At 35.6% G+C, this 101074-nt stretch overlaps 11 protein-coding genes across 21 annotated transcripts in view; 5 read left to right on the top strand and 6 right to left on the bottom strand.

The window, feature by feature from the left end:
• Window positions 1-3495: 3495 nt before the first annotated feature.
• Window positions 3496-6735, bottom strand: LOC132176078 (uncharacterized). The gene is made up of 2 exons (XM_059588200.2): window positions 4542-6735; window positions 3496-4453 (listed from the first exon to the last, which is right to left on the bottom strand). The coding sequence occupies exons 1-2, from the start codon at window positions 6669-6671 to the stop codon at window positions 3809-3811; spliced, it is 2775 nt and encodes a 924-aa protein (XP_059444183.2). The 5' UTR covers window positions 6672-6735; the 3' UTR covers window positions 3496-3808.
• Window positions 6736-12502: 5767 nt separating this feature from the next.
• Window positions 12503-18161, bottom strand: LOC132175284 (uncharacterized). The gene is made up of 7 exons (XM_059587170.2): window positions 17964-18161; window positions 15910-16050; window positions 14645-15790; window positions 14485-14548; window positions 14058-14197; window positions 13654-13965; window positions 12503-13213 (listed from the first exon to the last, which is right to left on the bottom strand). The coding sequence occupies exons 1-7, from the start codon at window positions 18030-18032 to the stop codon at window positions 12911-12913; spliced, it is 2175 nt and encodes a 724-aa protein (XP_059443153.2). The 5' UTR covers window positions 18033-18161; the 3' UTR covers window positions 12503-12910.
• A 6062-nt stretch (window positions 18162-24223) lies between these two features.
• LOC132173430 (uncharacterized) lies at window positions 24224-29827 on the top strand. 2 transcript variants are annotated; one of them, XM_059584934.2, is made up of 5 exons: window positions 24228-24635; window positions 24793-24873; window positions 27906-28019; window positions 29064-29087; window positions 29566-29827. In XM_059584934.2, the coding sequence occupies exons 1-5, from the start codon at window positions 24306-24308 to the stop codon at window positions 29629-29631; spliced, it is 615 nt and encodes a 204-aa protein (XP_059440917.2). In that variant the 5' UTR covers window positions 24228-24305; the 3' UTR covers window positions 29632-29827. The 2 variants fall into 2 exon arrangements, with proteins under 2 accessions (XP_059440918.2, XP_059440917.2); XM_059584935.2 differs by lacking the exon at window positions 29064-29087 and having other exon boundaries at window positions 24224-24635.
• Window positions 29828-31350: 1523 nt separating this feature from the next.
• Window positions 31351-35699, top strand: LOC132173432 (uncharacterized). The gene is made up of 5 exons (XM_059584937.2): window positions 31351-31907; window positions 32059-32139; window positions 34327-34440; window positions 34786-34803; window positions 35289-35699. Exons 1-5 carry the CDS (start codon window positions 31569-31571, stop codon window positions 35352-35354), a joined length of 618 nt encoding a protein of 205 aa, XP_059440920.2. The 5' UTR covers window positions 31351-31568; the 3' UTR covers window positions 35355-35699.
• Window positions 35700-37962: 2263 nt separating this feature from the next.
• MT3 (metallothionein 3) lies at window positions 37963-38690 on the top strand. The gene is made up of 3 exons (XM_088514772.1): window positions 37963-38101; window positions 38210-38257; window positions 38340-38690. The coding sequence occupies exons 1-3, from the start codon at window positions 38052-38054 to the stop codon at window positions 38440-38442; spliced, it is 201 nt and encodes a 66-aa protein (XP_088370898.1). The 5' UTR covers window positions 37963-38051; the 3' UTR covers window positions 38443-38690.
• An 852-nt stretch (window positions 38691-39542) lies between these two features.
• On the bottom strand, window positions 39543-45358 carry LOC148586712 (cytochrome c oxidase copper chaperone 1-like). Of its 2 annotated transcripts, none has more exons than XM_088514771.1 (2): window positions 45066-45358; window positions 39543-40160 (listed from the first exon to the last, which is right to left on the bottom strand). In XM_088514771.1, the coding sequence occupies exon 2, from the start codon at window positions 40131-40133 to the stop codon at window positions 39894-39896; it is 240 nt and encodes a 79-aa protein (XP_088370897.1). In that variant the 5' UTR covers window positions 40134-40160; window positions 45066-45358; the 3' UTR covers window positions 39543-39893. The 2 variants fall into 2 exon arrangements, with proteins under 2 accessions (XP_088370897.1, XP_088370896.1); XM_088514770.1 differs by lacking the exon at window positions 45066-45358 and adding an exon at window positions 42041-42210.
• On the bottom strand, window positions 43391-45070 carry LOC148586713 (uncharacterized). Its single transcript, XM_088514769.1, has one exon. It carries the CDS (start codon window positions 44570-44572, stop codon window positions 44138-44140), a length of 435 nt encoding a protein of 144 aa, XP_088370895.1. The 5' UTR covers window positions 44573-45070; the 3' UTR covers window positions 43391-44137.
• Window positions 45359-46637: 1279 nt separating the features above from the next.
• On the bottom strand, window positions 46638-54865 carry LOC132175466 (tRNA (met) cytidine acetyltransferase, putative (DUF616)). 2 transcript variants are annotated; one of them, XM_059587419.2, is made up of 10 exons: window positions 54689-54865; window positions 53802-54152; window positions 53043-53447; window positions 52648-52861; window positions 52380-52489; window positions 52095-52294; window positions 51237-51340; window positions 48252-48439; window positions 47912-48111; window positions 46638-47093 (listed from the first exon to the last, which is right to left on the bottom strand). In XM_059587419.2, the coding sequence occupies exons 2-10, from the start codon at window positions 54061-54063 to the stop codon at window positions 46887-46889; spliced, it is 1890 nt and encodes a 629-aa protein (XP_059443402.2). In that variant the 5' UTR covers window positions 54064-54152; window positions 54689-54865; the 3' UTR covers window positions 46638-46886. The 2 variants fall into 2 exon arrangements, with proteins under 2 accessions (XP_059443402.2, XP_059443404.2); XM_059587421.2 differs by having other exon boundaries at window positions 53043-53387; window positions 53802-54865.
• Window positions 54866-74315: 19450 nt separating this feature from the next.
• LOC132173409 (Protein kinase superfamily protein) lies at window positions 74316-85468 on the top strand. 2 transcript variants are annotated; one of them, XM_059584904.2, is made up of 9 exons: window positions 74316-74604; window positions 74827-75497; window positions 79031-79315; window positions 79577-79894; window positions 80872-81099; window positions 81498-81598; window positions 82939-83056; window positions 83862-84332; window positions 84813-85468. In XM_059584904.2, the coding sequence occupies exons 2-9, from the start codon at window positions 75090-75092 to the stop codon at window positions 85017-85019; spliced, it is 2136 nt and encodes a 711-aa protein (XP_059440887.2). In that variant the 5' UTR covers window positions 74316-74604; window positions 74827-75089; the 3' UTR covers window positions 85020-85468. The 2 variants fall into 2 exon arrangements, with proteins under 2 accessions (XP_059440887.2, XP_059440886.2); XM_059584903.2 differs by having other exon boundaries at window positions 74793-75497.
• Window positions 85469-88009: 2541 nt separating this feature from the next.
• On the top strand, window positions 88010-98514 carry LOC132173590 (protein SPA1-RELATED 3). 6 transcript variants are annotated; one of them, XM_059585116.2, is made up of 10 exons: window positions 88042-88087; window positions 88224-88259; window positions 88608-88845; window positions 89613-90677; window positions 90855-91012; window positions 91791-92766; window positions 92845-92991; window positions 93123-93434; window positions 96482-96541; window positions 97985-98514. In XM_059585116.2, exons 4-10 carry the CDS (start codon window positions 89772-89774, stop codon window positions 98171-98173), a joined length of 2748 nt encoding a protein of 915 aa, XP_059441099.2. In that variant the 5' UTR covers window positions 88042-88087; window positions 88224-88259; window positions 88608-88845; window positions 89613-89771; the 3' UTR covers window positions 98174-98514. The 6 variants fall into 6 exon arrangements, with proteins under 6 accessions (XP_059441102.2, XP_059441097.2, XP_059441098.2 ...); XM_059585119.2 differs by having other exon boundaries at window positions 88010-88259; window positions 91794-92766; XM_059585114.2 differs by having other exon boundaries at window positions 88010-88259; window positions 89549-90677.
• Window positions 98515-99778: 1264 nt separating this feature from the next.
• LOC132175080 (beta-glucuronosyltransferase GlcAT14A) overlaps window positions 99779-101074 on the bottom strand; it is a 4238-nt gene continuing 2942 nt past the window's right edge. For both annotated transcript variants that reach the window (XM_059586898.2, XM_059586899.2), the window contains exon 5: window positions 99779-100695. In XM_059586898.2, coding sequence (XP_059442881.2) covers window positions 100196-100695 — 500 coding nt within the window. In that variant the 3' untranslated portion in view covers window positions 99779-100195. The remainder of the gene's footprint in view (window positions 100696-101074) is intronic.

Below are 101074 nucleotides of genomic sequence, written 5' to 3'. Positions count from 1 at the left end.
ATATGCCTATGTTTTCTTTCTGAAACTCCATTTTGTTGAGATGTATGTGGACATGTGACTCGATGAAGAACACCATGTGTTGACAGAAATTTAGTAAAGTTATGAGAGGTGTATTCACCACCCCCATCTGTTTGAAGTTGTTTAATTTTAAGGGAAAATAAATTTTCTATCAAGCACTTGAATTTAACAAAGGTTTCAAAAACATCTGATTTAAGTTTTAAAGGAAATAGCCAGGTGTATCTAGAGAAATCATCAATAAAGATAACATAACATTTGCTTCCATTGATTGAAGATAAAGGAGAAATCCATACATCACTATGAATAAGCTCCAATGGAGCAGTGGTAATACGACTTGACTCAATAAAGGGTAATTTTTTGCTCTTTCCTAATTGACATGAAACACAAATAGATTGACTCGACTTAACTGAAGACACAGGAAGGTAGTAGTTGTGAAGCAGATGCTGCAAGATTTGATGACTTGGATGCCCTAAGCGGTTGTGCCAAACTGAAGAAGACACCCTGATTCCAATTTGCGCAGTAAATGCTCTGACTTTATTTTTGGTGAAGTGTTGTAGCCTTAATGGGTAGAGACCATCTTCACTTGCCCCTTGTAGGAGGATCTTCCCTGTGAGGTTGTCCTTAATCAAGAAATAGGTATCAGTTAGTTTAAAATGGCAATTATTGTCACGACAAAATTTATTTATTGAAAGTAAATTTGTTGTAGCATCAGGACAATGTAAGATATTTTTAAGATGTAGGAGTTGATTTGAGCGAAGAAAAGAGGAAGAGCCAGTGTGGGAGATACCAAGTCCATTACCATTACCTACTGCTACTGTCTCATTACCCTGATATGGTTGCTGCAGAGTTAGATTTTCCAAGTCATTAGTGATGTGAGTATTGGCTCCACTGTCAGCAAGCCATTCATCTTCATCTTGTAGATCGTTGGATTGGGAAACCATTGCAGCAAGTTCAGATGGTGGATGTCGTCCTTGGAATGAATAATCCATGCGATGAAAGCAGTCCAATGCTTGATGATTGGAGCGGCCACATATCTGACAAAGAGGTTTGTTGGATGAGAGGATGCCAGGTTGAGAATTTCTCCTTGTAGTGTAGTTATTTCTCCTTGGAGTGTAGTTGTTGGGAGAATTGCTTCTTGGAGTGTAGTTGCTAGTGCTTCCAGTAATAGTTTTTCCTTGGGAGAAAGTAGGGGTTGGGAGTATACCAGGAGATCCGTTGAAAGTCTTCTTTGAGGGATAGGAATTTCTGTAATTGGAGAAATGTTTCCTTTGGTTGTTGAATCTCTGTTTGTAACCTGGCTTCTGAGCAGTCATGGCAAAGGATTGTGGTTCATCAATGGCAGCCTGATGTTCAATGAGTTGCTCGTGTCCAAGTAATTCAGACTGAAATTCTTCAAGAGACATAGTGGTATTCTTTGTTATCATGGAGTAGGTCATGACAAAAGAATTGTAGGTGGAGCTTAATCCACCAATGATGTAGGATACAAGGTCATCATCGGTGATGGGGCTGCCGGCGATAGCTAGCTGGTCAGCCAAGGATTTTGCACTTCGAATAAAGGTAACACATGGATTATTACCTTGTCTGAGAGTCTGAAGTTGGCGTCTCAATTGAGTGACGTGAGACCTTGATGGAGAAGCATAACGAGTGGCAAGGGGAAGAACAGCAATGAGGCTGTAATTTGGTGCAGCAAGAAGAAAGAAAGTAGGTGCGGCAATCTGGTGCAGTGCGGCAATGTTGGTGCAGTACAGCAGGTGCGGCAAGAGAAAAGGTGATCTGAGGGCAGCAAGAAGAGCTGCGAATTTGCCTGGAGAAGAAGCTGATTCCGTTGAAGAAGGCCCAAAAATTTGAGAGGGTCAAGGATCTTATTGAGAGGGGTATGAACCTGGCTCTGATACCATGAAAGAAAGCAAAGAAAATTGCTTTTGGCGGAATGAAGTCTCAGCTTCGTTCTCATTGTATATATAGGCAAAGAGTTACAATTGTAATCAAGTTTGACAAACCCAAACTTGATACAAACTAGGAGACCTAATTCAATACAAATAAGTAAAACAAATACAACTAGAACACTAAAGAGAAGAGATAAGAACAACTATAAGGATAATACTAAAAGATAAGAACAACTATAAAACAGACTCTATTGGTTCCTTAACAGATTTTTCCTCTCACTTTCCAACTTCAACAAAAAATTGAGGTATGTAATTAAATTTTTATATTTAGATTTAATTAAAAAAAAAAAATTGTTTTGGTATTTATATTGCTATTCTTGATAATTATTTTTATATTTAATTATTTATTAATTGATATAGTTTTTGTTTCATATTTTAATTGTATAAAATATATAATTGTAGTTATCTGAGATTATGGAGAAAAACAACAATTCTATTAAGCTTCGGTCAAAATTCTAAACGAGCTCGTGTTAAAATTGGTTAGCATAGACAAATATTATATTTTCAACCTATTAACAATCGTGCCTTCTTGGAGCCCTGTTGCAAGGCCCGTCTTCTACCGCGGATGTTTCCATTTCGTCCCACTATAGTAAAATTTGTTTGCTCCCCTCAATGAATATCCTGGCTCCACCCCCTGGATGGCAGATTTCATAAGGATAGTCAAAATTTCTTAAATAACTATACTTTATAGTTGTTTAAACTCCCACATCTTTCACATTATATAGAAAATGACCCTTCGTGGGTCATTTTCTCTTCCTCTGTTTTCCGCGGGGAGCGGTCCGAATTGGGAGATTTAGCTAAAGACGAGACGCGGGTGAATGGGCATGCGCTTGTTGGTTAAGAGTGGGTTTGGGAGACTGTGGCTTTGTGGGAGTGAAAGAGGGAATTGGGTGTTGCATAGTGGCAGAAGATGAGGGTGGAGAGCGGAGGGTTTGAGAGACATCATGGTTCGTTAAATCATTTCTCTTTTCGAGTGTTCTAGACTACTTCTAGTGCAGAGGTTCGTTTTTCTGTGGATGGAAAGGAAACGAAGAGGGTTGCAGGCTTTATATGTTTTTTTTTTTTTTTTTTTTGTCTTTGTCTTTGTACAATTTTTTCGTGTGGAGATAAAATAAATAAATAAATAAATTTTTAAAAATAAAAAATTTGCTAGCATGATGCTAATGACTGCTGGGCCCATGATGGCCGCGACCACCTATTTGGTAGCCTCGCGGTGGTTGTCAGGACCGTCGAAGCGATCGTGCAATGATTGCTAGAGCAATTTGATTGTCGCTAAAGAGGCAGGGTGTCCTGTCTCATCATAGAGGCCAAAGGGTAAACATAAGAACCAATATTTTGCACTCATTTCTGATTTCTCCACCTCTCACTAGAAAATAAATAAACAAATAAAAAATTATGAATCTGTAGAAGTCAGACTCAGAGATTTTTATTTTATTTTTATTTTTGGAAAAAACAGTAATGTCATTGAAAATTCAAAATACAACACTTCCCGGACAAACCTGCAACAAGTAAACATACAGCTAACAGTAAATGCAACTAGAACTTGCTGCCAACAGACAGAGGCAGCAAACAAGATTATAATTTAATATGAAAACACAGTGCAACAATATTTGGCATAGTTGCTGTAAAAAACAACTACAGTACATATGTTGCAGTTTCATGTTACAACACCAAAGTCAAACTTCAAATACGAAACACTCTAAACATTTTTTTAACTAAAAAGCAAAAAACGCCACCGAAAGAGCAATTATGAACAAACCCCTAGTAATTCTGCACTTTGCTGCCACTCTAGTTCTAATCTCCCATTTGATGATTTGAATCAAGCCACTCATCTGACTTGGGAATTATGCATCACTAGACACTGACACAGGCACCTTTTCATATCCTTCCAACTCTCTAAGTCTCCGAGGAAAGATGCAACGACCACCAAACTTCTGCTGCAAGTAAATGATCAAGGCAAAAAGCAAACCCCCAAGAGGAATAACAACATCCCAAGTAGAGGAGTAAAAATCTGCACCAGGATTTGCATATATGTATGACCCATCATAGTGGTGAGAATACTTGTGAGCCCTGTAAAGATCATATGCATGGGGCAGCAACCGGACAAAAGTGTTTCCGAGGTAGAATGAACAAGAAAGACTGCTCCTTTTTGTGTTCCAGAACATATTGAGCAGTATTTGAGGCAACAGAAAACCGTCCAGGACCAAACCAGCATAAGATTTCAAGCCTCCCCAAAGAGAACGCGGTGGGTAACTACTTGTAATGAAAGCTGAGGCCATCATAACATCATTTTCGCTGCTGTTCCACAAGTTCACCACCACAGGAACTAAAGCCCCTGCTATATATAATGGTAAAGCCACGAAGAGAACCTTCTTCTCAGCACCCCACAAGCTCTTTTGATTTCCATCACTCCATCTTGCTGACCATGTTTTTTGCAGAAGACGGAATTGCAGCAAGAAAGCTACCATTCCAGTCACCCTAACAATCACCTGTCAGAATATTAATTAAATGATTAAATTTACTCTTTCTTATCAACTCAGCTTAAGCTTTTGGAATAAGTGTTTGATTTAACGTTACCTCGTTCGCTTCGAGCCATCCGTCGCTTTTGCGCATTATGTTCCACCGGCTCGAACTCCTGAAGAACAGGGCTTCGAAGTTCAGCACAAGAGGCACCAGTTGGCCTAAAGTGAGAACTGAAAGCATGACAAGGGAGATCAAGGGAAGCACATGAGGGTGCCTTTTCACATGAAAGACCTGCAGAACCACAAAAACACACGACAGTGTGGTGGAGATAAGTACCATGACAATCTCCACATCCATCCTCCATATGGAAGATCCATCCTCGTAAGTTGCAGACAACTCTAAACGCTCAAAGTAAAGTGTATCAGATTTGTTCCGTGCGCTATTAATGCTTCCCTTGATGTAACCTCCACGCCTCGAATTTAATGAAGGGAATTGAAATTCAACAAGAATCTCACAATCCCAAGAATCATTTCTTGGTATTTGATCGTCAGAGCCAATATTTCGGCAGCCTACCATACACAAGCGTCCTGTTTCCGCATCATATGTCCCTTCAGCCAAAATCTCAGAGCTCTCATATGGTGTTGAAGATGCGTTAAACGGAGAAAACCCATTGTACGATTGAAGGTTTATTTGGTAGCTGATATTGACCGGACCGCTGCCGCCGAGATCTGGTGCCTCCGCTTCAGAGTCTTGGGAGCTTGAGTACTCATAAAACAGAGCGCCAACAGAGATGGGAACTGAATAACCCCAAGCGATTGTTCCTTTAGAATTTTTCACAGAGGAATCAAATCTCATGACTGAAATAGAAGACCCATTTGGGTATCTTGCCCCTTTGATTCTAGCAGGCTTCTCAGATTTCTGGCATAACTTCCTGGCAGTGTCAATTTTTGTATACTGATACTTCAAGTCAGGAACCCCGGCCATTCTATTCCGAAAACTTCGAAACATGATCCTGTCGAAATAACCTTTCTCTTGCATGGTTTTGTTGGTCCAAATTTTCCCCACCATGTCACTAACATCTTTGATTGACCAGATTGCAGGAAACCTCAAGGTCAATCTTGTTGAACAATCACCCACACGAGCATTAACCCAAGATTCCTTCACGCCCGAAATTCGGCAAGCAACGATGCAGAGCTGATGCTCTGTTTCATCCCATGTTCCTTCCCCCACCAGAGTCGTTTCAGGATTGAAACTCCGGTAATAACTGACGTAGCTAGTGTTAGGAGGAAACTCCACGAGAACCCGCATCGTTTCTTTGTCCTCAGAACACTCGATCATAGACATGGACATGAAACGAGGAACATATCCCATGCCTGCATCAAACGGACTGCAATTCTTTGCAGAATTGCAGCCGCTGTCGTATCTCAATTTGAACGGATGGAATCCCCCCAAGGCTACTGAGCATAATTGGTGTTTTGGAAGAGAACTAAGTGATAAACCCTTTGGAAGATCACTTCCGGTTTTGAAATCTCCTGAAACTGGTGTGTATTTATACTCCATTTGAGGAAGCAACAATACAGAAATTTTCTCGAAGTGGGTTGGATCATTGGCAGAAGTACTCAAGCTCTCAAAAGATCCAGTAATCAAACTAGTAATACTAGTGGAACTTGTGAGATTATGGAGTTTAAGAACAGCAGAAAGATCAAGCAAATTACCTTCTTTAGTGTATGAAGAGGCTGATCCAACCATACAAAGATCTCCCTTTGATTCTGACCAGAACCCCTCCAGTTTAAAGCTTACAGAACTTCTTTCAGACGTAGAATAGTATACCTGGCGGGGATACGAGAAATCTTCCATCCTGTTGTACTTATTGGCGCTTGGAAATGTCAAACGCCCTTTAAGCTTGAACAAGCCTGGAACGTCGGTGTCATAGACAGACATCGTGCGAAGAAGGATGGAGTTTAAGAAAGTTGACGAGTATGAAAACGGGTTTGGTTCCAGAACTGGGTTGCCGCCGGTATAGTAACCTTCATGGGAGCGTGGAAGAGGTAATTTTGGGAGTGCAGCTTCGTTATGGGTAGATGGAGGGACGGTTGAAGAGCAGTGATAGTAGTAATCTGGGGGTTGAGTTGCTGAGGATGAGACAGAGTTGAAAGAGAAGGTGGTAGAAAGGAGGAAAAACATGAGAAGCCATTTGTGTGAAGAGGTTGTCATTGCAGAAGAGTTCAGTTCTGCCTTTGCCATGGATTCTTTCTATGTGCTGAAGAACATTGAACAAGACCAAGTTAAGGGGCACCACTGAAGATTAGTAAAGACTGGACCACTAATGAGTAACGGTAGAAGTCCTTGTGTTCTTATATTGTCCTTCTAAGAACGATGTGACTTTTTGTGATTGATCACTATTGAATTTTGATCAAATTCTAATTTTAAAAGTTATTTCATTTTTTTAGAGACACAAAAGAAATTTATAAAATTATTTGTAATAAAAGATTTAAAAGATCTAACTGTTTAAAAGCATGTGCATATCTTTGAATAGGAGATGTTGTGCGAGTATCTACCGGACCTAAATTGTCAACAGGATCTCTAATCATGGTGAAAATTTGTCCAAAAGTCGCCTCACCGATTGCACCGATTGGGACGCTTAGGGAAGCTTTCATGTCAATTACTTTCATTCCTCTCGTTAGACCATTTATGTTCCTCATATTATCATACAATTGGGATGATGTGACAGTGAAAATCAACTGTTGATTTTACTATTTACAAAGTCCTTACTGATTCAAAGGCCGATTTTTATTACCACATCATCTCAATTGTATGGCAACTTACTCAATTGTATTACTCGCTAATATTATACAACTGCCATACAACTAAGAGGACGTTATAGTAAAAATCAAGTCCTGATTGTTTTTTTATTTTTTAACAAGTGGTATCAAATGGTTGGTTTTCAACTTTTCATTATCACTTCATTAAGTTGTATGCCAATTGGATACCTATTTTACTAAATAACATTACTTTTTTTTTTTTTTTTTGACATGTCCACACAAAAGGGGATGGGAAATTCGAACTAGTAACCTTCGCTTCATGGAGTGTGATCTCTAGCCGATTGAGCTACCCATTGAGGACACTAAATAACATTACTGATATTATATTAGTTAACCTAATATATATAGGATAGGTTTAAGGGGTTAATTTTCTACATAGTAATAATTTTGAAGATTTAGTCCAATTGTCTTGACATTAATGCAAGACAGCATACCATCAAGGGTGGTGGTTCAATGGCCTAAGAAAATTTTAAAAAGCTTTAAATTTGGAGATGATGAGCCACTTAGGGTCAACATTGGTGAGCTAATTCAGGAATTTGAAGGGTTTAGATGGTGGCAGGGGTGGGGGGAGAGGGGGTTGAGCTCCTCAAAATTCTTCTTACCCTCGGTAAAAAAAAAAAATTTAATGCCATGATTATGGATTTATGCCCACCCCCACCCACCCCCCCTTCAGCAATTCTTGAGGACAAATGCCCCCCGAACCAAATGTTGAAGATGATGCAGTTGAGTCAACTCTAACCATTGTACCTCGAAACTTGTAGTTGCAGAAGAACAAAAGGTTGAAGATGATGCAGTTCCCAATATTTTTCTTAAACTATGGAAGAAGATAAGGTACACGCATGCAAGAGAAAAATAAAATAAAATAAAATAAAATAAAAAAGGTACAGTGTGCAACTTACAAGCATAAGAAAGAGACCAAAAAATCTTTATAAAATTATAAAGTCTTGTCCACATGTTTAACTCTTTCCAATAATTTTCTTAAAGAAAGGAAGAAGACATGGTACATGCTAACATGCGTGCAAGAGAACGAAAAAAAAAAAATACAGCGTGCAACTTGCAAAGCATAAAAAGGAGACCAAAAAATCAATTGTTATTTCTAATTTTCTATATTAAGTTATTCAAATAAAAGTTAAATTTAAAGAGAAAAACTCTTTTTTTAAAAAAAGAAAAAAACTTAAAGAGTCACTTTTAAAATAAACCAAATATCAAATTATCTATATCTTCCTCTATTTTAGTTAAATATTATTATTTTCTCATCTTTTTAATTCTTTTTTTGCTCTTGATAGATGAGAGAGAGAAGGAAAATGAATATATAAGATTAGAAAACTAAATAACTTTCACTTTTTGGCACTTAGTATTTGGAGAGCCTTGTTAATCAAAGTTAAATTTGAAATAGAATAGAGAGCTTGTTAAATGACTCTTTATATGAGTTATTTCAAATTTTTAAAGAAAAACCAAATTTAAAGAGCTCAATGGGAATGCTCTTACCACACGTTTTGTTTCCTAGAACAATGTGCCAATTAAGTTCAAAAGAGGCTAAAGATCAATTGTCAAATCTCCTTACATCTTACAAAGATTACAAAACTTTGAGGCATTTTTCTTCTTAAAGACTTGTCAATTTTTCCTTTCACTTTCCAACTTCAACGGAAAATTAAGGAATGTAATTAAATTTTTATATTTAGATTTAAATTGTTGGTTTTTCCTTTCACTTTCCAACTTCAACAAAAAATTGAGGTATGTAATTAAATTTTTATATTTAGATTTAATTTTTTAAAAAAAAATTAATTGTTTTGATATTTATATTGCTATTCTTGATAATTATTTTTATATTTAATTATTTATTAATTGATATAGTTTTTGTTTCATATTTTAATTGTATAAAATATATAATTGTAGTTATCTGAGATTATGGAGAAAAACAATGATTCTATTGAGCCTCAGTTAAATTCTAAACGAGCTCGTGTTAAAATTGGTTAGCAGAGACAAATATTATATTTCCAATCTATTAACAATCACGCCTTCTTAGACCCCTGTTGCAAGGCCCGTCTTCTACAGTCTCACGGATGTTTCCATTTCGTCCCACTATAGTGAAATTTTTTTGCCCCCCCTCAATGAATATCCTAGCTCCACTCCTGGATGGCGGATTTCATAAGGATAGTCAAAATTTCTTAAATAACTATACTTTATAGTTGTTTAAACTCCCACATCTTTCACATTATATATAAAAAGTTGAAATTAATTACATCATCAATTCATTGAAAAAATTGCTCAATGTATTTCAGTATTTGCCCTATCTATTGGGCATTTAGATTTTTTAGAACAAAGAGAATTCAATTATTGTGAAAAATGAGGGTAAATCTGTCAAAAAAAAGAAAGTAAAAGGATAAATTTGTCCTCCCCTTTTCAAAAACAGACTTGAATCGAAAAAATCTCATTCCATCTATTTAGAGTATGTAGCGGACATCATCCACAAACCCTCAATCACCCATCAGAAACAAAGATGCCACCACCCACAACAACACAAAAAGTCATCACACATTTCTAATTAAATAAAAATATGGCTATGACTGTTAATGTTTTTGTAAGGGTATTTTCTCTCTTCTTTTTTTTAATGGGTTGTTTGTCTTCTGAAAACAAAATGACAGAAAATAAAAGAGAAATTCAATCGATTAATTAATTCATGGAGAATTATTGTCCTTTGGACGTTTGATTTTGTGGATAAATTTGGGCCTTTGTTTCTTCTCCCCCAAAAGCTGGATAAGGTTGGAAAATTCTCGGAACTTATCAGAGTCGTTCCTCAAGTCATCGTCAAACTCTTTGCTCTGGATGGATAGGAAATACTCAAAAATTAAATATGGAAAAGACTAAATCAACGTCAACGGATTGGCGACTTTGAAAACGCATTCATTTCCCCCACGGTTTTCAGACCAAACAACACGGCATTGCCGTGAAAGAAGAATAAACCAAACATATAGCGTTAATCGTACGCTATTTTTCCTCAAACCCAAGGAAAATTTAAAAAATAAATAAATAAATAAAAAATGAGTGACGGATGAAACTAGGGATTAATCTTATTATTGGGTTTGTAAAAATAATAAGGAAAATGAAAAGAAAATTCCAAAATAATATTGGTTTTAAAGTTACCAAAAAGAATACTTGATCTTTAGAGTTTCCTAGGGGTCAATATGATTGTTGGAGGTTGTAGTTTGCCTTCCAAATTCTATTATTACTCTTTTTTTCTTTTTTTTTTTAATAGCCTACATCTGAAAAAGTAGGCATGTGTTTTCAAAACATTATTATAAGAAGGTGGGAGAAGTTTTCTAAAAGTTTTAAGGTTTTTATGTTTTTTGAGAAGTGTTTAGTAGTAAAAACCAATAATTATTGTTTGCAAAGTATTTTAAAAAGATTTCTAGAGATAGAGACCATAATATAATATTATGATTTCAACGGAAGATATATGAGTACTATCTAAGTTGTCTTTAGAGTTTCTTTTTTTTTTTTAATTGAATAAGGAAATCGCTACAAGCGGGGTCCTTGCTATTTTTTATCCTGATGGAAAAGAGAATGGGAGAACTAGTGGGAATGCTACTAAACACAAGGTGGGTAGTGGCCCGTTTTGCTAGAGTATGTGCGCAATAATTGACATATTTAAAAACTTTCATAGCATTCCAGCATTATCTAAGTTATCTTTAGAGCTTGTTTGTAATTGCATTGAGCTTCAAAAGTACTTAATTATTTGACTTTTTTACTAAAAAAAAAAAAAGAGCTTAAAGAATGAAACCTTTTTACATATACACCCACATAATATCATAAAGAACCCTTGAATGTGTATTTGATTATCCACCTTATAATTTTATGCTTACATTTGTAAATCTAAATGGACTTAAAAGCTTCATTATGAAATGGAAGTGCACATCTTTATTTATTTATTTATTTTTAGCAACATAACCATTACATTAAAACGAAATAAAACTACAAAAGGAAGGGGTGTGAGGGACCACAACAAACACCCCAAAAATAGCCATTATAATGCATGAAATTCAAACTACAAATAAAACGAAAAATTAATCCTAACATATCTGGTCTCATAGTTCATTGACCAAATGGTGGGTATGTCATGCAATTCAAAGAAGACTTGCCAACTTGGTCCTGCTGTGTTTACTTATGGTGGAATGAAGAGGATGAAAAATAGGACCTCACCTCACAACACAAGGTTGATTTATGATAATTATTATCTGCCTCTTTATTTCAATAAGGGTTACAGTCAACTCAAATTAGGTTAGGAATTGTTATCCCCACCTTGACTAGGACTAGAAATTATAAACCTACTAGGACTTGGACAACGATACGTGCAAGGAAAGAAATAACTATTACATGAAAATATCAAATAAAGAGACCAATGACTATTATTATGGAAAAAGCTATAACTCTTTCAACACGTTGGTAGAGACTTTTAGAGAGGGGATCGTAACACATACTACTAAAAAAAGAGTACTAATAATGATGGCGATGAGACGGTCAATGAAAATATATTTTCTGCATCATTGGACAAAGAAGCCTGCTCCACGACAGTTCTAGATAAAAAAGAACTATTTCCACTTCATTGGAGGTGGAGATGAACTCTCAAAGAAGATATGACACTAAATACCACCAGAGAGAGCAACAACAGACGACTCGTGATGAATCCGAGGGTTGGAAGACCAATGAAAGGACACGTGCATATCAAAGGTAAATGAACGACCATAGATTTAACTTACATTTTCCCATAAATAAAAATGAGAAATGCTACATATCCCAAATTTGTTTCCCAAAAGTTAGTTTACAAATAATATGTCACCATCTTATGAGTTGATGACAAAATTCTCAAAATAATAAATTTCATGAGATGATGACACATCATTTGAGAACCAACTTTTGAGAAACAAATTTGAAATGTGTAACACTCCTCAAGAAAAAGATGCAAAGAGAAGAGAAGGAATTTTTTTAAAATAAAAAAATAAAAAAATTAGAGGAAAAGGCAAAAAAACTTTAGAGAGAGGAAAAGAGGAAGAAAAAATAAGCATGTGAACGCACATCTTGGAAGAAATTAGAAGAGTGATGTTACTACAAATTTTACTACACCTCAATTTAACTCGCTGAGTGACATGAGAACAAAACAACAATCTTATTTTGCAACTTTTTTGCAGTAAAATTTATAACACCCCAGCAATTTCAAAATTATAAATGAGTTGAAGAGTTATATAACCACAAAAATAAAAAATTAACAAGTCTTTTACCATCCATGAACTGTAGTCAAGAATTAGATAATTAGACATACGTACCTGCCCCATCTATATCTAGACATATGTAAAAAAAAATTATGAGTGCCCTCAGAGTATCAAGTGTCAGGACTCGAGAATTGAAGTCTATTCAAGATGGAAACCGAAACCAATAAGTAACTTACAGAGACGGGTTCGTTTCCATCCTTAAACAATCAGTAGACTTTCTAAGCCCATCCATATCTACGCCATATATACAGCATCCAAAATTATACGTCCCCAGTCTCGAAGGTACGGCATAAAAATACTCTATAATTTAACTCTATACTATTGAGATAAAATCAGAGACCTAAGTTGCATGTCATGGATGTGAAACAATTTGTTTCAAGTCTAAATCAGCCTTTCAGCAAGAGAATGTTGCAGCCTTAGGCATATCAGGCAACCGCTTGTTCCCATTCACGGGAGGTGATAGGAATTTCTCGCAGTTCTCAGCTCCAATTCGGGTAAAATCTTTCACAAGCAAATCTACATACCCAGCCAAAGAATCCTTAAACCGTTTTGAGCAGCTCTTGTCACCCACATCGACATCCTGCACCCCACCTTTCACCAGAGATCCTACTTGAGCACCATCCATATATGCTTTACATGCCACCAGAATATCGTGCGCACGATTGCAGAAATGCCCCAATACAAAGTCCTCAAAATGCTGCAGCCACATGAATCAGAATTAGCTGTTGGACCCTCAGAAAGGAAGAAACAGCATTTGTGCCTAACACACATTCACCACATACATAATATTATATTAACTGCGGAAATGTTAAGTATGAACCCCTGTAATTCTTCTTCGCAAAGTTCTTAGGTACTGAATTATTGCAGATAACATGGTTGTTGACGAGAACTTCAGGAATTTTTCCATTTCATTTATATTTAATTAATTCAATTGCATATTAAAAGCTACTAAGGAATCTGCATGAAGTGAAGTGATCTACTGGACCATGACAATGAAACTTTAGTCAGCAAGTCAGCCAATGAGGTTATAAATTTTTCCTATAAATTGAAATTGGTGTCAATCTCAGGATCAAGACAACTGCTAACCATACTCAAAATATGAAAATATGGAACAAGGTACCATCAAAGGAAACTTACCTTTGGTGGCCTCCTCATTGTGTATATCATTGTCCTCAATGATAGGATAAATGTATCTTCGTTGTACTGCTGGGACCTCATTTCACCAGAGGCTGAGCCACTCATAGATGCATATCCAGGCTCATTAAAATAGGGCTTTGTATTCAAGATCAACCCTTGGATGGATACAAGAACTTGTAGCATGGTTGATACACCTGGGATCCACTTCTCATTCTTTTTGCCAGACCAGGTGTTAAGTAGACTGAGGCATACTTTCCCACAATTGTACAAATTAGGATTCAGTCGAAGACCACCAGAGTGGTAGTAGACATGCTGGCATAAGCAAGTTCCTCAGTTGTAAGACCTATGATGTAAAGTAGAAGATTTGAAAACAATGCCAGATTTTCAAAGCCTCAATCACATACCGGTGGTACATTAGGGTAGCCACTGGGGAAGGAAACATCAAAGAAGAAGAGACCATCATGGTAGGGAGTCCCCTCTGCTCCAATGATGACAGCCCGCATAAGATCCATCCTTGTTTCATAAACCCTAACAAATATTGTCTCTGTCGAAAGGATACAAAGATGCATTAATCAAAAAGTGAACAATCATATTCCTGCAGGAAAAGAAAGGTCGGTCCCAGAGTGGCAGAAACCAAATCCAGTATTGTCCCGCACTACATTTCTACAGCTATGTTCTGCAAACTCATTTTTTATGTTTTAATTGCAAAGTAAGATTTCAGGATACGATTATCACCAACAAATTCATTTTTGATGGTTCAACAAAAATTAAGGCTATGTTATTGATAATGTCAGCCATTATATAACACAAATAGAAAGTATGAAAACTCACCTGGTAAATCCTTCTCCAGGATCTTCCACTCCTCCTGAATTTTCTTTGCCCAATTCTTTGATGGCTGTAAGAAAGAGGGTGACAAAAATGTCGTTACATAGGTATTAAACTACAGATTGAAAAAAGAAAGCAATGCAATTCATCATCTGAACCTAGGCACCTGCTTCATGGAGGAACTATGGCCAGTATAGTGATGGTCTGAATGATCTTCGACGGTATCAAATTGTTTAAAAAGCCGGAACTTCCTCAGAATTTCATCTTTGACCTCTCCAGCGATTGCCTCAACATGGAATGTTGAACTACCATCAGCAGCTGCATTATTTTGATTTGGGGCAGAATAATCCTGAACCCAGGGGATATCAGCCACTTCTTCAGCAGCAGGATGTAAACCATGAAATGGATAAAAACTTTGTATTGTATGGTTCGTGAGAGATGCCTTCACTTTATTTTTAAGAGACTCCTGCCACAAGGGCATAGATGGGTCTTCTACAGGAGGATAATGTAATGCATCTGTATAAGTAGGATAATACGTACTACTTGCACCAACTTGCTTCTTTGCATTCTTGGAAATATAATTTCCCCAAATAGATGAATCAGTTCCATGAGAGGGCGGCACTGGCTCAAATTTATTTACATAACTATGATTAGTTGAACTACTTGAAGTAACTGGCTTCTTCTTACTTTTAAAAGGCTCCAAAAACCACCGTGATTTAGATGATTCTTTCCCAACAGGGAGATTCAGAGCACTCCCTCTATGCTTTGAAGCAGGTGATTTCTTTTTATTTTGGGCAACTTGTGAATGATACCAAGATGAAGACAGATCCATTTCGGGAGGGTGAATCACAGTATCTATTTGGGTTTGCATACTTGAACTACCCACTGAAGTTGACTTCATGTCGATGTGAGCAGGCTTTGATGACCATGAAGACGGTGATGAGTCTAAGCCATGAAGACCAGCAACATCCAAGTGCAATTGAGATGCCGTATATTGTGAACTATTTCCAGCAATTGGCTTTTTTTTACATTCAGTGAAATCTGGCAACCAAGGAATCGCTGCCTCTATTCCAGGAGGAATGTCCATCTTATCAAGATGGTCTTGCAAATTGGCATAATCATCAACATCCATGAAATCATCAGGATAACCATCAATATACTCATTATTATCATCAAAAGATAGATCAGAAGTATGACCATCGAGGTTGATTAAATTATGTGAGACTGGAGAAAAACTCTCAGAGGATTCAACTCCATTCACCGATCCAAGGGTTTCAACACCAGGAGCAAAAAAATAATTGGCCAAAGCTTCCTGATAAGTAAAATGAAATATAATAAGAACAAGAATCAGAAACAGCATGGCTACCTTGGATGTTTGTTGTATTCACAAAAGTCAACAGCTAGCTCATATTTAAAATGTTAATCACAAACCTGAGCTTGAAGATCATCATAACCATCAAAAACATCTTCTACTGCCTTCCCTTTGTTACTTGTGTGAACTTGTTCATCGATGAATATAACATCAGCTGAATCTCCTTCTTTATCTATATCAATCACATCATGCAGAATGACCTAGAAAGGGACAAGCACACTGCTTACTACAATCATTAAGCGATAATGAAGAAAATTTATAAGAGCTAGAGAACGCTAAAACTCAAATCATATGAGAGAACAACCACATTTTGTTCCAAATGAACATCCTATCCTATTATATTTCATCTATCTCAAATGTGTTCAATGAGATACAAAATAAAGTTAAGCAAGGAAAAGAAAGAAAAAGGAAGAAGCATACTCACAGGTGAATACGCATTTGACCAGGAGAAAAAAATTCAATAAGAAAGATTAACATTCACATGCATTTTTTGACATAAAAATCTAGATGTCTGAGTTAGGCAGCATTTTTTTGAGCCTTTACCAAATTACCAAGGTTTTCAAACATTTTATATGACATCTCTGTCAGCATCTTATGAATAAGTTTTCATGCTATAAGCATTTCAAATCTGCATTTTCTACTTTTTCAATTTGTGAATTGGCAACAAGCTCCCCACAAAGTGCCAACTATAGTTTGAGTGCAGATACTCTGCCGCCTCAATTGTCATTAAACTAACTGAGCACACATCACTGCGTGCCTGATAGTATCAAACAAAGACGTATGAAGGTTATTTTGTTATATACGTCTTAAAGTCAGTTGAATATTGTGCAATGATCGCATATTGTGTGGTAATTACACACAACTATAAGAAGTAGTTCCACCTAGAAGCATAACCAAATGGTGACATAAAAAGAAAGCCAACTCTCCTCAAGATAGAAAATAAAAGTTAACTTTCTCAAGACAAGGAGCCTGAAGGAAGGTCTAGCTATACAATGACAGCTCGGTTTAAAAAATCAAGAACATTTTATTTGCTAAATAGAGCTTAATTCTTCCCAACTTTTAAAAGAGTGGAAACGTACAGTTAATCCAGATGGAGAAACCACGCAAAAGCTAAAATTGTGAGTGAACTAGCTCAAACAACAGCAAAGTCCTAGGAGTAAAAGTGTAGAAGTGAAGAGATGCGCACAAGGGAGGGTTTCCTAGTACCTTCCTCAAATCAAGAAACAGACTTTCTTTTAATTTTGAATGAATGTGCAAAACATTTCACTTTGAAAAATTATGGGCAGAAATCCAGCTGGGAATCAAAAAACGCCATAATTTTGGTCAAATAGATTTGCAACCATTCGACTGAAAGGATGGTGTTTCCAACGAAACATTGTGTAGGATTCAACTAAAGGATAGTGTAGTGATTCACTGAAAGTTAAATGGTCCATTCCAATTGTTAATCAAATTTAATTGACTACCTCAATGGCTTCAATATTTGGTAAATAACAACAAAATATAAAACTTATACGGGATAACATGGTATACAAATAATTATCAGTTTAGTAGCGAAAGCCCCTATCAATCTCAAACTCTTCTTTAGTTTATACCAAGATTCATTATCGTACATTGTATATAATACCAAAACACTCCTAGTAAACTGTTTAAACTACCGCTAAACTCCTTTTAAATGAAAAATTCCAAAACAAGTATAAAACAAAAAAATAAATAAGGACTTCCCAATTTAGCACCCAAAAAAAAAAAAAAAAAACCTAAAAACGGAAAATTGCACTCTATTAGGCATTCTAAATCCCCAATATCGCAAAACAAAAAAAAAGGAGGAACTCTCTCTCAATCAAGACGCACAAACCTTATCAATTCCAAGCAATTTAAAGCTACTTACACCAAGATTAAGCTAACTAATACCTGCAGTAGAACACTAATCCAAACAAGAAATTTCCGCAATCCAAAGGGTACGATCAATAACGGAAAAGGAAAAACTAAAAGATTAATTTTTTTTTCCATGGATTCGTTTGGCGTGCAAATTAAGGCATGTGATCGAGGAAAGTAAATCGACCAATAATTTCAGAGAATCGAGTTGTAAAGGAAAAGGAATATGCTTTGTCTGGACCTCTTTCTTTCTGCGCAATTTCGGTGAACGGAAAATCGGGGGCGGGATTTCGACGACGTCGGGGTCCATCAACGCGGAGCTGTTGCCGGATAACACTCGCTTCCTGTTTGGGGAGCGAGAAAATGAGGGAAAATTAGAGAATGTTGGCTAAAATATTGAGAGAGAGAGAGAGACGGAGACGGAGAGTTTTAAAGTGAAAAGCGAGAGAGACACTGAAGACACAGACTTGGAAATCTTAGGTAGGTATTTGGCTAACGGCGGCGGCTTCATCGATCAGCTTCAAAGATAAACAGGGCGCTGGAGAGTGGCTGGCGGCTCAGCGACTCGACTCGAATATCAGATATGGTTTTTGGTTTTTCTCTGCTCCGTGGAGTTTTCTGATTGGAGAGAGAGAGAGAGAGAGATTGGCTTTGGTCTTTGTGGCTTCGCGCCTAGACAAGGAGATTACGATAAAACCGGGAGTTTTGCCCTTCTCAATAAATGCACCGGTTTAACTCATTAATTTCCATCTTGCCACTGTTAGACTACTCTTTAGCCATCTAGCGGTCTCGTTCCTCTACGGTCACTTCTTCTACAGACCCTTGCGTCTCCACTGAAAAATTGCCATCTCAACAAAATGTGATGAAAAATCATGATCAAAGCCGTCCATCAAATAAGTTTTTTTACAATTTTTTTTCAATTCTTACAAGATTGAAGACCTCTCAATGTTGTAAATCCCATACCCATTATTTATACATTAATGATTTGTCCATTTGATTTTGGTGTTTTTTAACCGTTGGATTTTTTTTCAATTTTTATACTTTGTTATGTTTGTAGTACACAAACCACGAAGGTGATAATAAGTCAATCAACAGTGGGGCCCATGAAATGAGATAATATTTAAAAAAATAAAAATAAAAGGAGAAAAAAACTGTCTTTGGATGATGGCTGCGATGTTTCCGAGATTAAGGAACAATGGAATGTTCCTTAAGTAATGCGAACCGTGGATCTTATTATTATTTAGGGGATGTACTAGATAGAACCCAAACGTGGGAAGCAAGCCAAAACGGAATCGAATTTTGTAGAAAATGCTAGAAGGAGCATGTTGATTGGACCATCCCAACTCTATGGCCTCTCAACCGTTGGATGGTGAATCAACGATGGGTAAGGTCAACTCACTCTCACCGGAACCGGGCCCATTGTTTTAATTTGGCAGAATAAATATCTCATAAATCATGGGATTATACAACAAACATTTTAGGCATTCCATAATAAGTTGCCTCCCATGCTCTGACTATTTTATTTGGGGAAACTTTACTAAGGTCCCCTGAACTTTCGGCCGATTTTGCAGACTCCTCCTGAACTTCAAAAACTCTCATTTTAGACCCTTAAACTTCAATTTTCTCTCACTTTAGACCCATCTGTTAGTTTTCAATGTTAAATGCCCATTATACCCCTACCCAGCCCACTTGAAATTCCGAAAATGCCCAAAACTACAGCACCCACCCCAGCCCAAAACGACACCGTTTTGGGCATTAAATTTTTTTTAAAAAAAAAAAAAAAAAAAGCAAAGAAAAAAAAAAAAAAAAAGGGAAAAAAGGGGGAGAAGGATCGGGCTTGGCCAAAATGGGGTGGCCGGACCACCCCATTTTTGGCCAAGGGGGTGGCCAAAACCACCCCCAGCCCCTTGGGGGTGGTCCGGCCACCCCAAATGCACCGATCCCCCCCCCCCCACCCCCCCCCCCCCCTTTTTTTATTTTTTTTTTCCTGCCAAGGGGGTGGCCGGGCCACCCCCTTGGCCATGGGGGTGGTCGAACCACCCCCAGATCGGCCTCCAGCCACCCTGATATTACTCATTTTATATATATATATATATATATATATATATATATATATATTGCTTTTAAAAAAAAAAATTTAATGCCAAAAACGACGTCGTTTTGGGCTGGATGAGTTGTAATTTTTAGGGATCCAAAACGGTGTAGTTTTAACGAGGGGTATAATGGGTATAAAAAAGTCAAACCATTAAATCTAACGTTGAAAACTGACGGAGGGGTCCAAAGTGAGAGAAAATGGAAGTTTAAAGGTCCAAAATGAGAGTTTTTGAAGTTCAGGGGGGTCTGCAAAATCGGCTAGAAGTTCAGGGGGTCTTAGTGAAGTTTCCCCATTTTATTTTATTTTAGGATTATATTCACTTTACCTCATGAAGTTTTATGAGTTTTTTAATTCGAACCCTAATATCTAAAAATTGGTAATGTACCCCCTTAGAGTTTCAAAAAATTTCAATTCAGACCCTTTGTTACTAATTTTCGTCTAATTGGACGGAAATCATCTCACGTGCCTTTCACGTGAGATTTTGATACCATCTATTCCAATTTTACTCTCATTAAAATCTATAAAATTACGCAATTACCTTCAATTTCAAAGGTTTTAATGAGGATAAAATTAGAATAGAAGGCATCAAAATTTCACGTAAGACGCACGTGTGATGATTTCTGTCCAATTAGAGGAAAATTAGTAACGGAGGGTCTGAATTGAAAATTTTTGAAACTTTAGGGGGGTACATTGCCACTTTTAAACATTAGGGTTCGAATTGAAAAACCTTTGAAATTTTAGTGGAGTAAAGTGAATTTTCCCCTTTATTTTATTTTTGGGTGTCTTGATGTGAACGGGGAACTAGCATTAAGAGTTTGAAGGAGAAAAATTAAAATAAAAAATAAAAAATTAGAGGGGTAAAATTCTAATTTTTTTTTTTTAATTATATGGACATTTTAAAAAAAAATTGAAGAAAAAATATATATATATGATAGCTTGAGCCTCCTATTGATGTGAAGTAGACTATTAGATAGAAGGATCGGGATTGTTTTAATTAAACCGGTAAGTTGTTTTTAGATGAGTAATTTTGTCTTCTTCTTTTTTTGGACAAATTTGCTTCTCTTAAAACAATTAACCGGTTAATTTTAGGATGGAGTTCTTTTAGGATAGAAATTTTCTCATTTCCTCAAATTCATTTAAAATAATGTCAAGTATCTATAAATATTTAAAAGACACATTAAATGTAGTCTAAATTAGTAAACTGCAAGACATTAGCAAATTAACCACGTTTGAAGTCTCTCTTTTGACATTTGAAGTAAAGGAACAACATAAGATGACAGCAAATTAACCACTTATTAGCAACTTTTGCTTTTCGAGTCAATCTTTTTTGAACTCTTTAATTGGAAATACTTCTACGTTTGGTGTAAACGGAATATCTACTTGATTTGAAAATTGTTTATGGTAAACGTTATTTATAGCCCAAAAAAGTTGGTTTTTTGTTATGAATCTAAAAGAATATTTTGTTTTATTGGGATTACCTTAGGAATGGTTAAAAAACATTTTTAATATCTAAAAATTGGGTGAAATTAAAAGCTGGCATGTTTGATAAACAAATTATAAAAATACTTTTTTTTTTTCCTTTTACTTTAAAAATTGCCAAAATATATTTTTGAGAAAATCTTTAAAATTAAGTTTTTTCTAAAAAAAACTCATTTTTACTTTAAAAATTCTACTTACTAACACAATGTTTGGGATTGCATTTGAGAAATAGAGCTTTTAAAAGCATATTTGAGATTGTGTTTAAAAAATATAGCTTTTAAGACAAAAAGAGTTTTTTTTGCAAAAGCTTACAAATGAAGCTTTTGCCAAAAGTGATTTTTTTTTTTTTTTGTCATTTTTTGGATTTTTGAATCATTAAAACGTTTTCAAAATTTTTTTACCAAATTGGAACTTTTTTCTTCAAATGGATTTTTTTTTTTCTTCTTTTTACATGTCTATACAAGAGGGGGGGAGAGAGATTCAAACTAGTGACCTCTACTTCATTAGGCGTGGTCTCAGCCGATTGAGTTACCTCTTGGGGACTTCTTCAAACAGACTTGTTGAGTGTTAAACGCATTTTTACACCTCTCAAACGCACACCTAAATAGGTCCTAAGTCGAAAAAAAAAAAAAAAAAAAATTCAGCAAAAGCTTCATTTTTAAGCTTCTACTAAAAGTGCGTTTTGACCATTTTTAAAATAAAAAATATAGATAAATACTTTTAAATTTTTTTTTATCAAATATGCCAGCTTTTGCTAACACAACTTTTTATGCACTAAAAATACTTTTTAAGCCTTTTAGCACAATTCCAATACTCTAAGGCTTCGTTTGGTTCACGAAATGTCTAGTCCATGGGAAAATAATTAGCTACTACTGGGAATAGAAGAGTGTGGAATATATGAGCTATTCATATTTCTTTGTTTGGTTATAACGCTGGAATAGACTAGTTAACATATTCCTTAGTTTGGTACAATGCAATATATTGGTGAATGGAATTATATTGCGATCAAATTTCTTAAAATACTCTTATAATACAAACACAATTTATATTATTAAGGACTTTCATTCTTTTTTTCTTTTTTAATTATGTTAGGTATGTGGCATTTTTATTTATTTTTTTATTTTTTTTTGCAATTATGCTACAAAGTTATTTATATAAAAAAATTATAGTTGGAGAAAACATAATCAAACTCAATCTTGAAATCAAAAAAATATAGTTGGATAATGTACAGAGAATCAAAAGAAATAATAATAATAAAAAAACTGATTATATATTTATATTTTATAAAAACCTTGTAGATTCTGTTTCTCCGTTAAAAAAAAAAAAAAAAAAAAAAAAAAAAAAAAACTGAGAAATGGTACAGAGAAGAGAGACGGAGAAACAGAATAAAAAAAAGCTACCGAAATTAAAAATAAAAAAAAATAGAGAGGCGGAGAGAAGAAAATTAGAGAGAAATGGTATAGGGAATCAAAAGAAATCAAAAAACATAATTTAAAAAAAAAAAAAAAAAAAAATTGAGAAACGATACAGGGAAACATTTGGTTTGCACTTGCAAAAGAATTGTACCTGAAGAATCAGAGAGAACAGAGAAAGAGAGATAGAGAAAGAAATAACGAAATATAGAGATGGAGAAAAGAGAAATAAAGAGATAGAAAAAGAGAGAGAACCAAATATAGAAAAATCAGAGAGAGAGAGAACAAAATTTGACCCCGTAGGGTTTTTTGTGGCAATTTACACGATTAATTTAATCTCATAAGAAATGATTAGCTAAGCCACTTATTTTTGAGTGATTTAGCTAACTTTGTGTGTATGAGATTAATAGTCCCATAAAAATAGACTATTTTCAGGAATAAAGTATTACCAAACAAATGACTAACTATACCTGGTGTTTGCTAATCCAATCTAAGGGTCTATTCTGCAAACTAAACGGTCCCTCATATAATTTAAATGCAATCTTAATCATGTATATATAAGCTCTCGGTATAAAATAAAGTTTTGTCAAAAAATTCAAACACAAATCGACTTAAAGACAATATTTGTCAAAAATAATTCAACTTAACTTTGAGGATATAACAGATCGGAAGAAACATGAAACTAATGGAGAAAATATGAGAGAGGAAAAAAAGGTTTATGACAGAATAATTTTTATAGGGAGTTTGATCGTACTTTTGTTCCCTTCAATAAGAGAATGGCACACTTACGTATAACACCAAACATGATAAACTTGAAAATACTATATTTTTCTCTATCATCTTCACTTTATCGACACAATCTTTAATCCCTCTTCATGATCATCGAAAGCTGCCGCCCTCTCCTCCACAAAATGCCACCACTTCTAGCTCCGCCATCGAATACTACGAACAATAGGAAAATAAAAAGGATTAAATACTTTTTTATCTCTTGTGATTTAATAATTTTATTTCTTGTCACATCGTATTATATTGTATTGCAGATGGTACTATAATAGTTAAAAATGGATATGATATATCCGTCTAACTTTCGTTCAAAATTTGACAAAAAATCACGAGATTACCCTTATGAAATCGACACATATTCATATACTTATTAAATTTTTAAAAAGTTATAAAATTATTAGAAACAATAAAATAAAATAAAAAAATGGAAAGGAGTTGCCCAAGCTACCCTTTTGGACAAGCCACCCCTAGCCAATTTCGGGTGCCCAAGGATGTTGGTTGAGCCACCCCCGTTTGACCTGTAGTGATTTCGGCCACCCTAGACCGGCGGATCTGGGTGACTGAACCACCATATCAATCATTATTATTATTATATTTATTTTTAACAATTCAATATTTATTTTATTAAAATTCGATATTTATCATTTTATTCTTCTATATTTTAACTGACATGTTAAAAACCGTATACTATCTTACAAAAAAAAAGAAAAAAACCGCATAGTAGCTATAGGAATTTTAGCCCCGTCCTTCCCTATAAACCCTCTTTTGTTTAAAACCCATCTCCTCACTTGAACCACAAGCAACTCATCCGGCAATGGCGTGTGCCTCCAGACGCTGCCTGACGACGCTTACACACCACGGCGCATCCCACCTATCTAATCTTCAGCGTCTCAAACCCCCGACTGCCTCTCGGTCGCTATGCTACTCATCCCTGATCGAAAGGGTCTGGACCTATCCCATTCAATTAAGCGGTCCCTATGATCCCAAGATGGAAAGGGAAAAGGCTATAATGGGCTACAGATTTAGCAAGCCTTCCAAACTGGAGCGCTGGCAGGTGGAGATGGAGGCGCTGAAGGCGAAGCTGAGGAAGAAGGAATTAAAGGAACGCCGTCAATCATCTTTCAAGCCCTCCGTTTTATTCTTTGTATGTGGCTTGTTTTGGGGAAAAGGAAATAACTTTCTGGGTCTAAAGCTATGTTTGTTTCTAGTTTTCTTTAGTGAGTTGGTAAATTGTGTCTTCTGCTTTAATAATGTGGTCTGATGGTGATGGGTAATATTTTGGTTTTGAATGATGGTAATAGGTTGGGAAGCAGCCTTATGAAGCTCTGAGAGGGGATATCATACACACTGAAAGACTTAATTTCGCTAATGTCAATGACAAGGTGCGGAGAAAGACTAATTTGTGTGTGCTTCTTTGGGTTTTTTTTTTTTTTTTTTTTTTAAACTATATATATATATATTCAATTGTGGAGGTATTTTGGCCTTCTTTTTGTTTTTTCTCCAATACCCAATGTTATATTTGATTTGTTTACCAAGTGGTCGATGTCGACACGATGCTCAATGGGGCAATTGGGATTTTGAAAAGTACATTAGCAGCACAAAGCACAGTATGATGCGGTTGAATAGTTTAGTTAGAAATATGCTGAAGAGAAGATAGGAAATGCTTGTGGAAGAAACATAGAGATTCTTGAGTAAATGAGTGGATAGGGCTTCTGCATTCAATTTAGTTTTTATCCTGAACCTCCATTTGGAGTAGGATTGGGAGATACATTAGTAGGATTGGGAGATACATTAGTTTCATCCTAGTGCGAACTCTACTTAATTATAGTGAGAAAAGTTTAATTTTAAAATATCAGAGGCCTGGCCATTGAATATGACAGATTGTTCTAGTTTTGTATAACGAGAATTTTGAAAACCAAACTGATAGAAATGAATAATTATAAGTTGAACTTCTTTTGCTTTCTGGCTTCCCCACAGATCCCTGTGGGCATTCTATGCAGTGTACACGATATTTAAGAATGGGAAAATCCAGATGAGAAATGTGGTAAAAGTTCATTTAGGTTGGATTCTCGCATGCTTTAGGCTAGATTCTCCATACTGATTGTGACAGAAGTACCTTTAGGTTTGCTCCTTGCTTTGGAAACTTTTTGGCCACAGGCTTAAGTTCCTTTGGGCAAGCTCACAATGAGTAAATTGAACCTGCTTGTTATGAACTTGATTTTGAGGCGATATATAAATGGGTGACCGACTAGGTGCATGTGCAATGTACCAATAAAACATTTTTGTTTTTGTTTTTTAATGTTACAGAATTAGTTCGACGTAAATGTATTGACATCAATGGGGGCATCCCTGGAAGAACAAGAACATGTTCGTAGTGGGGATGGTGATTGGATTAGAATTAATTAGTTGAGCATGAAAGTGTAAGCATTGGAGTCATATATTCCACATGAGGCTTCTTGTCTGGTTGTTTTACGTTGGTTGAAAGGCTGAAAAGAGGTGAATGCAAAACTAAAATTCTACTCTGAGAATCGAAACACTTAAGTTACTTGAATCTAAACAAGATAAGTTTATGAAAATTAATTAATTATACTGCTGAAGTGAAATGCTAAAGTTACCTAGGTTGTAATGATAGCTTTCTTTTCTCTTGCAAGAGTGTCTAGTGGACTAAGGTCCTTTGAATGCGGCTTTTTTTGTTTGGCCTACGGCACTAGGAAAGATTACCATGGACAATCTTAGGAAGCAACATGTCATTATGGTAGATAGGTGTTGTTTGTGTAGAAGAAATAGGAAGTCTATGGACCATCTTCTTCTTATATGTGAAGTTGCTTGTGCCTTATGGAATGTTTTTTTTTAAGTCGCTTTGGGCTGTTGTATGTTATGTGTAGACGAGTTATTGACTTGTACGTTTGTTGATGGACTGCTGGTAACACTCAAGAGTGTTGCGGCGTGGAAGATGGTGCCTTCATGCCTTTTGTGGTATCTATTGAGAAAAATGAATTGTAGAAGTTTTGAGGACCGTGAAAGGACTTTGAAGGAACTTAAGTCTTGGTTCTTCAATACTCTGTATATTTGGACATTTGCACTTCTTTCTCCTTTGATTCTTAGTTATCATGATTTTCTTATTCTTTTTTCTCCCTCTAGCTGTGTGTTTTATTTAGTATACTTCATATATATATACACACACACACACACTGAAGTTACTTGATTTTTTAAATGTGACAACTTATATTAGCCCTTGCACTTTGGCTCAAGTGACAACTAGTGGTTTAGGGTTAAATGTCCTAGATTCAAATCTTTCCGGTGCAAGAAAGGGGTCTTACATTTCACCTATTTGAACTTTACCCTCAATGTCAATTATCTCCAACTTTCAATTGAAGAAATTCCCCCTTGACTTTAAAAGGTTTTTCAATTTGGCCCCTTGTCAATGAATTTTTGTCAATTACTCACTTGAATCTTTTTTCTGAGCTACTTAGTTGAAATCCTATGTGATAAACATAAGACCTTATATAATATGCATGCAACTTTTACATGTTTATAGTTATCATATATATATTGCGCTGAGTCATCAATAATGGCTTTTTAACTATCGAGGACAAAATAATTGGTGTAGAACTCTAAAACCCCATCACTAAATGCCAATAGTCACATGCACCTCACGCTTGATCTTGGTTTGCTAGTAATTTATGGAAATTTATCTATTGAGGGACCAAATTTACATACCCTTTCAAGCATGAGGGAGAGTGGAATTGCTTCAATTGAAAGTTAAGGAGGTAATTGACATTGGGAGTAAAGTTTTGGAGGTTAAAGCATAAATATGCCAAAAAAAAAAACCGAAGATTAAAAAAAATTCATAATCAAGATTAAATAAATTTATAAGGTTTTGAAGCCATTGCAGATATATCCTTTTTTTTAAAAAAAAAAAAAATCTTTGAAATGCAATAGGTATCCATCACCCATTTGAGTGAATACAAATCCCTAGGATGCATGCAATCATCTGACTCACTATTGACTTACACTGATATTGGCATAGTGGCATGAAAGATGTAATTTCGGGCTACCAAAAAGGGGGTTGCAATTGCAAAAGAATTTAAGTCGAAGTTCAGTGCTAAAATCTCAAATGTGTCATTGAAACCTAAAAGACTATCTTGTGACAATGTTTTGATTTAGGAATGGCAATGCCACAGACAATCTTCCAAAGATTATGATATCACTTGAAACAACATAGATCCAGTGGGCAAATTAATGATTGGAAAGTACCGACATAGTCATTATCAATTGATACTATTGAAATTTTCATGTGGCTGGTAGGATGTGTAATCTAAAACTATTCTCCATGCATACACACATTAATATTAACTGCTGTAAATGTTCGTATTTGTCTATGATATGCTGTGAAACTTGTTATTACTTGCAGGTGTATTTTGTCAAGGTTGCCTTACTTTCACTTGATAAGTATCATCTCACCATCCGTCGGAAGAACCACCAGTTTCTGAGAAGAGCATATGTTGAGGCAGTCATTGTGGATCAAGTAAGAAAAACATCTAATTTTCGTCTTATACATTACTTCTCTTGTAGTGATTACATGATATAAACCCTTTTTTTTTTTGGAGGGGGGGGGGTGGGGGGAGATGCTATTGGACAAAGTGGCATCTCTTCCCAATGTTAGGGGATGGAGAGTGAGGTCACGTGTTCAATCTCGCGTGGGTGCGTGAGTGAGGTATTTACCTATAAACAATAAAAGTTTATTTCAAAGCATGAACAGCTCCCCTGGTGTGTTCTTTTTTTTTAATAGAAATCTAAGGATTTCATTGATTAAAGATCAAGAGTATGAACTTTTACAGTACAAAGCATAAAGCTTTACAAAATCATAGCCACATGCTATGGGGTTACAAAGTCATAGATACAAACAAAAATTATTACAATCAAATGCTATCTATGACTTCAATCTTCTACTAAACCATATGCAAATACAGTTAACGTGCAGATCTGCTCCCAGCATACTAGATCTAAGACATGAGTAGTCAAATTTTCTAACAAAATTTATTTAAACCGGCCATGAGAGATAACCCCTCACACCGAACTATCTAGGCCGTGAGAAATAATCCTTCACACTTAATTATTTTTCCTCGTTCATGAGGGCAGATCTAGAGAGAAAAACCTCTTATTCAAAACAAAAAACACAAATAACTAGCAAGCAGCAGCAGCGGTCGGAAAGGAGATGAATGGCACAACACGGTGGAAGGTGGACGGACGCATAGCGGAGAGGCCGAAGTTGCTATTCTGGTCGGAGAATACCTACAAATATAAAAAAAAATAAAAAATAAAAAATAAAAACCAGCAGGGGAGGGGAAGGGTAAGAGCAGGGAGTAAAAGGGGAATGTGAGAAGAGGAGGGAGCAGATTTACTCCCACCTCCTCTCAAAACTGTTTTCTAAGAAGAAGGGCCGAGAGACAAATTCTAGGGCTCCCCCGGTGTGTTTGTAGTATTTGTCCATCGTGATGATTAGAGATAATGCTTTCTCCTTATTTTTACTATGCTTAATTTCTGAAGCCTTTTTTTTTTTTTTGTGCAGATGCGGATGCAGCCATTTGGCAAGGTGAGTACTTAGTTAAGAGAAGGAACGAAGGAAAATGAAGAATTTCAGCCCAAACTAATTAGCCTTGACCCTTGAAAAGGGAAACATCTCTGGGTCAGATGTGAAACCTGTTCACATAGAACTTCAAAACATCCATTTTATTTCAAAAACATCAGTAACATGCGAGGCATGCAGTTGGGAAATCGATACTGGACAAAGAATATTAACATGGATGAATTGATTTCAAAATTGGTATCAAATAAAATTACAACTTTAGAAAAATAGGAATATAAAGAAAAATGGAGATTACTTAAGTTGGGGTAATAAAAAAAAGGAGAGTTGATAGTATTAGACACTTAAATCTAAGCATCATTGATGTCTACATCTTTGTAGGAGTCCTCTGTACATTTAAGGTGAGCATACATGATACACCCATGCATGTTTAAGTTCATGGTAGATTCAAATTATCTAATATCTTCCACTTTGGTTTTCTTGTTAGGGTTTTACAAAGCTGAGGGTTCTTGATTTTGGCCTGGTTGACAAACGGAAGCTTAATCTTGTTTAGGGAAGCGGAAAAGGAATCAAAACCTACAGAGGGAATGTTGCAGTTTTTGCTTGGGAGTGCTACACTACGGTTACCTTCATATATTCCAAGTTCCGGATGTTTTATACTAATAGCATCTTTAATGTATATTTTCTCAGTTAGAGAGCTTTTTGTTGGTTTCCTTCCATAATGGATTTAAGTGATAATTAAGAAATTAGCACATCATATAACTTTCACATATTACAGGTTTGCTAGCCCAACTCTTTCTGCTATATTAGTCTTTACCTCCTTTTGGTTAGACACAATTTTCTTCCAAACTAGGTTAGAGGAACTTTCTTTAATTTAGTCTATAAAAATGTCATGTGTCTATTTGTGTGTGATGTGTACATGCATTTTTAATGGCAAGGACAATAGACACGTCATACATGACATTTTTATAGATTGAGTTGAAGAAAGTTCTTCCCTCTTAATTTAGATGAAAACCTTGTCCCTTTTAGCAAGCATTATCTTGACTAGGTTAATCTTGGTCATGCAATGCATTTTTAATTTTTCCAAGATCCCCTCATCCTTTTAGCTTTGTGTTCATCATGTAAGGCAGTTTAAAACATTCTGCAGCAAAATTTATCAAATAATTTTCTTGGTAGTCTGAGCAGGGAAACCAACATATTAAATCTTCATCAATCTTATCAGGAAACCAGGAACTTTGGGCTGGTTGCTTGGTGGGCTAACATCCAAGATACCCTCACCCTTGGCCGAGCTAGTTATTGCTTGTAAGGAATATTCACATAATTTTTGAGATTGCGTCGTGCAGTAGAGCTTTTAAAGTCAAAAATAGCTTCTTTTTTTTTTTTTAAAAAAAAAGGACTTAATTTTTTTTTTTTAAATGTGTGTTTTAGTCATTTTTTTTAAATAAAAGTCTGTTTGGGTGCGCATTTGAGGGTTTAAAAGTGTATTTAACACTCAAAAAGTTTGTTTAAAGAAAAAAAAAAAAAAATCGTTTGGTAAAAAAAAATTGAAAATGCTTTTAAAAGTCCAAAAAGCTTAAAAATGATAAAATACACTTTTGGCAAAATCGTTTAAAAAAATAAAAATTGAAACTATGCTAAAGCATTTTTTGACTTAAAATCTTTATTTTTCAAATGCAATCTCTCAAGCATGCTCTAAAAAAGTCAAAAATAATAATAATAATAATAAAAAAATTGAAATATTTTACCAAACATGACAGTTTTTTGTTTGGTATAGTTTTTTAGGTATTAAAAGTGTTTTTTTTACCTTCCCTAATGCAATTTCAAACAAGATTTTTTATATATATGAGTAATGCTAGGTATCATTTTTTTATCCTCTTAAAACCCTTTTAAAGCTGATGTGGCTTTTCAAAATCACCATTGGATCAAAATTCAAGTATGATTTATCTAAAATTTAAAGGTGATTTTAAAAGCCACATTAGCTTTAGGAAGATTTTAAGAAAATAAAAAGATGGTATCTACCATTATTTTATATATATATATAGAGAGAGAGAGAGAGAGAGAGAGAGAGAGTGTAATGCTAAGTACCATCATATATATATATATATATATATTAGGTTATCAAGTTTTTAAAATATGTATATATTAGTTCGCATTTTTGCTATTATTTGTACTATTTCGTCTAAAATAAGATGTATGCCACCCCTTGTGTTTTTAGTGACATGGCTAAGAATTTAGATTCTGCATCACATTCTTATGGATATAGATCGATACCGAGCAAAATATTAGATATTGTGAATTTGTAGTATTTTCGAGTGTACGGTAACCTTTACTTTATTAAGAGTGGATTGAGCTAACCCTTAGAGAATATTTTAACTGACATATTAAAAAACCGTAGAATACCCATAGGAATTTTAGCACCGCCCTTCCCTATAAACCCTCTTTTGTTTAAAACCCCTCTCCTCACTTGAACCACAAGCAATTCATCCGGCAATGGCGTTGGCCTCCAGACGCTGCCTGACGACGCTGGCACGCCACGGCGCATCCCTCCTCTCTCATCATCAGCGTCTCAAACCCCCGACTGCCTCTCGGTCGCTATGCGACTCGTCCCTGATCGAAAGGGACTCGGCCATTCCCACTCAATATCGCCCTCGCTTTGATCTCACTATGGAAATGGAAAAGGTTCTAATGGGCTACAAATTTAACGAACCTTTCGCGGTGGAGCTGGAGTCCTGGTGGCAGGTGAGGGTGGAAGTGAAGGAGGAGAAGGAGAAGGAGAAGGAGACGAAGAAGGAACGCCGTCAGTATTTCAAGCCCTCCGTTTTATTCTATGTATGTGGCTTTTTTTGGGGGAAAGGAAATAACTTTTTGGGTCTAAAGCTATGTTTGTTTCTAGTTTTCTTTAGTGGGTTGGTAAATTGTGTCTTCTGCTTTAGTAAGGTGATCTGATGGGTGATATTTTGGTTTTGAATGATGGTAATAGGTTGGGAAGCAGCCTTATCACGCTCTGAAAGGGGATATCATATACACTGAAAGACTTAATCACCCTAATGTCAAGGACAAGGTGCGGAGAAAGACTTATTTGTGTGTGTTTCTTTGGTTTTTTTGTTTTTCTTGTTTTTTTTTTCCTTCAATACCCATGTTATATTTGATTTGTTTACCAAGTGGTCGATGTCGACACGCTGCTCAATGGGGCAATTGGAATTTTGAAAAGTACATTAGCAGCACAAAGCACAATATGATGCGGTTGAATAGTTTAGTTAGACATATGGCGAAGAGAAGAAATGAAATGCTTGTGGAAGAAACATAGAGATTCTAGAGTAAATGAAAAAAAAAAAAAAAATTGTAAGGAACTTTCAGAAAAGTTTGTGCAAGCAGATCCTGCTTATGAGTGGATAGGGCTTCTGCATTTGATTAGTTTTTATCCTGAAGCTCCATTTGGAGTAGGATTGGGAGATACATTGGCTTAATCCTAGTGCGAACTCTACTTAATTATAGTGAGAAGAGTTTAATTTTCAAATTTCAGAGGCCTGGCCATTGAATATGACAGATTGTTCTAGTTTTGTATAATGAGAATTGTGAAAACCAAACTGATAGAAATGAATAATTGTAAGTTGAATTTCTTTTGCTTTCTGGTGTCCCCACAGATCCCTGTGGGCATTCTATGCAGTGTTCATGATATTTAAGAATGGGAAAATTCAGATGAGAATTGTGGTAAAAGTTCCTTTAAATTAGACTCTTGCATGCTTTAGGCTAGATTCTCCACACTGTTTGTGATAGAAGTTCCTTTAGGTTTGCTCCTTGCTTTGGAAACTTTTTGGCCATAGGCTTAAGCTCCCTTGGGCAAGCTCACAATGAGTAAATTGAACCTGCTTGTTATGAACTTGATTTGAGGCAATATATAAATGGGTGACCGACTAGGTGCATGGACAATGTACCAAAAAAACATTATTTTTGTTTTTGTTTTTTAATGTTAAAGAATTAGTTCGATGTAATTGCATTGACATCAATGGGGGCATCCCTTGAAGAACAAGAACATGTTCACTGTGGGGATGGTGGTTGGATTAGAATTAATTAGTTGAGCATGAAAGCGTTAGCATTGGAGTCATATATCCCACAGGAGGCTTCTTGTCTGGTGGTTGTTTTACATTGGTTGAAAGGCTGAAAAGAGGTGAATGCAAAACTAAAATTCAACTCTGAGAATCGAAACACTTAAGTTACTTGAATCTAAACAAGATAAGTTTATGAAAAAATAATTGATTATACTGCTGAAGTGTAATACTAAAGTTACATAGGTTATAATGATGGCTTTCTTTTCCCTCGGAACAGAGTCTGGTGGACTAAGGTCCTTTGAGGGTGGCTTTTTTTGTTTGGACGACGGCCCTATGAAAGATCCTTACCATGGACAATCTTAGGAAGCGGCATGTCATTGTGGTAGATAGCTGTTGTTTATGTAGAAAAAATAGGAAGTTTGTGGACCATCTTTTTCTCAACTGTGAAGTTGCTTGTGCCTTGTGGAATTTTTTTTTTTCAGTCGCTTTGGGTTGTCGTAGGTTATGCGTAGATGAGTTATTGACTTGTATGTTTCTTGGTGGACTGTTGGCAACACGCATAGTATTGTTGCGTGGAAGATGGTGCATTTGTGCCTTTTGTGGTGTCCATGGAGGGAAATGAATAGCAGAAGTTTTGAGAACCGTGAAAGGGCTTTGGAGGAGCTTCAGTCGTTGTTCTTCAATGCTCTGTATATTTGGACATTTGCACTTCTTTCTCCTTTGATGCTTAGTTATCATGGTTTTTTTGAGTGAAGACAAATCCCTAGGATGCTCACAATCATCTGACTTACTGTTGACTTCCACCGATACTGGCAGTGGAATGAAAGTTGTAATTTCTGGCTACCAAAAAGGGGGTTGGAATTGCAAAAGAATTTAAGTCAAAGTTTAGTGCCAAAATCTCAAATGTGTCACTAAAACCTAAAAGATTATCTTGTGACAATGTTTTGATTTAGGAATGGCAATGTCAGAGACAATCTTACAAAGATTTATCACTTGAAACAACATATAGTCCAATGGGCAAATTATTGATTGTAAAGTACCAACATGGTCATTATCAGTTGATACTATTGAACTTTTCATGTGGTTGGTAGGATGTGTAATATCAAAAACTATTCTCCATGCATACACACATTAATATTAACAGCTGTAGATGTTCGTATTTGTCTATCATATGCAGTGAAACTTGTCATTACTTGCAGGTGTATTTTGTTAGGGTTGCCTTCCTTTCACTTGATAAGCATCGTTTCATGATGCATCTGAAGACCGGCCAGTTGCTGACAGATGCATATGTTGAGACAGTCTTCGAGGGCCATGTAAGAAAAATATCTATTTTTCTTCTTATAAAGTACTTCTCTTGCAGTGATTACATGATATAGACCCTTTTTTTTGGGGATGCTAGTCTTATACCCTTTGCGTTGGGTAAGTTGTAGTTATCTATCAATGATATACTTCAGCAATAGTCCTTGGACAAAGTGGCATCTCTTCCCAATGTTAAGGGATGGAGAGTGAGGTCACGGGTTCAATCTCGCGTGGGACACAGCTCCCCCCGGCAGTGTGTTTGTAGTGTTTGTCCTTCGTGATGATTAGAGATAATGCTTTCTCCTTGTTTTTACTATGCTTAATATCTGAAGCAGTTTTTTTTTTTTTTTTGGTTACAGATGCAGCTATTTGGCAAGGTGAGTACATAGTTAAGAGAAGGGAACAAAGGAAAATGAAGAATTTCAGCACAAACTAATTAGCCTTGACTCTTGAAAAGGGAAACATCTCTGGGTCAGATGTGAAACCTGTTCACATAGAACTTCAAAATATCCATTTTATTTCAAAATCATCAGTGACATGCGGGGCATGCAGTTGGGACATCGACACGGACAAGGATTATTAACATGGATGAATTGATTTCAAAATTGGTATCAAATAAAATTGCAACTTTAGAAAAATGGGAATATAAAGAAAAGTTGAGATTACTTAAGTCGGGATATAAATAAAAGGAGGAGGGTTGATAGTATTAGACACTAGACTTAAATCTAAGCATCATTGATGTCTACATCTTTGTAGAAGTCCTCTGTACATTTAAGGTGAACATACATGATACACCCATGCATGTTTAAGTTCATGGTAAATTCAAATTATCTAAAATCTTCCACTTTGGTTTTCTTGTCAGGATCTTACAAAGCTGAGAGTTGTTGATTTTGGCCTGGGTGAAAGTGATCGGTTTCATCTTGTTTAGGGAAGTGGACAAGGAATCAAAACCTACAGAGGGAATGTTGCAGTTTTTGCTTGGGAGTGCTACACCTCTGGTTACCTTCATATATTCTAACTTCTGGATGTTTTATACTAATAGCATCATTCTTTCAGTTGGTTTCCTCCCATAATGGATTCAAGTGATAATTAAGAAATTAGTACATCATATAACTTCACATATTACAGGTGTGCTAGCCCAACTCATTCTGCTATATTAGTCTTTACCCCCTTTGCCATGTAATGGATTTTTAATTTAGCTTTGTGTTCATCATGTAAAGACACTTTAAAACAGTCTGCAGCAATTTATCAAATAGTTTTCTTGTTAGCCTGAGCTGGGAAACCAACATATTTAATCTTCACTATTTTATTTGTTTATCATATTCATCAATGTTAACAGGAAACCAGGAACTTTGGGCTGGTTGCTTGATGGGCTAACATACAAGATACCCTCACCCTTGGCCTAGCTAGTTATTGCTCGTTAAAGAGTATTTACATCTAACTTAGCAAGTATTTAGATAAAGAATATATTTTCTGTTTTAGTTATCAGCTTTTTCAAAGCCCCTGTATCTAGCTTTGCATTTTAGCTGTCAATTTTCACTATTTCATTTAAAATAGTGAAAATATATATATACAAAATATTTCCCATTGATGATTTCGATCAATCGCAATCGGAATCTTAAGCTATGATTTAGAGAGAGCTTTCAAGGTAAGAGAAGGGGACCCTCAGAGCACTGTAATGGCAGGCTTATCTTGACTCGGTGGATTGACTCGGCGAGTTGTTCAAATAATGTAATAGAGATTTTTTGTTGGTAATCATACGAAGTCTTTGATTTGGACACGTTTGGAAGAGAAAAATGGAGGGAGTATTGAGGGGGTGAAGATAAATAGCACGCCAGCAATTTTTTTTTTTTTTTATTAAAATATTTTTTAAAAAAATATTTTGCTGCTTGGCGTGCTTAGCACGTGGTGTGCTTTGAATCACACCACGGCCCTGATTGAGGAGGACAAGCATGGAATGAGATTTGTGGATAAAAAGATTGAAAACCTGAACGTAAGGCTAACAAAATGTTTAAAAAAAAAGAAAAGCAAAGTCGGCTACTTGGAGAAGCAACGTCTATGAAACCACCAACTCTTTTTTGTTTGCTCCCTCAAAACAATTTATCAAGAAATGGTGAGAGATTTTTTTTTTTTTTTTTAATGTCCCCTCAGAGCTAAATTTTTTTTATGTGGAATGTGAAAATTTGATGGTGGAAACATGAGGGCTAGAGTGAAAATCCAGTAATATATATATATATATATATAAGATGGGTTTTCTTTCCCCTATATTTTATGTGAAAAGAAAAAAAGATATGGCCAAACAAATGATTCATCCTTCAATAGGATATCATAGAGGACCAATCCATTGATGGGTACAACAAGCGTGGTTGTGTGGATAGCAAGCATGAATTGGGGGATTTCCAACAATTAAGTATGCAAATAAATTGTACGCGGTGAAAAAATTCATATGAAATTTATTTGTTCAAATAAATATTAGATTATCATGCCACTTATTTGAGTAAATGAATCTAGTATAGACTCTCACAATAAATGTCTTATTGTTGTAGATCCTTATCTATTATATCTAAAAGTTTTTATGCACATTTAATTGAGAGGAATGTTAGGCTAACAAATAAATTTTACAGAAAATTTTTTACAAACTGATGTGGCACAACATGATTATCTATAAGATAATTTCAAATTTTGAAAAACCTAATCATATTGTGCCACATCAGTTTGTAAAATTTTTTTTATAAAATTTGTTTGTAAACCTAACATTCCTCTTTAATTGAAGAAGTTTCATGTTTTAAAGTCGATTCAAAATTTTGAATTGGGGGAACAAAAATGTCTCACTTCAGCTAGATACGAATATGTTAACTTGTTTGTAAGAAATTCTCCTCACTTCCAAAGATTAAGACTTGATCAGCAGAACTGATGCATCATCATGACCCTATACAAAAATCTAAGAGCCTCGGGAATATGATTTGATGGTTACAATTTGCAACTATCGGATCAAATGATTTTGGGACTATTTTTGATTTTATAAGTTCATCTTCAGCCAAATTCACCTCTTTCTATTAAGCTTTTAAGATGGTGAGTGATATAACATAAGCCAAAGCCAAAGCCAACTAGTGTATTGTATGGCTTAGAGTTTTCATTACTTGCCAGTGGGGAGTGAAATCTCTTTTTCACCCAAAAGCAGATAGAAAAAAAGGAAATTGAAGAAGGCCATTGCTTTGTATTGTCCTAATATCATAGACCTGAATAGAGCACTAATGACACCAATTGTAGCGTGTACCACACGCCCAAACGTGAGCGTGGGGGCTTCCATCTTCAGGAAGAAGATACATATAAATCAATCTGCATATAATCTCCTCTAGAAAAGAAATGAAGTTGACATGAGAGGAGGATGGAGATGGAGTGCCAGCCCCTCCATTATTAAGATTCCTTCGGATGCTTCTTGGGAGGCGTGTGCTCCTCTCATGCCTAGTGGGCCCTAAATACAAGCCAATCACCCATTCCTCCCAGTCCCTCTATAAATACAGCACCCATTTATGCAGATCATATAAGCAGCAAATTCATACACAAACCTCAACAATCCCCTCTCTGCATTTCACTTTTCCAACACTCTTTTGCTCAATCAACCATGTCGGACAAGTGCGGCAACTGTGACTGCGCTGACAAGAGCCAGTGCGTGTAAGTTCTTCTTTCCATTACACTACTTATGCATGCATGTGTAGTTCTTCTTATAAATATGTTTATGTTTGAGTCAAAAAAATAACATGAACTTGGATGGAATCACAGGAAGAAGGGAAGCAGCTATGGCCTTGTCATAGTGGAGACTGAGAAGAGGTAAAAAGGACTTCAAATTTATGTATTTGCATGGGATTTTTTTTGCTTTGATACATAAATTGATGGGTGTCTTGTTTTGCAGCAACATCAACACTGTGGTGATGGATGCTTCAGCAGCAGAGCACGATGGGAAGTGCAAGTGCGGTGCTAGCTGCGCCTGCACAAACTGCACCTGTGGCCATTAATAAGCACACATATATATATACAATACAATAGTGATGGGCATGTATGTGGGATCATCATGTGCCTCATTAATAATGTGGTTGTGATGAATATGTGTCTTTCATCACACTGCTTTGTGCTTTCTTCTTTCTTCTTTGTTTGTGTGTCAGTCAAGTCATGTGTACGTGTCTGTTTTCAGCTTTCATAGTCATGTAACGGCCATCTCTGTGGCCTTGTGTTGTTAAATGGAGTTGTGATATATTTATATATATATGCTCTGCTCCTAGCTATTTCCTTTCTAATTATTTCCTCTATATACAAGAACAAAGGCATTAAACTTAAAAGACAACTCTTTCTGGATCGAAATCTCCAGCAATTCTGTTATTCGGATTGTTAACGATTGGAGCAACAAATATAACAGAGTTCTTATGAAGATCACTTGCCCGCCCTCTGTTTGAAGGCAGCATTTTCTTGACCTTTCTACACGGTGACATCTCAGAATAATATGGTGCTCAAAAAAGAAAGCAGACAAAATGTTAAATCAAAGAAATAATCAAAAGATTTTGGTAAGTATTAAAAATGAATGACAACAAAAAGGTTGAGAAATCAACGATAGAGCTTGGTGAGGTGGGCCACGGGCCTCATGAATAAGTTTTATAATCTCACTAGGAGAAAATCCTTAGAACTTGGAGATAAATTGATCATCAGATTTTACTTTAATATAGACCAAAGGAATAATTCCTTGAAAAGCTGGTGCTGCTTGCCTTGGGTTTTGAGTGGTTGCAAGAAATCCATCCTAATCCAGCCATCCTCATGACTATTTCTAAATTACTTCTCAAAAAAACATCCAAAATATGATCCACTTATATTTTTCTGGGAAGTTTGTGTAGTTAATTATGTTCTCTCAAATGTAATTGTTAGATAAGCAATCCAGCATGCATTAAATAGCGGTCTGCCCCCCCCAAAAAAAAAAAAGTCAAATCCATGGAATATGGATAGCATATGGGCTGTGAACACTAGCATGATTACCATCGGAAACAATTTTCTATTGAATTGCTTCCAAAAAATACTAACTTTGCCAATGACAAACCATATACCATGCTTGGTAGTAACTGGAAAGGAATTAAAAATCAAGAAAATTTGCAATAATTATTGGGTCAGAGCATCCCTCTGCTTATTAAGTCAACAAGAAAAACATGTGAAAATCCATTAATAAATAGATAAGACAAACACCAATACCAATGGAGTAGATCCTCACTCCTATATGTATTTTGGCTACTTTCGGTTTCTATCAACAAAATACAAGTAATGAGCTTGTGGGTGCCGATGCATCCAACGGTAAAGAGAAGCTGCCTGTTCTCACTTTATTCCAAATTTTCTAAAATCATGTGGTATGTGTAATCCAAAAATTAGTAGTTTGCACTTTAAACTTGTTTTCGTCTTCATATAATCAACTCAACTATCTCTTTAAACCTCAAACATTGAAGCCCTCTGCACGAAGACACGTTCGATGAGCCTCAATCCATTTGGCACAAGCTTCTTCACCGTGCTGCACGATGCACTCATCTCTCAGCTTCTTAGTATCAGGGCAAGCACAGCAGATCTTCTTCTTTGGCTTGGACTCTGGACTAGTTTTAACAGATGACCCTTGGTTTTGCTGTGAAGTTGGCGAACCTAAGGCAGAGGAAGTATTATCTATGGACAGCTCACCCATTCTCACAGACCCTTGAAGAATAAAATACTGAAATGAAGCAAGAGAACAAAATTTGAAGAGTAAACATCAATTCAGAGCAGAGCAAAAGATAAAAGAGGAAAAAAAAATGCAACTACTACATATGACATGGATATTTAGAATAGCTTTTAAATCCAGTTTTCATTCTGTTTCTCCAGTGCCAGTAAAGTAACAGAAGAAGACGAGAAGCAATAATTTCTTAGTGATCTTCCTCATCAAGACTATGAAAGGGAGCTTTTACTTTATACATGAAGAACTTTAGCAAGATATGGACCCTAGATCAAACATAGATTAATTGTCTCTTATTTGCCATTTATGTTCGCCAATTGATGTCTTAAAAATCAAGTTGACACAGCGCAAAACATAAAATAATCAACTTTGTCGAAGCAAGTGCAAGAAATCTTATTTAAGAGGTGCATCTTACAACTGAAATTTGGATAAGAGATTGGAAGCTTGGCAAAAAATATACTGAAGATAAACTACATGGGACAAAACAAAAGGGAAAGAGAAGAAAAAGAATCATGACCCATTTAGTATTCACTTGGATACAGCTCAAAAGCATAAAACAACAAAGGTAATTATTTAGGTCCATACACCAATTTTTTTTTTTTAACAAAAAGATTGCCTCACAGACAAATGAGAAAATAGTATTACTTAAATAACAAAATTACAAAATGTAAACCAAAAAAATCAAAATGGTATGTTCTTGTTCCATTTCAGTTAGAAATAAAATTTTCCAATATCACCCAAAAAGAATCCTACAACCGGTGACAAAGAGAATATAAAGCAACTCTCAACAAATAAATTGAATTTATCACATTTACAACTCCAATACACATTATGTAATGCAAAGGCCTATTACTCATTCCCTAATGACTACATAATTTTTTTTTTTTGTTTGAAGGACCCAAGCATTGATGTTAGATCTGTTCATCAGATTGTTGGCACTGATGATTATTAGGTTTTAAGAATAGGCAAGCAGCCTTAGTGGCATCATCCTATTTCATTCATATTGAGCAAACTCCACTTACATAAGCCTAAATCCAGACTACTTGAGTTTAAAATCTTAAATCAGCCTTAACTTTGTTAAGCAGCATTCAGTAGTAGAAAGGACTAAACCAATGTTGAAAAACATTTCACCCAAGTTCATGACAATGGCCCCAGCTATTTCCTGAGCTTGCATACTTAACTGAAGAAAACTAAAACCTAAAGAAAGCCTTACTGAAATATTTCAGCACCATGCCAGTATGGTAGCGTTTTGGCATTAACATCACCAGTTCTTTTAATACCATTTCCATTTTTAACTTTTCTTTGATGATTTCTTACCCATCACCCTCATTTTACTTTGTTCCTTACTGGCCCACATGCCCAAAAAATTGTAAGAAACATATATTATTTTCTTTAACGTTCTGAAAAAAGCACATCCAATCTACAGTGAAACAAAACAAGAAAACAGAATGAAATTCTTTGAGATAACCTGTTGTGAGGGTTTACCAACCAAAAAAAATCTAGGAGCACTGCTAATTTTCCATAGGCAAACAAGGCCTTGGATAAGTCCAAAAATTAAAGAGGCGTGAACCCGTGTGGGCTTATCATCAAACAGGTAATGGGCAAGATTTGATTCAACTTCCCAATCACTCCCACATGCAGAGCATCAAAAAGCTCCTCAAAGCAACCAAACAAGAATATGAAGACAAACAAAACAAGCATCAGAAACCAAAAATCTATGCAGCAAACACCCAAACTCCACATATATTCCTGTAATAGCTGCAAAACTAAAACACAAACACAAAGCAAGGCATCGTTTGCAGCCATTTGCTTATATACATAAATACGAATTAGAAATCTGCATAGGCCAAAGAAAGCGAATGAGGGACAGAAAAGCTGACCGTTGAATAGGGGAAAGAAAAACCCAGGAACTGTTCGTTGGCGTTGTAGAAAGTTGGGGCTTAAGCGCACAAGAATCGCCGGGTTTTAGTACGAGCGACGATGGGGAAAGAAATGAGTTGTCGTCGCTTTTTGGGTTGAAAAGTTGTTGGGCCCGAAGTGGGCCGAGTTCATGTTAGGTGGGAATTTCTAGGCCTATCTAGACACGTACAATATCAAAAGATTACCAAAATAAATTATACTTGTTATACATACAAAATTATCCAAAAATTTGTTTTAAAGTAGGTCATTTTCATTCAATGTGCCATTAAATTTGGGATTATTGAATGAAATTTTTATGTATCAGTATAGGAATTTGTTTTCATTAGCTCAATATATTTTGCGAACGAAATTGTTAATACTAGAGACAGACTTAGAGCCCGTTTGTGAATGCGTTTTTAAACCAAATTGCAATTTTTGAGTGTTTGAAATTGTGATTTTAAAAACGCAAATTTTAAAATCGTAAAAAAATCTTGTGCAATCTTAACATATTTTACCAAATGCTTGTGAGATTTTAAAAAGTAACAATTTTAAAAAGACAATTTTTAAAATCGCACTTTTTAAAATCGCATTCCCAAACAGACTCTTAAAGTGATGCAAGAAGTACTTATTATAGATTTCTTATAAATTGACATCACAGTTTACATGTTACTTATCACGTCGGCCATTAAAATTTTAACCGTCACATTATATCACTTACTATGTCGATCCAATATTTACAAAAATTGAATTACATTAATGTATGAAGTTGTTGTATGACTGACAAACAATAAAGGGTGATTCTTGATTATAGCCTAGAATTTGGCTGCAGAGAGATGAAGAAAATGAGGAGGATTTGGTCTATGCCATTTTCCTTTTCGGTCTCAGTTAATTCAGTACACTCAAAAGGCAGAAATCAATATTCTTCATTGGGTTTATTTGAATGACAAACTCCATTCATGGCTCCAGCTGTTGTAAAAAGGTTCTTATATATGCACCACAATTTCACTGACTAGACAGCAAAGCAATGTCATATCAGTGGTAAAGGAATTGGTCCTGCACTAGCTTTAATCAATAAAACTTGTTAATCTGCTTTAAAATTTTAACACTCGGTTATGAAAATTACATTTGAGGTAGGTGGGAATCATATAAAGATGCTAACTTGACAGAAGCAGCTAATTTTAGCTCCAAAGGTATAATTACAACTGGAATTAAGCATTTCTCACAAGTAATGATAGCTAGATACCATTCTTTTATCTTTCAAAGTGAATGTGAATTTTAAAATATTGTGAAATTTTAAAAAAGCGTCAACTTTAGGGAGAATAAAAGAATAGTTACTAGCATTTCTCCACTTCTCATTGTTGAATAAATCATGGCCAATGTGGAGAGATTTACAAGCAATCTTTCATTACATGAAGCCAACAGTGGCACAATTACATGACTGGAGCAAAAGCAGAAAGGAAAGCATTTCTAAGATCCTCAAAGGAAACATGAGCAAACATGCAGCCCCATATCCCATTTCACTTTCTTAGAATTCAAGCATAATCAAAACCTAAACAAGGCTGAAGTGAATTACTTATTAAACACAAAAAAAAAAAAAAAAATTGAGCCTCAAAGAAACTTGAACAAACATGCCAGCCCCAGATCCCATTTCGCTTACTTGGAATTCAAGCATAATCAGAACCTAAACAAGGCATAGGCAAATTACTTACCAAAAAAAAAGATCCTCAAAGAAATTTGAACAAACATGCCAGCCCCAGATCCCATTTCACTTCCTTAGAATTCAAGCATAATCAGAACCTAACCAACGTTTAAGCAACAGATTACCCAGAATTCAATCTGTGCTGTCTTTAATTTTCTCAGACTCCAACGTGCCCCCTCTGCAACTTGGCCGCACAGAAAACCAATAGACCCCCAGTTGGGGAAAACCAGAGTTTTCAAGATCAAGTCCAGCCCAACCTCATTCAATTATGTCTCCTAATGCATAATCAAGCAGGAGAGGGAGCAAACCACAGCTCCATTAATGACAAATGTGCACCCAAATTTGAATTCTCTCATTTCATAACAAAGTGATTGGAAAGTTAATCATACTTCTCTCTCCATGAGTACACAAGAAAGAACACCCAAGAGAGCGCCAATGCAATATCCCCAACAACTTGCCTCGGCAAATCACGAGCAAGATCCTCAACCTTCCACTCAAAGTACACTCTCCAAACTGCCATGGAAATGTGAACAAGCACACATCCCTTGGCAAAGAAACTCTGGAACTCCCTGTCCTTAACAAAAGCCACCATGAACAAAAGAAACCCAATTGCAAATAAAAGCAAACCCGAGAAGGAATCGGAAGTTCTGATCAGTAACTGATCATGGAGCGTGGATCCTTGAAGCTTACTTGCGGTCTCCGGGCCATGGCCAAACACAGAGACCTCATTGGAGTAAAACATCATTAAAACTCCACAAGTCAGAGCTATAAGAGAATGGAGAACACATATAATAAAAAACCCCGGTGATCCCATTGATCAGAGTTCAATTGAATCTTCTTCCCCTTTAATAAACTTAGCTCTAATCTAAATTCAAAGATACCTCAAAAGCAACAACAAAGTCCTTTCGAACTATAACTTTCAATTTACAATATTAAACACAAGCAGATAAACCAAAAACCCAATTCTTTACTATGATGCATCATAGTACAGAAAGCTGCAACCTTTGATCAAAATCAATCCTTGCCCATGAATCCCATTTTAAAATTCTAGGAAACCCAGATACGATATATTGACCAGAACCCAATCCTAGGTTTCACTTGATCACTTCTAGAAACCCAAATGAACCCCAAAAGAACCAGGACTGAAACTAAAAAACCTACACAAAGAAACCCCCCCGCCCCCCCCCCAAAAAAAAAAAACAGTAACAAAATATCTACGGAGAGACAGAGAAATGAAAAAGAAAACCTTTGATCCAGAACCCTAACCCTGAACCAAAAGGGAGATGAAACGGAAAAGGGTTTCTTACAAGTGGGAGTTTTTCTTGAGGACGACGAGAAGAGAGAGCGAGAGCAGAAAGTGTTACGTCAACGACGTCAATAGGTATATTTGGAAGATATTATATATTTATTGGGGTTTTGGCCCTTTCGGGACATAGAAAGGTGGGAAATTGTGGGATGGTCCCATATGGGTGAGCCGGAGATTAATGCCTTAAAATGTCATAGAGATTGCTCCCTCCTCCATACCCTCCAACCCATGCTGAAAATGCCATATGCTTTTCTGGTGACTTCCTTGCTTGTCCTGCAAAGCAACTGAACATATGTGGGTCATGTTCTCATGGGTCTACATTATTATTTATTGGCTTTTAAAAAAAAAACGATGTTGGTTTTTGGAATCATAGTAGGCCCATTTGATATTATATTGCCTGTGTGAGTGAAGTCCTTGTTAAAGCATTGCGGTGATCTTGAATATTATTGGTTTCTTCAATAACTTTTGCTACCAAAAAGTTCTTTCATGTCTTCAATTGAGGGCATATGGTTGATTCTTCAATGGAATGAAAGCTTGCTTTTTTGCTGCCACCTATAGACTTCATATCTCCATTTTAATTCATTCATTGCATGAGACTTTTTATCCCAATCTCTAACAATTTGTTGGCAATTCGAACAAAAAATGTGAGTTTTTAATTTACTTGAGTAAGTGGGCTTTATAAAAATTCTTCCTAACAATTCGAACAGCAAAATTATTAGACATATGTTTGGACTTTTTATAAAATCTTTGACATGAAATTGCAAATTAGATTGTCTTTTATAATATCTTTGACATGAAATTGCAAACTAGATTGTCAACAAAATCTGCTGAGAGTCCGTCCATTTGATGATATTTTCTTCTTAAAGTGCACATTGGAAGGAGACAAAGAAAGCTAAAAACAAATGCGATCCTGTGTTGAGACTTATCCTCTAATTGAAAAGATCTTTTCCAAATTCAGATTTGCTTTGAACTTTTCAAATATTACTTTTTTATCTTTTCTTTTAATTTTAAAATTGGTTTGATATCCTTTGATCTGTAATCGATGGACGCAAAGCAATAATGGGATAGTTTATCATATATACTAGCTGTATTGTTTTGGTCTGTACACCAAACCAGTGACAATTGACAACGATCTTACAACCTATATCTTATTATTATTATTATATGCTACAAATTGAGATCTCTAAAGAGGACACCATCATTGTGAAGTCTACCCTACAGCTGTTAGGGATGGATGGTTCTTCTTTTGAGAATGACAGTAAAAGATAATAAAAAATAAAACAAGCTTTTTTTTTAAGAAAGGAAAAAAAAAAAAAAAAAAAAAAAAGGCGCAAAGCGCACACATGTTAGAGGTACCCACGTTGTGTCACGTTATTTAAAATTTTTAAATGACGTGACACTATATACACAACTTTTGTTTCAAAAGACCGAAATCTCCCCCATGGTCAAAGATATACAATAGGGCAAGGGCATATGTATCCAGAATAGAAAATGAAGACTGATAAAAGAGGTGAATCTTGGAAACAATAGCATTTCACCTCTGGGAAAACAAGTGTGAAAGACGTGAGAAAAGGGCAGCAACTTGTATGAAACTTATTTGGAGAATAAGGTATTTACAACAAAAATGGATAGTTATCAACATCTTTTGCAACAAAAATTTGAGACTTTTTTTGTCCTTCGGACCATATCCTGCATGCATCTAACCACATTTTCCTAACCCATGATGTATAATTTGAATCAAAGAAAAAGAAAAGGAAAAACAAAAAGATCACATTTTCTTTAGCCAAAAAAAAAAAAAAAAAAGGAAATATGAAAAATGGAACTAGAATGGATTGTTGTCTCTACTACCCGCAACAACTTTACGATGACGCTTCTGACCGGATTTCTTATCTCCTCTTCGCCTGTTACTCTTCTTCACAGGAGACTTTACACTTGGATTATTACTGGGCAAAGCAGGCGGATAACGGATTATCGGAGCAACTGGAGTTACTGGAGGAGACAACTGCTCCAATAAATCTCTATGGTATGCCTGTATATCAAAAAATTCAGACTGAGCATATACCAAAAAAATAAAATAAAAATCTGTGGCATATCTTTTTTTACAAGACAAAGAGACTTCTTATTCATACATATATTGAAAATACGCTCTCTCAAGAAAGAAAACAAGACAGATGCAAAGTGTTCACCGAGCCATTTGACATCCCAGTTTTCTGCACTTCACATAGAATATTAAACAGGCCTATTTTGTTATTCAAATGTTGTTAACATGTTTTTACAGACACTAGGTTGCAATAAAAGACCTTTCAACCTTCCCACCATCTTCTGGGGAAGACAAATTCCTCCAATGGATGCACTCCTGGAGATAGATACTTAACCTTCAAATGCTAAAAATCCAAAAGAATGGCTCAAATTATATAAAATATAGAAGGGGTAAAGAAAACCTTCTCCACCCTGACAAATATTTTTCACTAGACTCCCTTCATATAGGACCCAACCGCATCTTCTATATGCAAGAAGCCCTTGCCCTATAAGAGGCATTTGACTCCCCATTGATTGGAAACCGCGGAAGAAAACATATAGGACTAGCATTCTCTAGGGAAGGAAAGGGGAAAAAATGAAAAAAATTGAGTGACCTAATGGCATGTTCTCATGCAAACTAAGCCACTTGAAGAAAAGTGGAACAGGTCAATGTGTTAACAGGCTGTCCGACTCTTTATCCGAGTAAACTAGAATTACATCTTAGGTTAAAATAGGCTTCTGTTAGAAAACAAACAAAAATAATATTTACAGTTAGATGCTCGGAATATATATATATATATATATATATGACAAAATGCAAACACTAACCTGTATCACAAAGTTACGCCTTTCGCAGTCCAAAAACATATTGATGTTCCAACTAACTTTTGACATCATTTTGTCCCTCACTGTGGAAAAGCTTAACTGATCCCTGGGAGTAAAACGATCAACTTCATTGAACCATAGACAGGTAAATAGATTTGTGATGGGAGTGTGCTCCTTTACGATGACACAACCTTCAGGCACATCTGCAGAACTCATTCATAAAGCAATATACTTAATTTTGAGAAATACATACAGCCAACATATGCAAACATAAACATAACAGACCTAACTGCACAAATATGTATAAATGTTGCAAACATGTATGCATGAATCATGCACCTACCACTAGTTATAGGAAGCTTAGCCAAAGAATATGGTGTTAAACCCTCCCTTCTATAAAACTCAATCTGGTAATCAATGGAGGCGTTGTCGTATTTCCCAGCAGCTTTGTTAGCTTCAGCCTCGTCATACACATCAAAGCGTTTATAGTGTCTTGAGATGGCAAGATTAGCATTTTCGCGCCACAAGAACCTGAACAATGTATTTAGGAATTGAACCATCTATGTTAAAAAAATAATTATATCATTTCCTGAAAAGTTCAGATAATCATGTCCCTGCCTCCCATTGTATGAACATCAATGCCACAGATGCTTAAAAATAAAGCAGGTAATCAAGAGGATATACAATTAGATAACTTGCATCAGTTACCATTATTGACGGTTACAATTTACCAACTTGCATCAGTTACCATTATTGACGGTTACAATTTACCCATACAAAAAGATCTCAAAATGTAATATATCGAAATTATAAATGTTGAAGCAAAATAAAACTAGTGAACAGGTAAATATGCAATTATGCCCCTTGGGTCAATGAACATTCTTGGAAACATAAATATGTTGCCAAGTCTCTGATGTCTTACCCTGCATAATACAGGAGAGATCTTCCTAAGCTCAAAAATTATATATAATTGATGACATACAGCAAGACATATGCAAACAAAACTAAGGTCTGCCACAGTACGAAAGAATATTGATGACAATTCCTGGTGCGGCTAGGCACTGGCTAGATCAGGGTCGGGATGCCAGTTCCGACTTCTGACCGTCATCAAGTCGGAAGTTGATTTTGGCTTCCAAAGCTGATCTGCAACCCCAATCTTCCGAGCCAAGCCAACCCTGACAACGTTGGGGCAGAAGTCGGTTTGGAAATTGGTGGCCACTAGAGAGAGAGAGTGAGTGTGTTCCAGTGTATTCTTCTTCTTTCTTCTTCTCCTGACAATCCTATTCCAACTTCCAACCCAACATCAATCGGAAATCTAAAATGGATTCCAAACCCCAAGCCAACCCCAATTGGAAGCCGACTGATCAGGTCAGCTCGGGTCATAATTTTGGAAGCAAAGGGATTTGAGTACCCCTCATTCCTGGCAATTGTCTACTTAGAGAAGCACAACATCAAGAAAAGTAGATAAATCATTGTTTGGTAATAGAAATCATCTGTATACTAACACTACTTCAGGCCAGGGTCGGTTAGATGATGAGGCCATTAAGGTGGTTGCCTAAGGCCCCTTAAAAATAGCTTTTTTAACTAATGATATATTGGTACATGGAAAAAAATAAAAGTTAATTAATTTACAAAGAAGAGAGAAAAGGTTCCAATTTGAGAAATTACTTCTTTTTTTTATAAAGTTGACTTAACCTATAATATGATATAATTATAGAAAGCAATTTTTAAATATCTACCTCTCTATGAGCCATAACATAAGAGTATTATTAGCAACCTCACTAAATTTTATTCACCAAAATAATCAAAAGTATATTTTTCTCTATTTAACTACTCATTTTTTTAAAGCACCCTCAACAGTCTTACTATTTTAGCAATTCACTTTCGCTATTCCATTTAAATATTCTTTTTCAAAGATTTGTTTATTATTTCTTTAACTATTAAAAGAGGAGAAGAAACATAAAAGAGAAAGGAGGAGAGAAACTATTTTTTTTATTCAATTGGTGAGTAAATAGTACTCACTATAATAGTGAGTACTGTTCACTCACCATTTATTTTGGGTTAAAATGGAGAGGCTAAAAATTGAAGATTTTAGACACTTTCACCAAATTGCCTCACCAAAATAACAAAAAAATAGTTTTGGTGAGGCTACAAAGAATGCTCGAAGAGTATTAACTCTACTCCTTTTTTAAATTCTTTTTTCTGCTCTTTTCTTTGACGATTTCTAGTCACCCACTCTATTAATCCCTCATCTCACCCTTTACTCATCTCCCATTTATCTTTATTCACAAAATCTACATATTCTCTCATATATTCTCTTTACATATCTACTATTACTTTACTTTCCTTTTCTCTTTTTTTTTTTAACTAGTTGATTAAGTAATAATATTTTTTGGGGATTCCACACACACCATTGATTTTAGTTGAAAATAGATTAAAAGATCTTATTCCTTATTTAAAAAATTATAAATATAATAGATTTACATTTGCCGTGATTTCATCTAAAGATATTACAATTGAAATGAAAATAGAACCTATATTTCATGGAAAATATATAATTCATATAACAAAACTTGATGAAAATATTGGTTATGAGACAACGCAATCATTAAAATATTAGTAGTGATTATTTCATATCCATAGTAGATTAAGCTATTTCTTAATACAAAGGAGGTTCAAAAATTTATAATATATGGATGTCTTTGATTTCGTATTTAATTTTATAGATGGTGATAGTTTGAAAATTGTTGTCTTAATCTAAAAAACTTTCTAAAACATGACATGTATTCCGATATTAATGATCTAGATTTGCTTTTATTATTAAAAAATTAAAAGAAGTTCTGCAAAAAAAAAAATTAATACTCCAATTAAATAAGTGAACTACATACAAAAATAAAATAAAATAAATAAATAAAAAAATCTTTTCCAAATGTATGTTATAGAATATTATTGACAGTAGCCTTAATGGTTGCCTCAGAAAAAAGATAAGCTTTTTAAACCTAAAATTAATAAAATCCTATTTAGAATCAACTATGTTACAAGAAATATTAAATGAATTAAATATAATATTTGCTAAAATGATATATTAACAAAATTTAACTCCAAATATTTGCTTGGTAATTTTGCATCTCACACAGTGAGAAGAATCATTCTTAAATAAAATTATGCTATATTTGATACAAAATTTTATTATATTATTATTTCAAATTTTAAAAAGCCTCATGTAAACATCTCGCCTCAAGCCTTGATTTATATTAAGCTACCCATGTTTCAAGCTTCCACATAACATGAGCATGAGAGGCTAACACAAATAGAAGATGGGATGTACCTCTCAAGAATTTGATATGGATCCACAACAAGCTGGAGCTTTCCATCAATCCATATAGAATACCGGACATTGGGGAAGATCCTATGCAACAGAAGCTTTGGAATCTGTCACAAGTGCATACAGGGTCAACAACATCTAACACTTAAGGACTTAAATAAGTTTCCTTATCACAAAATTTTCCCATAAAAGATTGCTGGGCCACCTAACATCAAAAACAAAGTTCACGTCATCTGAGAGCATGTATACCACCGCAGAAAAAAGGAGGCAAGCTTGAAATAACCATACAAGTCATTTGCCTCCATGCATTTATGTATCTGATCCAGATGAGAAAATACCAATAATAAGATATCTCAGGCAATCTCTCTACTTTAAAGTACATCATTGTCCAATGTTGGAAATAACTTATCCAAGCACTTGCTTCTATGCATTGTATCCGATCCAGACTGGAAAATACTAATCTCAGTCAAGCTCTCTACTTTGATCAATATTTGCAAAATAGGTAATCACTTTTATCACTGTCAATATATTCAGATTTACGAAGTAAAGGCAAAACAAAGATATAATGATCGCTAAATTGCATGCATCTGCTTGTGCATTTATAAAGATACATGAAAACTATTACATGGAAAACAAAGGTGTACTTCCGCATTTTCTACTTTACCCTTGACTATAAATGGATTAATTGAAGTCGTTCATATCACAATCACCTATCTCCAAATGTGGGTACAATATAATATCCTCCATAGAGGAAAAATGGAAATAAAAATAAAAAAATAAAAAAAACACATAATTGATGTGAGCTACAAATGGCAGAATCAAAAGTAAGAAATAAATCTACTAAAAATAAAGCAAACAGACCTTTCCGTTACGTCTTGGATCAGTGTATGGAATATTATGAACAACAATAGTTCTCCATAACCCAACCTTCTTACTGCTGTCCAAGACACTGGAATTCTTCATATAAGCTTCTGTCTCTTCATCAATAAACATATAAAAAGGAATATTTTTCCTTGCTGCTTCACTAATGTTCCTGGGCTGTTGGATAACGTCATAGTTTCCTAGCAAAGGAGCAATCATGAGGAACAGCAAATCATATGTATAAAATTAAGCAAGTATTAACAGAGTGTCTTATGCTAAAAGTACCAAATATGGCTGATGCAACAATAACATCATGGAACTCCTCCAACTCCATAAGGTCAGCTTCATCGATATCAAATCCACTCTGGTAACCAGGTTTACTTCCTTTAACAAATCTGATAAAAAGAATTTGCACCAGAAGAAAAAGGACAGAAAATGAGATTCATTCAGATGAAACAATAAAAATAAAAAAGCCAAAATTTCTTACAGGCCATTGTGGACAATGAAGATGACATCTAAGTAAAATGAACCAAAGAACAAAACCTAAACCTACCCACAGTGCACCGCCATTGACTCTTTTATATCAAAAGAGTCATTCCTCTGCTTTAGAGAAGGATATCCACCGAAGTCAGAGCCTCCATGAGTCTCAGTTTTGATAGGATTATCATCATGAGCATATGTCAAATTACGAAGCACCGGTGATATTGATGGGGAGCTAGGCATACTAGCTATAGCCTGCTCCACAGGGAGGTAACATACTGGGCATGCTGAAAAAGAAAATGTGAAAGAATAAAATCAACAGAATTTTACCAAAACAAACATTGATGTGGACAGTAGTTGATAAATTCATGTTAAGATGCTAAAGACTTATTTTAACATCAAAATTACAAGTGAGTGGATGCGAAAATTATGTTAATAATAATATTTCAAATAAAAACTCAAACTTACGACGTGGTCCAATCCTTTTACTATTGGCTGGTGGTGGAGGAGGAAATACAAACTTTCCACACAGATGGCCTGATGAAAGGGAAGACCCTGTAACATTTGTAGCTCTTGCAGCAGCAGTAGTCGTAGTAGTAGGAGGAGGAGGAGGAGGAGGAAGAGGTGGAGGAGGAGGAGGAGGAGGAGGAGGGGGAGTAGATGGGGCTCCACTCTGATCGCTTTCTTGCAAAGAGATCTGTCTAGAATAATTGTTATCACCAAGATTATCTTCTACTCCTGATGGATTTGAAGACACAGGATGATTTGACAGATAGGGATTCATGCTTCCGATATGTGAAGTGCTGTTCGATTCTGGTACATCATCATTCAAAAACAAAAACATGAAGCACACGGGATTTTCAAGTAGAGCAGCTAACAAGAAAAACAAGTAAATAATTAGTGCAACGACAATCCTAAAATAGAGGGTTAACTAGTCATAACAATAGCAAGTATGCCTCAAATAATCCAGCTTCAACTTCACAATAAAAAGATGAAGAGAAGTCAACTCTATCAGGTCATAATCTTGTATCAATAAACTGAATTTTTTTTTTTAAAAAAAAAATGACAGTGGCTCCCAACTATGTTGTATGTATTCCCTGCTTTATTTTCAACAAACTGGGGAGAACTAGAACTAATAAGTGCCTAAGCATAATCACCAGTGACAATAATTCCAGTTCTGCATAACATGACTGTCAAGAAAAAAGGAATGGGGATAGAAAAACAAACCTTTATTAACCATAAAGGAACCGAACACAAAAACCAAAAGAGCAAGGACAACCAAGAGGAGCATTGCAACCCTCCTCCGACCGGCATATCGGCAAATTAAGAGGAGAACCCTTTCCTTCTCTCTTGAACTAGAAAAAAGCATCTTCGTAGGCTTTCGCACAAGTATTGGTGTTGCCTGAGCAGCCGGCAAGAAGCCATTCTGTACCTGTTGTTGCAGTGATCCATAACTCCCCGTACGTAAACCCAATGACCCTCCAGTCATTGTACCTCCAAACCCACAAGCTTGGGATTCATCTCCTTTCTACTCTACAAATATCTCTCATGCACAAAACCCGAGATTGTCTTCCAGAGCTGATTTCCAAAATGCCGCAATCAGCGCCAAGTTTAGCCCACCAATTCAATAAATCTCCAGTGTATGACCTCACATTCACAAACCCACAATTCTTTTTCAAATATACGTTCAAAAGCACCAAGCCACCTTTAAATCAAACCCAAACTCACTGAACCCACAATTCCTTCTCGATGCTAAATTTCAAAAAATGCAATTAAAACTCCCCAAGCCTTAATCCCAATGCACAAGCCCAACACGAAATCAACCCCAAAAACTCAGACCCTCTTCTCAGTTTCCACTAAACTTTAAGATATACGATCTCAAAGACTAGTGATTCAATTAAAAAAAAAAAAAAAAACCCGACCAACGGGACAATTCAAGTTTATATCAAAAATAACTTGCAAATCCCAAAATGGGATCCAATAAGAATCAGAATCCAGAACTTCTAAGAATTACGAATCTATCCAAAATAATCGAAGGCTCAAGGATCACTGCCTGAACAAAAACTGAAAAAATCCAATAATGTGAGGCAGAGATTGAGACTAAAAAGGCTTACCTCTATGCCAATCGGCTCCAAATTTCAAACCCAATTCAAAATCCTAGATTTTTCTGAACTGGGTTTTCATCTTGTAATCAAATTCTAGGGTTTCGGTGAGGAAATTTGTTTGACATACTCTTTCTTCTGCGGGATTAGCTTTCGCGGTTCTCTCTCTCTCTCTCTCTCTGAAAAATCCACGTCTCATATTTAATATTTTCTGATAGAAAAATACATTTACCCTATTTACAAAATATTTCCAAACTTTTAATTTCTCCAATGTATTTCCCAAACTTTCATTCACATTGCAATGTTTTTTTTGGGGGAGAAAAAAAAATTTTGGTTAAAATTTCCTTGAGAACAAATAACTAATATTTTTATCCTGAATTTTTTTTTTCTGAATTTGTTTGTTATTTGTTCATTTTTATCTAACATGTTATTTAAATATTTATTCTATTATCATAATAGGAATTTTAATTAACATAAGTCGGGTACTTTACATCTAATTCATAGAAATTAGCACTACGTCATGTCACCACGTACAAAATATTTTGTAGTATTGAATTTCTTGATATTCTTTTATGATTTCATATTTATTTATATACAGTTTTATTAATTTTTTTTTTTAAAAAAAAAAAAAAAAAGATTGGTGTGAAGTTACATTAAAAAAAGGAATAATCTTATTCATCATGATTGACTGTATTAAAATATTAATTTAAATAATCACATTAGTTTTTTTTTTTTTAATAATTTTAGACTTATAAAATAATTTAATTTGTGATTTAATAATATAGAATGAAATATATATAGTGTTGACTTGACCCAAAACTAATGAGCATGGAATATGATGAAATCAATGTGTATTGAGATAATCGTGAATCTTGGTCATTTAGGTGGTGGAGGAATTGATTAGGAGTTGTTTAATGATTAATTTAAGAGCTTTGTGGGAGTTGACGTGGCATCCACGGGGCTTTTTTGGGAATTTGAGCATGCCAAGGGATGGTCGCGGTCGGTTGGGCATTACTATGGAATGACAAAATGATGGGCGATTTGTGGGGTTTTCAAAAAAATATTATTATTATTATTAATTAATTAATTAATTTTTTTTTAACATCTCCACACAATATAAAAAAAGGGGAAAAATAATTCGATTTAGTGATTTTCGCTTTATGAGGTATGATTTCTAGCCGATTGAGCTACCCTTTATAAACGATTTATAGGTTTATGTGTGTTGGGTATTGGATATTGTTAGAACGTTTTTCGATCTAATAGTTTTTGATTAGTGGTTTTTCGAGGCGTCAAATTTTTTTTTTTTTTTTTAGACGTCATTGATCTTTAGTCTTTGCGCTCCTGGAAGACAATAACCAATTTAGATAACTCACTGATGGGGTGCTAGCGGGTCTCCCTCCAATGCCTAAGTCAATTTCTGAGATAAAAGTATGCCAAATGCCCAGTAATTGAGTTTAGGGTTTATATCTAGTATATAAGCTTATTCATAGGATAGGATTAGGTCTTCTACTTTGACTTGTCCTATAAGTGTTGAGAGTTGTAGCACATTATTCTTTTGGTGGGCTGGTATTAGTTTTGAGGCTCATAATGTATGCGGTGGGCTAATAGAGTAGAATTATTCTCAACAAGTATGAGGTCGTATTGATGTGAGTGACAACATTGGGTTTTTGAGTTGTCTATCTCATCTTCAAAAATGTCTAGTGGAGGCATGGGCTTTAGAGCGCTCCATTGTTTTAATAAAGTTCTCTTGGCCAAGTAATGTTGGAGGTTATGGGAATGTCCTGACAGTCTCACGGCAAGAATAATGAAATCGAAATACTATCTGAGGTCCACAGTTCTTGAGGCACAAGTATGGAATAAACCCTCTTTTGCATGAAGGAGTATACTGAGAACATGCAACATTGTGAAGGAGGAATTGATTTGGAGGGTCGGAAATGGGGAGAGTGTGCAAATATGGGGGGGATAAATTATTGCCAATATTCCCGTCCACTTTTATGATACAATCACCTCAGCAGGGGCTCCCAAGCGATCCCGTGTGCGAGACCTCATTGACACAGATACAAAATGGTGGAAAATGGCTTTACTCCGGGAGCTGTTTAGTGAGGAAGAACGACAAGTAATCCAAAAAATTCCCATTAGCCTTACTAACTAACCTGATGTTCAGATATGGTGGGGGACGGTGAAGGGCCATTTTTCGGTTAATAGTGCTTACCGCATGATAAAAGAAAAGGAAAACAGTTTTCAAGCTGGGTGTTCGGCAAGAGTGGGGGAAAAGTCCTTTGTGGAAGGAGATTTGGGAGTTGAATATTCAAAATGTGGGTAAGAATTTTATGTGAAGGGCCTGTAATAACCTTTTACCTATAAAAGACAATTTAGTTAGAAGAAAAATCATCAAAGACCCATTGTGTCCCATCTGTGGGAGAGAAGCTGAGACACCTGTTCACATTTTGTGAGAATGCTCTTCGGTCATGAATGTGTGGGGTGTAAGTTTAAGGATCTTCCAGAAAATGGCAAGCTCGGGGGAAAATTTCCTCAACTTGGCTGAAGGGTGCATGAAGGAAACCCACAAAGGGTTGGCTCAAAGTTAACTGTAACGCAACTCTCGATCAACAAGGAGGAGGTCTTGGAATTGGCATTGCTGTCCGGGACGAAGAGGGAAGGGTTTGTGCAACAAGGAGTTTCTCGAAGGGTTGTTTGGAACCAAGTGCTGTTGAAGTGGTGACAACGTATTTTGGGGTATCCTTATATGTCAAGCTATGGGTGTCCAAAATATTTTCCTGGAAAGTGATGCAAAGGTGGTCATTGATGCTTTGGTGTCAACAATACAAAATGGGAGTAGGTATGGTCATATTGTAGAAGATACACTAGTGGTACTCAATTTTTTTTTCCCAATGTCAGTGTGGTCATTAGAGATGCAAATAGGGATGCCCATTGGCCATTGTCTAGCAAAAAAAGCCACAAAACATGTCATTGATAGAACCTAGTGGGATAATAACCCGGGCGTATCGCAGATATTGTAAGAGCAATCCGCGTGGTCTTGATTTTATTAATGAGAAGTTTGAGATATTTATTAAAAAAATAATAATAATGAAAACAAGCATTTTTTCTTTTATTGGATCGCTATTAATTAATAGTTTAAAGTGAGAAATAAAGCAAATGTGTAAGAAATAATATTTGTATTAAATCGCTATTCACATGAGCACTACGCAGAAAAATATAATTTCACTTTGCCATCTCTTTTATTAAATTAAATTGCTATTTATGTGTGCACTATGTAGAAAAGAACTTTACTATCTCACATACATCGTGTAAAAAAGAAAATGCGTAAGAATTAATATTTTTAATATATTATCTCTTATTTCATGTATATAAATATATTTTATAATCTACACAGAGCCTATTTTTATACAAATATTTGAATTAAATAAAATATTAAATATTTTATTATAAACATCCTAATCTTGATTTAGTCTTGTATGTGATCTATTGTGATGCTATACATATTAATTAATCACACTACAATTTGTTCATTATTGGAAGTGAAAAACTGCACTAAAAAGTTAAAATGTGAAGAGGGAAATGGAATTATAGAGAGAAAAAAATAGTTAAAATGTATGTTCTTTTGCTGTAATTTTCTTTCCACTTGTCAAACATTTTGGTATTTGTAATTTAGCATGTTGTCAAGCTGTAAAGTGAAAAATTTGCTGAGATGAAGATGTTAAGTGAATGGCTCGCACCGTTAGGTTTGATTAGTCTGCTGATCCATTTCCACGTGTCCAAACAACTTGAAAAAACAGAAACTCTCGTTTGTCGGGGCTTTCACATGCATGTGTCCGAAGGAATTTGAGAGAAATAGTTCTCATTAACAGAGGCTTTTGCTTGTGTCTTTACAACTCACAATATAAGTCATGAAACCCTAAGGATATCCGGGCGACTCACTTGTTCAAATATCGTCACATAAAACCTAAACCAACTTTTAAGTTTTATGTATGATTTTTCCAAGTCTATAAAAGGAATTTGAAGACACAATTAGGTCTTCTACTTCAGCTTGTCCTAGAAGTGTTGAGAGTTGTAGCCCATTATTTTTCTAGTGGGCTGGTATTGGTCTTGAGGCCCATGATGTATTTAGTGGGCTAATAGAGTATAATTATTCCCAACAGATATGAGGTCGTATTGATGTGAGTGACGACATTGGATTTTTGAGTTGTCTATCTCATCTTCAAGAATGTCATATTAATTAAAAAAAAAATAAAAAATATATATTTTAAAAGTCTTTTTAAGGTATTACTTTTTATTAAAATATGTATTTAGTGTCATTTTCCTACAAATTTTTTGTTCGTTTTTATTTTAAATTCACAATTAAATTTGTATGACTTGATGGTTTAAAGGGTGATTACACCATAACTAGTGTGGTCATTCCCATAGCCAATCACAACCTTCTATGATGGTTATGATAAAGTGACCAGGTGTGACTCTTGATGAAGAGTCATAATCTAACTCTATAAATAGAGTTTGATAATGAGAAGAACGTACGTCAAAACTTCATTCTCTCATTATTACGTTGCTTTTGTCCTCCATTGGATATCCACCCTAACAGGAGATTCCTACAAACAAGATCATACGTTCATATGATTCTAACAGTGGTATCAAAGCGTTAAGGTTATGGAAGACAAAGAAGAAAAACCAGATTCTGATGAAGAAAATAGGGAGTACATGAAGGAAATTTTGCAAACCATCAACAGACAAAGTCTAGGTTTGGCATCTTCTGTGGCATTTTATAATCTACATTTGATAATCTCAAACCCACATGAAGAACTTCTTAAAGTTACTGTTAGTGGATCAAAATTTACGGGAGATTTTTCAACTTTGAAGAAATGCTATTTACTGGAACAAAAATACTGGAAGGAATTCTTTACAACTTCGTTTGATGCATCTCCTTCGGTGGATCTTCAAAGCCAAAATTCTCCTCCTCCGGGTTTTGACGTTGTTGGTGAATCATCCCCAACCAAAGGTGCGGTTTCTGGTTCTTCTTGGGAAGGGAATAATTATTGGGAAGAAAATAATTCTAGGGTTGATGAAATAAATAATTTTGATTTTTTAGAAAATAATTCTGAAATTTTTTCTACAAAAAATCACTGTTTCGGGAATTTTTCTGGAGAAGAAACCACTGTTGATCAAAACTACACCATTTTGATCAACAGGGAAGGAAAAAAAAACACTCATGCATCAGATATCCCAAACGACGCCGTTCAGGCGTCTGACCCAGGGGCGCAAGACATTACCCCTCGGAATGACGTCGTTTCGGCGTCTCCAAGGGGGCGCGCCCCCATCCTCTCCAAACGACATCGTTCCACTTCAAAGGAACGACGCCGTTTCGTTCTCATCAGAGATCGTCTACAGTCCCATCAGAAACGACGTCGTTTCACACCGAAACAACACCAAAATCTGAACTCTTGAACATGCGCGGAAAAAATGACACAGTTTCGGATTTTCACAACCCGACCCAAGTAGTGACCCGAACCGGGCCCAAGTGGAAGCATACGGCTCGAAAATCAATACTGAGAGCCCAAACAAAAAGGGCCCAAGCCGAATCGGGTCAAACCCATTTCCAGCCCACACACAATCGGACCAGAACCGACCCGAGACCTGAATTGCGATCCGGAGCACCGATCTAACCCAGAGATCCGATCCGACCCGCGTGTCCAACTCACCGATCCAACCCGCCACGCGCTAGACATTTGCAGTGCGTGGCACGCCCGAAGACCCGGCCCGCCCAATTCCGGTTGGATCCGACCCGGTTCTGCTCAACAGTACCGCAAATACCATCATTTTCGACCTCAATGTAGTTTTTCGACCCGTTCTCACTCAATACAGCCCCGATTTAACTCATTTCAAAAGCATTGGAAAGCTACTTTGAGGGGCAAGAGTATTGCAGGGTTTTCAAACTATAATTCCCAAAAATATAATTGGGAAAGGGGTGAGTCTTCTCATCAAGGTCAGAGGCAATCTAATCAGAGGTTTTTTCGTCCGTGTTGGATGTCACCTACAGAGCATAAGGAAGTGGAGTTCACTGTACCAGATTTGGTTCAATCCAATATTTCAAGTGATAGACGCTTGAGGGTTCCACGTCATTTGAGGATCGTAAGGACAGTGGAGCAAAGTCCAAGGGATTTGTGGTCAATGGGCAACAATCAATACACACTTCCACCAAGAGATGACCAGTTCATACCGGTAGTTCCAAACCGTCCGTATTACAGGGCCTGCATGAATGATTACCAGGCAAGGCTGACCTATCCTAGAGACGACTGATCTCGAAAATAAAAATAAATAAACTGATCTATTTTTATTATTTGTCGGTTTGTAATAACTTAGAAATACATTTTTAATTTTTCTGTTGGTGTGTATGTAAGTAATATCTGATACATTACAGTTATAGTAAACAAATATTTGTATTTATATTAAGTTTATTGTATTCACATTATAAAATGGCTATTAAAAACAGTATAGATTCCTCAAAGGTCGAAAGCCTTAATGGAATCAATTTTAGAATGTAGAAACGACATATCTCTTATGTACTGACGCATGAGAGAACTTTACACACTCTCACATCAAAAAGATCTGAAGTAAAAGATGAGAAAAATGATGATGCTGTCAAGAAAAAGGAAAAATGGATAGAAAATGACCTAATGGCAAAGGCCACTCTCCTCCATAGCATGAAAGATAATATCATCTCACTCTTTGAAGGATACGAGACTGCTAAGGAAATAATGGAAGCATTAGAGGAAAAGTATGGCCCTAGGTCCAATACTCACATACAACTATTATTAGATAAATATAATAGTGCACGTATGAGTGAGAATGACTATGTGGGGGACTTTGTAAACCAAATGGAACTCATTGTAAAGGAACTTGCATCTGTCGGTCATCAAATATCCGACAAAATGCAAATAACCACAATACTTAATGGTCTTCCTCTATCTTGGGAACATGTGATAACATCACTGACCCATAGTGGAAAAGAAATATTCATAATTTCCTTACCAGTTTTGTTTGTATTAGAAGAAGAAAGGATGAAAAGAAGAAAGAGAGAAGGACAATCCAGCAACCTCATGATGGCTCAAATCAATACTCAGACTTCACGTGCTCCAGCATTCAAAGGCAAGCCAAGAAAGTTCAAAAAGAAATGGAAAGGTAAGCCGAAAGGTAAAAATAAAATCAAATGAGCATGTTTCAAATGTGGCAAAATGGGGCATTTCAAGGCAAATTGTCCAAAGAACAACGGTGACAAGAAACAGAAAGAAATAGCTATGACCATTACTGAAGTGATGATGGCAGAACCGACTTCAAATTTTTGGTGGATAGACTCGGCAGCAACTAGACATATTACAAGGAACCAAAAATTATTCATAGATTTCAAAGAGAAAAAGGTCGGAGAACACAGAGTGTATATGGGCAACAATACTTACAATGATGTGCTAGGCGAAAGAAAATGTAAGATTTTTGTTAAAGGGTCTTCCGTTGTTTTACATAATGTTCTATATGTGCCAAATATCCGGAGAAATCTAATATCTGTTCCCGTATTAGATAGCAAAGGATATGGGATTAAGTTTAAATCTGGGAAGGTCTATATTTGTAAGGGAAAGATATATGTTAAGGATGTAATGATAGACAATATGTATTTACTCAAAGTTGATAATAAAGATCCCATTTCACAGTATTCATATGTGTCTGAAGATAGTTCTTTCTTATGGCATTTAAGATTAGGCCACATCAACAAAAATAAAATGAAAAGAATGAGTAAGAGTGGATTACTACCTAGAATTAATTTTGAAGATTTTAATATATGTGAATCATGTATTAAGGGAAAAATGATTAGTAAATCTTTTTCAAAACACTGGAAATCATCAGAATTATTAAGAGTAATTTATTCTGACATATGTGGTCCTTTAAGAACTAAAACACATAGAGGAATTGAATACTTTATTACTTTTACAGATGATTATTCAAGATATGGACATATCTACCTTATCAAACATAAATCTAAAGCAATTGAAAAATTTAAAGAATATAAATTAGAGGTAGAAAAACAATTGAGAAGGTCCATTAAAAACTTGAATAATGATAGGGGAGGTGAATATGAAGCCATGGATTCCTTCTACAGAGAAAGTGGAATAAGACATTTATATACAATGCCTTATAAGCCTCAACAAAATGGGATTGCAGAAAGAAGGAATAGAACTTTAATGGATATGACAATATCCATGATGGCATATGCTGAGTTATCCACTCATTTTTAGGGTGAGTCTTTATCCACTGCAGCATATATTTTTAATAGAATAAAAACCAAATCAAAACCTCTTACACCTTATGAATATTGGGCAGGCATAAAACCAGATTTTTACAACCTCAAAGTGTGGGGATGTAAGGCACATGTACTTATTCCAAAACCCTTAAGGGATAAGTTAGAAAGTAAAACATTGGAATGCAGATTTATAGGATATATAGAAAATGGTAGTGGATATAGATTTTACCATCCAGATAAGGGATTAATAGAAAGCAGGGATGCTACATTTCTAGAAAACACCAATCAAATTACTCCCATGGATGAAATAAGACTTCTACAATAAGAAGATTCTGAATGTCAAACACCACAAGTTACTTTGAAAGAAAAAGAACATAACACTGACATTCGGAATAGTGGGAGCAAGAGAAAATCCAAAGATCCACCTAATTTGGATATAGGTAATCAAAACAGTGGAAGTAAAAGACAAAGACGACCATCAACCACACTCAAGGATCATTATGTGCTAAGTACAGATGATATAAATTTGCAAGATGATCCAGCAAATTTTAAAGAAGCTGTAAGTAGTCATGATGCTGAAAAATTGATTAAAGCTATGGAAGAAGAGCTTGAATCAATTCAGAAAAATGATGTGTGGGAACTCATGGAATTGCCAAGCCAAAGAAAAGCAATTGGATGCAAGTGGGTTCTAAGGAAGAAATTCAAAGCTGATGGAAGTCTTGAAAAGTACAAAGCTAGATTGGTGGCTAAAGGGTTTACTCAGCAACCCGGTGTAGACTTAATTGACACATACTCACCTGTGGTAAAATTCGCTTCAATGAGGATTATCATGTCCATTGTAGTCTTAATGGATTTGGAATTACACCAGTTGGATGTTAAGACAGCCTTTCTCAATGGAGAATTAAAAGAAGAAATTTACATGCAACAACCTGAAGGATTTCAGGTCACAAGACATGGAGAAGAAATCTACAAATTAAAAAGGTCATTATATGGGCTTAAACAATCTTCGAGGCAATGGTATTTGAAGTTCCATCAAGCAATACTAGAAATTGGTTTCGAGGTAAGTCCACTAGATCACTGTGTTTACATATGTAATGAAAATAATAAATTAACAATATTATCATTATATATAGACGATATACTGTTAACTGGTAACTGTCCAGATATAATAAATAAAACAAAATCCTTCTTGTCATCCAAATTTGAAATGAAAGATATGGGTACTGTTACCTATGTCTTAGGAATAAGAATTTCTAGAAATAGAAATTTAAAATTATTATATTTAGATCAAGAAAAATATCTGGAAAAGATACTTAAGAGGTTTAATATGGATAAATATAAACCTCTAAAAACACATATTTTAAGAGGTCAGTATTTGAATAAATCAATGTGTCCTCAAAATGAGACAGAGATTCAAGAGATGGAATTTATTCCCTATGCCCAAGCCGTGGGCAGTCTCATGTATGGAATGACAACTACAAGACTTGATATTTGTTATGCGGTGGGATTAGTAAGCAGATATCAATCTAATCCAGAGAAGACACATTGGCAAGCAGTAAAACGTATATTTAGATATTTACAAGGTACTAAAAACATGGGCTTATGTTTTCGTATAAGTGATCTAGAAATTAAAGGATTCACAGATGCGGATTTTGTTGGGGACGCTGATAATAGAAAATCAACAAGTGGGTATGTGTTCTTGTTTGGTGGAACAGCTATTTCTTGGTTAAGCAAAAAACAAAATTGCGTTGCAAAATCCACTATGGAAGTTGAATATATATCATGCAGCACAACAATAAGTAATGCAGTGTAGATTAAACGTTTTGTAGAAAGTTTAAATTTAGGTTTAAACAGTAAGCCAGTCAATATGTTTTGTGACAACAAGTCTGCTATCTCTTTAATAAAAAGTGGAGCACAAAGCTCCAAATGCATACATATTGATGTAAATTATCACTATATTCAAGATATAGTGGAAAGAGGGGAAATTAAAATTGAATTTATACCCTCAACAGAGATAGTAGCCGATCCTATGACCAAAGGATTGTCTTTGAAAAAAATTCAAAGAGCATGTAGCTACAATGTGATTGAGAAACACCTAGGTGGTAGCTACATATATGTTTAAGCACAAGCGGAAGGATTCAGGGACACCTGAATGAACGATTTTGTGCAATTCTGTTTTTATAAGGGGAATAATTGGTCAGGTAATAGACAGAAGACACTTAAGAAATAATATTACAACTTTCATAAATGTAAGGTTCATCGAGAGACATTATGTTACAAGTTGGTAATATATATATGATCTTATAGTGTAAAAAGACACTGATAAGAAGTATCAAGGAAACACTTGATTAGAATTTAGAAATATCAGTGCAGGTCAACACATAGTTTTGTGTATGGCTGAAATCGTCAATTGTGGAATAGGTGTGAACCAGTGTTCCTTACCACAGAGAATTGATGTCATTCGTTTAGTTAAAAACGAAATGAAGTCACCTTAATATATTAGCAGTGTGAAAATATATGGAAAAATGTGCGATTAGATAAGATGACAAAATTGTATATACATTATAAAATGTCATAATTTAATGCCGATCTGTAAATTAAACATATGAAAGTTGACATGAATAAAAATTACATTTGGTACCAAGATGATAATGTTCAACTAGATTACATAATGTTAAAGTGTGATCAAGTGGGAGATGATGGTTTAAAGGGTGATGACACCATAACTGGTGTGGTCATTCCCATAGCCAATCACAACCTTCCATGGTGGTTATGATAAAGTAATAAGGTGTGACTCTTGATGAAGAGTCATAATCTAACTCTATAAATAAAGTTTGATAATGAGAAGAACATACGTCAAAACTTCATTCTCTCATTATCACGTTGCTTTTGTCCTCCATTGGATATCCACCCTAACGCGAGATTCCTACAAACAAGATCATACATTCATATTATTCTAACATGACCTACATGCGAATCTCACAGTTTAAATTATAGATATACACATGTCTTTCGTCCTTACCATTTTCATTCTTTTCTTATGCATTCCTCCAATGGCTCTTTCTTTAACTTTTGAGACAATTCCATTGCCAACCGGTGTCGTGGTTCCTCTTCATTTGATTTCAACAGGAAAGAAGCCAGTTCCTTTTAAGTGAAGGGCATAATTGTAATTTCATATATATATTTTTTAACAATTTCACCATTCACTTAAAAGGTACCGGCTCCTCTCTAGTTGAAATCGTTTGGAGAAGATCCTGCTCTGTTTCGGTGTCCATGCTGATATTAGAACAAATCCTAAAAAGCTGAGTTGATCTCAAATTAATTTCACTTTGCCATCTCTTTTATTAAATCGCTCTTTGTTATGTGCACTATGTTTGTTCGGGTGTTCACATGCATGTGTTCAAAGGAATTTGAGAGAAACAGGTCTTTTCCGTAGAGGCGTTCGCTTGTGTCTTGACAACTCACAATACAAGTCATGAAACCCTAAGGATGTTCGGGCGACTCGCTTACTTATTCGGACACCGTCACATAAAACCTAAACCGACTTTTTAAGTTTTATGTATGATTTTTCCAAGTCTATAAAAGGAATTTGAAGACACAATCTTAGAAAAGCTAAGCATAGCCGACAATGCAAAAATTGAGGTCTTTGAGAGACATTATACACTAAGAGCTTAGCAATTTTTATTGCGTGCTAAGAAAAACATTTGGTACGAGCTAGAGTGATAAAACCACAAGTTGTTCTACGTTAACAACTTGAAGTGAATTGGTGGCTTAATAAGAAGATCAAGAAGAAGAATTGTCCTGTAAAAAAAATGGAGTTGCTGCGGTTGGTTTGCAATCAACCGATAGAGATTGTAAAACGCCAAACTCAAAACTTGCATGTTGATGGTCTTGTGGACTTCCTGCATCACTACTCTTAACTCTTTAAGCTTATCTTTATCTTCCATAACATGTTGCTCTAATACCATTAAAGGAAATTGAAACATATAGAATAGAAATGTTTTGGAATGATTTCCCTTTTCGGGTGAAAATATAAGAAGACAAAGAAAAATGAATTTGTCAGAATAAATTTTGTGTGTAAAACAATATTCTGTCTGGCCCCATTTTATATTTGGGCCATTGGTTCTCTTTACATATCCTTTATAGCAGTTTTCTCCTTCTATGAGATAATTTGGTGTAGGAAGTAGGAACCACCATTCCTTACATCATTTCTTTTACAATGTTGGTAACTAAAAACACAAAACAAAAAGGCTTTAGTCTTGAGAAGCTCACCAAAAAAAAAAAATTGGTAATGGTGTTTTTTTTCTGGTGTTCTCCTTATCTTACTTAAATATTATTTTATGAAATAAATATGAGGAACCAATAATTTAAGTGTTTTTTTTATTCTTCTGCTTTTGTGAAAAACAATATCCACGTAAAATCGGGAGAACACTAGAAAAAACCATAGCATTTCTCGAAAAAAGAAAAAAAAAAAAAACAAACAAACAAACAAACTTAGGCCAAAAGGGTAGACCCAAGCAAATGCCTGCCATAACTTAAGGGCTTGTTTGGCAAAGGTTATGGGTATTTTTATTGTAGTAGAAATTGATTGGTGTGTAGGAAAAAAATATTTTGTATAAAAAAGTGAAAAAAAAAAAAAAAGGTTTTATGGTGATTTTTTTATTTGAGTAATAATAAAAAGTGAGTAATTTAATATGGATCCGGCTTAGGTGCGGTAGTTTTGAACTACCGCACCATGCTGTAGCCCAAAACGACCCAGTTTGGGGTCGTTTTGGGCAATAAAAAAATAATATTTTAAAAGTAAGAATATAAAATTAATTAAATATTAAATAATTAATAAATTTCTTTTCTTTTCTCCTTTGCTTTCTTTGAGAGGGAGAGAGAGAGTTGACGAGAGAGACCTAAAGACGGAGAGCACGAGAGGGAGAGAAGGCGAGATTTTTAGAGGGTAGAGATCGAGAGACGGAGCTGTGAGAGAAATTGCAGAAAAAATTCTGATTTTTGATTGCTGTTTCTTGGCTAGATTTGGGTTTCTGATTAGTGGGTCTTTCTGGGTTTATTTTTTTGGCGTTTTGGAGTGGCCGGCCAACCCATTTCTGGCGAGGGGGTGGCTCCATGGCTGGTTTGGGGGTGGACGAACCACCCCCAGAAATTGCAGAAATTTTTCTGCAATTTCTCTCACAGCTCCGTCTCTCTCTCTCTACCCTCTGTTTCTCTAAAAATCTCGCCTTCTCTCCCTCTCGTGCTCTCCGTCTTTGGGTCTCTCTCTCTCCCTCTCAAAGAAAGCAAAGGAGAAAAGAAAAGAAATGAACGAGCTGGAGATCAGAAGAAGAGGAGCAACAAGAAGATGGAGATGATGAGTTTTATTATTTTTTTAATAGTTTTAGTTTTTTAATTATTAATTATTAATATTTAATTAATTTTATATTATTACTTTAAAATATTATTTTTTTATTGCCCAAAACGACCCTAAATTGGGTCGTTTTTTGCTACAGCATGGTGCGGTAGTTTCGGACTACCGCACCTAAGTCGGATCCATTTAATATAAATAATAAAAATGTTGAGAAGTTGGATTTTTTAGAAAAATAGCAAGGAAGTCATTAGGCTTTGTTTGGTAATGGGGATGGGGTTGGCCCAAACACTGTTCATCACCATTTCCCAAAAAAATCAACATCAAAATATTCTAACTTTTTCACTTTTAATATCAAATCATTCACTTTTTATTATTATTCAAATAAAAAATCACTACAAAACAAATTTTTTCACTTTTTCATACCACTTTTTCATTTTTTTTTAATACCAAACATTCTTACTTTTTTTAACATCAACTACAGTATTTAGGTCATCCCATTTGCCAAACACCCCTAAGGTCTTTTGCCAAATAGAACTAAGAAATTGTCGGAGGAGAGAAGACACGGCCATAAATTTCACGTATGCATGATTATGTGGAAAACTGTTGGATATTAAATGCGTATGGACAGCTGTCCGGTCCTGGATGGGGGGCTGGTGATTCAGAGTGAAGCCGCACATGATTTGTTTGTGGGAAGGAGTAATTCATATGATTTCATTTATTGCTCCTCTTTACTTTCGTCCATGGCTTCAAATTACTGATGGATTTGATTGTCCCATCAATTCATGCAGCTTAACATAGCATATGATCAAATCATATAGGGTTCATTTTGGCAATTCCATGTCAGTGATGCCAACCGCTCACCAGACCAGAAGAACACCCACTGCCAACAATGGCTTTTAATTTCAATACCTAGTTTTCAACTGCCTTTTAATTATCTCAAATGGGGCTCGATCATTTAGTATATAGTTTTTGATAATGGTAAAATTTGAGAATTAATTTGGTAAATTTCTTTTTAAAAAGAAAGCGTTGCTCCACGGTGACAACCGTCGTCACCAAGCCATCATTGTGGTGGTGATCTAATGACCCTGGCGGCCATTACGGAGGTGCTGGATCTTCTGGCAGCCACTGTAGGGCCGCCAAATTTGTCTTGCGGCAACCACAACACCACCAACTCTTGAAAAAAAAAAAAATGATTTTTTTATTATACATGTAATTACGAACGATTTCTTCCTTGAAAAAAAAAATTATAATATTAACGAGAGCCTTTCTATTATTATTATTATTATTATTTTGTAAATACTTCAATACATTAAACAAGATGGGTTACCGGAAACAAAAGTTTCCAAGGGGATGGGCTCCCAACAATAAACCCATAGTGAAAACAACAGCATGAAAATGGAAAAGAAAAAAACCAAACAGGAAATGGTTGTGTGTATCGACTTTTTTGGAGTCAATAATTTTCCAGTCCTCTATTCCTTGAACAAAAGTCAAGGATTGGGCCGCATAAAGCAGTTCAGGCAGCATACCAGAAGAGGATAGGTGCAACCCTAACCAAACCTCTATTAAGCTAAAACAACCTCTGTGAGAAGGTTGAGGGGGTGGATGCATGGTTGATCCCAAAAATAGATTTGTAAACAATGAGTGACTCACTCTAGAAACAAAAGATCTCATCTACAGATAAACCAACAAGATCCTAGGGACCACAACCCAAAAACCTCTTTCTATTATGGTGTAAAACCTCGTTTTACAGCATTCAATAAAAAAAATGGACACATCATATAAAAACAAAAAATATCGTATCTTTTATTCAAATCAATTTCATTGACTTTTTCATTTGTTTTAACTAAACGCCCATCATCTATCTCTGAATCTTCCACCCACATTCGAACTCTCAATACCGAAATCTCTAAAACTAACAAAGACAGTGACTTCGATGGTTTATCAATGGGTATTTTGACGAGATAAGAAAAATTATTTGGTGTGGAGTGTTATATTATTTGTTGGTGTTTCAAGTTGAGGTATCTACTTCTTATTAAAGTGTGCAAAATACTTAATTTACACCTCAACCTAATTGAAGTTATTTTCAAAATTAATTAATTTTTTTTATAAATGTTTTGTATTTTAATTTTTTGAAAAGTATTTTGTAGTGAGAAGAATTTTATAATTTGTTTTGAAAAGTATATCAATTATTAATAAGGTCACATCCAGAATTTATATAATTAGCTGATATTTGAAAATAATTTTGAGTGTTCAAGAATCGAATTTTTTTTTTTTCTTTCAAAAAGGCCCTTTTCAGTTTATTCCCATTATGTTTGAGTTTTTTTTTAAAAAAAATATTTGATTATTAGCAGACCTTATAATTATCACAGACGCAATCATCCCCCCTAATCTTGTGTCCTTTTCAGGGATCAAACCTAGCCTACTCTTTCCTCATGAAAAAGAAGAAAGAAAAAAACATAAAGAAAAAGCCCTGCCCTAGCCTTTAAGAAGATACAAAAAAACATAAAGAAAAAGCCCTGCCCTAGCCTTTAAGAAGATACAGAGGTGTCAGCCAACCAATAAATCATAAACTATTGCCTACTACTTGACTTCCTTTTATTGGTGGAGTTATATGAAATTCTTTGAGCATTTGGAAATTTTTTTATTTTTTATTTTTGGTGGCAAAAGAGCAATTGGATATTTCTTAATTTTATGCAATACATACTTTGATAGTAAACTTGGAGGATCATTGGTGGAATTATAAACTAATGTACTAGTTCACATATACTAAACATTCCATAAACGTTTTTCATTAAAATGAACTCAGCGATTCCTAAGGTATGCTAATAACATAATTTAGTCACTGTAGTCAAATTCGGTCCACTAATTTAAAAAAATTGATATTTACTAAAATATGACACGTGTTATAATTTTATTGGATCTAACGTTTTACGCTATCAAAATTTGTTAAGTTAGTGGACGAATTTTAACTATAAGGATTAAATTATTTTATTGGCACATCTCATGAATTTTTGAGTTCACTTTAGTACCACAAGAAATTAATTGTAAATCAGATAAACCACACGAACCAATTTTTACATTTTTCTCTTATAAAAAATCAAGTGCTTCTAATATGTTAATTAATAAATCACGTATTTCTCATATGCTAACGAAGATATGATGGTTTTATAGATTTTTGACCCAATTTAAAAGATTTTTTTTTTTTTTTTTTTAAATGAGAATAATAATGATAAGCATAAGACATGTGGGGGGGCCCTATTGAGTCATTGTGGAAATGAAGAAGGTCAAAGAACATGTCCTCGGTTGGTCCCATTATAATTCCAGATTTAGAAATAGATGTCCGTTCATTGGAAAATAAGATTAATTATTAATCAGATAGTTAAAGATAAAAATTTTGTGTAGGGACCACAGCCATTTACTTTGGAAGGTAATTCACCCACCTAACACTATTTATGAAGTAAACTGAAACCGATAAAGGTGCGGAAAAGCCAACGACCAGATGCGGTAAACAACGCCCAACTTTTCTCTAAACTCCACGGCGAGAGAGAGACTAAAAGTCGTCATATATGGACGCTCTCTGGGAGCGCGTGACTATACCCCGCTTAATAAGGGACTCCTCTAGTTCTTTTTTTTTTTTCATCAAATTTGTGTGCACAACATGATTAAAAAAATGAGATGAAAACTTCATGTTTTAGAGAGAAAATGTCATGCTTTCAGAATTATTTTGCTCACTAAGTATAATATTTTAGATAAAAATAAGACTATCCTCCATTTACGCTTGGTTTAAAGATAGGTAAAAAGCTATTTTTTTGCCAAATAGTGGGCTACTTCATTTGATTCCATTATGAGATGTCCTGCAAATCATGATTGAAGACCATTCAACATAGTTCGAGTTATCTTCGATCAATTTACCACATCGATTCCAACAAGAGCCTTCTTGTTACCAAGCATGCGCAATTTTCAACGAGTCTACCTTTATAATTACTTGTTGAAGCTTTAGGTCTATGCAAAATTTTATTGCCTTCCAAGCTGCCACTATCGCAACTATTGTTGGATCAGTAATAAAAGGGGAATGCAGTACACATAGTTGCCAGGACAAGTCCCTTATCATCTTTAACTATCACCCCTACACCCATCTTCTTATCAAGTTTATCAAAAGGCTGTGTCCCAACTTATTTTATCCACCCCCTCGAGAGGTTTCTTAGTTTCTTGAATTTATGCCTCTCTTATTTATTATTTTCCTTCATGTTATTCACAAAGACTTGCCGGGTAGTGCACAATATGATTAGAAATTTTTTATCATACCATATGCATTATGTGAATCTAAATTTGGTGTAGTGTGGCTATAATCAAATCAAGTATTGAATGTTCAAGTTCTGTTTGTCTAATTTTTTTTCCAAACATGAGCCAAGCTCGAGCTAGATAATATATTCAAACTATGTTCATTTATTTTTCAAACGAGTTCAAACTCGTTCACGAGTTACTAAATTAATTTATTCATTAAATATATAAAGTAACGTAGTGATTTTTTTTTTTTTTTGTAAAGTCATACTAATTATTATTATTATTATTTTTTTATATGTCCGCACAAGAGGGGGAGAGAGATTCGAATTAGTGACCTCCGTTTCATTAGGCGTGGTCTCAACCGATTGAATTATCTCTTGGGGACAAAGTCATACTAATTATTAGTTATTTAATTATTGTTATGATTTATTATTTGTAGAATTAGATAAATTAACCATAATCTTAAATAATTTAATATCAAGTTTATATATATACATTCATTACACACACATATATAATCATATACATAAACCTACTCATATACGCACAAATATACATATATCTATATTACGACTCACAATTACAATAATTCAAGCTATCCCAATTACATTACGAAGATAATTTATTTTTATATTTTTAAATATTTAACATGTTATCATTACAAAGTTAAAATAAATATTATTAAAATAATAAAAATAAAGTTATACGATCTTATACAACTTAAGACGAGTTTATATAAGTTTAGCTTATTTAAGAAACAAGTCTAAATTTTTGTTTAAGCTTTGTTTGTTTAATAAATAAATTGATCATGAGGTGAACTCGAGCCTGCTCATGAGCAACTCTATTTTATTTTACTACCTTAGTAGTAGGGTGATATTAAATGCCCATTTGTTTAGCAGTTTCAAAATGTACGGTTTAAGAAATAATGATTTCAAAACACAATGAATGAAAAATTTTATTTTTTAAGAACGCAATCAAACATTTTGGTGAAATTGTGATTCTGCTTTTAAAATCGGATCCGAACTAGATCCCTTTAGTTAAACGAATTAAACCCCTTAATCAAGACACGACTCATTTAAATTAGCAAGTGACACGACATGGTTCGCTAATCTGCTTAATAAACATGTTGTGTTGAGTTGACCTATGCGATCTGATCTACATAACTCATTTAATAAATAAACCATGTTGAGTTGACCCAAACACGAATTGTTTGATCCGCTTTCGACATGTATATAAATTTAATGGGCAAACAAAGAATTTTATTTTATATGAATTTAAAAAATAAATTTTTTATATAATAATGAATTTATATGAATTTTAGCCTTATATAGGGTTTTAGTCTGTAATTGTAAAAAAATATAAGATAATTTATATAGATCATCTATAGATTGAGCGAGTTGGCCTAATATTGGCTTGTTTATTTAAATGGGTTAATTCAGGTTGATTCAAATTGATCATAATCTAATTATACAAAATTTTAATTCGAGGTATTCGCAATTTAAAAAAAAAAAAAACCAAAAAAGAAAAAAAAATAACACTTAATATTTGGTTTTCAATTAATTGGGCAATATAAACGTCTTTCCGCTAAGAGCGCGTGAGAATCGGACACAAGAAGAATGTCTTTTATGGTTATTACACGCATCCGGCTTCCCACTGCTCTCTCTCACTCTTCACCCGGAAACTGCCGGGACACACTCACTACTCACTCCCACTTCACACTATAAATACGCGCTCAATAATTATTAATTTTACCCCATTATCATTTTCACATAATTTTTACTTCATTTTTTTTCTTTTTCTTTTTTATTTTTCCTCAGTTGTCCGGAACTCCATCTGCGTGTGTCCCTTCCTCTCAAATCTGTGGAGCCTTAGATCCATGGCTTCCATATCCAAACCCTAGATCACTCTATCTAGGGGTTTCAATCCTTCTCTCTGTGAAATTGGTGCCTGCAACAGTGTTTCTACGGCACAAGAATAATTATTTTCAAGGTACTGTTAGTGAATTGAAAGTTTTCAGTCTTTTTGTGTAGGTTTTTTTGGGTGATTTTAGGATTTGGGTTTTTGTCATTTGTTGTGATTTTCTTTTCTACTTTTATTAGTTGTGAAGTAGGGGGTTTTATAGAGAAGTGTAATTTCAGTGTAAAAGAACTGTTTTTTTTTTTTTTTTTTTTTTCAAGGCGTTGTGGATTGGTTCACTCATTTCTATGACAGTTTTCAAGATTTTAGGGTTTCTGCCAGTTGCAAACTGTAACTTCTCGCAGTTGTGAATTGCTGGATTTGATAGTGATACTGGGGTTAAGCTGGAACTCAATGCTTCATTAAGATACTACTTTGGGGGTTTTTCTTTTACTTAAATTTAAGTTTGTCAATATTGTGCATGGAAGACGAGGAAAGTAGTGCAAGAATGGAAGATTTGAGGGGTAAATATTGATTCAGGAGGAGGGTTTTGTTGTTGTGGGTGGTTTTGGTGCGTAATGGGTTGCCTTTGTTGCAAGCCCTCTGCTATTGAGGACAGCAAGGAGAGCCCGAGAGAGCGGTTATCGAGCAAGGCCTCATCGGAGTGGCGGGCATCGAGGGTGACCTCATCAAGAAGGGAGGAAGTGCATCGACCCAAGGATCGATACGATAGTAATGATGGAAGGACAATGTTAATTGATAAGCAAGCAAATGGTTCGGTTCGGTTACACAGTGAGCATTTGGAGAGGAAGAGGGAGAAGACGGAGTATGTTGTTGCTCAATATCCGGGGATGGGTACAGTTCCAAAAGCTACAGAAGGGGAGCAGATTGCAGCAGGGTGGCCTTCGTGGCTGGCCGCCGTTGCTGGAGAGGCTATTAGAGGATGGACTCCACGGCGTGCAGATTCTTTTCAGAAGCTGGATAAAGTATGCTCCTTTCGTCATTTGTCTCTGCAAAGTTACGTTACCTTTTATGTCATGATAATGCTTATGGATAATGCCGATGATCATTTTTTTCTAAAATGTTATCTTGCTTTATTGATCAGTCCAATCACTCAATGTAGAGTCATTAATTGATTTATTTATTAAAATTGCTTTTGGGCGTATATACTACTTTACAGTTAACTTGTTTCCTCGTGGTTCATATGGACTTTCTGAATCAAAAGATTGAAAATAACGACTTGTTAATTGTACCTATCACCAATTTTGGTTAGGGCCAATGGCACTATCATTATTATTACTGAGAGGGAATTGTTGCTATAGGGATTGAGTTGAGTGAGTTACTGGCATTTAGACTTCCCTTAACTAATTGCATTGTTCATTAGTAGTCTTACTGGTAGTAATATGGTAAGCCAATGAGTTTTAGTTAAAATGGAACTTCCTCCGCCTCTAAGATGAGGGTGGAGGGTCAGTCATGGGTTCAAGACCCACTGGATGTGTGTATAACTTACCAATAGGAAATAACACTTGTAATTAGTTAAATTTGTAGTGCATCTCCTCCTAGATTGTTTAGTGGCATGGGAATTGTGGTTATTTAGACTTATATCTATTTGGGGTCCAATGGGTGATGCTAGGACCGTAAGGAGTTGTGTGCAGATTGTTTTTGGGGTCCCTTTGCTGATGCTAGGACTGTAAAGGAGGTGTTTACAGATTGTAGAGGGAAATTTGGTAGGTGTGAGAGTGGTGTGATCTGGGGGTTAGTTTCCTTTGTAGTTTGTATTATGTGGGCAGCAGTTTGGTGTGAGAGGAATAACCCAATTTTAGTGACATGCTGAATGAAACTCTCTTAAATCATCATTCTCTATTTTACAGGCTGTTTACTTTGGGCTGCACCCATTGTGATGTTTTCTTGTATTTTTTTACTCTATTAAGCATTCGGTTATATGAGAGGATGTTATACACATCCTTTTATGCCTATACTTGTTTGTTTTAATAAAATTTGTTTTTTTTTTTATAAGTAATGTTTATATCAAAAGCGCAAAGGGGCGCAACCCAAGTATAAAATTTGTAACTTAATTCTTTATATTTTATTATTGATTTGGAGGAAATTTCAAGAGTGAAAATCTTAATTAAAAATTAGATAAATAAAAGAGTAATGCTATATACCATATATATTTTTTTTGATAAGTAATAAATCTATCTCATTGAAAGCGTAATGTGTCCCCAAGTACACAGGAAGTATACGAAAGGAATCACCTAACTAGAAAGAGTAAAACAAACAAGGAAGTCACTATAACTAATCAATAGAGGAGACACAAACGCCGTTGTCCATAGATGCAATGTTTCATAAAACAAAGATAAAATTTTCCTTAGCGTCCTCTCCCTTTCCTCAGAGTTTCAATAATTAATTTCCCTCCATAAGCACCAAAAGAAGCACTTAAGCACAATTTTCTACACTGCAGCACTCTTTGGCTTGCCATAGGAGCATCAACATGTCCAAGCATAACCCAAGACATCTCAAAACGATTGAAAAAAGCACTCCAAATGGCGGAAGTCACATCGCATTGAAGAAAAAGGTGGTCCACAGACTCTTCATTCTTCTTGCACATGCAACTTTGTCCATCACGATGATGTGCCGACTCCTGAGATTATCCAAAGTGAGGATCTTGCCTAGAGCCGTTGACCACGCAAAAAAGACCTCTTTCGAAGGAGTATGAGTCTGCCAAACACTCTTCCAAGGAAAGCAACTACCATCAGGAGAAGCCAAAGAGCAAGAAAATGACTTGACACTTGGAAGGAGCCAATCGCAGCTGATCTTCACATCTTCTCACTCTAATTGAATGCAACATTTGGAGAAAAATAAGCAAAGGCATCCACCTCCCAATCATACGCTGCTCTAGCAAAGCTCACATTCCACTAGTTGGAGTCGTCCAAAAACTTCAAATTAGTTGCAATAGAGGCATCCTTCACACAAGTGAGACCATATAAACTGGAAAAAACTACCTTTAGAGCCACTTCCCCACAACACAGGTCATGCCAAAAGCTGATCCTTGAACCATCCCCCACCTTAAATCTAGTAAAGCTGGAAAATGTTTCCCACCATTTCCTAATATTATTCCACAACCCCACCCAAAGGCTCTTTCAGGCTCAAGAGACCATCACTCTCCCCATAAACTGCCATATTTAGAGTCCACGCTACTCTCCACCAAGCCTCTCTCTCAACCCCATAGCGCCATAACCATTTACCTTAAGAGAGCGCAATTAAAAATCTTCAAATTCTTGATACCCAACCCTCCCTCAGAGATCGGTGAAGAAATCTTGGACCAACTCACCAGGTGATATAATTGATACCATAATTTTATCCTACAAGGCTACAACTATCATACAATGTGGACGTGCTAGCCCCAACTAACTTTTGGATATTTTTTTTAACAAGGATTGATCCAAAGGTTGTTTGGAATTGCCACGTCAGCATTGTGGGGATAAAAATGTAGTTTCTAGCATTACTCTAAATAAAAAAGACTGTTTGCTTATTCAAAAAAAAAAAAAAGAGAGAAAAAAGGCCTGAGTAGTGATAAGGATTTGGGTTATGGATTCACCGAGGATAGATTTAAGTTCCAGAGTACCGTTCTGATTAGGTGCTAGTACCAGTAATGCAACATGACTAATGGAACTTTAGTCTAGTTATTGTTCCGTACAGCAATACAGAATCAATAACTAGGTTCGAGCAAGGAAAGTTATTATACTTATCAAAAAATTTATCACTGGATACTTCCAAGGTCAACTCAGAAATATAACTGTACTGAACAGCCCATAAAACCCAATGTATCAATAAATCTGAATTATTATCAACATACAACATGGTCAAATTTAGAAAACAGATAACAGAGTGCATCAACAGTAATCAGAATTTGGAAGAAAAAGGATTATTGAAAGGAGGTATTGTCTTTGATGGGTGTTACGTGTCTTTGATGCTCAGCCTACATTTTGTTTTGGAAATTTTAGTTTAGATAGGATGACCATTTTTCAGGTTATAGTCAATCAGCTGAAGTTTGAAAAGAAGATTCATATTTGCAACCCCAAACAGATGGGGCATGTTTCTTTCATTGATTTTTTCTTCTCTTTTTTATTTTTGGGCGGGTGGGGGATTGGAGGTTGGGTTGTGGTTGTATGAACTCTTGAAGTAATGAACATTTGCACTTGAGTAGTTTGGTTGAGTCTTTGCAATATGAGCTCTTGATGTAATTAACACGCATACATTACTAGTTTGGTTGTTATTCTTTTTGTTCCATTATCCATTCTTGTTTGGGTACCATGATATTCTGCTACCTAATGCTCTTAATGTAGGATAGAGGTAAGGTAGCTTAATAGAATTCCAGAAAAAATCAAATTATTCTATCTACCTCTTATAAGCTGTTCTTTGGTTTCTTTTGTTTATAACCTAATGATGTCCACTTTAAGTTGATATTTCCTGTTGGCTGGTTTTGGTTTGTTTTATGACGATACCTTTTTTTGTACAGATTGGCCAAGGAACTTACAGTAATGTTTATATGGCTCGTGACCTTGAACATAATAAAACTGTTGCTTTAAAGAAAGTAAGGTTTGATAACCTGGAACCTGAGAGTGTTCGCTTTATGGCAAGGGAAATTCACATTCTGCGTAGGCTTGATCATCCCAATGTAATAAAACTGGAAGGTCTAGTTACATCAAGGATGTCTTGCAGCTTGTACCTTGTCTTTGAGTACATGGAACATGATTTGGCTGGGCTTGCTTCACACCCTGGTCTGAAATTTACAGAAGCACAGGTATTATAGTATTTTTAATTTTCCCCTGTTGTTTCATTCTATGGTTTTCATCTTGTTACCCGTAAATGCAGTCCACTGTGATGTAACCATTCAATAAATTTCCAGACATTAAGATCAAATTATGTTACTTGTTTATATGTTTCAAATAGCACTTAATGGAAATTTATCTTCTAATATACAGAAATCCTGGGATATTATATTTTATTTTGTGCTTGTTTAGTTTGGTGTTTGGGTTCTGATATTTAACTAATCTATGTGCAGGTTAAATGTTACATGCAGCAACTTTTACAAGGACTTGATCATTGTCACAGCCGTGGTGTTCTGCATCGTGACATAAAGGGTTCCAACCTTCTAATTGACAACAATGGTATCTTGAAGATTGCAGACTTTGGTCTGGCAAGTTTTTTCGATCCCCATCAAAGTCAGCCACTAACAAGCCGTGTTGTAACTCTTTGGTACCGGCCACCGGAGCTCTTACTTGGAGCCACTTTCTATGGAACAGCTGTAGATTTATGGAGTACAGGTTGCATACTTGCTGAATTGTATGCTGGCAAGCCTATTATGCCTGGAAGAACCGAGGTATTTGTTTTTTTTCTTTTGGGTTTCCCAACAAGCATGTAGAAATAATGGCTTTTGTTGCTTTTAATTTATATAATAGGATTAATACACATGATCTGCTGCTTAATCTATTTGGCCATTATTAAAGGTCCAAACAATTTATTGGATCAATCATCGTATTTGTTAAGAACTTCTTTTGGAATTTTGCTTACAAGGAGTGATCACTATGTCACTATTTCAAGGCATGCAGTTTATGGTTACTAATTGCTGGCAATTTGAAGGTCTAATGTTCTGAGTCAATTTTTTTTTGGGTCATAGAACTGTAGTGAAATGCTGATATTTTTCTTAATTAAGAGTTGAGCCGAGATAAGTGACAACAGTAGGGCCTGAGACTTTGGTTCCAGTAGGGAGGAATGTTTCCTTAAAAAAACGTTGTGAATGTGGAAAGTTGAGATGGAAAGAGATGATTCCTGTGTTGAGTTGATTTTTAATATTCAGTTATGATTATAGAAGGCATCTGGTAGTATTGCATTGTTCTCATCGACACCCAAATTAGCTGAATTCTCATGATCATTATGCTGAATCTGAGACAAATTAGAGGCTACATGAAAAAGACATCCCAGTAATAATTTTTTTTTGATAAGTAAGTAGCTGATTTTATTAAAAGCGTAAGGCGCCCCTAAGTACACTGGAAGTATACAAGGAGGATCACCTAACTAGAAAGGGAAAAACGTACAAGGAAATCATCATAGCTAACCGAAATCGGAAAAACAAACGCTACAGTCCAAAGATACAGAGTATGGAAACAATAGGATAAAAAGTCCTCGAAAGACCTCTCCACATCCCAGTAATAATTGTGTAGATAATGTACTATAACCAATCATGTACCTAAATTCTTTTCAGCTTTTTCACTTTAAGCATGCCTGTTTGCTTCTCTTACTTAGATGTAGGCTAGTTGTTTAAATTTATTACTAAACTCTGCATCCTTTGCCTTGTAGGTGGAGCAATTGCATAAAATTTTCAAGCTTTGTGGCTCACCTTCCGAGGATTATTGGAGAAAATCTAAGTTGCCCCATGCAACCATATTTAAGCCCCAACAACCTTATAGACGCTGTGTTGCAGATACATTTAAAGATTTCCCTGCACCAGCATTAGCATTGATGGAGGCTTTACTTTCCATAGATCCTTCTGATCGCGGATCTGCAGCTTCTGCTCTCAAAAGTGAGGTATGAAGTTTTAGATAAATGAAGTCCTATAGAATTTTTTAATTGTTGTTGTACTGTTGATTGTTATTTATCTTGATATTTCTAATTTTTAACCATACATTTTTTTTTTTTTTGGAGAAATGTTTGGTTTCCTTCTTTTGCCTATCTTTTGTTCATTTTTTGTACATGAGATAAACAAAGATTCAATGGTGGATTTAAAAAGAAAGATGGACAAGAGATGTGTAGGGCGCGCGCACACACACACACATATATATATATAAGAGAAACCGTATGGTAAATTAGGGAAAGTTTCAACCATTTTTTAATGCTATTTTCATGTGGCAATTTGTTATTGTGATTCTTGGTAGTGTGGTGCTGCTTACTTTTCTTTTTCTTATTTTTTGGTTTATGTTTTCCAGTTCTTTACGACAAAACCACTTCCTTGTGATCCTGCCAGCTTGCCAAAGTATCCTCCTAGCAAAGAGTTCGATGCAAAAGTGCGAGATGAGGAAGCCAGAAGGTGAACATTTTTTTTCTTCATTAAAGTCATAGATATTTGATACATATCCATAATACGGAGAGAGAACTTGTAAAGATTTTTAACGAGAGAGAGAAAGTACAGATCTGTTTGTCTTCCTCACTGATCATGATGGGGACTTTGTTACCTTCTTTGTTCTCATTTGAGGTAAATCCCTGAGTCAACATGCCAAAAAATAACACCTCAAATGTTTTTTTTTTCAGCTTTAATTGCATAAGTCTTCTGCAAATTTGAAATGGGTCCTTCCGTTAATTACTGGCCAAAATTGTGCCGTCCATTTGTGCCACGACAGCATTTTTGCTACATCACATTAGAATAATAATTTTTTTACTCTTTAATAATTTTATTAAGAAATAAAAATCTTAGAAATAAAAAAAATAAATAAAAAAAGGATTGTAAAAAAACCCACCGCTGGCCACCCATGGGAGCCACCCTCCACAACCCTCCCGAGGCCCAATGGGGGTGGCCAGCAGTGTTTTTTTTTAAAAAAATAAATTTTTATTTTTGATATTTTATTCCTTAATAAAATTATTATTTTAATGTGATGAGATAGAAATGCTGACATTACACAAATGGACAGCACAATTTTTGTCTGGGAAACTAACAAAAGGACCCATTTCAAATTCGCGAAAGATTTGTGCTGTTAAAACTGGAAGAAAAAAAACCAGTTAAGGTGTTATTTATTTTAGTGCGTTGATTTAGGGATTTATCTCAAAATTTCCTTATTTTTTTATTATTTGTGCATACATGTTATAAGTTTTAGTATCTTTTATTAATCTTTTAATAAAAGATTAGCATAATGTATACTTAAAAGAATTAATGTTGCCATGTATTGTGTATGTATCTTATATTTGTATCGTGTTTTTAAGGAATTTATTGAAACTTAGGATTGTCTGTGCTTAAATCATGTTGAAATTTAGAAACGTTAACCAAATCACGTTTTTGCGACTGAGTTGACAGCGGTAGTTTTTTGCATTTTCTAAGATATATATCATGATTGTTTCTTTTGTGAACTGCATCACTGTAAAATATGCACTAATTTAAAATCAATAGCTTGTACGGAAGCAAAAATGTTGCTTGTTGGCTTTGACTGTGGGGAACAGGATTGATTCATGTAGTTTGTTGTTTTTAGACAAACGACATTAATGATTATTGCTCCAGTTTCTGAATTCTATTGGATTTTCAGGCTTCAATCTGTGGTGGATTATTGTGATAGTGTTCATATGTATTCCAATAGCTAAATCACACTCATGCCAATGCCAAAGTAATAGCTAGTAGAGTTGGTATATGTACTAATAACCTTGTTTTGTTTACATGGACAGACAAGGAGCAGCAGTAAGCAAGGGCCAGAGACCTGATCTCGAAAGGAGAGGAGGAACAAGAGAGTCTCGAGCCATCCCAGCACCAGATGCCAATGCTGAATTAGTCTTGTCAATGCAGGTAACCTCGTGTCTATTTTAGTTGTTGTTAGTCGCTTGATGACATGCTCAATTACAAATTTTGAAGACTAATAGAAAATAAAAAGAGAAATAGCTCTACTTTTCTCTATGTTATACATGCACTTATGGTAAATTAATGGCGTTCTAAATGTAAATTTACTGGAAGAAAGTTTTAGGAATAGATATTCAATAAGATTTTGGAAACGTTTTTGAGTTGTTCGTACAAAAAATAATTATTTCATCTGTTGGCAATGCAGATTCTATAAAAGTTTTTTTATAAGAACTTACTTTTTGAGAAAGAACATTTTCAAGTTGAGGTGATTGGATATATCTTGTATCCATATTACATGTGCGGTGCAGGCTTCCAACTAAAATCCTTAAAAGAAATTGACTCAAGTGATAATCAGGTGTCGATGATAATTTTATTCTGCTCACTGTTCACCCATTTTGACCCAATTCCATTTATTCATTGGCTGGATGACATCTTGATGTTCTAGACATTGATTCATCGTCAGCCTCATGCTGTGAGCATGATGATCTGCAATATGAGTACCGTCATTGTTTTCTGAAGTTACAGTGCCAATTTCAACTTTTGAAAATATTTTAATTGAAATTTTCTTATGATAAAGTCGGATCGTGTCTCTTTTTCATAAACGTTAAGACTATATTCTTAATCTCTTTCAAATACCTTGTTTGAGTTGTCTAAGCCTTATTTTAAGCATTCTATATCGATTGTTAACTATTTTCTCTTTTCTTTATTAATCAATCATGCCTCTATATTCTGTGTTCATATTCTTTTACTACAGAAAAGACAAGGTCAGTCCAATTCTAAGAGCCGGAGTGAAAAATTTAACCCTCATCCTGAAGAAGTTGCGTCCGGCTTTCCAATTGATCCACCTAGACCATCACAAACTGTTGAAGGAACCATGGAACCCCAGGAGCGTCATCACAAGAGAGGCTCCCATTCAGGACCACTGGCTCACCGCGCTGCATGGGCAAAGGCTGGCAAGAACCTAGATGATGCTGCTAAGATATCAACTGGGGCTGACCTGTCAACGATGTCAGGTTTAGTGGAAGCAAGGAGGATGTCTGAAGATCGCAGACAAAGGTCTAGTTCTTCACAGCCTGAAGTTGCAAAATTTATAGGTAGATTTCCGGGATCCTTCAAGGAGAGCTCAGAATTCTTAACGCAACAAGATCAAAAGCATCACACACAGGGAATTGTAGGTTCCAATAAAAAAGAAGATGCAAGAATGAGCAACAAAGATCCAATTCTCGTAAGTAGTTTTTGTCCCCCCTCAGATAAGTATTTTTCATTTTCTTTTAAATTTATGCAACTTGTAATAATATATATAATTCATGTATGTATGTACTTATCAAAAAAATGAATGTTTGTAATGTATGTATGCATGCATGCATGTATTGAGAAACCTGTGATAAATTATCTTCATAAACTTTTGTTGGTATTACTTGCTAGTTACATATTTTCACAATTGTTACATTTATTCGTTGTACTCGATATTCAGATAGATAGAAAGAAAACCTACTTATCAAAAAAAAAAAATAGATAGAAAGAAAACCTAGTACATTGTCCACTTCTAAGGACATTTCATCCCAATGGTTTGCAATAGTTAACTTCCGTAAAGCTGATTTTGCCTTCTAAGCTGTTTAAAAAAGTACTTCCTTTTGAGCAGCTAGTCTCTTGTTTTTCCTTTTCTGAGTTCCTGATACATTATTCTTGTCTGTATTTGGTTCAGCTGGGTTATGGGTCGAAGGGTCACAAGATACACTACTCTGGTCCATTGCTAGTTCCATCAGGGAACATGGATCAGGTGCTGAAGGACCATGATCGGCACATCCAAGAAGCCGTTAGACGAGCACGCTTGGACAAGGCAAAGGTCAGAAAACTTCAGCTGGAAGGGAACCAAGTATCAACCAATTCATTATTTGTTTCTGGTCGTTGAATTGTTTGATGCAAACCCATAATGAAGCTGAGCGTCATCGGGAAGACCAGTGCATACTTCATACAATTTGGCTGGTGAATTTCTCGTGCAGCACAAGTTGGTTATTGGGTAGGGGGGGTTTTTTTGTATAGGTCCTAGAAGGATGGCTAGTTGCCATTTTCATCTAAGCTTATATAGCTTATTGAGAACTCTCTCTCTCTCTCTCTCTCTCTCTCTCTCTCTCTCTCTCTCTCAGGGTAATCGTCAGGTATATTTTCTTTCCACTATGCAACTGAAATTGTTAAAAGTAAGGGCCATTCTTGTAGATGTTATTTATTATTATAAGCTGTAGAGTATGTGGAAAATGACACTTTCTTTTGTGGTGAAAAGAGTAGATGTTGCATCCTCGACACTGAAGGTACCAAGGTAGTGGTGAAAAGAGTATACGTTGCTTACCATATATTCAGCTACGTTGGCGACTCTGCTTATTTTATTTTTCATTGCATCACCTAAACACCCCCACATTTTACCCCCACATACCTTTTCTATGTTTCTTCTCTAGCTTACATCTTCAAACCAACATTTAGGCTTCTTGAATGGGCGATCCCAGCAACTGTGTTTTCAGTATTGAATTTGATGTATTTCAAAATCTAGAGTTCAACGATATTAACAATAATCATCTCTCACTTTTCTGGTTGCTTACAAAGCTGGATATTGGCTTTGATGACGGTAGAAAGAGCCCCCATACTAGGACTAACTGATCTTTCAAAGATGTCATGCAGGTTAAGCAGTAGAGCAATTTTTTTAGTGTGTATTGAATACATAAATTCTGAGCTCAGGGTAACATGGCTCTTGGAAACATGAAAAACTCAGAAAAAGCCCCGGAGGCCATTGATCGAGGTTACTCTTGACCTCTCTAAGGTTTTTGTTGAAGAAATGTATTTTGGGTTTTGTGCATCCATTGGGCTAGTTATTGAAAATCATCAAATCTTAAGCTGGAGCTTCAGCAATTCAAAGTTCACCTCATTTTCTTGTGCTTATAGGATAAAGGTTATAAAGTGTTCATTTATGAAATTGTAGAATTGACTATCTTATAAGTGACAAAGTCTTCTGCTATAGGCTTTATGATGAGGATTCTAAGATCCTTTGGTCTTATTTCTTAGTAAGTAAGACGGGAGGTATACTGTGGAGTTAATTACTAGTTGGTTAATTTCACAAGGTATTACATGTTTAGATAGAGAATTGTGAAGAAAGCTTTCAGAAGTTAAAGCATAAATTGGTGACCACATCTGTTTGCACTCTACCTTTTGAGTCAGGAGGGTTTGTGTATACAGTGATGCTTTTTAGAAGGGATTCGGATGCAACAAGGTAAAGTTTGGTAAAGTTGTGACATATGTCTCACACCAGCTAGAAGATTATGAGACGAACTACCCTACCCATGACTTGAAGTTGGCATCAATATTATAAGAGTTTGAAGCATTTTTTTCACTTAGAAGTACGCGATCTTCACTAACCATAAGAGTTTGAAGTATTTCTTTACTTAAAAGGAGCTTAATATGAGGCAACAAAGATGATTGGAGCTCATAAAGAATTATGACTACAATATCTAGTACCATTCATGTAAAGCCAACGTGGTGGCTAATTGAGGAATCAACAACCATGCCTACTCAGTCACATAAATTAGTATTAATGAAGAGCGTTGTGTGGTTTGGCAAGAAATAAAAACTAAACTTGCGGTAAGTTAGACCGTTTTAGGTAATCTTGGTTTCATGGCATGCAAAGTGACCTTGTCACCAGACTTGGCTAAAGTACACAATGTATTTCATTTATAAAAGGGTATAGTGGTGTAGGGTTTGATCTATCCTCTCTCTCTCAACAATATACTCCCATGTGATAAACACTATAATGGAAAAATTATCACAATTTTTCAAGATCCTTCCTAATTTAATCAATACAAAGGATTTGAGTTTAGTCAAGTTGAACAAAATAGTAAGTTATTTTAGTATAATTTTTGGGTCTTTTCAAACAAGTGGGATGTAAATCCCAAATGGGTCTAATGATATCAATAATTGGTGATCAAATACATAAAATATTCTTTCAAACTGAGTTTGGAGAATTTTCGCATATAATTTTTATATGCTCTAAAGACCAATATTAATTTAATAAATGAGAAAAACTTTATCATTCATCAATTCTAAACTGCTACGTGACACCTAAAAAAAACATCACAAGTTTGCATCAAACTCAACGTGATAAGTCTTCAATGAGTAGCTCAGGACCACGCCTAATAAAGTAGAGGTCAATATTTCGAATTTCCCTCCTTTTTTACTATAACCATTTTTTTTTCTTGACCAAATTACCCTTGTTGATACAGATTATGCTCTTGACTCTTCTCATGACGTCACCGATCTGAATCGAAGCAAGTCAGCTCCACCGCATCAACAACGGAATGGTGTGCGCTAAAAGCATCACTTTTTTAATTTATTAAATCGTTCTTCGGAAAAAAGAACAAATAAATTATAGCTGGTTGGTCTTTGAGAAACGTGCGACGAATATAAAAATCATTAATCTAGAATTAATTAAGCTTTTGTTCCAGTGATTAGTCTCGCATTCTGAATCTTTTGCGATAACACGACGCGTATAATGTTGGATCCCACGTGTAGGTTAATGTTTTTCATAGAACTTTCACCGGTTGTTTACCATTAATTAACGGGGGTGTCTGACCTAATCGAACGTTTCCCCTTTGGGAAAGGAAGTTCATCGTTTCCGCCCGGATTTCATAATATTTTTACCTTCTTACCAATACCCAGGAAATATTTTTGAATTTCATGCGATGGCCCACAAATTTTATAAAATTTGCTCGCCTGCCTCTGTTCCCAATAAGTTTTCATGTTCTCTGAGGACGTGGTTGAGCCACGTATATGGGGTGGAATAAAGCGGGAAGATAATGAAGGTGATCACAAAGATTGGCCTCACAGGTTTCGGAGAAGGCAATAAAGTAATAATATATGAGACCCCCGTCACCCAATAAGGATACAAAGAATACGCCCTTGAAGTTGTAGGAAAATTGATCTTTTTAGTCACAAACGGTCTGTGTTTTTTGTAGGGAGATTTTGTTTTGTTTTTTTGTGAAGACAAGTGTAGGCAATTTTATGAGGCTGTGAAGCTTGCATGTGGTGTGAAAGTACTGCGACTAAACTTTTGTTGTGTGGTTCTGTTTATCAGGGTGGCCTAGCTGAAACAGGAGATCCTCTCATGGTGGTACTGGCATCTCTCTCTCTCTCTCTCTCTCTCTCTCTCTCTCTCTCTCTCTCCTACAGTGTATGTACTGATGGCTGTTGGGTTTTCATTATTTTCTAAAAATCGCTTTGATTTTTCTTTGATGGGTATATGGTGGGTGCATGTAGTGTTGCTTGTGTTGTTTGTGCTGAAGAATTGAATATATATGTGGATGTGAATGTATATCGAAGAATGGGTATTGTAAATTGTTTTTACTTCTCAAGAATTGATTGAATATGCTTTATCAATTGTGTTGGTGGTGAAGGTGCATCTGTTGTGGGCTTTTATAAAATTCGTATACTCAAAGTACACTACTTTTGTGCCCAGCAGCATATTTCTCATTGTCAGGCTGAGGTGTTGATCTTGATGAAAAGTTAGGTTTCTTTTATATGCTTGGACCCCTAAAAGGAGTTTTTGATCCAAAATGGTAATGGTGGAAGTGAGAGACTGTAATAGAAGTCGGAGAATTCTTCCATTCCTTGGATGTGTATGTTCCGGTGTTTACGCAGCTCTAGGTGGATGGTAATGGAGGGTTCATCTGAGTCTACTTGGCAGAAAGTCTTACAGTGTATGTACTGCTAGCGGTTGGGTTTTCTTTATTTTTTTTAAAATCTCTTTGATTTTTCTTTGATGGGTATATGGTGGGTGCATGTAGTGTTGCTTGTGTTGTCTGTGCTTAAGAATTGAAGAATGGGTACTGTAAATTGTTTTTACTTCTCAAGAATTGATTGAATATGCTTTATAAATTGTGTTGGTGGTGAAGGTGCATCTGTTGTTGGCTTTTATAAAATTCGTATACTGAAGTACACTAGTTTTAAGCCATTGTATTTGTCTAGCTGAGGTGTTTATCTTGATGAAAAGTTAAGTTTCTTTTATACGTTTGGACCCCCTAAAAAGAGTTTTTGATTTAAAATGCAACTGGTAGACGTGAGAGACTGTAATTGAAGTCGGAGAATTCCTCCATTTCTTGGATGTGTATCTTCCGCTCTTCATGCAGCTCTAGGTGGATATTAATGGAGGGTTCATCTGAGTCTGCTTGGCGGAAGTCTTACAGTGTATGTACTGATGGCTGTTGGGTTTTCTTTATTTTCTAAAAATCTCTTTGATTTTTCCTTGATAGGTATGTAGTGGGTGCATGTAGTGTTGTTTGTGCTTAAGAATTGAACATATATATGTGGATCTGAATGTATATCGAATGATGGGTATTTTAAATTATTTTTACTTCTTAAGAATTGATTGAATATTGTTTATTAATTGTGTTGGTGGTGAAGGTGCATCTATCGTTGGCTTTGCTGAAATTTGTATACTGAAGTACACTACTTTTGTGCCCGGCAGGATATTTCTCATTGAATTTGTCAAGGTGAGGTGTTGATCTTGATGAAAAGTCAGGTTTCTTTTATATGTTTGGAGCCTTAAAATGAGCTTTTGATTCAAAATGGTAATGGTGGAAGTGAGAGACTGTAATAGAAGCCGGAGAATTCCTCCATTTCTTGGATGTGTATGTTCTGGTCTTCATGCAGCTATAGGTGGATAGTAATGGAGGGTTCATCTGAGTCTGCTTGGCAGAAGTCTGATAGTTCTAGGGGATTGAATAGTTCTGGACTCTCAGACAGGAACCGGAGGGTTCTTCGAGCCAACAGAATTGGCTTGTCAGGTGATGCATCACACGATTCTTTGTTTAGAAAGGAGAGAGGTAGGGTCGTGTTGGCTCACACTGATCATCTCAAAAACCAAGGTGGTTTGTCTGGACTTTTTGAGGATGAGGTAGCAGTTGACCCTTTTGTACGTGCCATAGAATGGGGTGATGTTAGTTTGAGGGAGTGGTTGGACAAACCAGATCGATCTGTTGATGTCTTTGAATGCTTGCACATATTTAGGCAAATTGTGGAGAATGTTAGTGTAGCACATTCCCAAGGAATTGTTGTTCATAATGTGCGGCCTTCCTGCTTTGTGATGTCCTCTTTCAACCATGTCTCCTTCATCGAGTCTGCATCTTGTTCAGATTCTGGTTCTGATTCTTTGGAGGATGGGTCAAATAGCCGAAATGTGGAGGTTAAGAATTCATCCTCTTCCTTTCCCCATGGTGCAAATCAACAAAGAAGTAGCTTAGGAAGTGAAGTTTTTCAATCTGTGACAACACCAACTAATGCTTTATCAGACACTACTTGCATGCAGTCAAGCTCAGTCTGTACAGCACGTGTTGCATTACTGGAAGAGACTGAAGAAAATAAAGACAAAGATAGGGGGAAAATTGAAGAAGTAGAAGAAAAGAAGCAACCATTTCCAATGAAACAGATATTGCTCATGGAGAACAATTGGTACACTACTCCCGAGGAGGTTGCCGGTTCTCCAAGTTCCTGTGCTTCAGACATTTATCGGTTGGGGGTTCTTCTCTTTGAGGTTTGTAAAGAAATTCTCAAACTTTATTAAATGTTCAAAATTTGAAATAGGATTTTCAGTTTTTGTTTCATTTATTTCATTATAGTAATTAAAAAGTGAGAGTTCAATTGAAGTGATACAGCTCTTTTATGTTTCTTTTTCTTCTGAGCGCTGATGTGATAGTTCTAATTTCGGCAGTTATTTTGTCCATTAAGCTCCAGAGAAGAAAAAAGCAGAACTATGTCTAGTCTGAGACATCGGGTTCTTCCTCCTCAATTGTTGCTGAAGTGGCCAAAAGAAGCTTCATTTTGCTTATGGTTATTGCACCCTGAGCCAAGTAGTCGGCCAAAAATGGGGTAATTTCCTCTAACAAAATGCATTTTACATATCCATGCCTTTTTCTTTTCTTTTTTTTTTTTAAAGTTTCCAATGCTATATATATATATTTTTTTTTTTTGACATGCTGAAAAGTTAGATACTGGAAGATGACTTTTCGAATTAGAGAAGACCATTGGGGATAGAACAAGAAAAATCAGTTTTATAATCTACATGATTCGTAATCATATAACAAAATGAAATGTCTAATGTAATGATGTTTGCAGAATTGTAGTTGGAGTTGGATTTATTTTTTATTTTTTTTAACAATGAACTGTGTCAGTTTATTTTATTTTTTGATACTATGAAGTTTTATAACAGTAGAAATAAATTTATGCTTTGATGGTGGGGGAATAGGCTATAAATTGGGGAAGATGATTCCGGTATTAAGTTTCAAAAAGAAGTTATAGGACAGTTTGCTAGTAAATTTTACTAGATGAGGCGATGAACCTCAAGGGGTAGGCTCAAGTGGTAAGGGCCTTGGTCTTGGTGGCATCCCCATCAGGTCCAAGGTTCAAATCTCCTTGGGTGCAAACAATTCCTTGGGGCTACACCTGCCGACAAAACCGGAGTCTCACCCGATCCGTGTGGAGATGGCACTTTGCATGGGTTTGAAGTTTATCCGACATGGGTGGCCCAGGGTGGGTACACGAAGTGGTCTTGCCTTGGAGGGGTTTCTTGTCATATAAATGCATTTTTTACTTGTCATTGAACTTTACGAGATAAAAGTTTTAGTCTTACATTTTATTCCATGTGTAGCAGCGATTTGTTACAGAGTGAATTCCTTAATGAACCGAGAGATGATTTAGAAGAACGTGAAGCGGCAATTGAGCTTAGAGAAAGAATAGAGGAGCAAGAATTGTTGCTGGAATTCCTTTTGCTTATACAACAAAGAAAACAGGAAGCTGTAGATAAGTTGCAAGATTCCATTTCCTTTTTGTGTACTGATATTGAAGAAGTTATGAAGCAGAAAACAATTCTTAAGAAAAAGGATGGCTCATGCTCAGAATTGCGGAAGGATGATCATTTAGTTTCAATTCTTCCATCAATGAATATTGTTGATAGTGATGATTCAGCTAGCTCGGGGTCTAGAAAACGATATAGACCAAGAATGCAGATTCAGAACATAGAGGAATGTGATGATAATCTAGTTGATAGCCAGAAGTCAGATACACTCGGTGAAAATAAAGGAAACTTTCTTTCAAAAAGTTCTCGGTTAATGAAGAACTTTAAGAAACTGGAGTCTGCATACTTTTTGACAAGATGCAGGCCGATCAAGCACTCTGGGAAACCATTGAGCAGACATTCACCATTAAGTAGTGATGGTAAGGAGTCTATTGTTGTAACTGAAAGAAGTTCCGTTAATAATTTGGCATCGAAAGAGCTGCATAATGAGGGTAGACAAAGTGGTTGGATAAATCCATTCCTTGAAGGTTTGTGCAAGTATTTATCTTTCACCAAGTTAAAAGTTAAGGCAGACTTGAAGCAAGGGGATCTGTTAAATTCTTCCAATCTCGTATGCTCTCTCAGTTTTGATCGTGATGGAGAGTTTTTTGCTACGGCTGGTGTAAATAAGAAAATTAAAGTATTTGAATGTGACACAATCATAAATGAAGATCGCGATATACACTATCCTGTAGTTGAATTGGCTAGTAGATCAAAGCTAAGCAGTATATGTTGGAACAGTTATATCAAAAGCCAGATTGCTTCAAGTAACTTTGAAGGTGTTGTGCAGGTAGTTATAACCTAACATTCCATTCCATTCTTCAGCTTTCTATTACTTTGTATTAACTCAATTGCTTATCATGTTCAGGTATGGGATGTGACAAGAAGTCAAGCACTAACGGAAATGAGAGAGCATGAGAAGCGTGTATGGTCGATAGACTTCTCATCAGCAGATCCAACAATGTTGGCCAGTGGGAGCGATGATAGTTCTGTTAAGCTATGGAGTATCAATCAGGCAATTCTATTTTTGCACTTGGTGGATGTCAGCTTTGAAACTAAACGTACTGCAGTCATATCATTGCATGATGTGTATATTTACTTCTGGATGTATGATAAGTTTTTCTCTTACATGGGTTGCTACTGCAGGGAGTCAGTATTGGTACCATCAAAGCAAAGGCAAATGTATGCTGTGTTCAGTTTCCCTTGGATTCGGGTCGGTCCCTTGCATTTGGTTCAGCAGATCATAAAATTTATTACTATGATCTCCGTAACTTGAAAATTCCTCTGTGCACATTAATTGGACACAACAAGACTGTGAGTTATGTCAAATTTGTAGATCCAATGAATATTGTTTCTGCGTCCACGGATAACACTCTGAAGCTTTGGGATTTGTCAATGTGTGCATCTCGGGTTATTGACACTCCACTCCAATCATTCACAGGACACATAAATGTAAAGGTAAAGTCACTCATCATACTATATGGGGCAACTACATTCATACATTGCAAAGTATTGTTCTCTCCACTGAGTTATTTAATTATTTTTAATTATCTTGTTCTTGTTATTATTAAATCATTAGTTGGTGCAAGCAAGTCTTAAAATAATCGAAGAAGAAAACAAAAAGATAAGCACTTTAGATTAATTAAAAACTTTTGGTCCAGTCAGGTATTGGTTCTATAACACCACCAACTGAAAGATTGAATTTGGTGTCACATACGTTAAAATTTTATGCTTATTGACCAACCTTATCACTGAAATTCCTGAAAGCTTCAGAGTTCTCCACCAACACTGACCAACGAAACTTGTGATTTTACTTCTTGATCATAAATATTTTAAATGATAACCTCAAATAAGTATGGTTATCTACTGAATGGATATGTTGTTCGCCAAAAGAGTGGAACATGTCATTTACAAGAAGCATATGTTACAGCACTAGCATAAGTTTCCTTTTTATTTTTTTCCCCTACTATAAATAAACTTGAGTCTATATATATATATATATATATATATATATATATATATATATATATATATATATATTGATGATTGTTATCCAATGCACCAATGCACTGAATCCCACAAGAACTCCAGCATCAAGCATGTTTGGTTGAGGTAAATACTTGGATTAGTGATTTCCTGAGAAGTCCTTTATGTTGTCAACACTCCTTTTAGGGGCTTCTTTGGTGTAATACTAAAAGCCTAGGATTGTCAAGCGTAAGTCCACTAGTTTAGTTCTTGACAGTGGCCACTTCCTGTTGACATGAATGTTAGGATCATATCCAAATCTCCCCTCCTTCAAACCTACTTTGGTGGGATTGATGCTCGGTAATGACCTATTTTTTGGGCCTTGTGTTAATGATGATTTCTAGTTTCAAATGTCAATTAGAGTAAATTGTCATGTTGGTTCTTTTTTCTCTTTTCAATATAAGATCTTTTACTTTGCAGTTGAGCCTCTCATCCTACTCTTTTTTTGATAAACATAATATGGTTTGAAGTGATAGCGGAGATACCACCATGGAAGATTGCCACTAATATGATTAGAATTCTGGATAAAATTCATACAATTAAGTTTACAAGAGGAAAGTGCAAGAAGGGTCTTGGATGTCTCTTTGCAATGGTTAAACAACGGCAGTTTTAGTGGAATCAGGCCCATGTTTGTTGTGTTTGGAGAAATGAGACTTGATATTCCCTCATCTACAATGCATATTTGCTGATATTGATCATTATCTGGTATTGCTGTGTGTCCTGTGGTGTAGGACTGTGGGTCTATGGAAGAAAATTAAGAAGCAGTTTTTTATTCGAGTTCCTCACTTTTGAGGCAGGAACTGGTTGACGAGTCCACTTTTTACAGGATATGCAGTGTGGTCTTGGAATGTTGAGCATGGTTCTCCTGTCTTGTTTAATATTGTGGAGGAGAAGATTGCACCTGTAATTATTTATTTAGAAGGATCTGGTCAAGACCTTCATTGGAACCCACATGTAGAAGGATCTGGGAGTTAGATTTATTTGGTCATTTCTTTCTTTCTTTTCCTTTTTATTTTTTTATTTTTTATTTTTGAGATCCTATACGAGGCTAGATATAGGTTTAATTGATCAGTTTTTTGAGATCGTATATGAGGCTAGAATCATAGAAGGGGAGGATCCTGCTGTTTTTACTTTGTCAAGGAGCCAATTGTTTGAGATTGTCATTTATTTGACTTTGACAGTGTAATAATATCTTCTAGCCTTGGAAGCATATTTGGTCTGTTTGTGTTCCCGCCAAATTTTTTTTTTTTTTTTCCAATCTGGACAGCGGCTTTAGAGTGTGTCATGACTGGTGATAATCTTCTCAAAAGAAAGTTTTTCTCAACCAGGATGAGGAGACAGTGATTCATCTTTTTTCTCCATTATTTGATCACTTGGGGCCTTTCAAGCCTTTTTTTTTTTTTTTTCAATCTGGACAGCGGCTTTAGAGTGTGTCATGACTGGTGATAATCTTCTCAAAAGAAAGTTTTTCTCAACCAGGATGAGGAGACAGTGATTCATCTTTTTTCTCCATTATTTGATCACTTGGGGCCTTTCAAGCCTTTTTTTTTTTTTAAACAATGTTTGAATACATTGTAAACTGTCGAATGCAGTTCCTGATGGACTTTCTACTGATGCATTGGTTATAGTATCCGTAATAGTCCCTGCTTACAAGAATTATTTTTCTCCCACGCTGTTCTCTTGATTGTGATGCATAAATTAGGGTGAATTTCTTCCATTCGTAAGAGTTTGTTATACTTCTGGGGCTAGAGTTCTTGAAGGAGAAGGTTTGGAGCAGGAAGTGTAACCTCACCTTTGTCCACCAACATAAGATACCCAAAGCATTAGCTCAAACACTTCGTCCTCCTCAAAAAGGATGGTGCAAGTGTAACCCCCGGCAAAGGTAGAGGAACTAGCGATTCTCTAGGGAATCTAGAGTAGAACTTATTTCCTTTTAGAGGTAAGATGTTGGAGGAATCTGAAACAAGTCCTATCTTGTAGTAATAACACTTCCTCCTTGACAATGCCAGCTCTCTTTGGCTTGCTTCTCACCTACTGGCACAAAATGCATCAAGGCATCAATGTTGGCTCTGGAGGGGATGTGAACCCTCAGATCTGGTCACATAGTGCAATGTGGACCTGTTGAGTGTTGCTAATGTGGCAAATCATAGTTGGCTAAAAATTTGGAATTTGTAGCACTGCATTGTCTTTTAGAGAAGGACATGCACGTGTTTGAAGCACCTCAGTAATTATGAGGCCACTGGACTCTTATCCTGTTATACGGTGCTCATATTTCTTTATCCCAATGGCCTTAGGATAAGCAGGCTAAGCAGCTTGGCTGTTGTAGTGATGGTTACCACTTATCTTGTATAAATAGTTATTAATCTTTGTGACAATCATCCTGGTTAATGTTTTTATAGATTTTGTATGTATTCAAATAAGCCCATGGTTGATATAAATCTATTGCTGATGATTACCTGATAATTGATTACTTGTTGCAGAACTTTGTGGGTTTGTCAGTTTCTGATGGTTACATTGCTACTGGTTCAGAGACAAATGAGGTACTTCATATATCATATTGGCTATTAATTCGATAAACATCTTTTGGTTTCTGTCTTTCTTAGGTTCTTCACATTAGTGTTGTTACAAGGGTAAGCCGTTTCCTTCTCTTTTTTATCTTGGAAACCAAAGACTTGTTTTCCCTTATTATCATTGCTGGACTGATTTGTAGAAAAATCAGGCGTCCCATGCTTGCTGAGAGAGATCAATAGGGTCCATCTTAGATGTTGGAAGCATAGCCCAGAAGATATATTTCCATGCTTGCATTTTCTTAAAGAAAATCTGTTTTCTTATGTACCTTACAATGATGGTCTCTAAGAAAAGAGAGTCCACATCTGACAGTTACCTAGTGCAATTCTTGGAATTACAAGTTAATACTGTCTCGTGTACACAATTGTATTTCAGTGGAAAAAGTTGATTAAAGATAGAAATTTGTGCTGTTTACTGGTAGGCACAATGATGAACATCAGATATCATTTTGGAGTAATATCTTTATTTGAAACTTCAAATGTTTGAACCCAATTTGTGGTGAAAAGGTTACAGTTTGCTGGCGGCAGAACTTACTAGCACCTCCTTTCTCTCTTTATGATGGAAAAATTATTTGTATTTGTCAATAATGTTTCTTCTTCCATAGTGAAATACCTCATCACCTGAGCCACTAGAATCTAGAATAGAACAAGCTCATCCAAGAAAAAGACTCCCTTTTTTTGTTTATTTATGTTCAAATTTGCATCAGAGATCTGTAAATTGAGACACATAAAAGCGAGGTGACAATTTCTTTGCAGTAGGTGAAGAGGGAGGTGTCTTATTTTTAGAAATGTGATATATTTATTATTGATTCTGTTACATATTGTCACTATTCTTTCCACTTAGTATTCCCTGATCTTTAGCTTTTAGAATCAACCATTTGTATTGACTACTTGTGTATCATCAAGCTACCTTGTCTGCTCTTGTTGGATTGGAAAAACTAGATCCTGTTCCATCTTTGCCATTTCTTTGTTAGTCTTTTTCTTCTTGTTTTGAGGCCATCTCTTCATTAATCCAATGTTCTTAGCCTCTTTGTCAAGGTTTTCACTTTTTTGTTCCCAATAGCTGCCGCATTTTCATTTGTGGTTGCTGATCTAAAAGTATGAATGTGGATACCACAAAAGAGTGCCTTAAGAGGAGGAAAAAATTCGGTGATGGCTGGCAGTCAATTTATTGTTTTTGTTTTTTTGTGGATTTTCAACTCTCAGAATCAGACATGTAGAGCCAGTTTACATGTGCTAGGTCACTGAACAAGGAAAAAAAATAATGAAAGAGAACCTTTTTTATTTTCTTTGGTTAGATAGAGGACCACACGTTTTTCTTTTTTTTGTTACAAAAATGGAGACATTCTTGCCATGCATTTGCTCTTGATTTTTTGCTAATTTACAGCTTGTATGTTCATCTTCATTGTGGCTCAGGTGTTTATCTATCACAAAGCCTTCCCCATGCCTGCATTGTCATTTAAGTTTGACAACACAGACCCACTTTCAGGCCACGAAATGGGTGATGCTGCACAGTTCATCTCCTCTGTTTGTTGGCGCAGCCAGTCCTCAACCTTAGTTGCTGCAAATTCCACAGGGAATATCAAAATTTTGGAGATGGTTTGATTTGGCTACTCTCCAAATCGTTCATGATTCTAGGGAAAAAGGATTAGATGTAGAGCAGAAAGATGGGGTGAACGAAACTTACGGCACGAAGCTGTGTAAACTAAGGCAGGATTTTAAATGTTATAAGAGCTCGATGATTCCGAGCAACTTGATAAATTTTGGCATTAGATCATAGCGGATGCTGTTTAAGTGAAGAGTGAGGGTGGTGATGTTCAAATGTAATGCAGATAGCAATTCAAAGAAAGCAAAGTGGATAAAAATCAGAATTCTTGTATATTTTGTAATGCTTAACAACGGTTCACAATGATATTATATAAATATAGAATTGATCTTCAAATACATTTTTTTCATTTTCTGCTTGATGGGGCTATGCCTCTTCTTGTGATGCACTGCATGGATAAAGTTAACAAAAAAATAAAGTCTGAAGCATCACAATTGTTCCTATTTGGCAGATATACATATCCATCAGTGAGAGCATCTCTATGTATTTTATCTTAATTAAAAAGCACTTTCTCACGATTTTTCTTATTCGTTTTTGAATATGAATTTCAATAGATTTTCTATTTCATTCTCTACTAAGTTCCATTCCTTTTGCTTTCAATATTTTTTTGTGTTTTCTTTAACACCACCGTTTTCACACCAATGGAACATCACGACCATCAAAAAGAAAGAAACAAGAAAACCTACTATTCATAAATCAGATTGGAACTTAGAACACAAACCCCAAATTGTTGGCTCTATCTCTGGCAAACGCCAAGCACTAGTATCATTGAAGTAGCCGGTGAGGGAGAGGTTGTGAAGGAGAGTGGACCACTTGGGCCACAAGTGGGGAGACCGATTGGAAGAGTGAAGAAACTGGTCGTCTTTGAGGGCGGAGGAGGAGTGGGTGTAGAGTTGTTGGTGGAAGGCTTTGGTTGACGGAGAGGGAGAGGATCTGTGAGGCAGCAGAGAGAAGAAGAGATGAGTTTGCGGTGGCGAGAGAGGCGGAGAAGGGATGACTAAGAGCACGTTTCTGCCTCTGTGACTTTTTGGAGAGAGAGAGAGAGAGAGACAGAGAGAGAGAATATTAAAAAGGTGAGCTAGTGTGCTACAGTAAATTGACTAGTGTGAAGCTAATATGTTGAAAGAGAAAAATGGCTCCTATTAGCTAATTACATTTAACTAATCTGCATACAAATAAAGTTGACATTACAAGTACAGCCGTTGGATTTAATGCTCACTTGAGCAGATTTTCTGGCCTTCATAATTGCTATATGAACGACAAACAACTCTAAAATGCATTTCCAGCATTTGGAGAATCCAAATTCTTCAATAGCTATTGAGGTTCCTTGATGCAAAAGCAAGCAGTAAAAAGTGTTGGGAACAGATTATTGTAAGTTTAATCACTGAAAAAGCTCCGATTCATGTCATATTAGAATTGAGGGATAAAGCTAAAGAACATTTCTGCACCTCCACTTATAATAATCCCAAAGCTTTATTACTAAGAAAACAACCGTTTAACTGGAACAAAGCAAATTCTTTTCTCCAGTGAGAGATTAACTGGCACACACGCAACCCATGTGGTCATAGCATCATAAATTTGTTGATCACAAAACTTGCACCATATCATTTTAAGTTGTGGCATGAGAAGATCTTTTATTAAAAGCAAATCAACATGCAAAATTTCTCACAACTCTCTGCGGTCTGTAATAAACATCATTACCAGAAGAATATTACTAACACAAAAGTTCTGGCGTGCGTAGAAAATAGATCTGAAATATCACAATGCCAAAAAGAATAGAAGACTACATAAAAATTTCAGTGTAAATGTTCAACGTAATCAGAACCCAATAAAGGAAGGATGGCCGTGTGCCAACTTTGACTGATCATGGCAACAATTATGGTTATGCTCATAACTACACTAACATGCCTTCAAATCTAACAAGAATGAGGCGTCGCTGCACCTACAGCATTAAATCCTTCTTATTGTAATCCTCTCTTCAAAATCTTTTCCCATCTGCAAGCAAGAAAGTTCCATAAAATCTATGTACACTGATTTTGACCGAACCTAGCAGTCAATGTTAGCCTAGCTACAAGGCGCCGAAGCCTTTGAGCTCCCGGGCCTGGTTTGAGCTTGTTCAGGTTCCCAACCTTGGAACATTTGGGTTTGCCAGAGCACCAACCACCAGGGGTGACGCTCCCATTCTTCCGCCCTAGTAAATCCTTATCAATCTTATCCAAGGCTGCGTCATCTTGTTTGAATTTTCGAGCAAATGCGGCACGGCTACCAATCATCTTGTTTGTGTCGTTGATGGAAAGGCTGTGGGGGTGCTGTTTGGGGGGGTTGTCCCAAGAAATGTAGTGCAAGTCATGGTTGACTGCAGTTTTAGCAAACTCAGGCGCATTGCATATGACAGTCTGAAAGTAGCCCTCAGGGGAGGAGACGAAGTTTGTGTAGTACATGAGCAGGGTCCTAGGTAAATTGTCCCAACCCCAGATGCAATACTCTACAAATGAACGTGAAAGAACCATCCATGCTGAACCTGCAACAAGAATGTGCACTTATCTAATGTCACAGAACCAGATTCAGGATATAAACTAAAAACCAGAAGAGCAAAAAATATTGCCAATACAGGTTGAGGCAAATTCTCCCTGCACTTCTATTGTTTGGGGAAAAAGAGGGAAAAGAGGAGGCATATTATTATGCGGTACCGACCAAAAATGCAAATGTTCAGATTTGAAATATTGAACAAAAATTGAAGGATATAATCCCAAGTCATAGTGGCTGAAATATAAATGAATGCAGATGGAGTGTGATGGAGCTGCTGCTACGGGTCAACCACTAAAGTCTACTGTGGGGTGACTGACATCTTACCATATCCAAACTTTTGAAGTTTTGTTTTGCGCAAAGCACTGCAAGCA

The sequence above is a fragment of the Corylus avellana genome, chromosome 3 (genome assembly GCF_965113065.1).
Source record: "Corylus avellana chromosome 3, dhCorAvel1.hap1.2, whole genome shotgun sequence".
In the NCBI taxonomy this organism is placed as follows: domain Eukaryota; kingdom Viridiplantae; phylum Streptophyta; class Magnoliopsida; order Fagales; family Betulaceae; genus Corylus; species Corylus avellana.
Note: the sequence above shows the minus strand (reverse complement) of the source record. Positions and strands in the feature narration are given on the sequence as shown.

Bases quoted from the DNA above. Each gene is read 5' to 3' on its own strand.
- LOC132176078 (XM_059588200.2), bottom strand. From the start codon at position 6,671: ATGGCAAAGGCAGAACTGAACTCTTCTGCAATGACAACCTCTTCACAC. The intron at 4,454-4,541 runs GTAACGTTAAAT...ATATTCTGACAG, and splicing joins GATGGCTCGAAGCGAACGAG to GTGATTGTTAGGGTGACTGG.
- LOC132175284 (XM_059587170.2), bottom strand. From the start codon at position 18,032: ATGGACCCCGACGTCGTCGAAATCCCGCCCCCGATTTTCCGTTCACCG. The intron at 14,549-14,644 runs GTGCCTAGGTTC...TCTTTCTTACAG, and splicing joins ATAGTTCCTCCATGAAGCAG to CCATCAAAGAATTGGGCAAA. The intron at 13,966-14,057 runs GTATGTGATTGA...TGCTTATGCCAG, and splicing joins GCTACCCTAATGTACCACCG to CATGTCTACTACCACTCTGG.
- LOC132173430 (XM_059584934.2), top strand. From the start codon at position 24,306: ATGGCGTGTGCCTCCAGACGCTGCCTGACGACGCTTACACACCACGGC. The intron at 24,636-24,792 runs GTATGTGGCTTG...TGATGGTAATAG, and splicing joins AGCCCTCCGTTTTATTCTTT to GTTGGGAAGCAGCCTTATGA. The intron at 29,088-29,565 runs GTGAGTACTTAG...TTTTCTTGTTAG, and splicing joins GGATGCAGCCATTTGGCAAG to GGTTTTACAAAGCTGAGGGT.
- LOC132173432 (XM_059584937.2), top strand. From the start codon at position 31,569: ATGGCGTTGGCCTCCAGACGCTGCCTGACGACGCTGGCACGCCACGGC. The intron at 31,908-32,058 runs GTATGTGGCTTT...TGATGGTAATAG, and splicing joins AGCCCTCCGTTTTATTCTAT to GTTGGGAAGCAGCCTTATCA. The intron at 32,140-34,326 runs GTGCGGAGAAAG...CATTACTTGCAG, and splicing joins ACCCTAATGTCAAGGACAAG to GTGTATTTTGTTAGGGTTGC.
- MT3 (XM_088514772.1), top strand. From the start codon at position 38,052: ATGTCGGACAAGTGCGGCAACTGTGACTGCGCTGACAAGAGCCAGTGC. The intron at 38,102-38,209 runs GTAAGTTCTTCT...ATGGAATCACAG, and splicing joins GCTGACAAGAGCCAGTGCGT to GAAGAAGGGAAGCAGCTATG. The intron at 38,258-38,339 runs GTAAAAAGGACT...CTTGTTTTGCAG, and splicing joins ATAGTGGAGACTGAGAAGAG to CAACATCAACACTGTGGTGA.
- LOC148586712 (XM_088514771.1), bottom strand. From the start codon at position 40,133: ATGGGTGAGCTGTCCATAGATAATACTTCCTCTGCCTTAGGTTCGCCA.
- LOC148586713 (XM_088514769.1), bottom strand. From the start codon at position 44,572: ATGGGATCACCGGGGTTTTTTATTATATGTGTTCTCCATTCTCTTATA.
- LOC132175466 (XM_059587419.2), bottom strand. From the start codon at position 54,063: ATGACTGGAGGGTCATTGGGTTTACGTACGGGGAGTTATGGATCACTG. The intron at 48,112-48,251 runs GTAGGTGCATGA...TGAGTTCTGCAG, and splicing joins TAAGCTTCCTATAACTAGTG to ATGTGCCTGAAGGTTGTGTC. The intron at 47,094-47,911 runs GTTAGTGTTTGC...TTTGATATACAG, and splicing joins GGCGTAACTTTGTGATACAG to GCATACCATAGAGATTTATT.
- LOC132173409 (XM_059584904.2), top strand. From the start codon at position 75,090: ATGGGTTGCCTTTGTTGCAAGCCCTCTGCTATTGAGGACAGCAAGGAG. The intron at 75,498-79,030 runs GTATGCTCCTTT...TTTTTTGTACAG, and splicing joins CTTTTCAGAAGCTGGATAAA to ATTGGCCAAGGAACTTACAG. The intron at 83,057-83,861 runs GTAACCTCGTGT...CTTTTACTACAG, and splicing joins AATTAGTCTTGTCAATGCAG to AAAAGACAAGGTCAGTCCAA.
- LOC132173590 (XM_059585117.2), top strand. From the start codon at position 89,772: ATGTGTATGTTCTGGTCTTCATGCAGCTATAGGTGGATAGTAATGGAG. The intron at 92,992-93,122 runs GCAATTCTATTT...TTGCTACTGCAG, and splicing joins AGCTATGGAGTATCAATCAG to GGAGTCAGTATTGGTACCAT. The intron at 96,542-97,984 runs GTACTTCATATA...ATTGTGGCTCAG, and splicing joins CTGGTTCAGAGACAAATGAG to GTGTTTATCTATCACAAAGC.